Genomic DNA, 142,703 nt, shown 5'->3' on the forward strand with positions numbered 1-142,703 from the left:
CCTGGCTGACTACTCCATTGTGTTGTTCCACTGTAAAGGTTGATACCAAGTGGGACCTATACAGGAAAAAATCAATTTTACAATTTATTTCAATGTGTCTGACAAATGTATTCTAAATAACATATATATTCACATTTTAACTTTCATATTGTGTATCATCAATTTAGAAAGTCAAAGGCAGTTGTGTGTTAATTCTGATTTATATTTTACCTGATAAGCCAGGTTGTAGTTCAAGATTTTGTCCTGATATTGACAGTTCCACTAGTAATCAGGATTTTTTCTTAATGTATCAAAAGCTTTTATGGAAAATCTCACAGAGCTATCGCCTCATGGTTTCTAATAAACAAGAAGATCAGGCAAGTGTTGTAGAGAAATTATTTTACTGAAAGTTATGAATAACATTATTTAGACAATGTTGTATTACTTATAGTAATCCTTAGAGGACATTCTAATTTCTCTACCTCCTGATTTTCCAGTTAGTTTCTCTTCAATTACTACCCCTAACAATTTTATGAAGACTTTTACTTTTATGTTTTTTTCCTTTTTTATGACTATAACCTTTTATTTAATTTCTATTTGTATTTTCTGTTTTGTTCTCTTTTGAGTTTCTGCTTTATTTTGTCAATTGAATATTTTTTTTCTTTTGACAGATCAAAAGTTTAGAAATTTCAGAATTTTAAGGAATTTTAGAAACCTTCTAGTCTTTCAGCATGTGTTCTACATGCCAGCCAAATGATAGTTTTGAGGATGTACCTGGAACTTAAATATATTAAAGGGAGTTTTCTGGGTACAAACAATGACAACAATGAGATTTAAACTCCAGTTTCTTAATTCTGAGCTCAGTACATTTTCTGGTTATCATTTTTAAGGTGATTTTTTTAAAATAATAGATTGAAGATTGACTATAGGAACCCAACTAAAGAGGACAAGACTAGAATTTTTAAGTGAACACAGTGGTAGAGGATCAAAATTTAACTAGTGAAGGAAAGGGCTATAAAAGTATTCACCCAGAGTAACAACACTGTGTTGGGTAGGAATAAGCATTTTAAAAAAGAGACCAAAATCTTAGGGTTTATGATTAGTTTGATGAGCACAAAACAGGAATGAAGGACACAGAATATTAAAAGCTCTCTATAAAGGCATATTAATACAAAATTTAGAGGAAGTCTTAATAGCTTGTATTTTGCCTGTTTTCATCTCTGCGATGCAAGAATGGATTAGAGACTAGTGAAACAGACTGTGGAAATTGTTAGAATACATGAATCTGTGGCACAAAACAGGTTTTCATTCACCTTCACTTTCTTTCCAAATTGCTGATGTCCTTAAAATGTACATGTAGTGCTGGGCAAAGGAGTGATTGGCAGGGAAAGTTATTATAAAGCTTCAGTTGAGTAGTTGGAAAGGTATTCAGACAGGCCAATGATTGAGACTCCATTTAGTTTAACCTTGTGTCAGAAATCTGAATATTCAAGGGATGTAGATTTCAAGTTTAGAGACTGCCACTGAGTTTTGCAGATGAGTGACTGGGAAATGGATTCCCAGAGGAAGGAGGGTATTTACATAATTGCTAGGGAAACAGAGGTACAAATACCAAGACTCTGCTTTTCTGGCAGTCTTTTCCCCTGGGTGTCTGAGTGCTTGTAAAGGTTTTAAAGGGCTTGCTAGTTTATGAGGACCTGAATAAAGTGAGACCTGTACAGGAAAAATCAATTTTATAATTTATTTCAATGTTTCTGACAAAGGTATTCTAAATAACATATATTCACTTTTTAACTTTCAATAATTTTTAAAGTTCCAGAGAACTCTGTGCATTATTTATGGGTAGAGGGAATAAATAGTGTATTATTATTGGTGATTTCCATGCTGAAGAACAATATTGCTTAGTATTTGACTCCCGGATATTCACGAGAGAGAACTGTGCCTCTTGTTATCTTGTCTTGTGTTTCCAGAGGTTTGTTTCAGTTCAAGTGAAAAAAAAAAAAAGTCAGCCATTAATTGGGTTTTTAAATTCAGCCTTCAAGTCAGGCAATTTGCAAGAAAAAATTATTATCTGTTTCTGCTCATGTACTGGATATTGCTCTGAATTGGAACTAAGAGTGCCTTAATATCTATATTGAATATTTTATAGATTCACAGCAGTAGAGTCAGAAAGAGGTGAACACAAGCTATTTTTTTGATTGGAGGTCATATTTTAAGTAATCAATCAAGAAACACCATTTAATAAGTTATACCTTAAATTAAACAGAGTTTATTTTAAAAATAAAACTATTCATCATTTTTGTTATACATTTTTGCTTTAAAGATCTATCAAAAAATCACACTCAGATGATTCCTTGTTTGCAATGGTTCAGGACAGCTATGAAGCTCCTATTAAGGTAAAGTGATTTTTTTGTAAAAAACCTCATGTTCTTGCTCTGAATTTTGTGTTTTAAGATGTTAATGCTGAAAATTTAGCTATATTTTTTCTTATATTTTATATGAATATTTGCTAAGAATCCATTTTAAAGAATTATTTAATTTTTTAATTTAATTATTTGATTAAATTATTTAATTATTTGATTTTTTTAAAAAAAATGGTTTTTGTATCACTGTTCTCTCAAGTACTTGGGGATCATGGGGGCTGGAAGTAACAATGGGCTGTGAAATGCATAGTGAAAGAAAAGTTGCATTAGAAACAGCTTTCTAACTGTAGAGGAAACATAATATTTATTCAAGGATTTTTTGTATCAGTTTTCATTACTGTGGTTTTTAAATCATTCTTACATGACTTACAATACTCATGCCTAAATTAATTTTTACAAAATTGTGGAATTTCCCTGGTGCCTTTAGTTTGGAATATATAATATACATTGCACATAACTTTTCTTTTTTTACTTGGACCCTTGATATTTTGGTATCATAGCATTTGAGGAGACCTATATTCTCTATTTCTTTCCGTGGCTCCATGTTTATACTAAAGTAATATTGGGAATTATGGCAACCCAGAAATCTAGAATCTGTATCTTAATACTTGTATTAAAATGGCTTGCATATCCATACTTTGAGTCTTTCCAATAAAAGTGACAGTAATTAAAAAAAAAAACTCTAAGTAAATAGCAGAAAGATTAGAAGAACAGAAGGAAGTACTAGGTCCTGAATTAGAACAAATTATATTCTTTGCTTTTATAATTATATTCTAGTATATAACTTCTATTTTGACGTATAACTGAAAAGAACCAATAAAAATTCTAAAGAAATTTGAGGTAATGAAATTTTCTAAAAATTTACTCTTCATCTAATCAAAGAATAAATGGTGTGTGCAAAGTAATAACCAGTTCTAGAAGCAGAAACACTCAATAATTGTATGGTAATACTTTAGTTTCAGAATTGTTGTTTTTCCATTATAGTTTCTTAAAATATATAGATTCTATGTCAAATTTTGAAATTTCAAATTTTAGATGTTTCTGTATTTACTTACTTTAATGTTTATTGTAAAACACTACTATTTTTATGATCTATTCCAGGTTAGGAAATATATTTGCAAATATCCTGAAGAAGCTAAAATAAGGTTAAATGTAAACGATATCTTTTGGTTTTGAAATTACTTTAATTTTATTTCAGTTATGAAGAGCTAATGGATAAAATTTATTATTCATCTATTTTTATGTTGAACATTTCCACCTCTAGTTTTCCATGTGAGAGAAATATATGATATTTGTTTCCTGAGTCTGGCTTATATTATTTAACATTATGCTTCCCTGTTTTATTCATTTTCCTAAAATTAACTTAGTTTTGTTGTTCTCTATGCATAGAAATCTTCCTTGTTTATATATACCACATTTTCTTTATCCATTCTTTTATTAACTAGCATCTAGCTTGATTCTATAACTTGCCTATTATTAATAGTGTCATGGCAAGATGGGCATATGTATATTTCTAAAATAAGCTGACTTTAATATATTCTGGTAAGTACTGAGTAGTATATTTGAATAATAAAGTAGTTCTATGTTCAGTTTTTGAGTAGCCTTCATATGAATTTCCATAGTGATATAGTAATTTATGTTCCTGCCATTCACATGTAAGAGATTTTTCTCCTCATCTTCCCAGTATTATTTGCCTTCTTGATGATTGCTTTTTTGAATGGTGGAAAATGGGAGCTTGATGTTGTTCTGATTTGCATATTCCCAATTGATAAAGATGTTATGGTTTTTATTTTTTCCCCTGAAGTGTTGGCCATTGTATCTCTTATTTTGAGAACTAGCTGTGCATTTGCTCATTTATTGAAAAGGTTTTTGTTTTTCTGGTAGGAAGATATTTGCATTAATATTTTTAGGATATTAATCCTCTGTCAGAAGAATAGCTGGCAAAGCTTTTCTCCATTTCTGGAGGCTCCCATTTCTTACTGTTTTGTGTTTCACTTACTATGCAGGAATTTTTCAGTTTGATGCACCCTCTCTTTTTTTTATTGGTTGTTCACAACATTACAAAGCTCTTGACATATCATATTTCATACATTAGAATCAAGTGGGTTATGAACTCCCATTTTTACCCCAAATACAGATTGCAGAATCACATCAGTTACACATTCACACTGTTACATACTGCCATATTAGTGACTGTTGTATTCTGCTACCTTTCCTATCCTCTACTATCCCCCCTCCCCTCCCCTCCCATCTTCTCTCTCTACCCCATCCACTGTAATTCATTTCCCTCCTTGTTTATTATCCCATTCCCCTCACAACCTCTTGTATGTAATTTTGTATAACAATGAGGATCTCTGATGCACCCTCTCTTATCCATTGTTGCTCTTATTTTCTGAGCTGTAGGGGGCTCTATTCAGGAAGTTATTGCCTACATACTGAAGTGTTTTCCATATATTTTCTTTTAGTATTTGTAAACCTTCTAGTCTGGTACATATGTCTTTAGTCCTTTCTGAATAAACTCTTGTACAGTGTTAGAAAATAGGCATCTAGGTTTCTTCTTTTACATATAGATATCTAATTTTTCCAACACTATTTCTAAAATGTTGTTTGTCTTTTCTCCAAAATATGTTTTTGGTGTCTTTGCCTAGTATCACATGACTGTACCCCTGGGTTTGCTCTCTGACTTCTTTTCTATCCATTGGTCTATGGGTCTTTCTTTACACCAGGACCATGTTTTTTATTACTATGGCTCTGTTTTATTTTGAAATTGGGCATTGTGGTTTATCCATTGTTTCTCTTATGATCAGTATCACTTTGTCCTAGTATTTTTTTGTTTGTTTTTCTTCCATACAAATTTAGAAGTAGTTATTTTCCCCCCATTTCTGCAAACAGTATCATTTGAATTTGAATGGGAATACATGGAATTTATAATTCATTTATGGTACTATGCCCATTTTCACAATATTAATTCTGCTTCTCTATGAACATAGCAGATCTTTTTACTTCCTATTGTTTTCTTATTTTTTTCTTCAATGTGTAATTTTTCTTGAAGAGGTCATTCACTTTCTTGTTTAGGGTTATTCCTAGCTATTTTTAAAGTTATTTGAATGAGCTATTACTCTTGCTTTATTCTCTCTAGGTTTGCTATGGTATATAGACAAACAGTTTATTTTTATATGTTTATTTTGTATCCTGTTACTCTGATGAATTCATTCATCAAAGTAGAATTTTCATAATATATTATTTATGTTCTTCTAAGAATAGGACTAAATCATCTGCATATAGAAATAATTTAACATTTTAACTTTCCTATTTGAATCCCTTTTATTTCTTTCTCTTTTTCTAAATTTTTTTTTAAAGAGAGAGTGATAGAGGGAGAGAGAGAGAGAATTTTTTAATATTTATTTTTTAGTTATTGGCGGACACAACATCGTTGTTGGTATGTGGTGCTGAGGATCGAACCCGGGCCGCACGCACGCCCGACGAGCGCGCTACCGCTTGAGCCACATCCCCAGCCCCACTTTTTCTAAAATTTTAAGTACTGTGATTAGTGAGATTGGCAGCAATGAACATCCTTGTGTATTTCCTGATTTTAGAGAAAATATTCTTCTTCATTTTACTATTGGCTTTGGATTTGGTATACTTGGTCTTTATTTTAATAAAATTCTCCTATTTCTAATCTCTCAGGGCTTTGTCATGAGGGCCATTGAATTTGTCAAAGGCTTTTCCTGCTGCTTCTTAAAAGATCATGTAATTTTGTCTTGATTCTATATGTGATGTATTAGTTTTATTGATTTGCATGTATTGAATCATCCTGGATCAAAATCAGCTTTTATGGATTTTTTTTTTTGTATGTGACTAGAGTCTCATACCAGGAGCATGGTACGAAGGAACCACATCCCCAGCACCTTTTATTGTTCACTTTGATAACAGGTCTCACTAAATTTCCCAGGCTGGCTTTGAAATTACCGTGTTCCTCAAACAACCTGATGCTTTTCTGAGAGTATAGACCTACAGCACTATGCCTGATATGTATGTTATTTTGTAATGTGTTGTTGAATGTGGTTTGCAAAGATTTTTATGAGAATTTTTATACTATGTTCCTCAAGGATATTGATATCTAGTTTTTTCTTGTTCTGTCCAATCTTCACTTTTCCACTCAGGAAATTGCTTTGGAAGCATCTTTCCTTTGCTCTTAAATGTAATGGGGGATTAATATCAGTTCTTCTTTAAATATCTGATAAAATTTAGCCATGTATTCACCTCTGAACCTCTGATCCATAAGGCTTTTTATTATTGCTTCAACCTAATTGCTTGTTATTGAGCTACGGTTTTCTCTATCTATTTGATTCAACATTTTATGACATATTTCATTAATATCACTTAGATTTATTTATCTTTCGATTTTATTCTTTAAAATAGTCTAAATTTTTTCCCATTCATTGAATAAGTTCTCTAGTAGTCTCTAGAGATCTTCTGGATTTCAGTGGTATCTGTTTTAATATTTCACTTTTTGTTTCTAGCTTTATTCATCTGTATCTCCTTTTTTCTTTTAGTTCCCTTGGCCAAGGGTTTATCAAGTTTATTTACCATTTTAAAAACAAACTATTTGTTCCATTATTACTATGTTTTTTTTAAAAAAATTATCTTTTATAATTTTGGCTCTGACTTTAATGAATTCTTTTCTTGTATTGGTTTTAGAATTCATTTACTGAGGTTTTTCTTAGACCTTGGGATGCATTATGAGGTTTTTAAATTGAAATATCTTAGATTTTCAAATGGAGGTAGCCCTTAGTATAAACTGTCCTCGTACAACTGCTTTTGGTGGATTAGTGGAGAGATATCTGAAGGGTTAGAAAATGTACTGGGCAGTAAGATTTGTCTAAATATGTTATATGCATTTCTGTATAAGTTATAATGAACCCATTATTATATATATATATATATATATATATATATATATATATATATATATATATATTCCACAACCCTAGCCCTCGTGTTGATAGTTCTCTATTGTCCTTCTATCCTGGTTTTATAGAGTTAGTAGACAAATGAATATAATATTTGGCTGATTTGCAGAGTATATATAACACTGTGATATAAAATATTTCAATTTTTAATGTGTACTTCTCTAGTTTTTCATCTAATTTATTTCAAATCTGGAAAATTAGGTGTCTCCTTAGAATACTGATTAGGCAATCTTCATATAATTCATTAGTTGTTTAATTTTACCAGACGACTCTCTCTCAGATTCTTCCTCAGAATAGTGTTGGCCATTCATTTGGTGATGCACATCAAAGAGAAAAAGATGGTATAAATGGACATACAGAAGGTAAGAACCACTCATTATAAAATCATTGGATATAATGCATGTTTAAAACATGAGCACTAGTATGATTTAATAGTGGAAGAAATGAAAATAATAAATAGTATGGGAGTTGAAATAGTGTATCTTATCAAGTTGCAACCACAGGGTAAGTTGGAGTGGTCCTAGAGGAGCTGAGTTATTAAGTCCAGACCTGCTGAAATTAGAGAAAAGTTGGGACATAAGAAAGGGGAGAGAAGAATTCGGAAATGAAGAATGAGAAAAGACTATAGACAACAACAACCAAAAGAAAAAAGAAAGAAAGAAAAAGAAAAAATAAGCAGATGCACATTGATGATGGCCTGATGAAACATTCCTTGGAAAGATTATGACTTCTAATACATCTATAAATTAGAGTACAAAATAGGGAGAATTTTAAATAGGTGAAATAAATGGCCAGGCACATGGTGCATGCCTATATTCCCAGTGGCTCTGGAGGCTGAAGACGGAGAAATAATTTTTATTTTAAAGCCAGCTCAGTAACTGAATGAGGCCCTCAGATATTCAGCAAAACCTTTTCTCTAAATAAAATATAAAAAGGGATGTGGATGTTGCTCAGTAGTTAGACACCCATGGGTTCAATCCCCAGTACCAATAACAAAATAACAAAGCAAAAAGAAACATCAAATAGGCATGTTAATTTAGAGGAATTGGTAGAAGATTAAGCATGCCTAAGAACTCTCAAATTTTATTGAATCATATGTTGGGGACCTTGTACAAAATGTATGTTCTGACTCAGCAGGTCTTTGGTTCTACCTCCTGAATACATTCAAAGATGCTTCCAATGCTCCTTGATTCTCAGACTACATTCTGATTTGCAAGAGCAGTTGAATGAATTGCCCTTTAGAAAATCTAAATTAAGAGCCATTGTGTCTTAGTTCATGGCATAACTATATTAAATTAGAGAATAAATCTTGCTTTGTTTTTGATTATATCTGTTGGCAAAGGGGAAGAACAAATGGATGAAACATAGAAATTGTATTTTTTAAAATATTTTTTGTAGTTGTACACAATAACTCTATTTATTTATTTATTTTTATGTGGTGCTGAGGATCGAACCCAGAGCCTTGCACATGCAAGGCAAACACTCTACCGCTGAGCCATAACCCAAGCCCCCAAATTGTATTTTTTTAAAGATTTTTTGAGTTGTAAATTGACACAATACCTTTATATTATTTATTTTATATAGTGCTGAGGATTCAACCCAGTACTTCACATGTGTTAGACAAGCGCCCTAAGACTGAGCCAAAACCCAGCTCCTAGAAATTGTATTTTTAAGATACAGTTACTGCATTGGGAAGAAAAAGTAGTGGGAATAATCTAAACAACAACAACCAAAAAAGAATCAAGACTAGAGGTCTAGAGATAGCTTTTGAAAATCAAAGGGAGGGGGTAGTGAGGAGGGAATCAAATTAGGTAGGTAATTTTGAAGGTAATAATAAAGAGACTGAGGTAATGCATTTCAGCTGGTTTCACTATATTTGCCTTCAAACAAAAGTGAGAATTACTAGTCCAGAGATGGTTTTAAGCAGGGGAAACTGTTAGAATTGGGGCAACCAGACACTTTAATTCCTTTGCTGCATAACCACCAAGTATAGGGATGTATTGATATCAGTATTTGAGATCAGAAACATAGCATTTAAGAAATATGGGGCATTTAAAAAGACAGTTTTTTTCTTTAATGAAACCATGGCTTTAGGCATGCTAGGAATGCACTCAATTACTCTGCCAAGTCCTTTTCTCTAAATAGCTAGTATTCTGATATGACAGATATTTTATGAAAATCTTTGAAAGTCTAAGAAGTTATATCAAACAAGGCTCATTTTGTAAACAGCAGACTCTTTAGGTTAATTTGTTGAATACCAAAGCTGTTATTTTTTGTATATATGCTAATGAATTTGAAATATAAAAGGTTTTTCATGTCTGATAATTCTTCTGCATTTCAGTTCACTTTTCCCCTTTGGATTACCATATATTAATATTTTATGATTATTAAAATTATTTATTAGATACAGTTCCTATGTCTTCTCAAATGAATGAATCAAGAAACTTTCAGTGGGTCAGACCAGAGGATATATTAAAAGAAGATACACCACTGTCCTCCATGGGTATGGAAAAATGATTATTTTAATAAGTGTATACCAAAGCTGATCATTTCTCAGAACTTTCCTCAATGCAAATGAATTATACTTTCCACTTGATGGTTATCACAACTTTGGACTTACTATATTGTAGGACAAATGGAGGAACAGGATACATACCTGTAATAAAGTTAATGAAATGATTGTGATAGGCTACATTAAACATACCTGCTGTTAAATTATTTTCTTTATTTTATATATTTATGCCCCAAAGTTTCTCCTTTGCTCCTCTGATTAGATATCCCCATTCCCTCAATCAATCCGCACCTTTACTTGGCATGTGTGCATTCCCTATTATATTTGTGGTAATCGGAAATGTAATCTCACTTTTGAAAACTTAACTCTATGCTTAATTAAACTAATATTGGATGTTTTTCTTCAATATATTTGAATCATGCTGCTGTACTCAACAAAAACCAGCAAACACAGAAGTCCAAATGTTAAAATATTATTTATCAAAGCTAACCCTTGGAACTTGACTCCATGTCAATTCAGCAGGAAGGTGTGGGTGATTTTGTCATATTCATGTTTTGTGAATTGTGTATCCCCTTTGCTTTTCAGTATTCCAGAATTTCACACATCCTGTTGTGCAGGTAATTATAAACTTCTATGTTTGTCTTGAATTATTAACCGTGTATAGTATAAAATGTACAACACATATTTAATATCTACTTTCCAAACCCATACAGCCTATCTTAGACAGGAGGTATTTTCTTCAAAAGAATACAGTGGGGACAACAGAAGAAAGGATATGCAAATCAGGTAAAAAATATATATACATATACATACATACACACATACATACACATTCCAGTGTCTATATTGGCATACAAGTTTAAAATTGTATCTTTAAAGTCACAACAAAATGATTTCTAAAAAAATCTTTATCTCAGACATTTTTAAAATTAAATTTCCCGGAATTCTTATACCTGTTAGGTGAATTATGAGGCTCTATTTTCCTCCAAAATTTTATAAAAACTTATTGCATAGCTGCCAATAATTTCCAAATCTTGGGAGATGAACATAAAAATATGTGTCTGAACCCAGAGATTAAGTATAGTGTGTGAAACAAGACCCAATCAAAATTTAATTTCAATTCTAATATAATACCCACTTTATTGAACAATTACAGTGTACTTTATGCAGCTGTGGATTCTATGTCCTTCATCAGTTGTGATTATCTCTGTATTAAACCATACGTATTATTGTGTATTCTTTATATTATTCATTTTCTGTAAAACTAATAGAGTATTTTTAGGAAATTACTCTTTTATGATTTTTATTGACCCAGAGTTGTAAATTCAAAACTACTTACACAAACCACTTTATATATTCCCTCTTCATGCTTTTCTTTCTTTTTTAGTTTGCTTTTGTTTTAGTTTACTTTTCAATGGTGGGGACTGAACACAGATACTTTGGCATGCTAAGCAGTGGCTCTGCCACAAAGCTTTTTCTCTTATTCATTGGAAGGCTGGGTAAATCCAAGATTCAGGAAACTGACCCCCAAGCACTAAAATGAGTCCCTTAACATACAAAAATGAGAAATTCAAATATTACATGCTAAACCCGAAGAACTTAAACAGTTGGTGTGTTTTATTCTACATGCCATTTGAAACCTTGTGTAACAGTACAGAGCCTCTTATTCCAGAGACCCAGCTTTGTCCTTTATTACTTAATGGAACTTCATTCTACACTGGTCCCAGAAAATGATATATCCTCTATTTTTCATGGAACATTTTTTCCATTCTGGCCTACTTCCCTCTATTTGGCATTCCTGCCACCTTCTTATTCATTTCTGCTCATGCATATGCTCTCCACACTCATCCTATTGTCAGCATTTGGAGCCATCTAGCTACAACGCAAATGTGACTATGAACCTCTCTAGAAGATAAAAGGCCAGCTTTTAAAATTACCCAGAAATCTTTCATGCGTTCAGCCTAACACTTTATCCTTTCCCTTAATTTTACAGTCATCTTGATGGCTCCTCACCAATCCCTATATTTTCAGACAAATACTGACCCATTTAATGCTTCACTCTGTATCTAGCTGCAGCCTTTTAAGCTTTCCCCATTTTCTGCCTCTTACTGGTAACCTCATTCCTTTAGTCTCTGCTGAATCCTAGCTCTAGGAAAGCCATTATTCCTGGCACCTTTTTACTCTATTCTCATAGGGAACATAATAATTCTCGGTTCAAATAAACTGTTGATGCTAAGGTGATATAAAAGAGGTCTTCTCAAGTTCAGGAGCCAAAGGGCTAGACAGGGGAAGGAGTAATTTACAAGTCAACTGGTAGCTATCCAGTTGAACAGTGGCTGAAATGCTGAGACACCTCAAGGGGGTAAAAAGCAGTTTATGACAAGGAGATTGATAATCATGCAGGACTGAACAGACTAAGTCTTACAGAAGAACACATTTGTTTAGAGTAATGTAGAAAAATATTGCATATGCAAGATGTTCATTGATAACAGTAGAGTCTAAGTCACTGTGGAAATGACTATTGATGAATAGTTGTTTTTAAAAGTTACTGTTATGGGGAAGAGAATACCAAATTGTGTGTATCCCCACATTTCTTTAGTGTTCTTAAAATTTAATTCTGGCAAATTTTCATTCATCTTGAGTGGATATACCTTTGAGATATTCTGGTTTCTTAAACCTGGTGATACATAGTGTCTCCTCAGGTAGACTATTGAAGTTTTATACCACTAAAAACATTCCCTGAAAAAAAATTCTCTGCTGGGTACAGTGGATCACCTCTAAACACAGCTCTTGGGAGACTGAGACAAGAGAATGGCAGTCTCAGGCCAAAACAAACACTTTAGAGAGACCCAGTTTCCAAAAATAAACAAATATACAACTCTGGCAGAGCTCTTGCCAATGTTGCAATGTTTTAGGTTTAAATCACTGAGTACACACAAGTATACCCCACCAATAAACAGTTAAAGAGGTAATAGCACCTAAAATTCAAGCTTATTATTACTTTTTATTTTTGGCAGACTATCATTCTCTCTAAATGTTCTAAGTTGTTTACGTAAATCTACATACATTTTTCAGCTGAACCACTTTGGTTCTCATCATCTGAAGAAGAGGAGGAAGGTCTTGATGACACCAAAAATAAGCAGCCACAGGTGTGTTCACTCAGATATATTTTTTAAAACTTCTGATTTCTTACTGTATTCCTTGTTTTAAGAAAGTCAATATGGACAAATTTGATTATCTTTCATAACAGTGGTTTGAAATCTAAAGATGATAATTTAATATTGAAACCTAATAGAATTTAACTGGTTATGAATCTGAAAATAGCATTAAAATTCAGGATAACATATAGATAAATATTATCCTTGTGATTCAGGCAGATTTTTTTTCTGAATATTATTTGGGTTTCTGTTTTTTTAACCCCTGAAAATGATGAAGAAGTTAAAATTAGTGGTTTTGGTAATAACCATTTTAATTGATGAACATATATAGTGGTGATGGTCATTGAGTACATTTATGGTAAAAGATGGTCCTTCCCAGTGGCTCAGTTTGTTACATTATAAACATGGAAAATCACACCCATCTCAGGTGCTCTGTGGGTATCACAGGCAGAGTGAGTGAAAAGACACACATACATGCAGATCCTAATCAAACAGTAATTTCAGACCAGTTTTTCTCATACACTCAAATGTGCATAGCTCACACACCCAGCCCATGGATGCCTGGTGAAATCCTTGAATTCATTTACTATTCTAAAAGCCAAAATTCTGGGTTTCATTTGGTCTGAGGCTCTCTACGGTGCCTCTCCAGGTTTTCTTTTTTCCATAGCTGCTCTTTTTTTATCCAGAATGCATACAGGAGCCAATATGACTCAAGCTCTGAAAAATAGTCAGGAAGTGCTGTACAATTTTGTGCTGCCATTTTTCTTCATTGGTGTACTTTTTAGTTCTCTCTCAGAGGAACATGTTGTTTACTCTACCCAGATCCTGTGTGTTGCTTTCTAACAGTACCATAGAAACATTTCTTCACCCTACTTTGTCATTTTATTAAACTGAATTTTCTCTCTGTGAAACACTTACTATAAGCTCTTTAGATCCTGTGAGACTCTGATGACCAAAATGAGGCAAGTCCAATAAAGTCTTATTCCTGCTCAACATCACATAATTCCAAATCTCTTTATCACACTGAGTCTCATAAGTCTGTTATTTAAAACATGTAATGCAACATAATATTAATTATATTTCTCAATAATGTTTAATTAAGTATTTAATGCATTCTCATCTTGTGGGGTTGTGATATATGGTTGTTTAAACTCTTAGAATACATGCATTTATGTTATTAAATTTTCAGGGAATACCTTTTCTATGATATCCATCCTGCTTTACCAAATCAGGAGCCATTGGAAGACAAGAGTTCAGCTTCATCTTAAGTACAAATTCTAGGTTTCCCTGTGGAAAATATGACTGTACTTATCGACATTTTAGTTAGCTGCTTTCAAGACCAAAATTTGGGTGATGTCTAAAAGAGTGATAGTGAAGTTTTCATGTAGCTCATTGGGGTCCTTTATTTTGCAGGTATTTTCTGAGGGTGGTCCACACATGTGCATTTCTCACTCATCTGGAGAGAAACATTATATACCAAAAGAGAAAGCAGATGGACATGTCCATGGTAAGAACTACATACTCTACACAGTTCTTTGGACAGAATATTGATTTCTAACATGAGTGCTAATTTATTCTAATACTTGAAAAAATGAACCTAGTAAACAGGTAATAATGAAAAAGTAAGAAAGATAATGAGTTGTCTCTCTTAAGACCAAAGTCCAGCAGCAGGTTATAGTGGGAGTGTCCCTCTTAGTTTCTATACAAGACAGGCATAGATCATAGGGGAGTTGGAAATTGTGAAGTAGAGAGGATAAGGGTGAATACACATTGAGAAAGGCAGAGAGAGTGAGTGCAGCGAGTAAATGAAGGAAAAAGAAGCCATGAAGGCTGATAAATTTCAGTCATGTATCAGAATAAAAAGACCACCTGTTCAAAATGTGGAAGGAAAGTGAGAGTTTCCAGTTGTGCAAATGACTCAAGGTGAGAATATTTTTTCTCACCACTCATTTCTGAGTTGTCATTAGAAAGCAATTGACATGTGAAGAACTGATCATGAAGAAAGGAAGGTTTTTTTCTGTTTAAGTGAAATGTTCATAAATCCATGTGTCTGGTCATAAATTTATGTAAAACAATATTGTAATTAAAACAAATAAAAAATAAAAATACCTATATCATAGACATTCTTGCCACTACCTGGGATGAAGCACAGATGGCAGACACAGAAGTATGGGAAGTGGAAAAATGTGCAAATTGTTATGGATTGACACCTAAATTCATAGGTTTTTAAAATATTCTTTGGACAATTTGGAAAGGAGAAGGGAGAATAGACACTGAGAAAAGCAGAGAGAATACAGTGAGTAAATGAAGGAGAAAGGACTTCTTCTCATCGTTCAGGTTTGGGAACATCATTGGGTGGAAAACTGGCTCTATTATTGTAAGGCATTTGAAGGCAGGGAAATGAGAAGCAGACTAAGTGCAGACCCAGACTCTCAGACTCTAATAGATCATCTGTGGCGATCCCTATTCAAAATGTATACTCTGACTTAACCTGGCCTGCACATCTATGTTTTCTTTCATGTAAGGTGATTCCAATAATAACTATCTGCCGGCCACCATGTAAAGAGGCCAGGAGAGGATTTCCTTTTAGCAAAACTAAATGCAGAGCCACTGGAACATCAAATATAATAAAGTTATTGCATACATCTAGTTTTTATTCTGATCTTGTCTCTTGGCAAGTGATAAGAACTCAAAGTATAGAATTTATATTTCTTAGGTCTAATCCTTAAGTTGGGAATTAAGAAAGAGTGGTGGACTTGGGTTGTAGCTCAGTGGTAGAGTGCTTGCCTTGCATGCCTGAGGCACTGGGTTTATCCTCAGCAACACATATAAATAAATAGATAGATAGATAGATAGATAGATAGATAGATAGATAGATAGATAGATAGATAGATAAATAAATAAAATGAAGACATTGTGTCCATCCTCAACTAAAAAAAAAAAGTAAAGAAAAAGAAAGAGTGGGGATAATTCATTGACAAAATGGAAAATATAAAGAATCAAGACCAGAGATCAAGATGTTGCATTTGAAAAGTGCCTGGGAAGGAGAAATGTGGAAGAAACAAAATAAGTTAGCTGGGTAATCTTGGAGGGAATGAAGGGGAAACTGAGAGCTTGCAATTCAGGGGCTATCAGTATATCTATCTTTCACAATATGTGAGAGACTGTAACTTGTCCATCATTTGAATCATGAGGGGCTTTTAAGTTGGGGAAAAATTCCAGCCATGACCATCTTTTCTCCATACCTCTCAGACATACTGCTTGCTGTGGTTTAAATTGAGTCATTCTGAGGAGCAAAATTACATTTCAGAATCATTAGTGATTTTTAATGTCAGCTCTACTCTTTCTCTTCTTTTTTCTCTTCCTTCCTTCCTTCCTTCCTTCCTTCCTTCCCTCCCTCCCTCTCTCCTTCCTTCCTTCCTTCCTTCCTTCCTTCCTTCCTTCCTTCCTTCCTTCTCCCTTACCTCCCTCTCTTTTTTCCTTACATAATTACTTTCTGTATTTCTTTCCTATTTGCCTGAAAATAAAATTTTGATCATGGGCATTCTAGAAATTCACTTCATTACTGAGCTACATCCTCATCCTTCAAAAGCTAATTATAATTATATATATAATTATATATTATATAGGCCTGGCCTTTTTCGAATACACTTAAAACACTGGAAAGTCACACCAAACCAAATTCATTTGCAAACAGAACTCTTTATACAGTTTACTCTTTGAATACCCAAAATCTTTGTCATATATGAGTGTGTTTGTGTGTGTAATAATATATTATTGTTATCAGATAAAGCTGTGCTCTTCCATTTCAACTTTCCCTTTAAATTTTTATGTCTCAAAAGTTTAAACCAATTAACCCTTATTTCTTAGATGTAGAAACTATCTGTTCTCACACAAGGGGATCATGAAAATCTAATCTGTTTAAACCAGAGAATACAGGAATAGAGGATGCACAAGAGGAACCAGCATCCCACCTGAATATAAGAAACAAATAATAGATGTCATAGCTTTCAGTGTCAAAATATGTATATCAACTGACTCCTTCAGATATCTTTGTTGAGAAATGAACCTAACATTTCCCTGGGATCTGAACACAGCTTTGGCCTTACTAAGCAAAAATGAAAGGACAAAGGCAGTAAAAATATACATACTTAAAATTATAAAGATTAAATCTTTTCAATAGTATTTCAGTAAGATAGGTTCTATGGCTTGTTTTTGTTTTGACTTCACCTTTGCCATTGATGCTCTTAGGGACCTTCTTTGCTTCTCCACTAGAGGATTGTTGGATTCTCCATCAATCTGTATCTCTGCATTGGTATATGTTTCCTTGTCTGTTTTATTTATGGTCCTTGGACAAATAATCTCAGGTTTGTGAAATGAACAGCATGTTTCACAAAACCTATTCACAAAATTCCTTTAGTCACATGATTGTTGTCAGCCAAACCAGCCAGCACAGAAACCCAGGAGATAGCATAATTTTTAGCACAGCTGAACCATGGACCTCAGATGTATGTGGAGGCATCTGTAATGTATGAGTTGTTTTGTCCTCTTCAACTTTGCTTGATTATATACCCCTTTTGTTTTTCAGCCTCTAGGGATTCATCTGATTTCAGAAAGGTAATGAAATTTCTATATTTATTCTAAATTATTAACTTTGTAGTCAATGAAAAATACACTCTTTATGTACTATCTTCTTTCTAAGCGCACCGATCCCATCACAATAAAAAAGGCGCTTCCACGGAAAGGATTAGGCAAGGTGAAAGAAAAGACAGTCGAATTGGGTAAGTTTTACATTACAACACTCCAGGGAACACAATGTTAAAACACTTGAAATGCTACCAGTGTTCTCACATGTAAGGTGGTTTTCCCAAAGAGGTGGGAGGATTTTCCTCACAATGTCATCAGTAGTCATAGAAAATGATCTCTCCTCTGTTTCTGGGAATATCCCCTCAATTCTGAGTTGTTTCCCCTACATATCATACTATTACATTCTCCCTATTTCCAGCCTTTGGAGTGAACTAGCTACCATGCAAATGTCACCATAAGCATCTCTTTAGAATGTGAAAGGTCAACCTTCTGAAATTTCTTAGAAATATTTCCTGACATAAGCCAAGCCTCATTCTGTATCTTTATACCTTTCTTCTGCCTCAACTGTCCTCTGGCATTAGGCCTCACCTATCCCTTTATTCTGAGACAAATCCTGACCTATTTCATACTTTTCTCTGTGTGGGCCTACAGAATTTCATGCTCTCGCCATCTCCTGCTCTCTGGCTACTCACCTCTCACCTGTCTTTTTGAGGGGTGAGTAGCCAGAAAAAACACCATCCCTGGGGGCACATTTTCTCTTCCTTCTTAGGTCATTTTCTCTGACACTTCAGCTGGTCACATTAGCTTCCAGACACATAGGTTCCCCTTTGCCCTTCTCACTGGAGTCACATGGATATAGTCTAGCCTGCACCAGTTTTTTCTACCTTCCATGAGGCACAACCTAGGTCCCTTGATAGGCACTTCCAGGATCCTCATGTGCGCATGCGTGTGTGTGTGTGTGTGTGTGTGTGTGTGTGTGTGTGTGTGTGTTGTTTAGAGGAACTGAATCAAAGAAATTACTGTTGCACTCTTTCCGAGGATGGCTATGGCTTCAGCACTCCCATCACTCATTGAGAGAAGAGCATGCTTTTTAAGCACCAGTGCATAGTGCACCTTTTGGTCAGATCAGTTAAGGCAATATTTTTGATCTCAGGTTTCTCCTTAGCAGGGCACATCATGGTACAACTTAGAATGCAACTTCCTCTTCTCTCTCCCCCTTTGTCTGAGGCAGATCTGCATGCAGGTTGTAGGCTTTTTTTTGTTTATGGTACACATTTTACTGAATCTCAGGACTTTTTCAGTGTTCAGAAATTTTAGGGATTTGAATAAAATCCCTCTTTCACTCACTTTGCTGAGAAGCTCTTCACCAACTCTTTGGTCTCCATGCAATAGTGCAGCTTAGAATGCAGCTTACTCTATACTAACATTTTCCCAGAATCAGCCCTTCTTTCCATGTGTATTTTCAAGCTTGTTTCTGAGCAAATTTCATTGATCTTGAGTAGACAAATCTTGGCAATATGGTTTGCACTGAACCTTGTATCCTGTATGTCTCTATAAGATGTGTGTTGAGGATTTGGATCAAGAAAAAATACTCCCTGAGAACTCAATGTTTGTTGGGTGCAAATGGGTACATCTTTATTCACAACTACTTGGAAGTCGAAGCCTTGAAGGATGGCTGTATTCAGTCCACTCAGAGGACTCCAGTTGCCAATTAAAGTGTCCATGGGATAGAACTAAATGTTAGAGTATTTGACAAGAATGCATAAGTTTGTGGGTCCACTCCCAAGGTGTATACACAAAGAAAGAAAAAGAAAAAAGAAAAACTGTGGAAAGTTGAAACCAGTAATTATTTACCAAACATTAAACTTAATTGGAAATCACATTTGGGAATATTAAGTTGTTTTGGTGTTACAATCATCCTTTTCTATTTGGATTGATGTTCACGCTTTCTAATGCAGTTCTAAGGAATGTGAGTAAATGTATTCATTTATCAGCAGAGACCCATTTTGACATGACTTCAGAAGAAGAGCACAAAAGTTCTGATGACACTCAATGCACCCAGTCTCAGGTTTGTCAACATATAAAGCATTTCTTCCTGTTCCTTCTTGTTTTTCTTTCTTGAGGAAAGTAAAGGAGGCCAAATGAAAATACCTTTTAAATAGTCTTTTGGAATCCAGGCATTATATATTACTAATTACATCTAAAACCACTCTGAACTGGTTAGAATCTGAAAATAGCATTAGTAGTCCTGTCAACTTATAGCTAAATTTACTATGTAATGGAGGCAAAAAAATTCTAAATGTTGCTTGTGCTTCCACTTGCATAAACATTTTGAAAAATAAAAAGTTGAGATTAAATTTGAGACTGACGAATAACCACCTGGGTTATGAATGGTAATAATGGTCACTGACTGCATTCATGTGAAAGGGTGATGTTGTCAAAGGCTCAAAATTCTAGTGAAAATCAGTAGTTATTTGCTACAAGTTGAAATATATATATACTTATAAACTTTAAATCCTGGTTAATGTTTATTTGTTATTTTTTGTTTATTTTTTATTGATTTTTTAAAAAATAAATGGCAGCAGAATGCATTATAATTCTTTTAAAAAAAAAGAGAGTGAGAGAGAGAGAGAGAGAGAGAGAGAGAGAGAGAGAGAGAGAGAGAGAGAGAGAGAGAATTTTTAATATTTATGTTTTAGTTCTCAGCGGACACAACATCTTTGTTGGTATGTGGTGCTGAGGATCGAACCCGGGCCGCACGCATGCCAGGCGAGCACGCTACCGCTTGAGCCACATCCCCAGCCCTGCATTATAATTCTTATTACACATATATAGCACATTTTTTATATCTCTGTTTGTGTATAAAGTATGTTGACGCAATTTCTGTCTTCTTACATGTATTAAACAATTTTTCTGTGGTGACCTTTTCATTTTGTTTCTCATCCTTGCAGAAAATTCAGTCAATATGTTGAATAATTTTATCAAAATGTCTTAGTATATTAAAGAAATGTATTTGTGTGCATTAATGGGGGGATGATGGAATTTAGAGATGCTATCTCATCTTTTTTCTCACATTGCCAACATTCCTGGTGTGAGATTTAGCACACATCTAGATTTATTTTATTTGGCTGGCATATGTAGGTCCTTGGGTTTACAGCTTTCCCTTTGGGGTGTACCCTGGGCAGGAGCCATATCTCAGTGTCAAATCCCCAACTGAACACCTAAGTCTCATATTTTCAAACAAAAACTTTGTTAGTTCATTGTTTAAAAAGTGTAATCCTATTTAATATGAAACATACTCCTCAAAATTCTTTAAAATAAGACTTGAAAGCCTTCTCACATTTGATGGTGAATGCAAAGTCGGATGAGTTACAATGAATATCATTCCTCCCGTCCTTTGGGGTGTATACACCTTTGTTAGCATGTTGTCAAGGAATGCCTTTTCTATGACATCCTCCCTGCTTTTACCAAATCAGGAGCCATTGGAAGATAAGTGTTCAGCTTCATCTGGAGCACAATGCTAAGACACGCTATGGAAAGTATGACTGCTCAGTCTGCAGTTATCTACATGTTAGTTAGCTGCTTTCAAGACCAAAATTTGGGTGATGTCTAAAAGAGTGATGGTGAAGTCGTCATGCAGCTCATTGGGGTCCTTTATTTTGCAGGTATTTTCTGAGGATTCTCCACAGATGTGTGTTTCTCACTCATCTGGAGAGGAACATCATAAAGCAAAAGAGAAAGACGATGGACATGTCCATGGTAAGAACAACATATTCTACACAGTTCTTTTGGATAGAATATTTATTTATAACATGAGTGCTGATATATTCTAATACTTGGAGAAATGAACCTAGTAAACAGGGAATAAAGAAAAAGCAAGAAAGATAAAGAGTTGTCTCTCTCAAGACCAAAGTCCAGCAGCAGGTTACAGTGGGAGTGTCCCTCTTAGTTTCTGTACAAGACAAGTATAGACCACAGGGGAGTTGGAAAACTTGAATTTTTATGTTTGAAAGAATAATGTTCTTCACATTCTACCTGATTTCTGTTCATTTCTCAGTGTATTTTTATTTTCTTCGGGGAATCTTTTCTAAAGATCAGATTTATGTATTAGATCACAAACCTTCTTTCTAATATCTGTCTAAAATTATAATGATCTTTTTTGTGTCTGTCTTCTCCATTAGATTTTAAGCTAAAGAACTATAGGGGTCTAATCTCATCTGCTATAATCTTCAGAGTTCAGCATATTGTGTCACGTGTTTTATGCACTCATTGTTTTAGTATATAAATAATGCATGTGAAATATACAGCATTCATATATTTAAATTAGTCACATATTTTATTTCTATCTTCTTTTTTCTAACAGATTCTGTTAGCCTTTCGAAAATCCAGAAAGCAGTTTTATTACTTCAAAGAATAATAAAAAGCAAAAAAAGTCACTGCACACAGTGTTCACTACATTTTGAAAAAAATGCACAACTGGAAAATGAGATTCATGAGCTAAAAAAGAGTGTATCAGAGTTTAAGCAAGAAAATATAGAATTGAAACAACAACTCCACAATTTGAGGTATTATTTCCTAGGTTGAAAGAAGGAGTGGAATCTTTTCCTTTAATTCAGTAAAATAAGAAAGGACAAAATTTTTTTTTAACTACTGCCTCATCTGTTAGCACTTTGCAAAGGAGAAAATGTGAATAAATTATAAAATTCTTACAAATATGATAGCATATTATTAAATATGATTACTTCTAAAAACTAAGTTCATATTTTTCCCCATCACAATTTTAATGTCTCTATGGAACCCCATCTGCTAGTAATCTATTTATTTAACAAGCATAATTTGGGATTGTTATTTGTTTATATTTTTAACTTTTTATTACAGTTAATATTTCAAAAAATATCATTTATAAAAAAATCATTTCCTACTCAGATACCATAGCATGTGCCTATAATTCCAGCAGCTTGGGAGACAAAGATAGGAGGATCAAAAGTTCGAAATATTTCTCATTAACATGGGCAGCAATGTCCTAAGCAAATTAATGAGACCCTGTCTCCAACAACAACAACAACAAAAAAAAAAAAGTAATGAAAAAGACCTTGGGATGTATCTAAGGGATTTAGCTTCTGGGGGTTCAATCTCTGGTACCAAATTTGGGGATGAGAAGAAAAGAAAAAAAAATAACTTTCTATATTTCTGTTTACTTTTGAAAAAAATTTCAATATAGAGTTATTTGGTTAAAGTTGTGAAACTTTAAAAAGATGACAGGATTTTTAAATTTCTCTCAAGAAAGTTTGTATTCCACCAGCGAGGCATTTTTCACTGCCCTGAAACATGTTATACATTTATAGTTTTTAGGTTGATTTTGGGGATCAAACTCAGGGTTTTGTGTTACTAGTGTGATGTGCTAGTGCTGAGCTAGATACTAGGCTACACTTCTAACATTAACATTCATTAATAAATGAAATGAAAACAGATTATTTTTTTATTCAAATTCATTCTCATTCATAAATTTGTTCATATTTCTGTATTGAAAGGACATATACTTTTTATGTTTTTTAGGTATACATGACAGTAGACTATACGTTGACATAAATTTATTTTTGTTATGTCTTATATTCCATTGTGTGTGTGCACACACACATATTTTTTTTATCCCTTCATCTGTTGAAGAACATTACTCTTCATTATTGTCTTAAATATTAGGTCCCATCTTGTTCAAAAATGGATTTTGAGTTTTTTGTAAAATACATAATGATCAAAAAGGTAAGTTGAGAGTGTTACCATAAAAGAAACATAAAAAGCATAATAACAGGTATTAGATTATTTATTCCAGTTCGGAGTTATAGTAATACAAATGATACATATTTTTTATATCTTTATTTTATTTATATATGGTGCTAAGGATCAAACCCAGCACCTTACTCATGCTAGGCAAACACTCTACCACTGTGCTACAGCCCCAGCCCCAAAAGACACATATTGAAAAAAGAATGTCTGAATATGCTGTTACATTGTAAGCCAATTATAGGTATGTCTGACATATTTTATGAAGATAAATGATATTACTACTGAATTCATAAGTTTGTATATAAACAATGACTTTAAAACTTATTTGACATGAAATTATCTTTTTAACTGGGGAGGACCTATGATTGTGCAAAAAAAAATTACCTTAAACTTGTCAATTTACCAAATCATTTCTAATTTACTTTTCCGTGGTATCTAAAAGATTTGCTAGTAACAGAAACTTATCAAATAACAAAACAATCTTGTATTATTGACTTTCAATTATGTATGTTTTACACAATATTAAAGGAGAAATTTAAAATGTTAAACTAGAAAAGCTTCAGAGAACATAAAATTTTTATTAAGATACTAAATCAGCATACAAAGAGCCAGAACATAAAAAGACATTTTTGGTTTTTGGCAAAAATCAATTAAAAGGCATCCATATTACCTTCAGATATACCTTAAAAGAAGATGAGGTGAAGAGAAAAAATGATGATATGTTACATGAAAAAAATAAGAACCCACTAAAAGAAAAAGAAACAGAATTTAACAAAGAGGATCAAGTGAGAAAGCAAGCTGAAATCTCTGTTTGTACAATAGATACAGAATTGGAGACTGCAAGAAATCATTTTAATCAGGTAAATGAACGTTCAGTAAAGTTTCAAATTTTTACTGTATTTCATTTGAATTATTTATAAAATCCCTTTAACTTATTTATGTGGCCATGTTTCACTTAATGATGGCAATGTGGTCTGAGGAATGTGCTGTTTGGCAATTTCACCAACATGCAGTCATCATGTGTGTGTACTTCTACACACTTCAGACATCTCCCACAATGTCAGGAAACACAGACTTATAGGACCTCCATTTATATGCAGTCTGCTGTTTCCCAAAGCATGGGTATGTGGGGTGTGAACTACTATTTTGATTTAAAACACAATGTTCATTATTTGGCAATAAAAAAAATTAAAAAAAGATCTAACAAACCAGAAAAAAATACCACAATGTTATCTGACTCTTAAATTAAATGATGATATTTATGACAAAACTAGTTACAGCAAAACTTTGCATCTGGTAGTTGTTCAGCATTTGTTTTCTGAATGAAGAAGTTTAGTTTAATCACTGACATAAATATAAATTTAGGTGTTTTATGTTAAAATACAAACTAAATATCTATGCACCTATTTAAATCATTTTAAAAAAAAATGTTTGACAATTACATTTCTGTCTGCATTTAAGAAATGGTTTTTTTTAATTTTTAAATTTTTTTAAAGATAGATAGAGAGAATTTTAATATTTATTTTTTAGTTTTCGGCGGACGCAACATCTTTGTTTGTATGTGGTGCTGAGGATTGAACCTGGGCTGCACGCATGCCAGGCGAGCGCGCTACCACTTGAGCCACATCCCCACCCCAAGAAATGTTTTCACTCACCCAAATTTATCTGTCATTTGTGCAAGTGAAATGTAAGACATTTACTCATAAAGAATAAATCTATCTTTTGGAATTATTTTTTAATCTTGAAGGTCCCACTCTTAAATTAATCTTTTAGACTTCTGTCACCTGCTGATATACAGCCAAAACCTTGCTGAAATAAATTTGTAGATTTTAGCAGAACAAAATGAAACCTACAATTTCCATGAGACCATAATGCCAGAATTTACAATATGAAATTTCAGTAACACATTTTTTTGCAAACAAAAAGGAAATGTTTCCTGAATTATTTTCTTCTGTTTTCAAATGATTGAGAGAGAGAGAGAGAGTGTGTGTGTGTAATATAGTTAAACAGTAAATCTATTAATTATGGGAAAGTATAGAGGGTTTTAAATCCATATATTTATAACCATAATGTACATATTTTGGAGGTGAGGGATGCAATTTTTGTCCCATTGAATTAAGTAATGTTCTTAATTCAACTGTATTTCTCCGCAGCAGTTCCATGATGACTTTCAGAGTAGCCTTATAAAGAGAAAAGACTTTTAATATTTTCCAGAGGAATAGTTGATTTTTCTATGATCTCAAAACCCTTGCTTCTAATAGTAGATCTTCTAGTTTGGGGAAGTGACTTTGCTCTCTTGTTGTATTAATGTGCATTACTACTTCCACTGTTAAGTAAGGAGGAAAAGTGGGGCCAGCAAATACTCTGGTTTTGTAAATCATTTTCTCACTTTTAAGAAGAGAAACAAACACTTTGCTTCAAGTAATCTCCTACTTCAGTACAAAACACCTTTGGAAAAAATGGCATACCATAATATGTTCTTAGAAATAAATTACTGGTAAGTATTTGTTCCTAATACATAAGATCTGTTTATTTCCTTTATTTTATATTGACTCATGTTTCAATGTTCACTGAGATGAAACAAATGCTACTGAGTATAAATCTCAGGATTTTCTGAGTAGAGCCTTACACATTTTGCCTTATTTGTCATTTGTATTTTGAAACACAGGCCTTCTTTGGTGTTTATCCATTCATAGGACAGAAGTAACTGGCTTTGTGGATGAGCACTAGAAGCAGAGACAAAAGACTTGGAGAAAAATCATGCAATTTGCCTATGTTTTTAGCCTTGTGCTCCTTTTCAGAATTGTGATACATTGTTCATTGATATAGATCATGTGTTTAATGCTGTTCCGACATTTATAATTTATCAATAGATGCAATTCTCATTCACAGCTACAAAATGTTAGAAAACAGAATATGCTAGGAATATTTTTAGGAAAAGACCTTGGAGAACTTTTGTTATGTCTCAGTAGATGTAGAGCTAAGGCTCTTACTATGGACTGGTTGAATACATGAGGTGTCAGATTGCAAACTTATTCTTCTTAAAGTTAAGTGTCCTTTTATTTGCCACTGAAGCCATCCCAACAGATAGGTACATAATAAAATATTTGGAATTTTTAACTGTTTAAAGGATAGATCATACGATCCTAAAAGTGGATCAACAAAGAAGTAGTGAATTCTAATTTTTATTTATTGTTTTTAGGTATACATTACAATAGAGTTCTTTTGGTGTGTTACACATACATAGCATATAACTTCTACTATGTAGAGTTTTTCTGGTCATGTATTCATATGTGAACATAGGAATGTAATGTCAGATTCATTCTACTATATCCCCTCCCCTCTCAGCCCTTTATTCACTTTTGTCTAACCAACAAACTTCTGTTCTTTTATCCTCCACCCTTATGTGTGTTACCAACTACATGTTAAGGAGAATATTCAGACTTTGGATTTGGAGGACTGGATTATTTCACTTGGCATGACAGTGTCCAGTTCCATTCATTTGCCAGCAAATGCCATAATTTCATTCTTCATGGCTGAATCCATTGTGTATATATAACACATTGTCTTTATCCTTCCATGTGTTGAAAGGCACCTAGGTTGGTTCCACAGCTTAACTTTTGTGAAGAGCTGCTATAAATATTTATGTGGCTGTGTCACTATAGTATCATTGGAGTATACACTGAGGAGCAGAATAACTGGGTCAAATGGTCGTTCCATTCCAGGTTTTGTGAGAAATCTATATACTGCTTTCCTGAAAAATTGCTTGGTGCAATGTATGAGTCAATCTTTTCCCCACATTCTCACCAACATTTATTGTTACTTGCATTCTTTATATCTCAGTGTAGTTTTAATTTTCATTTTTCTAATCGCTAAAGATGTTGAACATTTTTTTCATATACTTGTTAACTGTTTGTACATATTTTTCTTTGAAGTGCTTGCTCAGTTTTTTGTTCATTTATTGATTGGGTTATTTTTTGTTTGTGAGTTATTTTTCGAGTTGTTTATATATTCTGGAGATTAATGCTCTATCTGACATGTCAGTGACAAAGATTTTCTCCCATTCTATATGCTGTCTACTCACATTCTTGATGGTTTCCTTTGCTGTAAAGATACCACCCCATTTATTGATTCTTTATTTTACTTCTTGTGCTTTAAGTGACTTTTTGAGGAATTCAGTTCCTACACTGACAAGATGGAGTGCTGGGCCTGTATAATCTTGTAATAGGTCTAGGGTCTTTTATCTATTATGTAGGTTCTTGATCCACTTTGTTTTTGAGAAATAGGGGTTAAATTTCTCCTACGACATATGGGTTTTCAGTTTTCCCAGCACAATTGGTTGAGGAACCTATCCTTTCCCCAATGCATGTTTTATAGTGTGTTTGTCTAGTATTAGATAACTACATGTGTGAGGTTTTCTCTGTTGCTTCTCTTCTGCAAAGTTTTTTTTTTTCTTTTTACATTGGCAAACTAACTAATCACTTAATCTGTTCTTTCATTCTGGTATAATGCAGATTTTTTCAATCTTTATTTTTTTTCTTTTTTATATAACCAGGAATTGAACCAGGGTGCTCAACCACTGAGATGCATCCCAGCCATTTATTTATTTATTTATTTATGAATGAGTCAGGGTCTCACTGAATTGCTGAAGACTGGCTTTGAACCTGTGATCCTCCTGCCTCAGTATCCTGAGACACTGGTATTACAAGCATGAGCCCCTGAACCTGGCAGTTCTTACATTCTTTAAGTTATAATTTTCTTTTACTCTCATAGATCCATCTTCTTGAATTAACTTTTGAACTCTTGGGAATTCATATTTTTATAATCTCAGAAGTTTGCATCTAATTTTTCTTCTGTGGTTATCTATTTATTGAAACCCTTTCACCATATAAATAAACAGGTTTTTCTTTAATTTCAGTGAAAATTATGAAACATCATTTTATTGAGTGCTAGCTAAATGTATCCTTGGTTTTATTTAGGTTTCTCCTAGTGATGGGACAGAGAAAAAGCTATTGCATAAATATCACAAGAAGAAGGATGAGGTCTCTATAAAGAGATTGGGAATGGACACAGTAAAATATCAGAACCAGGAAAAGAAGTGCTTTGAGAATACTGAAATTTTAAGAGAAAAGAATACCAGCCTTCCATGGACACAAAAATTGAATGAGGAAACACTTATGGAAATATTTCAGGACAATGAACAGTTGGATATTTGTAAAGTTGAGAATACATTGGAAAATTTCACACCTGAGAGTGAAAAACAAAGCACAGAAAGACCAGAAACAGATAGTTTACAGGAAAAAAAGAATATTGATGTATCTAACCTAAACGGTAGTAGTGAGATTCCTTCCCAACAGATTGCAAAGTCTGAAGTAAAAACTAGTGACCTAGAAAACGAGCTGCATCAGACAAGAGTAATGACTTTGGCTACAGATCAAGTAAACAGACACCTAACGCAAAGACAGTGCCAACTGAAGGAGATGGAACACAGGTATCAAAATGAAGAAAGAATAAGGAATGAACGTCTCAGAAAGCAGGAAGCTTCTAAAGAGAAGGTATCTAAACTACAAAGAGAAAGTACATTGCATGAAGACCAGTTGCATGAGTATCAGAACAAAGGTGAAAATAAAATAGATGGAATTATTAATGTCCAAACCCAATTTTATGATGTTATAAAAAATCTTCAAGCTCGGAATGACAGATATCGTCTCGTGCTGGAAAACAAATATTTGGAATTAATCAATGAAACTAATCATTTAAAAGAACAACTGGATCAATATGGAAAGGAGAAAGCAGAAGAAGTAAGTATCAAGCAAGATATCTTTATAAAGAGTCTTCAAAGGAATACTCAAATTGATATCTGCTTATGGCTAAATGTTGAATCTTGATGAATATAAAAATGTAGATATTATGAATGTGTTTCTGTATCAACACAGAACTACAACCTGTTGTCCAGCCAAAATAACTTAGACCTCATTTGCAGCACAACCAATCTGTGTTTGAAGTGCTGAGTATTCCAATTTCCCTGCTCTGATTCTTACACACTGTGTACATATTTTAAAATAACTATAGATACTCATGTGTCAACTAAACACAAAAGACTTAGTTAAAATGTATTTTAATATTTAAAAAGGAGGAAATTTTTAAAACTTGGGCCTGACCCTTCAATTTAAGAAATTGTTTCTTATAAAGATTTAAGAGGTTGAGTTAAGATTTTTTTGTAGGTTTATATGCTGACATTAGTAATATGGTCTCAATAATGCTGAAACAATATCTAATTTTGGTGCTATTAATTCAACCCAAAGTTTGCACATGCTAAACACATGTTCTACCAATGAGCTACATCCCATTACTGAATAACAATTTTAATGTCTTCTTGTTGCTATACTTGAAGATCACAATGAAACACATAATGGAAATGCTCATACCTAGTTTCAAATAAATTAGTTACTTTTACAGTTTATTCCAGATTTTACAGTTGAACTGAAATGTAGATGGTGTATTTTGTAATAGACTTTCTTCAGTATATTTTTGTATATTTCTAGTTGGTAAATTTATTTTTAGTCATTTAAGTTTATCATAAATCTGAAAATAACTGTCCTGATATATTTTTTTTGTTTTCATTCATGTCTTGTCCACCTCTTTAAAAGCATCTATTTGTCATTATCATAAATTGGGACTAATGTGATGAATTGCAGCAAAACCACAGTTGATTTCATCTGTAATTTGATGCATATATTCATGATAACTTGCTAATAGTTTTCTTCATTTCATGGCCTAATTCCTATTATATAGTGACAAAGATAATTGTAGCCATCTAAAATTCATTAATTTGGCACTGAACCCCCATGTCCAGACTAATGAGGGTGGCAGGGTTTATGTAAAGCAGGAGTGGTGTGAAGACCAGTGAGAAATCTAAGAGATGTGGACAGGCAGTGAGGTGGAGACCAGGTTACCTAGCATCTCCTTTATTCTTTGTGAAAGTATATTGGAATTATTTTAGCAAAGCTTTAAAGATGTGAGGATGTGGAGTATTAACTTGAGTCTCTAATAAGAGAAGGATAATAACCTCTATAGAATTCACCACTACCAATGAGACCTGTGTAACCATTTTTGATTGAGATTTCAGTAGTTTGTTAAACATTGCAACTTTATCAAGGGCAGTATGTAGAGATACAGGGCTCACCCTTTTGTGTAAGGAATGTGATAGTGACTAAGCAGGAGTACACAATCTTCTATTTTCTTAAGGGAATTCAGAAATAAACAGCAGCTTACTGTTGTATGTAGTGATATTTTTTCAGAGTAAACATCATTATATAATAATAATAGTAATAACAATAGTAATAATAATAATAATAACAATAATAATAATAAAATTTTAAAGTGAGCTGAGTAACAAAATCATTAACAGAAATATCAGGTAGTTGCAAGATGTCTTGAAAAACAGCCAGCTGGTACCCTGAAACTACAATGTGTATCAGAGGCTTCTCTAGAAGATTTAGCACATTTTCACATAAATTTAAAATATAAAGACAGGATTTAATGAAGAAACTAAGACAAATGACAAGTCAAGTATGTAGAAAATTGAACATGTCGTCTGTAAATCAACACCTGCTTAAGTAATAAAAGTTATTCTGGGATACTAATTTCAATGAACAGCTTTCTTTATATTTTCATTATAATTGATTTTATTATATTTGGGCATCTTTATACTGCACTTATTTCTTACACTTAAAATTTTCTTTTAGAATTTTTCTCTTACAAAATCAGCATCTTTCATTAAAATATCTAGTCTGAGAAAAGCTGAGACTTTTTTCTATAACCCAGCAGCTTTTCATGCTGTCTCTACAACAAGGAAAACTAAATAGAGGTACTATTTAATAGAATGTTTCAGGAAAATTTTTTTATTTTTACTTCATTTTTGTGCATCGATTCAAAATCTGAAAGTAATTACTAAATTGACTTTAAAAATGTGTACAAATTTTTTTATGCTTTTCTCAAAATACAGATATGTTTAGGTTTTAGTTTAATTATTGAAAAACATAGGCTATTTCTTTATTTTTTCATTTATTTAGATATATTATGAAGCATATAAATATTTGTATTATGTCTGGACTGTTATCCAAACTAGACAATGAAAAATGTTAGCTAAGTTTTTTTTTCAGTACCTCTCTTAAAAGGCATTTTTATGATATATGTAATGCACCTGACATCGAATTCACCCATATAACATGTAAAATACAGTGTCTCTTAGTACATTAACAGAGTTATGTAACCATTTACATAGTCAATTTTAGAACATTTTCATGTTCTTGAAAAGAAACCTGGAACCTCTTAGCTGTCAGTTTTCTAATCCCTACACGTCCAAAGTCCTAGAAAACTACCAATATATTATTTTAGTAATTTACAAATGTAAACCATAGTACTTTTTATTTATTTATTTATTTATTTTTTAACTTTAGGCAAGACTCTATTTTATTTTTATGTGATTTTTAAATTTGTTTTAATTAGTTACCCATGACAATACAATGACCTTGATATATCATACATTTGAATCACATGGGATAAAATATCTCATTTTTCTGAGTATACAGGTTGCAGAATCACATTGGTCATGCATTCACATATATACACATGGTAATAATAATGTCCGTTTTATTCTACTATCCTTCCTATCTCCCCAGCCTCCCCCTCCCTTCCCATCACTTCTCTCTACCTAATCTAAGGTAACACTATTATTTTTTTTCTCACATCTTCATACATGTATTTTGTATGACAATGAAGGTCTCCTTCCACCATCCTTGCAATTCCCTTTCTCCCTCCTTTTTCCTCTCACCCCTCTTCCCTGTGTAGAGATAATCTTCTTCCCATGCTCTTCCTCTCTTCCCCATTTTGAGTCACCCCCCTTATATCAGAGAAGACACTCGGCATTTGTTTTTCTTGGGACTGGTTAACTTCACTTAGCATAATCTGCTCTAATGCCATTCATTTCCCTGCAAATGCCATGGTCTCATTATTTTTAGTGCTGAGTAATATTCCATTGAGTATATATGCCACATGTTTTTATTCATTCATCCATTGAAGGGCATCTAGGTTGGCTCCACAGTCTAGCTATTGTGAATTGTGCTGCGATAAACATTAATGTGGCTATGTCCCTGTAGTACACTGTTTCTTTATTGTTCTTTTTAGATATATATGATAGTAGACTGTATTTGAATATTTACATCATAGATTATAACTTCACATTTTTATATTTGTACATAATGTGGAGTTACACTGGTCATGTATTCACATGTGAATATAGGAAAGTTGTTTCAGATTTATTCTACTGTCTTTTCTGTTTCCATTGTCATTCCCATTCCTTTTGTCTTAATTCAGTGAACTTCTATTCTTTTTTCCCACATTCCTTACTCTGTGTTAGCATTCACTTATGAAAGAGAACTTCCAGCCTTTGGATTTGGAGAATTGGCTTATTTCACTTAGGATGATAATCTCCAGTTCCATCCATTTACTGGCAAATGCCATAATTTCATTCTTTCTCACAGCTTATTAATATTCCATCCTGTGTACATGACATTTTTAAAATCTGTTCATCTATTGAAGGTTTCATAGCTTGAATATTGTGATTTGAGCCACTTTAGACATTGTTGTGGCTGTGTCACTGTAGTATGATGATTTTAAGGATTTTGTGTGTAAATCAAGGAGTGGGATAAGTGGGTCAAATGGCAGTTACATTCCAAGATTTCTGAGGACTCTCCATACTGCTTTCCAGAATGATTGCACCAATTTGCAGTCCCATCAGCAATGTGTAAGTGAACATTTTCCCCACACTGCCACCAACATCTATCATTATTTTATTCTTTTCAGTTGCCATTCTGACCCGAGTGAGATGGAATCTCAGTGTGGCATTTGCATTTCTCTAATTGAATTTTTTTCATATATTTTCTGACCATTTGCATATGTTCTTCTGGGAAGTGCCTTTTCAGTTCCTTTGCCCATTTATTGATTGGATTATTGGTTGGTGTTCTTTTGGTGTTAAAAAATTTGAATTATTTGTACATCCTGGTGATTTATGTTCTATTGGAGGTGCACATGGCAAAGATTTTTTCACGTTTTGAAGATTCTCTGTTCATAATTCTTGATGGTTTCCTTTGCTGTGAAAGTTTTTTAGTTTGATACCAACCCATTTATTGATTTTTTTAAAAACAGTTGTACATAGACCACAATATCTTTATTTTTATGTGGTGGTGAGGATCAAACACAATGCCTCACACATGGAAGGCAAGCACTCTACCACTGAGCTACAGCCCCAGCCCCAGCCCCATATTGATGCTTTTAAAAAACATTTTTATTTGTAGATGGACACATTATCTTTATTTATTCATGTGTGGTGCTGAGGATCAAACCAAGAGCTGCACACATGCTAAGCAAGCACTCTACCACTGAACTACCAGCCACCATTTTCTGATTCTTGATATTAACTTTTGGTTTTTGGAAATCTTGTTTGGAAGTTGGCTTATAGTTCTAACTCTAAAATTACTCTGTAATGGATATTTCATACAAGTGAATTTATACAACAGTAGGTCTTTTGTTTTTTACCAGTTTCATTGACTTAGAATACTTTTTTCAGGGATCCTCTGTGTTGTAGCAAGCATCACTATTTTATTTCTTTCTGTTGTCTGTAGAATTTTGTTTTATGACCATATCACTTAGCCAGTTATCAGTTGCTAAACCATAAAATGCTTCCACCTCTTGACAACTCCAGTACTACATGACTAGGGGCATCTATTTACAAGTTAATATTTGGACATGCTTTTATTACCCTGCCTCTTTGTGGTCTTCATGAATTGTGCCGATTGTACCATATCTCTGTCTTATTCATGCTGTACTTTCTGACTTGTCTGTTTTTATTCACTTGATCATGTTTATTCAGAGATCACATAAAATGAATTTTTATTTTTCATGCACTTTCTCTGACTTTTCTGTCACCAACAGTGTTTGCATGGTGATTATCTTGTTGAGATATAAATTCTCCCAAGGTGAGAGTAATATCTGATATCCACACCTATTCTAGAATGAATGGAAAATATTAATGCCTAATAGTTGTTTTAACAAAATTACTATTTGATATCAATCAATATTTTTTGTTAGTAGATTGGCCTGTTAAGACTTTTATTCTAACTATATTTCAGTGACAAAATATAAAATTAAATTCACTTAACCCAATAGTAAATTCAGTATGGGAAAAATCATCTTCTATATAGATTTCCTCAACATTTATTATGTAGCCAGAATTGGGATTTATAGATGTGAAATCCTTACCAACTGAAAAGCTAATATACCTTGTTATAGAAACTCAATCTACTCTTCATAATGCTGGTATAGATTATGTTTTGTTGCAGTTGAATTTATGTAAAATTTGTTGAGTTTGTGTCGAGTATTTTCAGTATCTTATTTTCATATTGTGTTTTTTCATACTTCTTTTATTCATGCAGATGGATGATCTCACTGCAAAGATGAAAAATGCATCTTCAAAGCACTTACATTTGAGAACAAACTATGAATGTTTTATGCAGAACTTGTTTTTTATAAAAAGTATACAAGATACATTTGAAAAAATAGAAAGGAATCAAAAAAAGTTGGAAGAAAATGTAGTAAACTTTCCAAGGCACACACGGAGCACTCGAGTAGAACGAGGCCAAGGAGTACGATGGGAATGTGACATTGAACATCGAGCAAGATGGGATTTAGAGGAGAAGCAAAAACAAGTATTTCTGATTTTACAGGCTATCTTACTTATCTGCAGTTTGCTTTAATTCATTTCATCGTAAACTATTTTGGATATACGTATCATAGGTGTATTCTATATCTCTTGAGGGAAGACATTTGATGCCCCTTCAAATACCACAATTTACATCATCCTTTCAGCTAATTTGATCTGAGTAATAATTTTCATCAGATAACTGTTGGATATTTGATAATAGTGGGCATAAGTAAGACAATGAGGAGAAAAAAATATGATGTAGAAATATACTTTTGAATTGTTAAGTTAAAATTTTCAACTTTCATATTTTGAATTGATTCTATTATTCTTTAAATTATCGGATGATCTGAGTGCTAATGTGAGAATGATTCATTACTTTGAGCACAGATCAATGGTAGATAGCCTAGCCTGTGCAACGCCCTGGGTTCCATTTGCAGTAGAAAAGAGGAGGAGGAGGGCAGGGAATGAGGGAGGAAAGGGGGAGAGGAAGAACTCAATTATTATTGGTTCAGATTTAATGTAATTGATACTGATGACAGAAGTTTACAGTCTAATATTTTTTTCTTCACTTTTAAAATTGCTGTCTGAATTTTTGACTCAGAAGTAAATAAAATAACTACATAATAATTATTTGGGTTCTAATTATTTTTAAAATATATTCTTTTTATGTTCTTTAGACACAAGAAGCAGCTCCGGAAATTACAGAGCAGTTCAGAAAGACTAATTTTACTTCAATAAGAAGTCAGATGGAACTCAGAATTAGCCATCTGGAATCTGAACTGAAAATTCTAAGAAATGCAACTGAGAGAATATAGGCACTTCCATATAGAACAATCCAGATTCCACAAGTATGTCAAAACCTAGATTGAAAGAGAGCAACTTAGTCTCCTTAATTTGTGTCTACTGCATAACTTTGAGACAGGTTGATGAGATCGGTAGCATGCAAAAGCAAACTAGACCCTATAATTTGTGGAAGTAATGTTAGGAAATGAATGTACTCTTGAAATATTAGTCTAGGAAGTTTATCTTTCACTCACCTTTGCATTTTACATCTGAAGGTAAACTATTAAGCTTTCTTCCCTTAGTGTTCTCCTATATGTAATCTGGTCTATTAGACTTTTAGTTAAGTATTTTTGAAGTTTTGTGATTCACATAGTTATATTGTGACAAAACTGCTTCTACATGGAAACATGAACCAAGTTTCACAATTTTTGAAAGATTATAACTGAAACCTTAAGTGTCCAGTGTTGCTGTAACTACACTCTGAGCACATTCTGACACCTGACAGATTAACTGATTTTTATTTTAATTTTTAAATATTATCCTTACATGGTATCTAGAGACAAAATGTTCTATATAGTTTTTCCCCTCTACATTGTCATACTTGTGATGATGGGAAGTATAACCTGCAAAGTGGTTAAAATATTCTGATGATAAGTGTTGGGGCCTGTGAATGACAGAATGAATGGGCAGTCTCCTGAAGCCCTGGTAACAAATTCATGGGCCAACTTTCTAGGCAGCAGCTTTAATCTATCTAGATCACCCACTCACCTGTCTTGTTCTGAACCAGTGGCTGTTGCTCTGAATTGTCTCATTGTCAAATGCTTAATTTATCTAGGTAATAGGTAGAATATACATATGATGGTAATAAATGCTTGACAATATCTTCAAGGAACATTCTTTAAGTCCTTGAACTGGTTCACTAAATATGAATCTTTCTAGCTTTACTAAAATTTTCTAGTTGCATGTGTTTAAGGAAACCATGATGATTTAATATACTTCAACATAGTAAAATGGCTTTGGTAGTCAAATAACTAAGATATACATCATCTGCTATATTTATCTTTAAAATATCCATATTGCTAATGGCATCCTCAAGAATCTTCCAAGGAGAGTCTTTCAAGAAGGCAACATTGTTACCTGCAAAGTTATACATCGCTGATTTCTGTCTCTCTTCCACCAACATTGCTTTAATTGGAAGTTTGAAGCCCCCTAGAAATATGTACACTTCTTTAGAGAAATTACAAACCCATAATTGCATACACTGTCTCTGTTCTGATTCTTTTAGTGTTGTGCCCACATATGGAGAATTTCTACCTACTCTCTTTTTAAAATATTTTTTTAGTTATATATTTTCTTTATTTTATGTGGTGCTGAGGATTGAACCCAGTGCCTCACATGTGTAGGCAATTACTCTACCACTGAGCAAGGATCCCTCCACTTACTGTTATGGAAAATTTAAATTATTCTTTTATTTGATGAAAATTTTGAAAGTGCATTTAGACATAAATAATATTGAGGTTAATTTTGAAATAATTAAACAAGCATGAAATATAATGTGCTCTAATTCAGTGACCAGTACTTCCACTTTATCTCCCCTTCTTCCTCCCTGTGTTCTCTTTCTTCTGCTCTACTGATCTTATACTTATTTGCAGTTTTTAAGTTTCTTTTTGAATTATGCATTATGAATATACATGAAGGTGTAATCCACTGTGATATCTTCATATGGATTCACAAAAAAATTTGATCAGATTCATTTCACTTTTCCACACTGAGTGCTGTCCCCAACTCCCTGGCGTGGGTTGGGTGAGGGTTAGGGTTAGGTTAGGGTTAGAGTTGCATTGTAGAACAGGAGCCCTTCAGTATAACCCAGTGATTTCCTTCATACTAAGACTTCATTTGAGCGAGTCAAATATTAGTCCAAAAATGATGAGCTATATTTTTAAGAGCTAATAAGCAAAACAATGTCGAGCTATTTTGAACCCATTTGAAGATATTTCTATAATATTTGACAATTTTTTTTATCAGGGGTATTATTACAATAATGAAATATCTGCTTGAAAATGAACAAATAAAAGATACCATCTTGCTTTCATTGCACCTTGGTTTAGAGCTTCCATGGTTTTATTTATTTATTTATTTTTGGTTGTTTGTTTCTTTGCACCAGGGATTGTACTCAGGGACACTTGACCACTGAGCCACATCCCCAAACCTATTCATGTTTTATTTAGAGACAGGGTCTCAGTGAGTTGCTTAGGCCTCACGGTTGCTGAAACTAGCTTTGAATTCAAGACTGTCCTGTCTCATCCTCTTAAGCCACTGTGATTACAGGCATGTGCCATCACACCCTGCTTCAATGGTGTTTTGATGAACTTCTTAACACATAGTAAAGCCATGCATATCTATATTAAATGTGGCCTCAACCTTATTCTTTTATTTGGCATTTTGACCTAAAAAATCACAGGAGAACAAATCTAAGCTTTATAAAACAATGCTGAAGTTAAATAGTTATGACAGAAAGAAATAATTTTAACATATAAATTACAATTTAATTTAATAGCTGATATATTTTTTTCAGTTTCTTAGCTTACATGAATATCTTTCTGAAAAAAAATGAGAGAATGGGGTTTGAAGTGCTTCAGAGTCATGAAATTGGATGACTGTTTACAAAAAGAGAATGAAAGTTAGTTGTTATGCAGGATGCAAGTATAAGTTGTTCTTATTAGTTCTTACCAGAAAAAAAATGAGATAATTTACCATTTACAAAACAATGATAAATTGTGTATGAATGTAGACACAATGCAAAGGGGATTTGGGAGGCAACTCTTTTTCCAATGTATTTCTGGGAGAAAGTGGTGTTTCTTTTTTACTTATGCCTAAGCTAGTTTATTTAAAACTTAATGTAATAGTTCTACATTTCCTTGTGGAACATTAGTTTGCCATATCATGCTAGCCTGAATAGAAGAGTGTTTTTTAAACTCTTTCATCACGTTTCAAAGATATGTCTCCGTAATCACTACACAATGCCTTCAAAGGTGAAGGGAGAAGGAGAGGAAAAAAACTACTAGAGAGGAAGAGTGATCAAATTATTTTATGTGCATCTGTGAATATGTCATAATCAATTCCTCTATTATATATAGTCAAATCCACCAGTAAAAATTTTTGTTTAAAATAATTTTCTTTAAAAATAGAACATGAAGACAGGAATGGGAATTCTGTCAGTCAAAATCATTTGTTTTCACATCAAATGTGTAAAGGCATTAGACACCACCTTATTTTTATCACTACAACATACTTACTATGTTCAATAATATATTTTAGACCCTATTTGGGGAATTAGTAAGAGAAGAGTTTTATACAAAGAACACTCTACATGGTGATATTTATATAAGAGTTGGAAGTATTTACCACATAACTCATCAAGTGCACATCTATAATGAACCAAATGTTTAAAAACTGCTGGTCATAACTTCTGAAATCAATTACAATTAAAGAGCTATGTATTTTTTCCAATTCTGAATATCAACAAATTAAAGACCTTAAGTGTGAAACTGCTTTTTTCCCACTTCTGCCCCACTATGAAACTGTCAGCCTATACACTGACATTCTTTTGTGGGAAAAAATGGCATCACCCATTTTCTGTGGTTTATGGCCAAAATCCCAGACTGACTAAGTAACAGTCACACATTTAAAATACCCTTTCATGACTCTGTCATTAGTTTACATTTGCCTCAATAAAAGTATGAAATTTCTTAGCCAAAAATTAAAATATCCAAACAACTGGATTTTTGTCAGGTTACTCAGGCTATCTCATCTCACTTGCTTTATGGCACTTTGCTCTAGATTCTAGTGACACTGGACCACTGTGATTCCACAAGTGTTCTTTCTCATCTCGGTGTCTGCAGTGTCTGCATGCACCTCTTCCCTTTCTCTCACAATTTCTCCTTTTACTTCAGGTGTTAACTCATGTATCACTTCCATTGAAGGACCTCAAACACTGACACAAATTTGGGACAGAAGTCCCTTCTAAGTGTTCCAGTGGTAACCTGTTTTATCCTTGTCCTAATGCCAATGACTCTGTATGGAAATTGCCCGATTGTCTGCTTTTGAAGCTATTGTATATGACTGTTGAGAGGTGTCCATTATCATCTCCATGTTGTCATCCCAGTTCTTGCCAGAATACCCTAGCATATGGTTGTCAAATTTATGCATAAGGGATGGAAAACCCAAAGCTCTGATACTCAGTCATAATGACAATTGTGTATGAAAATATGGGCGTACTGCATTCCATAGTGATTTTGTATTGTGGACATATCTTTTTTTCTTCTTATAAACAATGAAAAGTTCTAAACTTCTTCACTGACTTATACTTATAAAATGTTTGAGAAAAAATATAATTCTTTTTCTCTTGCTGCAGGATTTGAATCCTGACCATGGGAGCTTCTGCCTTAAGAATTACTAATAAGACAAGACAAGATTTACTTTTGGAAACATCATAAAGATATACAGAGATTTTAAGAAAAAAAATATGAAAGCTAATATTGTGTTTTTCAGACTGTTAATATAATATTTACATATTTATGAAATGTATGATGTAAATACTTTATTGAAATGGATGTGTGTAACATATAATGAAATTATCAAAATATGAAAATTGTTTATATCTGTAAGAAAATGTGAAGTGCAAGTGCAAACCAGTTTTTATTAGATGTGTTTTCAGACTATCTAAATGTTAACATTTAAGCTCAATTCAGCAACCAAGTCAACACTAATTTGGAAGATCTAAATATCACATTAATGATGGATTATTTATATTATATCAGTGAATATGGGTCCAGAGAATTAGGCAACATTATTTTTACATGCTGGTTACTATATTCATAATGGATTAATGTATTGCAATTATTATACTGCCATCTTTAAATTTATATTTCAGGCACTGACTTATTAATTTTTCTAATAAGAATATTTGCTTAGTGTTTTATCTTCTTTTTTTTCCTTTTCTCTTTGTTTATACAATCTTGGGAAATAATAGTAAATTTACAGGTTCTAATATAAAGTACTTTTGTCTGCTGAAGCATTTTAAATTGAATTGCTTACATAATGCTATCATTTATGATATTTTTAGTATTTTGTACAAGTCAGAACATGCTAGATAACTACAATTCAACATTCATTTATTATGAGTATATTTTTCAAATATTAACAGGTAACAGCATAGTTGTTAATTGTATCAGTTTCATTATAAAGGTTATATTGTTATCTAGCATGTTCTGACTTGTAGGAAATACTAAACCTATCATGAAAGATGGCATAGTTAACAATTCATTTTAAAATGCTTCAGTGGGAAAAAGTACTTTGCATTAGAACCTGCAACTTCACTAATATTTTCCAAGATTGTATAAAGAAAAAAAGCAAAAAAAAAAAAAAAAAAAAACACCACACATTAAACAAATGCTGTTTCTCAAATCAACACTTATACATTCTATCATAATGCCTTGGACCACTTAATCCTCAAATTATTTTCATGTTTTTCTAGTAGCCTAATATTGTTCTTTATAAAAAAATATTTCCTTCAGAGACATGAAATGAACTTAATTGTTTTATTTTATAGATGCCTTCTGAATTAAATATTCCTTAGTCTTTTCTTAACCTTCATGACCTTAAATTTTTCAGAGGGAAAGCTTGTAGAATGTGCTTAAAATCGATTGGAGCTAGATTACATATTTTTGGCAAGAGTACCACAGAAATCAATTCTATGATTTTCACTTTGAATCACATCTTGTGACCTATAATATCCTCATTACTGCTGATGTTAATATTGGTCATTAATGTGGTATTTGCAGGATTTTACTTTGTAATTATTATTTGTGTGAAGATAGTTTGAGACTATACATATTAATATAAATATAAATGTGTATCATTCACCACTAAATTTGTTCATTTATTATATCTATACAGATTCATGGTTTATTTTATTGTGTTTGCTGTTACTTGTTAATATTTTAAGAATTTATTTTTCTTTCAGAAATGTTCTATTTTGATAATCTCAGATTTATAGAAGATTTAAGACAGCAGTGAAAGGAATTCATAAGAAACATTCCCTAAATGTTATTCTTTATTTCTAGATAAGTCTACGTACATAACAGTTTTTATCTCTGAAACATTTGCAAGATGCACACAATGTCTTTTTATTTGTAAATAAAAAAACTCACATTATCTAAAAATGAGAAATTATCTCTGTAACTATGGTGCAATGATCAAAATAAGTAAACTATATTGTGAATATCTACTCTACAAATCTTATTCAAAATTTGACAATTATTTTAACAATTGTCTTTGAACCAAAATAAATCCAATTTGGGGAAATTTTAATATCAATTATTCACTGTGTCCAGTGGTCTTGTTTCTTCTGTTTTTTTTTTTTTTTTTTTTTAATCTGGGATGGTTCCTTTAGCATTTCTGGGCTATTCATGATATCTTTGATTTTGATTTTTGAATGATGTATTTCAGTAGTAGTTCTATAGATTTTTCTTCAGTTTATAATTAGATTTTAATTTTCATAACCAGTGGATAAATGCTCAAATATTTGACTCTCAAGTTAACCTGAATGCTGCTGGTAGATTGCACATAGGGATCCCTGTTCTATCAATATGTCAATATATTTGGTGATATTAAAATTAATACCAATGGAATTTGCAAATATTTCTTTAGAGGAGCACATCATGAAGACTTTAGGCTTTGTGGACCAGAAGTTCTCTGTGGTCACAGCCTAAAATCTGCAAATATAATAATCATTCTTCTACAGATTTCCTGTACAATTCAGTTTATGAAATAAGAATATTTTCTGAATTTGCCCTCAGGTTTTGTTATTGATTTCACCATTTCAATATTAATAAGCACTTTGCATATCTGCCCTTGAAACTTATCTTTTAAAAATAAATACCTTTATTTATTTATTTATATGTAGTGCTGAGTATCAAAAACAATGCCTCATCCATGCTAGAAAAATTCTCTTACACTGAAAAACAACCCCAGCCCTGTGTTATCATTAAGAATGAGAAAATTAATACTCAGTTTATTTAATAAATCAGGAAGAAATTTTCATGGTTACTGTAGATTAAATTTTTATCAATTTATTTTTTAGCATTTTTGGTGTTACATATGTAATTTTTAAAATGTTCAAAGTTTTACATATGATCATTATGTAAAGATTGAAAAATACAGTTAAAGAAGAACAAAGATTATTCTCCATTATTCCACTTAGATACAATGTCTTTCAAAAGGAGGGTCTGCAAACACTAAATTAAAATCCGTTTTTTTTATTTTATTGATTGATTGATTGATTGATGATATTCCAATCTAATCCAGAATATGCTCTACCCTAAGCCATATCCCAAGTCTTCCATTCATTTGTGAATCTCGCTCTTGTGTTTTTCTCTTCCTGCATAACTCCAAGAATTACTTTTTCCAAAGTTACCATTGAATTTAACTTTTAACACATCTACACTTAATTTCATGCACTTAATTTTACAATTACTCATTCATCAATGGAACATTTCCACTTCTAATAACAAGAACTCCCAAGTGGATGAAGGGAGTTTAGACTCCACCAAAACAGCTATACAAATGATTTCTCTTTCCCACAACCACACATAAATGTATATAAACAGCCTCAATACCCAGCCAAATAGTTGTAGTAAAACTAATAAGAACTGGAGATAGAGGGCAAAACCAAGAATAGCCTCACTAAATGGTAAAGGAAAACTTTTGCCTTTCTCACAGATCAGCTTTTCCCCCAAGTTGACACACCAGTATGATCAGGAGAAACTGCCCAATTCTCAGTTTTCCCCTTTTGGTGTCAGAGAAAGGAGAACATAGCTCCAATATTCTGGATTTTTAGGGAACTGTTTTCTGTCTACTGTGACACAGATCTGGTGGCATATTTTGATAATTAGTCACATTGAGAAAGGAAACACCGTTGAACATCAAAGAACCTACAGTGCAGAAACCAGGTGGAAAAAAAGTTTATGTACTTTTGATAGAATTCCACAGCTTTCTTCCTAGAAAGCTAAGTGTTTGGAGAGAGTGTATCCACAGCAAGGGTGACAAAGCCCTGAAATACTTAACTGGGCTTGCTGGTGAAGCTCTTCCCCTGTGTGCAGCCACCAGGAGAGAGAAGTTTGAAACTAAAATTCTCAACCAAAGGCAAACTAGTTCAAGGAGCACATCAATAAAAGCCATAACACAGAGCCATGCTATCCTGTAAAATCTATGGGGCCTAGAAAATTAAGTTTCTTAGTGTTTCTGTTAAGAAACAAGAATGTCAAAAACTACAGTTTTAAAAGTATTAAGAAATACTAAACAATAAAAAATAAATGACAATAAATTAAATATTAGGAAAAAATCTATCAAATATATAATTGAAAATACAAATGATCATTAAATTTGTGGTTCTCAATCTCCCTGACCCCCAGTACTGGGGATGGAACCCAGGGGTACTCCACCACTGAGCTGTACACACCATCCTTTTTAAATGACCACTTTTAATTTTGAGACACTAAGTGCCCAGGCTGGCTTCCAATTTAGGATGCTCTGCTTCCTTCCACCTCTACCATGCTGGGATTAAGGGCATGAGGCACTGTACCAAGCTTCTCAACCTTAAATAAAGGGAAAAAATAAGGCAAGCGAAACTTTAATACTAGTATTGAAAAAGAATAATAACCACAGTCCAGTAAAGAGAATTTAACAAACAAAAAGTTCAGGAGATTGAAGTGTACATTTTTCCAAATGATTTTACTTGGGAGGCTAAATCAGAGCACAAATTCAGGGCCAGTTGCAACAATTTAGCAAGGCCCTAAGCAACAATGAGACTCTGTCAGATTAGTATATGAAAAAGTTTGGAATGGAGCTTGGTGAAAGACTACCACTGAGTTCAATCTCCTATACCAATGAATAAATTAATCAAAATCACAAAAGAATATGTCAGGTAATTAATAGCAATTCACTTGAGAATCAAGAAGGAGGATTATTTTTAAAATAAATTTCAAACAAATAAAAATAACTCAGTAAGTAACAAATATGAATGGATAAATTATATCAGAAAGCGGACTATAAGCTACCATTAAGTGGGCATGCAGACAGTATAGGTTAATAACTGAGTTCTAGGTAAATTTAAGGATCAGATCATTAGATTCTAAGGTGCTTCAATATGTTCTGGACTGCAGAATTTTATCATGGAAATCTTGGTGTTTTATTAATATCAAAAAACATGAATATAAACTCAATGGCATAAAAGTTCTACAAATGAATGGAAGTGGAAAAATCTAATTAGAACATCTGTAAAGAGAATCTATAAAACAAGAAAAATACATTCTAGATATAGTAATCCATAAGTTAAAGAGATTATTCTCATGTCTGATCAACACTTTGAGGAGTACAGATAAAGATGCATCTTGGTGAGTACTTCTAATTAAAACAGCACTGAAAGTGATTTTGCAAATCAGGAGATAGTGCCATTTTTAGATGGCAAAACACTTAATTTTTTCAATTAAAATCTTGAACCTGAGGCATGCCAGCTAATGCTGTTTATATACTTAAATAGAAAATAGAAACATTTAAGCAAAGAAAGGAGATAAATGACATATACACAAGAAAGATTAAAAGTTCTTTATTATTAATCTTATAATTTTTCACTTAGAAAACCTGATATATTGTAAAAAAAATCCTCAATATCTTAAAATCACAATGAGATATGAATAAGAGATAAATTTGGAAAATAATAATTTTATTTATGTTAGGAATTGGGACGCAATAAATTTCTGTTGCTATTGTCTGAAATCTGTAATAGACAATAAATGAATTGGAGTGGACTCAGTCCAAATCTGTTTATTACTAGAATAGTGGCAGGGTGATTGCCTACTATGAGTGTGCATGAAAGTTCCTGAGGTTGATGCCTAGCAGCTATAAAATAAAAGAGTCAAAAAGGTGCCTTTATTTACACATATGAACATGCTGTGGATTGGTCTACAGGCATTAATTTGATGGTCTTCATGCAATATCCAATTTTCTGCTAATGTAGCAAATCACTTTAAAGGTACTTTATGTACCTCTCTTGCTCCTTTGTAAGCATATCTCAATATGCTTACACAATATTTTTCAAGTGACTATGTAAAATTTTCAAAAATTCAGATTTCTAAATGACATTACTTAAAAATTTTCTCCACTTTTATTTCTGTTTTTGAATTCAATTAATCCATATGACCAATTTGTATATTTGAATATTCTGGAATAAGCTAATTTGTGTTTACAAAGAAATATTGTCTTTGAAATATTTATTCTTCATGGAGCTTTTATGTGCACATATGAACAAAATTTTAAAATTAGCTTTTATAATATATTACTAAGAAATATTCAAGGGCTGGGGATGTGGCTCAAGCAGTAGCCTGCGGCCCGGGTTCGATCCTCAGCACCACATACAAATAAAGATGTTGTGTCCGCCGAAAATTAAAAAATAAATATTAAAATTCTCTCTCTCTCTCTCCATCTCTCTCTCTCTCACTCTCTCTTTAAAAAATAAATATTCAAGGGGTCTTTTAGTTAATTTATATCTTTTTGAATTTATTACTAACTATCTTGGTCTAATGTGGTTTCTGGGCCACATGCATATAATGTTTAAAAAAAATAGTGACTGGCTATAATGGTGCAGGCCTGAACTCCTAGTAATGGGAAAATAAATCAGGAGGATTACAAAATCAAAGCCAGCCTCAGCAACTCATTAAGAACATCAGAAACTTAGACCCTGTTTCAAAATAAGAATAAATAAATAGGCTGCAGGGTACAGCTCAGAAGTAATGCAATCTTGGGTTCAGTCCCTAGTAGCACCCAGAAAAAAAATGCTATATATACACTACACTATCATCCTATTATAAACAAATATAATATGACTCATCAGTATTTTATATATATATATATAATTTATATATAAAGTATTTTAAATATTTCATATATAAATTATATATATATATAAAATATTGATGAGCCATAGTGTATATATATATATATGTTTTTAATGCTAAATATATATATATATATATATATATATATATATATATATTATTCATTGCAAATAATGTAGAGGTCAGTATGGCCAAAACAATGCTGAAGAGACTATAAAAATGGGTACATTATCTTTAATGGATTCTAAAATAATGTATATTTTATGAGCTAGTTAATATAGGGGTGTCTTAAGCAAGCAGGAAATCACTCAATAAAAGAAAAGAAACACAAATGAATATTTCTGAGTATTTCCTGAGTATTAAAACATAAAAGAATGAATGTGACATGGTATTATTTTATTTATATATTTATCTACTTATTTATTTCTTACATACATGACAATAGTGGAATTCATTACATTCATATTTATCCATTCACAGAACAATTTTTCATAATTCTGTATATAAATCATGTTCATGCCAAATTATGCCATTATACATGAGCTCTCTTTTTTTGCATTACAATTTTTAATACATCTTTATAACACAAATTGTCATATCTCTGTTTATATATAAGATATGTTGACACCAAATTCACATCTTCATACATGTATTTTGTATAATGATGTCTGTCTCCTTCCACCATCCATGTTATTACCCTTCTTGGCAGCTGGAATAAGAACCTTCATACTAATATTTGACAATACAGAGGTTTCTTAGACCTGGAAAGGAAAAGAAGGCAAGGTGAGGCTTTCTTCTGACAGCCCAGTGAAGTGAAAGCAAAGCAGCATGGGGCAAGGGGAGCTCAGCTTCCCCTCTACAGTCAAGTCTTTAAAAGACAAAACAGCAAGGAAAGTAAAGGCTTGGCTTCCTCTTCATAGCAAAGCTAAGGGCAAGGACAGGAACAATGAGACAAATTTAGCTTCCCAATGACAGCCATCTCAAGACAATGCATGGAAAAATGCAGAAAGGCCAGGCTTGTTTTCCCCTCAGTAGCCAAGCCATAGCAATACAAGAGAAGAAAGGTAAGGTGAGGAAGAAAAGCAAACAAGGGTTGGCTTTCCTGATACAGAAGGCAAGGTCAGGCCAGGCAAAGCCTGGCTTCCCTCATGACCAAGCCATGAAAGTTTGGACCAGACCAGGGAAGATTTGGCTTTTCTTAGATAGCTCAATCACAGCAAGGTATATCAAAGAAAAAAGAAATAATAATGCAAGGCAAGACTGGTTTTCCCCTTCATAGCTAAACTATGGTCGGCCAATGAAGAGAGCCACCAATTCAAATTCAAGTTAGGGCAAGCTTTGGCTTCTCCTGATGCACAAGCCATGACAAAGCTGGAAGGACAAGTCAAGGTCATGCTAGGCAAGGCCAAGTAAGTCTTAACTTCTCAGCAGCCATGCCACGAAGAGGCAAGGCAAGGCCAGATAAGGCAAGACCAGGCAAGAGTTAGTTTTTCTCCAATAATCAAATCTTGGCAAGAAAGTCAAGGGAAGACCAGACAATAGAAGTATCAATTAAAAAAAAAAATCAGACTGTGTCTCACAACTGATTCCTCAGCTGGGTCTGTCAGTGAGATCACCTAATATGGCTCATCAATATGGTCTCAGCTACCTTCAGCATGTGGTATTTGGGTAGCCAGACTTTTTTATGATGGCTTGGGGTATCTCAGGATATAAGGCAGAGGCTTGTCTATTGTGTCATTTGATTTATTCTTGGAAGTCACAAAGCTTCTTTAACACTGATGCAATTGGTCATGGTCCTGCCCATATTCAATACAGAAAACACACTACCTAATTCTTAGTGGGCAGGTAAGAAGTGGTCAAACAGACTGATCACTCTGCCTAAAGTTGTTAAATCATCAAAAAGCCCTGTGACTCCACTCTTCATTACATTTTGATGTCTTAAACTATCACTATAATGTGTAAGTCCCTGTGTATTGTAAAAGAACCAAGTTATGCATGATCCACTAATGGTCTTAAAATATCTTGGAATAAGATGCCAATTTTGAACTTTATGTATCTGCCAGAAATACTTAGTTGCAGGACTTAAACATTTATTAAAGGGCATTAGGTAGCTTACAGATTTTCTAAAGGGGTCTGAGAATCTGGGTTGGAAACTATACGATTGGGAGAAACTATGAAGTTATACTGCATATTGCTTAGGGAAGTTCCTGATGCCACTGATACTGAGCAGACATTTCCTCTCACTCAGCACAATGTTCCAGAACCTCTGGCTATTGCCATCTCTGAGATCTCATATTCCATGCCTTTATTCTGGCCAAGGTGGATCTGTGCAGAACCTACTTCTGAATGTTATTTGCGTCCCAAGAGGTGTCTTATGCATATGTACTCAAATGGCTGATGTTAGCCCTTTTTCTTTGTGTGAGATGCAGCCATGGGAAGAGAAATTGTGTCCCATCGTCCCAGATGTGGAACACGTATGAAAACCTAAATACAGTATATGACATATAATTATGTGATATGTAATGGTTATAAGACTATAAGTACATTAAAATAAATATAATGTTGATTAGCAGCAACATGATAATATATAAGCTCTCAATGATAAGTTCAAACCTATTTTAATGCACCTGTATCAATTTCATTGAAATAGTCATAGAATTGAGTTTCTGGAAATTTAATGGGTTAAGTCTGAAAATCTACTCCAGGTCTGGAAGGGATGCATAAGGTTTTACTAGACAGAACAGAGTGGTAGGGCACTCATTTAAAAGTCATTACAGAGAGGTAGAAGGCCAAGAGAGGTCAAGAACAAGTATTCCAGCATATAGTAAAGGACTTTGCACTGAAATTATGCAAATATGTGTATAGTGATGTTCAAGATAGGAGGTTAGTATAGTTTTTCTCATTCACTAGTGTACTTTTCACCCTTTACAAATCATATTTTCTTTTTAACTATTTGAAGGTAGTGTGTGCCATGACCAATATACATGAATTACTGATTTTGTTACAAGAAACGATTCCAGGTACTCAAGAGACACTAGCATAAAGGTTTAGATAAACAGGCCTTAATTCTAAGTAAGACTTTATAGATTTTTAGTTTCAGTTTTTGTTGCAGGACCTGACCTTGGAACTACACGGAGGAATGCTTATCTTGCTCATTGTTCAGCAAGGAAATTCTAACATAGAATATTATGTTTGGGGACAAATTTCTGTCAGAACACTGTCAAGTGCAACTTCCTTGTTCCTTTGACAAGGAGTTATTGCCCTGTTGGTGAAAGGTCAGCCTACATGTCAGTTTCTAGACTCTTGATGTCTAGACATCCATAAGATGGTCTGTTGTGAATCACCTCTGGCATATCATGACTATTATATGTAAATTGGCAAATACTCACTCTTAAAGCTATTTTTGCTGTGAAATAAAGCATATGTTGTTCTATGAAACAATCTCTGGAGGGGTTTCTCCATGCCCTCAAGCTCCCACAGTAGATGTTGGAAGGGTAGGCCCTTCAGCATTCTGATGCTCAAACATTGTATAATCAGGTGATTTTGCGTGAGGGATCCCTGGCCATAAGGAAACGCAAAGCTCAAAACATAAGCAGTCAGGGCATTGGGTAATTTACCTGGTTAACATAAACATGCTCATCTGCTAATTACACAACAGCTTTTAAATGCCCAGGGTATAAAAGTAAACTATGAGGAATTAAAAACTTTTTGGCAAAAATTTTTAGCTACAAATCCATGGTTTCCTTTGGAAGGAATATTCAATACCGACGTCTGGCGACCAACTGGCTCTGAAAAATGCTCCTCAGCAGGAGTAGCAAACACATAAACAAGCCTCAAACTTCTTTTATGTTATCTTGCTAGCTGTTAGTGGCTCACTCTGGGTGGAGAAGACATTGCAGCAGTGGCCCACTGTTGTTTGGGAGAGACAGCTATCGCAAGAGAAGATTAGAAGGAAAATGGGGAAAGCTAACAAGAACAAAAGATAGTAAGCAAGAGGAGGGTAACACAGATGTAGAAGAAAAGGGGTATCTGATATGAGATGTTGAGATTTAAGCAGAAATGGAGAAAGAACAAGAGAAAGAATGTAGAAAGAGCAAGGAGTCTCCTCTTTGGCTATAAGCTCTTATGTTTTTTTTTTTCCACAGATGTTGCAACAGTGCCATATAGAGGAGTTGACTCTTTCTGCATATATTAAATCAAGCTGTACCATGTCAGAGATGGCGATGTTAGGCTTAACATAAGGCATGAAAAGCAGTTCTATTATTTGTCAATATTATATATTCCAGGCCTTGGTGCCTTTCTTTAAGGTACCAGACCTCATGATTATACATTATATGGATGACATTATTTTAGCCCACCCGTCTGCACAAGACCTAGACTCCATCTTCCAACAAGTCCAATTAACACTTAAAGAAATTGAATTAAATAGAGCTCCAGGAAATGTTCAAAAATTAGCCCATTTTCACTTTTTGTGAATCATTTATTAACTCTTGCAGAGATCTTAGTACAGGCTCTCAACATTTACATAAAATCTCTCATTACATTAAATGATTTACAAAAGATTTTAGGAAACAGAAATTGGCTTACATTTCAACAGGTTCTTTGAAGGGCTCTACCTCCTCTGTTCCAATGTTTGGAGAATGACCTATCTTCTTTGTCTTTAAGAAGATTAACTCCTGAAGCTTACAAAGCCTTATAAGAGGTTAATAATCAGCTTGCTGATTTGCATCTTAGCCAATGGGATCCTGATAAGGACACTATTACTATAGTTTATACACCTCACCTATTCCCACTGGTCTTCTTTTCCAGGAATAAAGTAGCCATTTAGAATCAGTGCATCTTTCTGCTGCTTTTTCTTTCAAAATTACCCCCAAATTAGTATGTTTTGTCTAATGGTATTACAACTACACACTAGGATTCTTCAATTATTTGGTCTAAAACCTGATAAATTTGTCTTGCCATTAATTAAACAGGAAGTAAACCTCCATTTGAAAAATAATATCCTGTTTCAACATTCAATTATGACTTTTTCATTGGTTAATCATTTACTTGTTGCAAACCTATCCAAGATTTATTTGATAAAACAGTTTATGTTTTAAAGATAATTTGTGATAAACAAATTCCTGGAGCTGACCTTATCAGTACTGATGCCAGTTATTCTGGTGGCCTATTAATTCTTATTTATAATCTTACCAGGGATGAATACAAAACCTGAACTTACAAGGAGCTACCTGCCTCACCCCAATTATTAGAGTTACAGGCAACCACTTGGGTGATTGAAGCTAAGTCACTGATAGTGTTTGTTGTGCCTAACTTATAGCCAGGTTTCCCTGTTTCTTTATTAAAGGGAAAGCAAAATCAGCTTTGGATATACTCCTTCTTTCTTCTCAAAGAGTGCTCCAAAAATATACTAACTCACTGTTCATCACTCATATCAGAGCTCTTATGTTGAACCCATAACGCAAAGCAAAGCCCACTGATGCTAATTCTAAACCAAATTAAAACAAGCTTATATTGAGTTCACAAGAGAGCTGATCAGTGAATTGCCTCACCCAAGAGTAGGGCCAGAGGACAATGCCTGGTCTAAGAGCGGGGAAGTTTTTTATAACATAAAAAGTTACAAAGATAGATATCTAGGCAGCTTACAGCTGACAGGATCCTGGGAAGCATATTGCAAAGGCAGATAGCAGGTTAATAATCCACATATCTTAACATCTCAAGGTAGGGAGTAAACTCAGATTCCACCATCAGAATTAATGAGGAGCAGCTGAGATTTTTAGGAAGCATTGTTATCTGGTGAGGGAGAGCCAGGTATAAGTAAGTTCAAAGCTTGGGCAGGAGTTCCAAGCAAGTTTAAAACACCAAAGTGTGATCAGGCCAAATAGAAATATTAGTATTTTACATTAAAACAGAAATGAACTTTTCATGACCTTGTGACAGATGGCTCCCAGTCTTAAGATGGAATTAGGCTGGATTCATCACATACTGTTTTACCTGGATTTATCTCAAAGTTTAATAATTTAACAGATCAAGCCATGTGAAGTGAATATGGCACTGATTGGGAATCTGCAAAAGTTACAAGCTTAATTCCATCATTCATTCCACTTCCTTAAACAGTTTTTTTCTACACTCAGTATCCTACAAACTAAACAGATAGTGAAAACTTGTAAAAGTTATGCTTCTTTTTTTGGGGGGTAGGGTGTCTTACAACCTCAAGGAGTCATTTCATGGGGTTTAAAGGCATTGTCTTTATGGAAGATTGTTGTCATACACATACCCTTGCTTGGTAAATTAAACTATTTATATGTCACAATTGACACATCTTCTGGACTACTTACAGCTACTCCTATGGTTGGGGAAAAAACGAATCATCTCATTCAACATATGCTCAAATGCATTGTGACAAAATGTTTTCCACATAATGTAACAGCACACAATGGTTCAGATTATACTTTCAAAATGTTTGCTGTATTCTGTACAAAATAGAACATTAAATATTTTCCAAGAATTCCTTTTAACCCCCCAATCACAAGCCATTTTTGAGACAGCCCATCAAAATTTTATGGCTCAAAACACAAAAATTAGAGCTAGAATCCCTTGCTAACTGATGCAATTCCTCATATGTTAACCAATATGGCTTTATTTACCTTATGTTTTTTGAAATTTGATGATGTTAACCATAACCCAATACAGAAATACTAGGAGCCATTAACAAGTCCCTCAAGTTACCATAAGTGGTCTGGAAATATCCTCAAAAACAACAATGGCAACCATGAGCTTCTTCATTAACCCTAGTGAAAGCTTTTGCTTTTTTTTTTCCAGAATATGTAGACCAATATGGATCCCAGCAAGACTTGTGCAACACTTGATGTCTGATTCCCCAGATGCAGAAACTGACTCTCAAGATGAGAAAGCATCATCAATGACAATAAACCACAATATCCAAAAACCTGTGGTGATGTCAAAGTGTTGGTCAAACAATCTGAACAGATGAGATAAATTCACATCAAAATGTCTCCCAGCCTTCTATATTCTTAATTTATTCTTTAACTACTTTAATCATCAATAGTACACAGACTTGTTTTGTTTGTTTGTTTAAATTGATTTAAAATAAAAGATGACAGCAGAATGCATAAAAAATTTTATTACACATATATACCACAATTTTTCATATCTCTGTTCTTATATAAAGTATGATGAAAACCAATTTGTGTCTCCATACATGTATTTTGGATAATGATGTCTATCACATTCCATCATCCTTGCTAATTCCCTGTCTCCTCCCCTTCCCTCCCACCCCTCTGTCATATTTAGAATTCATTTGTTCCTTCCATGCACCCCCTCCCTATCCCATTATGAGTCGGTCTCCTTATATCAGAGAAAACATTAACCATTTGGTTTTATGGGGGATTGGCTAACTTCACTTAGCATTATCTTCTCCAATGCCATCCATATACCTGCCAATGCCATGATTTTATTGACTTTTATTGCTAAGTAAAATTCCATTGTGTATATATGCCATTTTTTTTATCCATTCATCCACTGAAGGGCATCTTGGCTCCACACTTTAGCTATTGTGAATTGTGCTGCTATAAACATCGATGTAGCTGTGTCCCTGAAGTATGCTCTTTTTGAGTCCTTTGGGTATAGACCAAGGATAGGGAGAGGTGGATTACATGGTGGTTTCATTCCCAACTTCTCAAGAAATCTCCATACTATTTGCCATATGGGCTGCAACAATTTGTAGTCCTACCAGGAAAGGATGAGTACCTTCCCCTCCCACATCCTCTTCAACACTTATTGTTGTTTGTCTTCATAATACTTGCCATCTGACTAACGTGAGATAATATCTTAGAGTAGATTTGATTTGCATTGCTCAAATTGCTAGAGATGATGAGCATTTTTTTTTATATATTTGTTGATTGATTGTGTATCCTCTTCTTATATGTACCTGTTCCAGTTTTTAGTCCATGTGTTGATTGGGTTATTATTATTTTTTTTTGGTGCTTAGCATTTTGATTTCTTTATATGCCCAAGAGATTAGTGCTCTATCTGATGTGTGAGGAGTAAAAAGGTGTAGGCTTTCTGTTCACTTCACAGATTATTTCTTTTGCTGAGAAGAAAGTTTTTAGTTTGATTCCATCTCATTTATTGATTCTTGGTTTAACTTCTTGAGCTATAAGAAAGTTGTGTCCTAATCCCACATGAAGAAGATCAGAACCTACTTTTTCTCTTATTAGACACAGAGTCTCTGGTTTAATTCCTGGGTCCTTGTTCAATTTTGAGTTAAGTTTGGCGCATGATTGTTTTTATTTACTTTTTGCTCAAAACAACATAATAAAACAAATAAGCACTGTTTTTGAGATTAAAAAAAATCAATGAAAAATTACATGCTGCCATCTTGGTTCTCCTGAAACAAAATAAACTTGAAGAAGAACAAATCAACACTGGCCTGGTGGTCCCAGGCTCACAGCAATCCCATTCCACCCTACCCTGGTGGGGCAGACACCCACCAGAGCCTAGCCTCAGGTGCAGGACAACCCCTTCTGACCAGCAGAGTACTGTGGGAGCCAAATTTCAGCCCAGACTACCACCGTCACCTGACTGCCAAGAGAGGTCAAGCTCAGTGGCCCAGATTCACCTGTCATGTTTCTCATGATAAAAACACCAAGGGTAACTCCAGGTCAACTGGGCTGCATGAAATAACCACAAAGAGACAGAAACACCTTTTTTTGGGGGGGGGTCCTGTGATCCCTCCTCTGACCTTAAGTGTCTTCAGAGAGAAAGAGTACGTGCATACTGAACCTTTTTGTTGAGGAGAAGCCATTCAAATGAGGCAAGGGATCTGGTTTCAGGGATTGAGTTTATTTTTCTGAAGCCTGCTGTCAGTAGGTTGGCTAACATATAAGAAGGCCACACCCAAAACCAGAGCAAGAGAAATGGACACACAAAGGCATTTCCATGGAACATTCTATCCCAAACTGAGCTAAGGGGTAATATCACAAAAGAACAAGTGAGCATAGCTCAATCTATGGGGTGACATGCCTACTTCTGAAGATGCATCCTTAACCTCCAGGACTGGGGCAATGTCCAGGTCACTTCATAATGTAGTGATGGTGAGAGCCTCTCTGCTCCAGGGAGGAGAATGTGAACCATTCAGACTGGCTGCCCACATTTACCCATGCCAACTTATGCAGGACCCAGATTCAGTATGCAGAAGCATTCATTGAGGGATACCAGTAGAGTCTGAAAGCCCAACATCGAGTCAAGGTACAGATAATCTGCACAGGTACAACAAGAATATAGGTAAAAATGTAATATCTCATATCCACACTGCAATAAAGGAAGACACAAACACAACTTGAAAAACTAATGGAGGAAAGTGCCCCAAACAAACAAGGACACTATAATAACAGAACCCATGGAAAGTGAAGTTGATGAAATGTCAGAGAAGGAGTTCAAAATGTTATAATTAAAATGATCTGTGAATTTGTAAATTACCTAAAGGAGCAAATACAGGCAGAAATTGATCACTTCAACAATAAGAGAAAAAAATATAGGTAGCACAAAATTACTTTAAGAGAGAGATACTCTAGAAAAAAAAAACAGAAATCCTTGAAATGAAGGATACAATAAATCAAATAAAAATTTCAACAGAGAGCATAACGAATAGACTATATCACTTAGAAGAAAGAATGTCAGATAATGAAGACAAAGTATACAATCTAGAGAATAAATTTGATCATACAGTGAAGATAGTTAGACATCATGAACAGAACATCCAAGAATAATGGGACAGCATCAAAAGACCAAATTTAAGAGTTATTGGTATACAGGAAGGCACAGAGTTTCAAATCAAAGAAATGCACAATCTTTTCAATGAGATAATATCAGATAATTTTTCAAACATGAAGAATGAATTGGAAAACCAAATATGAGAGGATTCAGGACACCAAATATACAAAATTACAACCGATCTACACCAAGGCACATTATAATAAAAATGCCCAGCATACCAAATAAAAATATAATTTTTAAAGTCACAAAAGAGAGAAATCAGATCACATATAGAGAGAAACCAATTCAAATCTCATCAGATTTTTCAACCCAAGACCTCAAAACCAGGAGACTGTGAATCAATATATACCAAGCTCTGAAAGAAAATGAATGCCAATGAAGAATCTTACATCCAGCAAAACTAAGCTTTAGATTTGATGATGAGATAAAAACCTTCCATGATAAACAAAAGTTAAAAGAATTTACAGTTAGAAAGCCTGAACTACGGAACATCCTCAGCAAAATATTCCAAGATAAGAAAATAAAAACAATGATGAAAATCAGAGGATAAAACAAGCCACATTAAATATCATAAATTTAAAAAAATGGCTGGAAACACAAATCATGTCTCAATAATAATCCTGAATGTTAATGGCCTAAACTCACCAATCAAAAGACATAGACTGGCAGATTGGATTAAAAGAAGACTAACAATCTGCTGCCTCCAAGAGACTCATCTCAGAGAAAAAGATATCCACAGACTGAAGGTGAAGAGTGGGGGGAAATTGTACCACTCACATGGACTGTGGAAGCAAGCAGAAGTTTCCATCTTTATATCAAATAAAGTAGACTTCAAACTAAAGTCAATCAAAAAGGATAAAGAAGGGCACTACCTTCTACTCAAGGGAACCATACACCAACAAGACTTAACAATTTTAAATATATATATATATATATATATATATATATATATATATATATATATATATATATATATATATACCTAAAACAATGAAGCCTCTACATTCATCAAACAAACTCTTCTCAAGTTCAAGAATCAAGTAGATCACAACACAATAATTTTGGGTGACTTTGACACACCTCTTTCTTCACTAGACAGACCTTCCAAACAGAAGCTGAGCAAAGAAATGATAGAATTTAATAATATAATAAATAATTTGACTTAATTGACACATAAAGAATAATTTGTCTTTCAATGAAAGAATATACTTTCTTCTAAGCAGCACATAAATCCTTCTCTAAAATAGACCATATACTATGCCACAAAAAACCTTTAGCAAATATAAAAAGTAGAAATACTACCCTGCATTTTATCAAATCATAATGGAATGGAATTAGAAATCAATGATAAAATAAAAAATCCATTCCAACACCTGGAGACAAAATAATATTCTATTGAATAGACAATGGGTTGCCAAAGACATCAAAGAGAAAATTAAAAAAAAATTAGAGGTAACTGAGAACACAGACAAAATATATCTAAATTTCTGTGACACTATGAAAGCAATTCTATGAGGAAAGCTCATTGCATGGAGTTTATTCCTTAAAAGAAAAAAAGTCAACAATTAAATGAGTTAACATTATATTTCAAAGCCCTAGGAAAACAAGATCAAATCAACACCAGAAGCAGCAGAAGGCAGAAAATAATTAAAATCAAAGCAGAAATCAATAAAATTGAAAAAAAGAAATAATTGAAAAAATTGACAAAACAAAAAGTTGGTTCTTTGAAAAAACTAAATAAAATTGGCAGACCCTTAGTCATGCTAATGAAGAGAAGAAGAGAGAATACCCAAATCACTAACATATGTGATGAAAATAGAAATATCACAACAGACACTACAGAAATACAGAAGATAATTAGAAAATATTTTAAAAACTTGTACTCCAATAAAATAGAAAATATTGAAGGCATCAAAAAATTTCTAGAGTCATATAGTTTTCCCAAACTGAATCAGGATGATATAAACAATTTAAACATATCAGTTTTGAGTGAAAAAATAGCAGATGTCATCAAAAGTCTACCAACAAGAAAAGCCCAGGACTGAATGGATACACAGCCAAGTTCTAAAAGACCTTTAAAGAAGAACTAGTACCAATACTCTTCAATTTATTTCGGGAAATAGAAAAAAAGGCAGAACTTTCAAACTCAATTTATGAGGCCAATATCATCCTTATTTCAAAACTAGGCCAAGATACATTAAAAAAAGAAAAAAAAACTTCAGACCATTATCTCTAATGAACATAGATGCAAAAATTCTCAATAAAATTCTGGCAAATGAAATAAAAAACATATCAAAAAGATTGTGCACCATGATCAAGTGGGATTTATCCCAGATATGCAATGTTGGTTCAACATATACAATCAATAAATGTAATTCATTATATCAATAGACTTAAAGATAAAAATCATATGAACATCTCAATAGATGCAGAAAGAGCATTTGACAAAATACAGTACCCCTTTACATTTAAAACACTAGAGCAACTTGGGGTAACAGAAATATATCTCAAAATCATAAAGACTATCTATGCTAAGCCTCAGGCCAATGTCATTCTAAATGGAAAAATATTGAAGGCATTCCCTCTAAAAACCGGAACAAGACAGAGGTGCCCTTTTTCAGCACTTCTATTTAACACAGTTCTTAAAACACTGGTCAGAGCAATCAGACAAATGAAAGAAATGAAGTAATACAAATAGGAAAAAAAGAAATTCAATTGACACTATTTGCTGATGATATGATTATATACTTAGAAGACCCTAAATGTTGCACCAGAAAATTTCTAGAACTAGCAAATAAATTCAGCAAAGTAGTATGTGTATGTATGTATGTATATATATATATATATATATCAACACCCCTATATCAAAAGCATTTCTCTATGCCAGTGATAAATCCTCAGAAATCTGAAATAAGAAAAACTACCCCATTTACAATAGGCTCATAAAACATAAAATACTTGAGAATAAACTTAAAAGAATGTGAGAGATCTATGTAATGAAAATTACAGAACCCTACAGAAGGAAGTCAAAGAAGACCTTAGAAAATTGAAAGTTCTATCTTTCTCTTGGATGGGCAGAATTAATATTATCAAAATGACCATACTTCCAAAAGCAATATACATATTTAAATGCAATTCCAGTCAAAATTCCAATGGTATTCCTCATAGAAATATAAAAAGCAATCATTAAATACATCTGGAAAAATAAGAGACCTAAAATAACTAAATCAATCCTTAGCAGAAAAAGTGAAGCAGGTGGCATCACTATACCAGACCTTCAACTACACTACAGAGCAATAGTAACAAAAACAACATGGTATTGGCACCAAAACAGACTGGTAGACCAATGGTACAGAATAGAGGACACAGAGTCTAACCCACAAAATTACAACTATCTTATATTAGACAAAGGTGCCAAAAATATGCATTAGGTTAAAGATAGCCTTTTTAACAAATGATGCTGGGAAAACTGGAAATCTATATGCAATAAAATAAAATTAAACCCCTATCTCTCTCCACTCACAAAACTCAACTCAAAATTGATCAAGAACTTAGGAATAAAACCAGTGATCCTGCAACTAATAGAAGAAAAAGTAGGCCCTAATCTTCATATGTGGAATCAGGTCTCAACTTCCTTAATAAGACTCCTGTGGCACAAGAATTAAAATCAAGAATCAATAGATGGAATGATCTTAAATTAAAAAATTTCTTCTCAACAAAAGAAACAGTCTGTGAGGTGAATAGAGAGTCCACATCTTGGGAGCAAGTCTTTACCCTTCTCATATCAGATAGAGCACTCACCTCTAGGGTAAATAAAGAACTCAAAAAGCTAAACACCAAAAACTCAAATAACACAATCAATAAATGGGTGAAGGACCAGGAAAGACACTTCTCAGAAGATTATGTACAATCAATCAATCAATCAATACATAAAAAAATCTTCATCATCACTAGCAATTAGAGAAATGCAAATCAAAACCACTCTAATATTTCATCTCACCCCAGTAAGAATGGAAGCTATTATAAAGACAAACAACACTAAGTGTTGGCATGAATGTGGGGGAAAAGGTACACTTATTTACTGCTAATGAGACTTAAAATTGGTGTAGCCAATCTGGAAGTTAGTATGGAAAGCAGTATGGAGATTTCTTGAAAAATTAGGAAGGGATCTACCATTTGACCCAGCTATATTCTCCTGGATATATACCCAAAGGACTTAAACACAGCATACTACAGGGACACAGCCACATCAATGTTTATAGCAGCACAATTCACAATAGCTAAATTGTGGAACCAACCTAGATGCCCTTCAATAGATGAATGGATTAAAAATGGCATATATTCACAATGAAATTTTACTCAGCAACAAAAGAGAATAAAATCAGCATTTGCAGGTAAATGGATGGAGTGAAAGAAGATAATGCTAAGTGAAGTTAGTCAATCCAAAATAACCAAATGCCAAAGGTTTTCTTTGATATAAGAAGGCTGATTCATAGTGGTGTAGGGAGAGGGAGCATGAGAGGAATAGTTGGACTCTAGATAAGGTAGAGGTTTTGAAGGATAATGGAGGGGGCATGGGACTATAAATGATGGTGGAATGTGATGATCATTAATATCCAAAGCACATGTGTGAAGACAAAAATTGGTGTGAATATACTTTGTATACAACCAGAGATATGGAAAATTGTGCTATATATGTGTAGTAAGAATTATAATGCTTTCTGCTGTCATATATAAATAAAAAAAATTAAAGCTCTACATCAAACTTAAAGACTTAAAGACTGCTTTGTGATGTGTGTTTTATGCACATTTATTGGACTCAATTTTCCTGAAATGATTCTCTCTAAAATTATACTATTGTGTCAAATTATATTCATGGAACTTGAGATAATCAATTCCATCAAAATCTCTTCAATCTGACAGCTCAAATTGTAAAAACTAATTCTATTCAAATTAAGATGACTATGGTTTCCACTTTCTTTTAAGGGTAGGATACACACTTGCTTGACCAATGACAAAAGTTAGTTTCATGGTTTAATCCCTACAGTCTGTTAACATATGACATATTAGGTATACTTCTCTTGTTAACCTTGTTTGCTATCAAAAGTCTTATTAACTGTATGCCTGAAGCTGAACAAAAAATTGTCTTAACAACTCAGATTGTTCAAGATTTAGAGTTGGGAACTGTTTCAGGCCCTGATCTTGGACCTACCTGGGGGTCTTGCTCATTGATCAGCAGGGAAATGCTAACATAGAATGCCATGTTTGGGGACACAATGCTGTCACAATATTGGCAAGTCCAATTTTGTTGCCTCTTTGACAAGGAGTATTTCCTCTGTAGGTGGAAGTTCAGCCTACATGTCAATTTCTAGACTCTTGGTCTGGATTCCCATAAGATGATATGTTATGTATCATCTCTGGTCTATCATGACTGTTATATGTAAATTGGCACATATCCACTATAAAAGCTATTTTTTTGCTGTACAATAAAGCAGATGTTGTTCTCTGAAACCATCTTTGAAATGGTTTCTTCATGCCCTTAAGCTTCCAGTCAATGCTGGACAATGGCAGGTCCCTCAGCAACTTTTTTTTTTGAATTTTTTGTAATTTTTTATTTTTGTTTTTACTATGTCAGACTCTCTGTATAGGTCTATTTTCAAAGACTGCCTAATCTTTAGGGAGACTACCAAGAGTTTAGCAAGATAGCTTCAAGTAGAAGTAGCTCTTTCTATTTTGATGACAGATCAAGAAACAAGTTTTATCCTAGCCATTTACTAGTATGTGATTTTGAAAATAATGTTTAACTCTCTTTGTTATGTGTGGCCTCATCCAACAAGGAGGTCCACAGAACAGGGTCGAGGAGAGTGTGGCTTCAGAGTCAATAATCAAGATCTCCAGAGACCAAACAGAAAACAGGTCTCATTGTATTGCACAGTTACCATGTATTTATACTCAGGCAGTAGCTAAGCAGATTACAGGCAGCCACCAATGCAATGTCTGCTAACTTTCCTTGCAGCAACCAATCAATAAGTGGGCCATGGAGCAAGCACAGGAACTGCAACGTATGGCCCGGGGCTGTGCCTCTCACAAGCCAAGCCTAGCATGAGGGGAGTGGCCTGTAACTCACATGCCTAGCACAAGGGGTGTGGCTTGCCACTCAGACTCTGTTAACACATGCCATGTATGTAGTAATCCATGCACTTTTCCCCACATCTTCCCACTCTTCCTCTGCTGCAAAGATTTCAGTTAGCATTGCTGTTTTTCGTTGTGTTGTCTTCACATGGTTACATAACAATCTCACAACAAGAGAAAATATCATCACTATTGTGAACAGTAGGGCCAGGGTAATAGCTTTATAAAAATTAGTTAATTTGGCTATCAGGTTTTTCCAATGTTCAGTCAATTCATGGAAGCAAAAAAAGGTTTTCAAGATAGACACCTTTGTCCATTGATTTTGACAATTGTCTTGGTAAGGTTATGCATAGTCATAAAATAGCATCCCAAACATCATTAATATACTAAAAAAAATTGGAGAAGTGTAAGGTTACATTTTCAGATACAGCATATAGGGTGACACAAATACTCTAAAATTTAGAGTCACAAGTGAGCCTTTGCAACATAAACAGAATATCTAGTTTTTCCTGGTAGAGGTCTAGTTCTTGCTGAATGACGAAGATATCGGCTTGAGACAATATATTTAGTCATTTTGAATGGCATAGGCTTCTGCCATGGTAGTAGACAAATTGTTTATAGTCTGAGCAGTCTAGATGTTCTGAGTTTGTGAAGCGGCGGCAGTGGTTGTGGCGGCAGTGGTGGCAATCAGGGCAATAATCCCAGTGATGATAAGTCTAATTGCCTACCTTGTCCAGTGTAGTATCTCATTTAGAAGATTCTTCATCTCCATGTCCCATGGACTCCTCCACTCTCCAGACAGGTTCACTGGAAGCCAGACTGCTGGGGACACTCTGAGAATAAATAGACATTTAGCTTTCATAGCATGGGTTAGACAATTTGTTAGCCAGCAGGATATATTTACTGCATAAGGGATGTATGTCTTAGTGATATTTATGCCATAAGTATCATTGATTATTAGCCTGGCAAAGAGTGGTATAACACAAGCTAGTGCATAGTGGGTACAAGCATAGTTTGGCACAAAGACAAATCCATGTATATATAATATATATTATATTAAGGGTGCTTGGGATGCTAATTATTTTATGACTATGCATAACCTTACCAAGGCAATTGTCAAAATCCATGGTCAGGGTATGGACTCAATATAGACCCATTTATCCAGCCAGCTGCTGTCCATTTGATGGGTTTAGCAGCTAGCAATATTGGTGTGATATTCATCGTGCCATACTGATTTTCTGCATACCCATTGGTAATGGCTTGTTCTGCATAGCAGTTATTGAAGTAGCCCATATGGTTTTTGGGCACGTTAGTTACATTCCAGGGGACTGCACTTGCCCAGGCACATAGATGTTGTTCTTCCCCAGAGAAGGTACGGCAGTAACACATTAATTCTATGGGGTGTTATCATTATCAGAGGGGAACGTTCCAAAAAGCATTGTTGGGTATGTTGGTAGCAAGGATTTTTTGCAGTCTCTGGTTATAGGTAGAATTAACTATAACTCTAAGGTCAGTGAGAGATAATCCAGCATATGACTTATTATAGTTATCTACAAGAGTTTCATTTCCAAGAGCAAAACAGAGAGGACTGCCTGGATTGTTGTAGGAATAGATGAAGCGAGGCCCTGAAGATATCAGGAAGCAGTTTTATTTGGCTGCAGCCAGGTTCAGAGGGCAGAGCTTTTCTGTAATCAATCAATTCCCTAAACCCTGAGTTCAGGTAGTTTCAAAGTTTTATACCCAGCATGTAAAGGGAGAGGCTTAGAAGTTCGCAGTCTACAGAACTTCAGATCAAAGCAGCTTTTTCTCTCAGTGTTTTGGGCAAGTTAACCCTTCAAGAACAACACCTTAAAAGTGGAGAGATTCTTCTTCTCCCCTTTCTTTCCTCCCCCTGCCAGCTGTTACTATAGAGCTCAATTAGTAATTTCTCTTATCTTAAAAATGTAGACATCTCTGTGAAGCCCAGCTCAAGGCCAGAGGCTTTGTTTGAACATTTCTACAAACTACTATATTGGATATGTTTGTAAAAAACTTGTAAATGGGTGTCCAGAACTTGAAGTGCTGTTATCTTCTTGGCCAGTGGCCAAGTAAACAGGTGACACAAAAATAGTTTATCTACATTGAACTCTTTTGCTGGAGATCCTAAAATCAGCCATGGTAAAGATTCTGGAGAAGACCAGTTAAGGCTTTTCTGTGGAGAAAGGGGGTGCAACTTCATAATCAAGGTCATACACTTTTGCTTGTGGGGATGCACCAACTTGTTGGCAATGTGCCTTCTTTGTTTGGCCTTTATATTGAAAAGATATATGAAAATGCCCTGGGGGTTTGTTAGAGGCTATTGCCACCTCTGAATAATGGATGACCAATATTACCAGTGACTTGCATCTTCTTTCAATTGATGGATTCCTAAATTTTGCTTTTTGGGCCTGACCTCTGCCCTCAGTCTGACACTGCAGAAAGGCCCAGTGCTGACTACACATGAGGCACCTTGGAACATGCAAAGATTAGACTTAATCTTGTACTCAGGGAACTTCTAAGTCCTTAAAAGGAAAGTCTGTAAAATGGTATCCTTCTGTTAAATGGAGCAGGTAACAGTGATCTTGGAATTGAAGTGCTCAAACCTAGTAGACACTAAGCCATATTCTTACCAACTGATCAACAAAGGATGGCAAGTGCAACCTGTGATGTTGGGAAGAAAGATGTACCTGAGCTTTGCTCATCCTTCACTCACATTCATTTCTTTTTAGTGTTCTTTGTGTGGCACAACTTCATCTTTCCTTAGGTGTAGGCCCTCTTGTCAAGTCTGTCTTTGAGTTTCATAATTTCCTCTTTCTTTAGAGTCAAGAGGTTGTTCTGGCATTACCTGTAGCATCTGTGCTAATTGCAGGTTCCCTCACCTGGATCAGCTCATGTCTCCTCTTGCCTACAGATTACATCAAGGTGGAATTAATGGACTCATGAGATCCCAACCACAGCTCATTTCCTGTAGATTCCCCACCTCCTCTACTGCTCAAGCTTCCAGAAATGCCAAGTAGGAGTTCCCCAAAACTGAAGAGTGGAAGCAATGTAAGCATCCATTGATGGAGGAATGGATAAACATGTTGTCCATCCACACAATGGAATATAATTCATCCCACATTATGTTAAGTGTAGTCACACAATCACAAAAGGACACTTACTATGTAATACTGCTTAGAAGATGTATATAGAGACATCAAACCCACAGAAACAGAAAGCAGGGGACTGGATGATGGGCAATGGGGTGGCAATATTTCATGGGTACAGAGTTCCTGTTATGAAGATGAAGTCTAGCAATAGATGGTGGTGATAGTGAATGTACTGAACACTTCTGAATTCTATTTGCACTTAAAAATTATTAATGTGAGCTGGGATTATGGCTTAGTAATGCTGCCAATGTTTATAGCAGCTCAATTTACAATGACTAAGCTGTGGAAGCATCATAGATGCCCTTCAATAGATGAAATGATAATGAAACTGTGGTATGTATACACAATGGAATATTACTCATCTTTAAAAGAGAATAAAATTATGGCATTTGTAGGTAAATGGATGGAGCTGGAGAATATTATGCTAAGTGAAGTAAGCCAATTCCAAACAACAACAAAAATCAAAGGCTAAGTGTTCTCTCTGATAACTGAATGCTGATCCATAATGGGGGGGGGATAATGGAGGAACTATGATGAGGAAAAGGAGAGGGAGGGATGAAAGGGAGCATGTGGAGAGTAAAGATGGTGGAATAAGATGCAAATCATTAACCTAGGTACATATATTAATGCACATATAGTGCATTGTTACATCGGGTACAACCAGAGAAAGAAAAACTTGTGCTGAAATTGTATAGAAGGAACCAATATGCTTTCTTCTCTCTAGCCCAAGACTACAGGCACCTGGGTCTATCCCTAGCCATAATTGACAGCTGATTTAAAGGAATTCCTGACTGCATCCCTTACAACCCCACTGTCAAGATGGTCTAGAAGAAAACATGCAGGTGATTCCTATCACTACAGCCTCTAAGAACAGAGGTGTCTCTTTGCAGAATGCAGAATGGCTTCACCCCTCCTACAGAACTAGCCTCTAAAGCCTCCTGGGTCATCGGGGCCTTGGGCAATGGGCTGTGTGAGAGAAAGCTGATTCTGATACCAGTTGGCAAAGGAGGTGAGAAAAGTGAGTTGTGGGCACCTAGATAGCCTTCATCCTCCATCAAATAGTAAGTACTACCTCAGTGAGGGAGATCCTGGGAACAAGGGAGATATGCCTTTCTGGCAACAATTGCTAACACTCAACCCCAAAAGTAATAGCCCAAATGTGATCTACTGGGTAGCCCTAAAGGGACTGCCTTATGTAGGTCCAAGGTCAAGAGAGCCTGCTAGAAAGGCTGAATCTCCTGCCTGGAGAAACTCCTTCCCAATTTCAGGTATACAATTGTATAGAATTTCAGTGAACGGGAGGCCATAGAGGTGGAAGGAAGTGAAATCCTCCAAAACCCGGGTATTGAGGTGCTTCAGAAAACAACCAAGGAATGTGGAGTGAGGTGAGGGCCAGGATCAATTCTCAAAGATCCAGATTTGGAGGCTATTCAACCTCTCTGCATGTTAGATACTGGAGGTACTGACATAAAGTTGATTAGAATAGCCAAATAAGAAGGGAATCACCCAAGAATTCAAGTTTTCTCCCCTTCAGACTTTTCTCCCCACTAGGAAATGGCCTACAAAGTGTTCAGCTGACATGCAGGAACTTAGGAACACTTGTGATTGCAGGCAAAGAGTTGCTCATGGCTAACTTCACTTGAAGTTGTTTCTTTGTTTCAGAATCTGCTCTTTAGAAAAGGCCTTAAACCAGTCAAAGATACACAGCTGCTCTTGTAAGTGACCTAGAGTAAACTTTGCTCATATAACTCATTATATTGCTAAACTCTCTGCCCTAAATTAAGTGCATATGCATTTATTTGGTTTGCTTTGGTTTGGTACTGGGAATAGACACTAGGAATGCTTTACCACTGATCTACATTTTATAGTAAAGATATCTCAGAAGAAAAGAAAAATAACATGATGCCATGTGTATCATTGTGAGCCCTCCGGAAATCAATCTTGAACATTCTTGCTACTTTGTAGTATTGAAATAGAATGTCCAATCAGGAATGTCTATTACCTCATATGAAGACAAAGACTAGTATGTAAAAGGAAACTAACTAGAATATATAAGAGATCACTTTCTACACTAAATGTTCAGCCTTCAGATAAGAATCTACTGAGGCTAGATGCACACAAATAAACACTGCTTCCTGTTGAATACGCTGGTGTCTCCTGTCTGTGTGAGAATCCCACACAACATTTTATTTTGTTTTGTTTGAGTCAGGGTCTCACTTATCTTATCCTTCTCTTTGATATATATTTATAATAAACAGCTTTCTTAGAAGTGTTTATATCCTGTGAGAAGTGAAAAGAACATCTGAAAAAAGATTTCAAAGACTCTTAAATAAATAGTTGTCTACAAAAAATGAAATGAAAACCAACTCAATTTATTTTTAGAAACATTTCATATCATATATTATTTTAAAACAACTTATCAAAAACTGATTTATTCCCATGTTTGCAACTCTTCTCAAGTTATTTTTCAAATGTCTAACACAAGAGTTTTTCTATGGAATAATTCAGATGACTTCTGTAGAAATTGTCAACAAGGCTAAACATGTAGCTCAGTTGTAGAGAGCTTGTCCAGCATGTACATGGCCCTGAAGTTTAACCCCCAACAGTGAAAGGAAAGGAAAGGGAAAAAGAAGAAAGGAAGGAAGGATAAAGAGAGGGGACAGGAGGGGAGGGAAACGAATGAGTAATTAAAACAAAAGGGCAAGTGGTATAAATATAAATATATGGTGTACTAACTCTTTAAAAAATTTACAGAGCTGTAGAATTTTAGTTACATCAAACTGGGTGATATTATGACTATATAGAATGACACATAATAAGTTCTGCCTTAGCCTGGCCTAAACCAAATAAATGGGTGGGTGTCCTGGAGAGGACTTCTCTCTGGCTTGATTTGGACACTCTTGAACCTTCACTGGTTCAGAATTTATAGCATAGTGGAGGGACCAAGACTTCCCTGACAGGCAGTGTAAGTGTGCTAGGCCCCTGAGATCCCATGACCAGGGATGCCCATGCCCATGCCCACAGTCCCTCCCCACCACTCACTGGTACAAAATGGTCTGCTCCATTGCCTGGTGCAGGTTTTCTCCTGACCAAAGGCCTGAGTGTTCGCAGCCTATTTTGGCGTGGCTGGGGATTGTATGGTTGTGGAGGGAATAGCCAAATTAGCCTTAGCACGATGGAGAGGCAACAGCTATCTCTCAGCCATAATTGGGGGTGGTCCTGGAAGAAGTAAGTAGGGTTGTGGTCTACCTTGACTGAAGACATGGAAACACACTCTAGTCCTTATGGCTGTCCATGGGAGTTGGTGATATGTACAGCTATTGGATTTTTTGTTGTTCTCTTGTTTTTTGTGGAGAAGTTATCAGTCTATGAGAAACAGGCATTACATGAGAAGATAAAAAAAAACTTGCTCTAAAACTTTTTGGACTAATTCAAGAAAAATGTCAATTACTTGAAAATGTTAGCCTTGTTTAAAAAGCATAGGAAGGCTTAGAGTCACCTTTAAAGGATATCATTTTGGTGAAGGAGTCAGTAAAAACAAAAATCTTGGAGGCAATATATAAAATCCTGGAGAGGTCCATATCTAAACTTGAGGATGAAATACTCTTTCTGGAAAATGAGCTAAAAGAAGAGAAAACTAAATATTCTCAACAGGGTAAATTGATGATGGATATATCAAAAAGGATTAAGTTCCTAGAAGATGAATCAAAATCCCTTAAATCACAAATACCTGAAGCTAAAACAAACTTGAGAATATTTCAAATGAATAAAGAAAGAATTACAGTAGCAATAAAAGAGGCTTTGAATGACTTCAGGAAAGTCATAAAGAGCTTTTACAAGAAGTTGAAGTATGGAAAGGAAAAGTGAATGGCCTTACTAAACAGAAAATTATATTTGAACACTCTAAAGTACATGCAGAACAAATTCTAGGAGACAAATAAAATCACATTAATTCTCTGACTGAACACTTACTGCAGATAAAAGATTTGGCTCCCATGCTTGAAAAAGTCCTAACAGATGATGGTTACTTGGAATTGGATTTGAAGAGTTAATCAGAAATTAGTGCTCACTTAGAAGATCAGCCAAAAAAGTGTTGGAAGACACTGGTTTATGATGCGAAGTTAAAGGCCTCTTTTAAAATCTTAGAAAGAGAAAGAAATCAAATTTTTACTTTATTATCTGAAGTAATTGAAACAAAGGAAGACCAAATAGAACATATTAGAAATAATAAGACAGAACAAGCATATTTGCAAACAGAAAATACACAGTTTGAAAGTGAGAATCAGAATCTCCAGCAGAAACTTAAAGTCGTGATGGAATTATATCAAGAAAATGTAATGAAACTCCAAAGAAAATAGGAGAGAAAAATTACCAGGTAGAGCAATAAGAGAAACTTTTCAAAGAGGAAGAAAAGATCAGCCATACAACTAAACTGCTGGAGACCAATAGAAAGCGATCAAAAGATCTTGAAGAAGAATTGGAAAGAACCATTTGTTTTTATCAGGGGCACATTATTTACTATGAGATAAAAGCTCATGGTAATGGGTTGGCAGCTAGGAGTGCTGAAAGATACCTCAATAATTTAAGAAAAAAATGCTCACAATATACAAAAATTAACTGAAATAGAGTTATAATTTAAGCTTGTAGAAAAAGATCCTTCTGTGCTTGATGCTTCAAATACAGCCTTTGGCAAAAAGAATTCTCCAAATGGTCCCTCACCATTGGGTCAACCTTCATGTGAAATAAGACCTTCTCATTTGGAAAAGAAGGCTACACTTATACCCTCAACTTTGGTGCCAGTAGGAGGAGAAAAAGGCTCAAGGGGCCCAGAGAATCCTCTGGACCATCCAACTAACAGTGAAAGAAGAGAATCAAACTGTGATAAGTCAACTTATCCTCAGAGAGCACCTTCTGACATACAGCCCCTGGAACATCCATGGGAACAGGCCCACAGGATAATGATCCCTTCACAAGGCCAACAATATTCTGATCCACATCTTCCTCTACAAAGGCAAGATGGATGTTATTCTAAATATGGTAGACCATCTGGATCAGCAGAACTCAGAAGTTCCACTATGCTACCTTTGGATAAAATGGATGGGCCTACATATTCAGAAATGGAATCTAGTAGAAATGATACTAAAGTTGATCTAGGTGATTCCAATGTACCTGATTCATCTCCCCCTGCTGAAAACCAAGCAACTGGCTCTGGCTTTTCTTTCTCATCTTACCCTCCAATCAGAGGTCCATTGTTTTCTGTGGATCCAAGGAGTCCGTTCATGAGAAGAGGACCTTTTCTTCCTCCACCTCCTCCAGGAAACACTCATGGAGCATCACGAAAATATATACAGTACATACTTATATGTACTTTACCTAAATAATTGGGCTGTTATTATAAAAATCAAAATTTCCATGACTAAGAAGAATCCTCTTTTGATATTTGAACTGTCATAATTAAAGAAATAGTCTTTTTGATATGACTGATGTGGAGAAATATAGTACAAGGGAATGAAACTTATAGGTATATGATTAAGTGTTTTATTTATAATTTTTTTAGTTGTTGATAGACCTTTACTTTATTCACTTATTTATATGTAGTACAGAGAATCAAACCCAGTGCTTCACACATGCTAGGCAGGAGTTCTGCCACTGAGCCACAATCCCAGCTCATGATTATATTTTAATAACCACTAACAATGATCTAAAAGAAAAGGAGAATATCTCCATTATTAAACAAATACAAGCCAAAAATATATAACCAATAACAATTAGACCTTAATTATTTTCTAATGTTGTATTCATTACAGGGATTCTTTGATTCTCTAGAGGTTTTACCAAAGGCCTGAAATATTTCCTTGCACTTGGTGAGCATCTACTCTTCTACAATAGAGGAAATGGGCATGGTAGAATTTTGTTGAAATGAATTAAATTTATACACTCAGGGATATCAATATTCCTCAAATATGCTATGGATTAGAAAGTATTCATATTGAGTAAAAGGAATGTATGTTAAAAAAAATGAGGGCTGGGTTTGTAACTCAGTTATAGAGCACTCACTAGAACATGTGAGGTCTTCGGTTCAAGCCTCAGCACCACATATTAAAAAATAAAGGTATTATGTCTATCTACAACTAAAAAATATTTTTAAAAATAGTTAACATAGCAAATTTCATGTCATGTATATTTTAAACAGAATCAAACATGTAAAATGGAAAATAAACAACTCAGGGGTACCAGTGAGGGAGCTGTGGGTCTAAAAGAAAACAGACAGGTGGGTTTTCAGTAAGGATGGCAGGTGGCCTAATTTCAATAGGTGTTTTAGATGGTTCCACATCCCGGGATATTTAGCCTGGTGAGATGTCCATTTGAGGATTCATTTGGGAGGGCTTGGTTGGTGATGGCATGCTGTTCATAAATCCTTGCCTGAAATTTTTGGTTGAATGAGTCATTATGGCATTAGCTATATTAATATTGAATTAGAGGACAACATGCAGCTTTTTTTTTCAACATAAAACTTTATGAAGGTCAAAAATATGACAAATGTGGCCTCCTATTGTTAGAGTTTTAAAGTGATAGATTCCTGGAAATAAGAAATGACAATTCCTTTTGAACATGTAAACCTCTATTCAAAATATAAATATATTTTATGTATCCATAGAAAAATTCTCTGATATAAATTACATGATGCACTTTTTCCTGAGTCCCCTTTCTTCCATTATCCCATGCCTCTAAGGAGAGCATCTTCTGAGGCTGCAGGGCATGCTCCCTGAGAGTAGTGTGCTTTGCCCTGAGAAACCTTGAAAGTGGCTCTCTGGTGAGGTCCGGAGGAAGGCAGGAATGGAAAACTCTGGGCAGGGTAATGGCATAGCATGACAAGGAATATTCCAGAAGATACTGCCTTCTGTCTGGAGGACCTAGTAGAGAAACAGGTGTTGAAAGGAATTGTGGCATCAAGGAACTTGGGAGAGGACCATGCAAAGCATGCTGTGAAACCTGGCTTCTCCCAGGAACTTTTCAGTAAGCATGTTTCTAACTGTTCCTGGATAGGTGTGTGGCTGTCTGCATGGGGGACAAAGTGCCAAGTGACCCTTCCTTCATCAAGGATAAAATCAGTGCCTTAAGCAACTTAGTGAGACCCTGTCTTTTTGTGACTGGCTTCTTTGAGTTGGCATAATATTTTCAAGGTTCATTCATGTCATAGCATGTCATCAGTATTCCATTCCTTTCTATTGCAGAACAACATTCCATTAGATGGATATGCCTTATTTATTAAACTATTTTGTTTGTTGACTTAGTCACTTATACTTTTTGGCTATTTGAATAATGCTGCTGTGAACACTCATATAACTTTATTTCTCTTGGATGTACACATAGGAGTGGTATTGCTGGGTCATTTAGTAAGTCTGTGTTTAATATGGAGGGAGTTTCCAGACTGTGCTAGAAAGCAGGCACATCTTTTACATTTCTTCACCAGGTCACAGTGTATCTTTGTCCCTGAGAACATATGCTATTGTCCATGTCATTGATTGTAGCCATCCTTCTACTCATAAAGTGTTCTCTTGTTATGACTTTGATTTGCAATTCCTTAATGATAAATGATAAATGATGACTACTTATCAAACATAATGATCTTTAGAGAAGTGTATATTCAAGTCTTTGGATACTTTTTTATTGGATTTTCTTTGTTGTTTAGTTGTAACAGTTCTTTCTCTATTTGGGGTAACAATCAGTTCTGAGTTATAATCTATGATTTGCAAATATTTTCTTCCATTCTGTGAGTTGTCAATTCATTTTTAGTGCATTCTTTGATGCTCAAAAACTATAATTTTCAATAAAGTTTAATTTATTTATTACTTTTTTCGTTGCATAGCTAGTGCCTTAAATTAGTAACCACTTCTAAATGTAAGGCCAAAATAACAGATTCCTATTTTTGAGTTCTATGATATATTTTGAGGGTGTGTGTGTGTGTGTGTGTGTGTGTGTGTGTATGTATATGAAGTGATGTAGGGAGTCTGACTCCATTCTTTTCTGTTCTCACATGCCCATTCATTCTTGGTGATGCCTCAGTGTCGGGAACTACAAGGAAATTCTCCTTCAAAGATTAGCCTGACAGCCCCCTGGGAGACATCCTGCCTGGGAGGCATCCTGCAGCTACCTATCTCCCTGGAACATCCTGCAGTTATCAGGATCATCAGACATCTTGCATCTGGCAGTTTTATCACCCACATCCAGCAATTGCTGATTAGAGAGCTTCCCCATCCCCAGCATATAAATACACCTGTGTGAACAATAAAAGTTTGCAGCTTGATCAGAACTTTTGTCTTGCTGTCACCTTTCCTGTCTCTTGTTCCTTCATTCCTCCCCATCCAGGTTCGCTGCCCATGGTTGATGTGTCCTGCTGGACGGGACACCTCCGCACATAATAATATTGACCATACACATAAGGGTTTTCTGCAAAAATTCATACATGATTTGCTCTTCAGGATAAGGAGCTACGAAAGCCCCTCAGTGACAGGTTTGCTCTCTCTATCCTTCCTGGCTCACTCTACAGTGCCCACCTGAAGCTATAGTTACAGCCTGTGCTTCCAGAGGCTGGGCTGTCTCTGGACCTCATGTTCTGAGGACTCCACTTTCAGTGAGCCCTCATACCCATTCCTCTGTGTCCACATGAATAAATGGTGCTGGGAAAACTGGATGTGCATATGTAGAAGAATGAAACTAGACCCCTGTCTATAACCCTGCACAAAAGTCAAATCTAAATGAACCCAAAACTTGGGAATTAGAATAGAAACCTTGCAACTTCTAGAAGAAAACAGAGGGTTAAAACTCCATCATGAAGATGCAGGCACCAACTTCCTCTATTTTCATTGGTTGAATTGGTACCACTCCTTTGGGAGGTGAGAGGCACATTCCATTTTCACCCAATGGAGGAGGAAGTCCAGCTTTCTCAATGCAAGCTCATCACTGATAGATTTGGGTGGAGTTCAAACTGTCCACTGCACTTCCACTAGAAACACCCTCAACTGAGGGGCAGAGGTGCCTCATTATAGCTTCACAAGTCCCCAGTGGTGCTGTGCTCTGGGATGGTGTTGTCATTTCTGAGCAGGGATATATTGCTCCTGCCCCACTAGCTGTGTCTAGCAGCAACTCACTGGGAAGGAAAAAGAGCCTTGTTACCCCCAGACAGGGGGAAAGTCCAGACATCCAGATGGTCTCCATTGACACTGGGATTTCAGTTTTTGGCTGGCTGAATCCCAGTTCATTTGCTTTATCACTTATATTAAATTTGTTTTTTTTTTCCTCCCTTTCAATTCTTATCAGCTACCACCAGATTTCTCAGTGACATCATTTGCCCTGGGGTCAGAAACATCGGCCTTTCCCTCTTATCAGGTGAGGACAGCCTGCCAGAGGCTTCACTCTTTTTATCAGGGTAAGGGAAAGAAATTGTTTGAGGCCATACTGGAGAGATCTGTGGGTGTGCCTGGTGAAACTGCAGGTTTTTGAAAATGGAGTTGCTTAGGCTCAGGCCTAAGGCCATCCTATCATACACACACACACACACACACACACACACACACACACACACACCAACCCAAAAATCAGGGGATTTGTTACTAATCTACTTATGATAAAAACAAGTAAAACAGAGCAGAAAAGCAGAGAAGAAGAGGAGGCAGCAGCCAGTCCTGGGACCCTCCTTCAAATTCCATTGTGGACTGAAGAGCAGGGCAGGGCTACATTCCCAGTCCTTGCCCCTTGGCCAAAGATCTATGTGCACATGCAGCACATCTCCCACAGATGCAGGCAGTGAGGAGGGTTCGGGCAGGTGGAAAGGGTTCAGCCTTAGCAGCTGAGTCCACTTAGGAGCTCAGGTGGAAGAGATGCCTCCTGGCCCCTGGAGAAGCCACCTTCACTGCCACTTCATGAGCCCTTCCTTAGTAGGAGGCACAAGAAAAACAAATAATTCCTTCTATCTAATGGCACCTCAGTGGGCTGGCCACTACACACACCTGGAACACCCTGGGGCCACAAGTCCTCCTGTCATGTCCTCATGCTCCCTTGTGAGCTTTGTTTTGTAATGCAAAAATACTTAATCAGAGAGCTGTCCTCTGAACAGGTTTTAAAGGGCAAAAGACCACATTCTTAACTACATGAACTTAGGGTGCAGATCTTTAGGTCTCACTCACCTGGCATACATGTGCCCATGTAGCTTTGACCAACACCTATTTTTCACCCTCACCCCTGTTGACCACCCTTTATTCTCAGCCTCTGTAAGTTTACATTTTTAGATTGTCCATGTAAGAGAGGTTGTGCCAGATTTCTCTGTGCCTGGCTTATGTAATTCAGCACAGTGTTCTCTAGGATCACTCAAGTTACTGAAAGTACTGGCATCTCTTTCCTTTTTGGGTTGAATAATATTCCACAGGCCACCCGCCAATTTGCTTATCCATCCATCCATTCACCCACAGAAAATTAAGATGGATTGTATCCCTTCCTATTGTGAAGGGTGTTGCAGCAAACCCATGAGTACAGACATCTCTTCCACATGCTGATTTCATTTCCTTTAAATGTACACAAGAGAGGTCTTTCTGGGCCATATGGTTGTTCTATTTTTATTCTTCCAAAGAACCTTCACACTGCTCTCCATGGAGTCTGCACATATTTTCACATTTGCAAATCCTCTGTACATAATGCATCATGGGTATGGAGGAGGAGAAAGGTAGTGAGTCAGCCACACAATTCCAACCAAAGGAGTTTTTAGGGGAATGGCCATGTGACCTCAGAGCCCACAGAAAATAAGCTCAGTGGCCTTGAAGAGTGGCACTGTCATGCACAAATCTAATGGAAGGTGAAGTTCATAGCAGGAATAGGTTTTGTGCTGGGTCTGCTCCTCCACCTGAAGGTCTGTAAGAGGCTTCACCAAGTTTCTGTTCTCCCCAGTGCTATCAGTCTAAATCCCTGAAATGGTTTCCTGGAGACATATAGAAAACCTGCCATCAGTTGAACACAGCACCTCCTCCTCTCACCTGCTGCTTCCCAGGCTGGCAGTGACAGCCTCCCCCATGTCCATGAGTACTGCAGTGGACGTGCTGGTCACCTTGCCACTATGTGCACTGCCATTTCTGCAGATAAGTGCCTAAGAAGGACTGAGTCCAGAAGACCCAGGCCCCCTCCACTTCCACTCAGGATAAGATTAGAACACATCTAGGCCTGGATAACTCCCTGAGGAAAGTTCTGTTCTTCTGGCTCTAAACTCAGAGGGACGTGAGGCTGGATCTGCTTCCATGATGGAAGAGCCTCTCTGACCATGAGACACATGGCAGAAGGCAAAAATGAAAGTGAAGGGAAATTGTACCCTGATGAGTCCCTAGATGTTACTGGATCTGCAGTCCACTCTTCCCCTGAATACTTCAGCTATACAAAATATTATTCCTTCTTGTTTGTCCAAACCTGTTTTAATTGCATTTTCTGTGATTTGCAAATGGAAGATAACAAAATGACACATTTCATAAACTCAGAACAATCTTTACTGTAATTTTTTTGTTTTGTTTTTCTACTATGTAGACTAGCATCTCTCTCCCACAAGAAGAAAGGGAGGAAGAAGAAGGGAGAGTGAGTATTTGATGGAAGGTTCTAGCTGAGCAGTCAGCCTGAGAAGTGAAGAGCAGAATGATCTTACCATCACCACAAACAATGACCGCCTGCACTCTAGTAGGCTTATCTGTCCCTCACATGGCACTCTAATTAAATAACCACCTTTAAAAAACCCAGAACATCTGGTGATCCTCAGATAAAATCAAATGTGTCATGCCTCTTCTTAGTATTTAGTTATATATCAACACAAAGAAAGTAAATTTCTGTGACTTTTGACATGCAGAAATAAATTTGTCTATTTAAAGAAAGTTTAGATACTAGCCCCAGAAAGTCAAGCTCCATTGTGATGGTCCATTCTAAAATGAAGAAAAGGAGACACACCCTGGATGACAAAAATCCTGTTAAGAGAAACCTTCCCTCTCAGTACCTCACAGTCCCATCTTTCTGTCCTTATAAAAACCCATTGTGTCCCTGAGATCCCCAAGAGGGCACAGTAAACCTGATTTCTTTCCCACTAATTCACATCTTTTGACTACTGGTTTTCCAGTGATGAGGTGCCTCGACTTGGGTCTGGTAACACCTGGAGCCTGCAAGTCTTCTCTATCACTGATGATGTCTCCAAATTTTTTTTAAACTGCCTGTTACATCATGTCTAAAGGCTCCTGTTTCAACAAATTATTATATTTTCAGAGTAACCCATTTTATACAGATAGTGGTTTGTGAAGAAACACTGATAATGGAGGGCTTACACCTGTAGCAACTCTGCAGGGTGCTAGTAATCAAAAGGTACAGTAGGGCATGGTATTTACTTCCATAAGTTTTCAACAAGCTTACAAATTACTCACACGTTTTGTAAAGAGTGTAAAGAATCATGAGCCCACATAACTCTTGATGCACCACCTCCAGGGTGCAGAAGCAGACCATCTTTATCTTCTTGAAACAACAGATCATTATACCAACTAATCTGGAACCTCACACTTCAAAATGAACTCCCAACATTCTTTCAACTCTTAGGAGGAAACTATTTGCCAGCTGTTGTACAAAGGTCAGGTGCCTCCAGGACACAAGCTTTGTTTTCACCATGTGATCTAAATTAATGATCTTGGCCAATTCACATAGTGGTGCTTTAACTATCTCCTAAGCTCTTATGTTTTTTATCTAGAAGGCACTGCATGTGCCTAAACTATTATTGAAGTACTCCCTGATTGAGCTCTATTAAATTTAGTGATCATTTAGAAAGTTAATCAGTGGAGAAATTTACAGAAGAGCCCTGTCTAGTTATAAATCTGTTTCTCTGAAGCACAATAAAATTATTCCTAGGCATAAGGTACAGGAAAGAAGACCCTTTTTGCTTACTTTTCCATATGCTCATTGTCTAAGGATTTTGCTTCTCTTATCTGTTCTTGTGTACATTTATGCATTTTCTCCTTTAATCTTTTCTTCTGAAGTAAAGAAATACAAAGGGAAATAAAGCAGGCAAAACAAATGGCAGTTTGTATTAATACATTTATATATATGTATCAATTGAAATGAGAATACAGGCTTACTTCTCACTGAGTTTTTTGAGCTTCTTTCACTGATTGTTCTAACACCCTTCAGCAACATCTGTCAACTTTTGAATGAAACAATTTGTTGTTTTATATAATTATTAGCAGAGCTTCTCCCCCTACTTTATCCACCCACATTTCTGTGTTTAGAAAATCTGTGATGAATGCTCAACAACATTTTAAATCATCAACATCTAACACTGGCAAAGAGGACATAATGTTAAACCATCATATTGTCTTGACTGATGGGTTTTAATAAGAATGTCTTATTATGTCTATTCAAACAAACTGAATTTATTAGATTGTTGGGCCTGGTACTGCAGATTGCCTCAGGGAAAACACAAATAACAGAGGAAAACTAGCTTTCTATCTGTACTCTATGACTTACTGACACTGGGATTTGGTTAAAGGGCCTACATTTTGTGAACCTACATTCATGATTTTAAATAGAATTATCACTGCCTTTATCTCTTGAATGTATTATGGCTCTTTAAATGAGCATGACACACATGTAATTTATATTTTGGTTTCCATATTTCACTTATCATTGAATTGCTTCAAGAGTTAAATGAGTTTCCCATCTAGAAATATTCTTTACAGAAAAGAAAACAATCAAGCATGTGAAGAGAACTTACAATGGGAGAAAAATTGTTGCACCTGCACGTCAGGTTTAGCGTTCATCTCCAGGATATATAAATAAATCATAGAGATCGGCTGAATTCAAGCTCCCGTTCGCCTGCTTCCCACAGACAAACAGCTGTGACTCAGCACTAATCCATCCGGCTGAAACAACCGGTCAGCCCTTCTGATCCTACGGAGGTAAATGCCAACCGAGCCTTCATAGGTAGTGGCCACAGGTTTGAAACGGGGCTTGGGAGAGACAGTAAGGACCCACCCGTTGCATTGGTCACCCGGCAAAGGGAAACAAACTGTCGCCATTTGCAAGAGATACCACCATGGCAGACAACTGACGTCATCAGACTGTGGCGGAGGAGATAACTTCATTGAAACCTGCGGCTACAGGTGTGTAATTCGCTAGCCTTCCCTCTCCACACATCGGGGAAACCTTAAGGGCCAATCTCAGCTCTCCTGTAAGGGCCTCTCCCAGCTCTCCCGTGAGCACGGTAGCCAGACTGAGGGAATTAGAGGTGGCGCGGGACCCGCCGGCGCGGGACTACCGCTCCCACCAGTGCAGACAGCTGAGGTCTCTTGCACCAGCTACCGGGGGTGTGGCTACCGGAGGGGCAGTTAAATTCGCTGAGGATTCTCAGCCCCAAGCTCTACAAACTTAGGGTCTGAGGGAATGGCAAACTGGAAGAGTGTGCCCAGTCATTCATGACAACAGGGCTCCCGGGAGCAGCAGACCTGGTGTGTACCCAGTATTGTGGTGAGCAGCACCCGTGAGAGGGGCCTGGCTAGAGGAAAAGTGGGGAAGTGACTAGACACAAGAGGACGCCCTAGGCACCCAGGATTGGAGACTCTCCCAGTCTGGGAGGAGGAGCTGCTGCACAGTGATTGGTTTCCGAGTATTGATAGGAGAAACTTGGCCTGGTGGTCACAGCGCCACCTACTGGAAGAGAAGTTAATCAAACTCTAAGACTGCATTTATTAGTTTTTTTTTTGTTGTTGTTCTTGTTTTTTGTTGTCGTTATTGTTGTTGTTGATGTTGTTTTTTTAATTTTGATTTGGGGTTTTCTTTCAGTTTCATTTTTCTTGTTTTTTTAATTTTTTTTTACAATTTTTTTTAAATTTTTTTTCTTCCAATTTTAATTTTTTTTATTATTTAAAAAAATTTTTTTTTCTTTTTTTATTTCCTATTTTTTTCTTCTTTTGTCTTTTCATTTCTTTTCAATTATCTTATCCCCCCTTCCTTGAATTCTACCTGCTTACTCTCATTCTCTTTAGTGACTTTTTCCATTCCCTTCTAATACCTTTCCTCCCAAGCATCAAATAAATTTATAGGAGTAAACAGTAACTCAGCAGTCAAACAGAACAAGAAGTAACATGAGCAGCTTCAAAAAGCAAGGAAGAAAAGGAGTACAAACAATGCAGGACAGCCTAAATATTCAGGAGGACCTAGAGTCATCAGAAAAATGGTCATATAAAGAACTCAAGGAACACCTTAGACAGATGGAATGGAACCTTAAAGAGGATACGAGACAGCAAATTCAAGCAGCAAAAGAACAGATTGAGAATGTATTACACAAACAGATAAAAGAAGAAGTTAAGCACCTTTATCAGGAGATAGAGATTATAAAAAAGAATCAAACCATAATCTTGGAAATGAAGGAAACTATAAACCAAATTAAAAACTCAATTGAGAGTATCACTAACAGAGTGGAGCAAGTAGAAACCAGAACGTCAGATAATGAAGACAAATTATTTCATCTTGAAAAGAGTCTAGCCAACTCAGAAAGGCTGGTAAAAAATCACGAGAAAAACATCCAAGAGTTATGGGATAACATAAAAAAGCCAAACTTACGAGTCATCGGGATAGAAGAAGGTACAGAGATTCAAACCAAGGGAATGAGTAACCTGCTGAATGAAATAATTAAAGAAAACTTTCCAGAAATAAAAAAGGAAACAGATATACAAATTGAAGATGCATACAGGACACCGAGCACACAAAATCACAGTAGACCAACGCCAAGACACATTGTTATGAAGATATCCAATATACAGAACAAAGAGAAAATATTAAAAGCTACAAGAGAAAGGAGACAGATTACATTCAGGGGTAAACCAATAAGGTTAACAACGGATTTTTCATCACAGACACTGAAAGCAAGAAGGTCATGGAACAATGTATTTCAAACACTGAAAGACAATGGATGCCAACAAAGAATTCTGTATCCAGCAAAATTAAGCTTCAGGTATGACAACGAAATAAAAATCTTTCATGATAAACAAAAGTTAAAAGAATTTGCAGCCAGAAAACCAGCATTGCAAAGCATTTTGAGCAAAACACTACACGAGGAAGAAATGAAAAACAATAACCAAAACCATCAGAGGGAAGTGCCTCGGTAAAGACAGAGGGCGAGGGGGAAAAATAATCATGGAAAAACAAACTAATTTTTTTAAAAAAAAAAAACGATAAATAATCAAACATGGATGGAAGTACAAACCATATATCAATAGTAACTCTGAATGTTAATGGCTTAAACTCTCCAATAAAGCGACATAGGCTGATATCATGGATTAAAAAAACAAATCCAACAATATGCTGCCTCCAGGAGACACATCTGATTGGAAAAGACATACACAGGCTGAAGGTGAAAGGATGGGAAATAATATACCACGCACACGGTCCTCGTAAGCAAGCAGGGGTGGCCATCCTCATATCGAATAAAATCGACTTCAAGACTAAGTTAATCAAAAGGGATAAAGAAGGACATTATATACTGTTAAAAGGAACCATTCACCAACAAGACATAACAATTATCAATATTTATGCACCAAATAATGGCGCTGCGACATTCATAAAACAAATTCTCCTCAAGTTCAAGAATCAAATAGACCACAACACAATAATTATGGGTGACTTCAACACACCTCTCTCACCATTGGACAGATCCTCCAAACAAAAGTTGAACAAGGAAACTATAGAACTCAATACCACAATCAATAACCTAGACTTAACTGACATATATAGAATATATCAACCATCATCAAATGGATATACATTTTTCTCAGCAGCACATGGATCCTTCTCAAAAATAGACCATATATTATGCCACAGGGCAACCCTCAGTAAATATAAAGCGGTGGAGATAATACCATGCATTTTATCTGATCATAATGGAATGAAACTGGAAATCAATGATAAAAGAAGGAAGGAAAAATCCTACATCACATGGAAAATGAACAATATGTTACTGAATGATCAATGGGTTACAGAAGACATAAAGGAGGAAATCAAAAAATTCTTAGAGATAAATGAAAATACAGACACAACATATCGGAATCTATGGGACACAATGAAAGCAGTTTTAAGAGGAAAATTCATCGCCTGGTGGTCATTCCTCAAAAAAAGAAAAAACCAACAAATAAATGAGCTCACACTTCATCTCAAAGCCCTAGAAAAGGAAGAGCAAAACAACAGCAAATGTAGCAGAAGGCAAGAAATAATTAAAATCAGAGCGGAAATTAATGAAATTGAAACAAAAGAAACTATTGAAAAAATTAACAAAACTAAAGTTGGTTCTTTGAAAAAATAAATAAGATCGACAGACCTTTAGCCATGCTAACAAAGAGAAGAAGAGAGAGAACTCAAATTACTAACATACGGGATGAAAAAGGCAATATCACAACAGATGCTACAGAAATACAGAAGACAATTAGAAATTATTTTGAAAACCTATACTCCAATAAAATAGAAGATAGTGAAGACATCGATAAATTTCTTAAGTCATATGATTTGCCCAGACTGAGTCAGGAGGATACACACAATTTGAACAGACCAATATCAATGGATGAAATTGAAGAAGCCATCAAAAGACTACCTACCAAGAAAAGCCCAGGACCGGATGGGTATACAGCAGAGTTTTACAAAACCTTTAAAGAAGAATTAATACCAATACTTTTCAAGTTATTTCAGGTAATAGAAAAAGAGGGAGCTCTTCCAAATTCATTCTATGAGGCCAACATCACCCTGATTCCGAAACCAGACAAAGACTCCTCAAAGAAAGAAAACTACAGACCAATATCTCTGATGAACCTAGATGCAAAAATCCTCAATAAAATTCTGGCGAATCGAATACAAAAACACATCAAAAAAATTGTGCACCATGATCAAGTAGGATTCATCCCTGGTATGCAAGGCTGGTTCAATATACGGAAATCAATAAATGTTATTCACCACATCAATAGACTTAAAGATAAGAATCATATGATCATCTCAATAGACGCAGAGAAAGCATTCGACAAAGTACAGCATCCCTTTATGTTCAAAACACTTGAAAAACTAGGGATAACAGGAACGTACCTTGACATTGTAAAAGCTATCTATGCTAAGCCTCAGGCTAGCATCATTCTGAATGGACAAAAGTTGAAGGCATTCCCTCTAAAATCTGGAACAAGACAGGGATGCCCTCTATCACCACTTCTATTCAATATAGTTCTCGAAACACTGGCCAGAGCAATTAGACAGACGAAAGAAATTAAAGGCATAAAAATAGGAAAAGAAGAACTTAAATTATCACTATTTGCAGATGACATGATACTATACTTAGAAGACCCAAAAGGGTCTACAAAGAAACTACTAGAACTAATAAATGAATTCAGCAAAGTGGCAGGATATAAAATCAACACCCATAAATCAAAGGCATTTCTGTATATCAGCGACAAAACCTCTGAAACGGAAATGAGGAAAACTACCCCATTCACAATATCCTCCAAAAAAATAAAATACTTGGGAATCAACCTAACAAAAGAGGTGAAAGATTTATACAATGAAAACTACAGAACCCTAAAAAGAGAAGTAGAAGAAGATCTTAGAAGATGGAAAAATATACCCTGTTCATGGATAGGCAGAACTAACATTATCAAAATGGCGATATTACCAAAAGTTCTCTATAGGTTTAATGCAATGCCAATCAAAATCCCAATGGCATTTCTTGTAGAAATAGATAAAGCAATCATGAAATTCATATGGAAAAATAAAAGACCCAGAATAGCAAAAGCAATTTTAAACAGGAAGTGTGAATCAGGCGGTATAGCGATACCAGATTTCAAACTATATTACAGAGCAATAGTGACAAAAACAGCATGGTACTGGTACCAAAACAGGCGAGTGGACCAATGGTATAGAATAGAGGACACAGAGACTAATCCACAAAGTTACAACTATCTTATATTTGATAAAGGGGCTAAAAGCATGCAATGGAGGAAGGATAGCATCTTCAACAAATGGTGTTGGGAAAACTGGAAATCCATATGCAACAAAATGAAACTGAATCCCTTCCTCTCGCCATGCACTAAAGTTAACTCTAAATGGATCAAGGAGCTTGATATCAAATCAGAGACTCTGCGTCTGATAGAAGAAAAAGTTGGCTCCGATCTACATATTGTGGGGTCGGGCTCCAAATTTCTTAATAGAACACCCATAGCACAAGAGTTAATAACAAGAATCAACAAATGGGACTTACTTAAACTAAAAAGTTTTTTCTCAGCAAGAGAAACAATAAGAGAGGTAAATAGGGAGCCTACATCCTGGGAACAAATTTTTACTCCTCACACTTCAGATAGAGCCCTAATATCCAGAGTATACAAAGAACTCAAAAAATTAGACAATAAGATAACAAATAACCCAATCAACAAATGGGCCAAGGATCTGAACAGACACTTCTCAGAGGAGGACATACAATCAATCAACAAGTACATGAAAAAATGCTCACCATCTCTAGCAGTCAGAGAAATGCAAATCAAAACCACCCTAAGATACCATCTCACTCCAGTAAGATTGGCAGCCACTATGAAGTCAAACAACAACAAATGCTGGCGAGGATGTGGAGAAAAGGGTACTCTTGTACATTGCTGGTGGGACTGCAAATTGGTGCGGCCAATTTGGAAAGCAGTTTGGAGATTCCTGGGAAAGCTGGGAATGGAACCACCATTTGACCCTGCTATTGCCCTTCTCAGACTATTCCCTGAAGACCTTAAAAGAGCATACTACAGGGATACTGCCACATCGATGTTCATAGCAGCACAATTCACAATAGCTAGACTGTGGAACCAACCCAGATGCCCTTCAATAGATGAATGGATAAAAAAAATGTGGCATCTTTACACAATGGAGTACTATGCAGCAATAAAAAATGACAAAATCATAGAATTTGCAGGGAAATGGATGGCACTAGAGCAGATTATGCTTAGTGAAGCTAGTCTATCCCTAAAAAACAAATACCAAATGTCTTCTTTGATATAATGAGAGCAACTATGAACAGAGCAAGGAGGAAGAGCAGTAAGAAAAGACTAACATTTAACAGAGTCATGAGATGGGAGGGAAAGGGAGAGAAAAGGGAAATTGCATGGAAATGAAGGGAGACCCTCATTGCTATACAAAATTACATATAAGAGGTTGTGAGGGGAATGGGAAAATAAACAAGGAGAGTAATGAATTACAGTAGATGGGGTAGAGAGAGAAGAAGGGAGGGGAGGGGAGGGGGGATAGTATGGGATAGGAAAGGTAGCAAAATACAACAATTACTAATTGGGCATTATGTAAAACTGTGGATGTATAACCGATGTGATTCTGCAATCTGCATTTGGGGTAAAATTGGGAGTTCATAACCCACTTCAATCTAATGTATGAAATATGATGTGTCAAGAGCTTTGTAATGTTGTGAACAACCAATAAAAAAAAATTTAAAAAAAAAAAAAAAAAAGAATTTGCACTCAATGGACTCCTAGTATCACCAAGGAGTTCCAATGATTAGGCACCAGAAGAGCCCCTATAGACAGTCAGTAAGCATTGTACCTTAACAAAAATTTACAGGCAGACAAAATCTGGATGCTGCTTTGGACTATGGAAATAATATATTCCTATGAGAATAAAAACTCAGTAATGACATAAAATGAGTCTATTTATAGTGGATAAGTGCTTTCATATGGATTAGTACTTTTATAAAAGGCTAGAAGAAACTATCAGGTCCACTTTTGCCCTCCACCTTTTACCTTGTAAAGATGAAGCAACAAGGTCCCATATTGGAAGCAGTGAGATCAGGTCCTTGACAGATATGAACCTGTTGGCAACTTTATCTTGGACATCCAGTCCTCAGAACTGCAAGAGAATAAATCTCTATTCTTTATAGATTACCCAATTGCAGGTATTTTGTTATGGCTGCACAAATAGACTAAGATCAGGATAGATAGATACTAAACACAAAATCATTATGCAAATGATTTCTCTGAATAGGATTATGATCAAATTTACTTTTTAAATGTATTTTCTTTATCTTTGAAATTTTCAACAATAAATATGCATCACTGTTTATAATCAAGCGCAAACAATAAATATAGCCCTTCACTTTCTCATGTTCTCCCCTTCCAGTTGTCAAGAAACAATTGGTTGCCAAATACCAGGAAAAAAAAAATAAATAAATCATAAAACTTAACACAGTACAAACAAGTATTTCAATCACCAAATGGGCAAAGGAAATGAACAGGCACATCATAAAAGAAATGAAAATGGCCAACAAATATATGAAATAAATGTTCAACATCACTACAAATTAGAGAAATGCAACTTAAAACTACACTGTCATTCCAACTCACTCCAGTTGGAATGGCAATTATCAAGAGTACAAGTAATAGAACATGTTGAAAAGGATGTGAGAAAAGTTGATTCAATTAGACAAAGGGGAATAATAGGAAGGTGGAGAAATGGAAATAGAAAAGACAGAATGAATCAAACATAACTTTCCTGTGTTCATCTATGAATATACACACAGTGAAACTGCATATCATATACAACCATAAGAATAGAATCCTTATTAGAATAAGTTATATGCTATATTCTATGTATATATAGTATTTCAGAATTCACTCTTCTGTCATTTACATATCTAAAAATAGTGAAGAAAATTAATTTAAAAATTCTATACTATGAACCTGTATAGGATGTTCAATGAAATTCTAGTAATCTAAATTTAGAAGAGTAATATTGTAACTTTGGCGATATATGATGAGTAAATTTGAGCAATTTGATTTTATGCATCAATTCCTGCTCTAAGATTCTCAAAGAGGCAGCTACTAAGAAGATTTGGAGTCTTTTGTAGTACTTTAGGACCATTTCTGGGAAGCAGTATCATGTTTACAGAGATGCAGGGGGTACAGAATTATTCTTTCAAGGGACAGGTGGACCCATGCTACAGCTACACTGTGACTACAATCTTGTGGGTTCCATGTGTTTCTAGCTGGACCACAACTTTACTGAGTTTCATATCCTAGTTTATTCAGAGTGAGTGATGCCCCTGTGTACCTCACAGTGCTGCCATGAGAAATACAGGGAATAGCGCACATTAAGTGCTCAGTACATGCTCTGGGTTGAATTGCCATGTCCTTCCCAGCATATCAGCTTATTACATCATCTGAAAATGAGATTTTTGTTCATTAAAATTTATATAAGGCCATAGTCAATTAGAATGGGCTATAATCTGATGACTCATCACCTTAGAAGAGGAAAATTTGGACAAGTATACTTGTACAGAGAGAACACCATGTGATAATGGTGACCGAAAAAGGAGGAATGAGTGCACATGTGAAGGTATGACAAGTATTCCCCACAACCACTGAAAGCTAGAGGAATCAAGAAAAAATTTCCCCTAGACCTTTCAGAGCATATACCTCATAATAATTCAGTTTGGACTCCTAGACTCCACAACTGTTTTACAGTAACTTGATTTTTTTTCCAGTGGATTACTTTTGAATTTTATTTTTTTAAATTACATTAGTTTTTTAATCTTTTTTTACTTTTATTTATTTTTTTATTATTAGTTGTTCAAAACCTTACAAAGTTCTTGACATATCATATTTCATACATTTGATTCAAGCAGATTATGAACTCCCATTTTTACCCCCTATACATATTGCAGATTCTTTAAGACACCCAGTAAGTATTATTTTTCAGAGTAGGGCCCATATGTTTGGCTCCCCCTTAACACTCAGTAGAGGGGTTAGTCCCAGACTGATAGCTTCCTGCCATCAAAGGGAAAAAGAGGAGTTCCACGTGGTTATCAACATCCTGTGTCCACAAAGATCTGGATAAAATATCATGAAAACTCAGTATGGAATTCAAAGAGTTAATGATATTCTGAAATTCACATGGAAATCAACAATCCAAAAGATGAGATTCTAAAAACTAATATGTAGACTATTGTTGAAGTACAGAGGAAAGTACAGTCTTCAAGACTGTACAGAAGTACAGTCTTCAGGGAAAAGGTCTGCAAATGAGAAATGCCCATGAGAATGGAGGATCCTAAGTGCCCCATTTTATCATGAACATATGCAGGTGTAATCTAAGTAGACGCTACAGGTAGGGCACTGGGAAAAGAGGCAGGTAAAGAAGGTGAAGACTGCACCCAAAGAGGACCTTATGTCACCTTCATTGCCCCTGAAATTTCTAGACAAGGACCATCAGTTCAAAGTGTTTAGACCAGGAACATTAGCGAACCCTGGGGGCTTATAAAAATACAGAAGCTCAGGCCCACCCCTGGCGCCTGAGTCAGACACTCTGAGTTGAGGCCCAGAAGTCTGAGTTTGAGTGAGCTCTCCAATTGACTGTCATACACCCTATTTGAGATACACTGTTCTAGTCTTGAACAGATGGCCTGGGATAGAAGCATCAATTTTATTCTCCATGAAGACACCTGGGAATTGCAGAACCATACCAATAACTTTTCTCTTCCAAGCTCCTGACCCTTCACCCTAGTCTCTCTTAAAATCAAATATCCAAAATAATATGTGGATACACACACACACACACACACACACACACACACACACACACACAAAATGGAAAATTACTCAGCCTTAAAGAAAAGTCAAATTAAGGAATTTGCCAGTAAATTGATGGAACTAGGGAATGTCAAGGTAAGAAAAATTTGTCAGTCCCAAGAAACAAAGGCCAAATATTTTCTTTTATATGTGGAATGGGGAGGGAATGGGGAGGAAAAAAAAGGAATGGGGAGAGAAAAACAGAAGTTTATTGGAGTGTATAAAGGGGAATGAAGATAAGGGAACAGCATGAGAATAGGAAAGATATTAGAATGAATTGGACGTAACTTTCTTCTGTTTATATATGAATACATGACTTGTGAAATTCCATACCATGTACAACCACATAAATGAGACCTAATTAGAATAAGGTATATTTCATGTATGTATAATATCTCCAAATGTACTCTGCTGTCACATATATCTAAGAAGAAGAAATAAAAAGGAGTAAAAGGACCTGGAGGAGGGAAAGAAAGAGGAAAGGGAAACACTGTGGAATGATATTGCTTATTTTTATAATAAATTTATATGTGAATGTATAACAATAAATCTCATTGCTCTGTAAAACTATAATGCATTAACAAAAATTTGGAAAAGATTAAAAAGTGGATAGTGGCATATGAACCTGATTGGCAAATCATAACTTTGAATTCCCAATACCAAAAAAATTTTAAATACATATATATGTATGTATACATATGCACACACAGACACATATACAAAAGTTACTGTAAAAAATATTTAATTACAAAAATCCCATGAGGTAATCAATAGATTCAGAAAAGCCTGTCCACAACACTCAGCACTCATTCATATTTAAAACACCAGAGGAACTAGTGACAGAAGGACATTTCTTCAAAATTGTAAAAGCTGTACGTGAGAAACCAAATGCCAACATCAAACTGAATTTAAAAAGTTGAATTTTTTTCTAAAAATAAAAACAAAACAAGTAAGTAAACTTTCACCACTCCTTGAATCCCTGGCCAGAGCAAACAGGCAAGAGAAGAAATCTAATGGCATACACATAGGAAAGAAGTCCTATTGCCTCTGTGTACTGATGACATGAACATTTTACTTAGATGATTTAAAATGCTCCATCAGAAAATTTTTAATGTTGATAACAAATCTACCAAAGGAGATGATACAAGAACATAATACATAAATCAATTGCATTCCTACATTGCAAAAACAAACCTGCTTCAAAACAATTGGGGAGAATATTTTATTCACAAACCCTAAAAAATAAATACTTGGTAAAATATCTAACCTAGGAGATAAAAATCTTCAACAATGAAAATTATAAAATGGTAAATAGAAACATGTTGAAGACAACCTTTAGAAGTGGAAATACTTCTAATGTTCTTGAATAAACAAAATTAATATTATCTAAATGATCATACTACTTTAACCAGTGAACAGACTCAGTACAATCCCAATCAAAATATTAATGAGATCCTTCACAACACACAGACAAAGCACATTTCTCAAATTCTTTTTGACCCAGAAGTGAAGTAGAATAGTCAAATGTATTCTGAACCAGAAGAGTGATGCTGAGAGCTTCACAGTATGAGATATCCAATTATGTCACAGAGCTTTATAAAAAAAAAAAACAAAAAAACAGATTTATGCTGGCACCAAAACACACCTGAAGACCAATGGAATAGAAAATACAGACAGATCCACAAAGATACAATGCCTGATTTGCAACAAAGGGGCCAAAATATATGTTGGAAAAAAACAGAAACTTTTTTTTACAAGTGCTGCTATAAAAACTGGATATTCATATGTAGAAAAACATAAAACTTAATCTGTCTCACCCTGCAAAAAAGCCAAATCCAAGGGGATCAAAGACCTAGGAATTAAACCAGAAACTCTACAGTTGCTGAAAGAAAATGTAGGCCCAACACTCCAAATTATTGACAAAATTATCAACTTCCTTAGCAAGACTTCTAAAGCACAAGAAATAAAACTAAGAGTAAATAAGTGAAATAAAATCAAATTTCAAAATTTCTGTGCAACAAAGGAAACAAGAATGTAAATAGAGAGCCTACCAATATGAGAAAATACTTTTCATCTGGATCTCAGAAAATTAATGTACAGAATTTAAAAAAAGATTTAAAAAATGAAACCCCTATTTACTAATTGGGCACAAAATCTAAACAAGACATTACTTAAAAGAAAAAATACAAGTGGCATATATATATTCAATATCTCTAGGAATCAGGGAAATGCAAATCAAAACTATAAGGAAGACAAAGTCTGTTAATAATGTGCCTTCACTCTTTCCCTATACTTCAATAAAACTATTAGATTCTAAAAGAACTACATGGAGATTTCATCTCACTGCACTCAAAATATCAATTATCAAGAGTAATGTGGGGAATCCACATATCAGAGAGAACATTTAGGTGGAAAGGAATAATAAAGCTTATTGGATTAGACATAGTAGGATAAAGGGAATGGAGGAAATTGGAATAGGAAAAACAGTAGAATGAAATAAACATAACTTCCCTATGTTCTTATATGAATACACAACCTGTGTAACTCTATGGTATATATAGCACAAGAATGGAAAGTTATAGTCTTTGTATGTATAATATGTCAAAATACACTTTGCTGAAAAGATTTTTTTAAAAAGAATAATATGTGGTGAAATTTACACTATTGCAGTGTTGATAGGACTGCAAATTAGTACAGCCATCCTGTAAAACTGTATGAATATCCCTTTCAAAATTTGGAATACAACCACCATCTGACCTGGTTGTCCCATTCCTTTGTAAATATCCAAATGTCTGAAATCAGTATACTATAGAAACACAGGTACATCAGTGCTTATAGCAACACAGTTCGTAATAACCTAACTACAGCACCAGCTAACATACTCATCAACAGATTAATGAATAAAGAATACCTGGTGTATATACACAATAAAGTTTTACTTAGTCATTAAGAATTAAATGGTGGCACTAGGTGAAAAATTGATGAAATGAGAACACAATTCTAAGTGAAATAAGCCACATTCAGAAAGCCAAGGGTCGAATGTTTCTTCTCATATGTGAATACTTGACCACATAATGAAAATGGGGAGAATCCAACACAAATAGCAGAGATATCTGTGGAAGTGGTTATAGGGAAGGCAGGGAGGACAGAGAGATGAAAAGTAGAATGAAACAAACCAAACTCTCTCTGTAAATCTAGGAATAAAGCAGGGTGAATTTAAATGTTGTGTATGTCTATAATGCACTAATTTAAAAATTTATAAATGAATAGAAGATACACCAAGAAGCCAGACTCATTGTTTTCCCTTTCACTCTTCCTCTATTTTTTCTTTTACTTATATTTCTTTTCTTCCTCCTCATAAACAATGCACCCTATGTTGTCTATAGATCAGCCCTATTTTGAAATTGCAAATCTTTGTCTTCCTGATATCTTCTTCTTCTTTCCTCTTATTTACCACTATTTTTAACTTCTCTTACTACTGGTTAGTTTGTAAAATGTCAGACCCCACCACTAATTCTCTAGAAGCAACTCATAGGTAATACCAATTGTTTGAGTTTACAATGGACAAAATTCATGATTAACTACTATCTTTACTGATAGAAATTGTTTAGCCTACAATTTCTGTTTATGGTGTCAATCAACATTGTAGATGTCATAATAGGAACTAAGTACTTAATTTAATCCTATGTGTTATATGCATAGGTTTTTGCAATTATTTGACTCCCCCTAATCTCCGAGGCACTGGAAACCTACAGGATAAAAGCTGGTAGAGTAAAAACCCCACTGCTTCAGGTCCATTTGTAGATATGGGTAGACACTTAAACAATAAAAAAAAAACAGAGAGATAAAAACATCCAAAACAGAATAATTTAGCAATAGACTCCACTGATACTACAGTACAGGAAATATCAAGGAATGAATTTAGAAAATTCACAGACAAGATGATCTAAGAGGTAAAAAAATTATATATATATATATATATATATATATATATATATATATATGCCAAATGCCTAATCTACAAAAAACAAAACAAAATGGAATTTTAAAAGAATGGTCATATTTAGAAGTAAACAAAAATGATTTCAGCTGATTTTTCAAGCCAGACCCTTAAAAACTAGGAGAACTTGAAATAATATATACAAAACTCTGAAAGATAATGGATGCTATCAAAATTAATTTTTAAAAATAATTAAGAATATATTTTAGAAATGTTATCTCAGTATTCAACCAAGTGAATCAATTTTCTTAAACAAATCTGTTGATTACTTTGTATTTGCCTCACAACTAAAGAAGTTTTAGAAATACAAGGTAAACTAAGACAATGTCCAAACTTTCAGGAATATGCAGATGTGGGAACAGGTACTTTTTGCCAAATCTGTAAATAATGTGTGACTAAATGGTGTAGTTAGTTTTAACCCAAATTTTCCAAGAGCTGCACAAGGCCAGTTGCCAGTTGGGAACTGGTAATTGCTGCTAGTATAGGTTCACATATTCAAAAGAAAGTACTTAGCACTTACCCTGATCCTGACTTCTGTAGTGTTACCATTGAATCCTACTCTAAAACCTTTTGCTGAGCAATAATATGTCTCCTAGAGAAATTTTGTAGTAAGTTTGTATAGAACATATTTTTAACATGTTAAGATATATGTATAAACACATTTAAACTTTATAAATATAGTGTTCTGAATTAATCAATTTTTATTTAGCTGAGTAATCTTTTTTATACTTGAAAAAATATTTAACACTAGCATCAGTATATGAGAACATCCCCTAGCTAATTGTTAGTAATAGCTTCAATCATATAACAAAATCATATCTCTCCAGAATAGACTTGAGGGTGGGGTATGTGACTTAGGTTGTAGAGCATTTACTAAGCATGAAAAGCATGTTCAATTCCCACCACCACGTGTATCAAAGAATAATAAAATCTAAAACTAAATGTTTTATATAGATATTGTAAATACCAGATAAATTTAAAAATAAGACATATAAACATACATTATAGCAGGAATGCATCTATTAAACAAAATATGAAGAAGACAACACTAAAAGTAATAGAGGCAAGTTACTATATTTAAATAAAAATAAAAAATGTTAACCTGCCTTTGAAATTTGTAATTGCAAAAATGTTTATATTCCTAAATTTTAAAATATATTTCTGATTTTACTGTACTTTTTTAGACAACTTTAAACAGGTTTTTTTCCTATGTGAGAAATATGTATTTTTACACTTAAAAATCACATATCATCTAGAGATTTAAAGGAACACAATTTGCTTATCAACATAGTCCTAAACATAGTCCTATAGATTATGAATTAATTAATGAAAAAACAGACATTATGGTTCATGTTATCAATATTTATTTTGCAATTTTACTCCCTGCATCATTCTAATTTTTTTAAGAAATTAGAAAAACAACTCCTAACTTCATGGGATTTAATAAATTAAAATTACATGTTAGCATCAAATGAATCTTCAAATAAAATTCTTGTTAACATTAAAAGTTATTATATTATTCCCTTGTTAGAAATTTTTAGATAAAATTAGTATTTTTTCTCTCTGCTTAATGTAAAATATTTTGCAACTTTCTTGTTCCACGTTTTCAACAATATTGTTTGTGTACCTTCTATCTTTGCATACTATTAATATAATCTTTATGCAAATTCATTTCTTTTTACATCTAAAATAAATAAATAATGAGACTTGAATAAAATTTTAAAATTTCTTAACTAATAAACAAAATGTCTTCTAATTATTTTTTAAATTTTTCATTTTTTTAAATTTGTGCTTTCAATGTAAGATTATTGCATAAAGAAAATAAAGTTAACTCAAAACCCACTGAAAAAAGGGATATTATTATTATCATCATGATTATAATCATCATTATTATTCTTACCAGAGAGAAGAGCTCACTGGCCAAAAAATGTTAATACTTCAGAAGAGTCATAGAATGAGGAAGAGTAAGGGTATATATCTGCAAAAGAACATTTTAAAAAATCTCAAATATTTGTGATATAAAATAACAGTACACAGTTATTTTTTCTCACAAATATGCTTATTTTTTAATCGATTCAGAGATATGAATCCCCATACCTCTTCCCTGTAATTCTTTATTGCCAGTTTTCAAATTGTGCTCTTTCTGAGTTTGTAAACATGTAGTAAAACTACTGGTCACAGCTCACAAGTCAGAATGTCATCAACCTCTGCCAAACTGGAAATTCATGCAGTATTTCTGTGTTCCAGCATTGGGATAGAATTCTTTTCCCAGGAAAAGTAGTTATCATTGTTGAGGCTTCTAACTGATTTGATGTGACCATATACATTAATGGGGCTTATATCCTTCATTAAAATAATCTGATTGTTGATATTAAGCATAACTTAAAAATGTCTTCACTTCAACATTTAAAACACTAAGTACCACACTTATGCAAGTTGACTCAAATAATTTATTTCTCACAATTTGTAGCATATTAACCATAGTTATCTCAATTCATGAGTAGAGAAAAATCATGAAATAAACTTATAAATCCAAGTTCAGTGGGCACTTGTCAGTGGTTTGAACTCTTCTCAAGTTTCTCAACTCCCTCCCACCCCCACACCTGCCTGTTGATGTGAGAAAAGATAGAAGGGGCTGGAGTTATTTCCCTACCACTACATTGTCACAAACTCTAACAAAATTGTTTTCTCTGTGGGCAGGCAGAGAAAAACAAATGCCCTGAAAATCTCTCACAATGGTTTCTTTATCGTGAACATATTCCACACAAGTGAATTTCTCTGCCTCTTTTGGAAACATGAATTTTTTTCAGAGTTTTACCATTAATTTTGGAAGAGCTCCTGGAGCTACAACTCTGGATGAACAGTGAGACTGAATTCTCAGGAGTCTGTTGCTCTCAAGCTATCTCACACAAACCAATGATGAGTCTCAACCATTCCTCCATTTCTGCTCCAGCATCTTCTGTTCCTTGCAAGCTATATTTCTTTGTATTTGTCAACCTTTTCAGTTTTAAGAGCATCTCTTGGTCATAGAATCTCATTTCTGTGATGTATTTAAAAAGGCTTTTTTGATTTTCAGTTTTTAACTCTTATCTCTTAGTTGAAGCATGGGAATGATGACTTATAAGTTCTTCACACACACTGGAAGAAAAATAAGTTCCAAATAAGTATGTAAATTAGAACTTCAGAAACTACAAATTGTTCAGAGACTTTAATATATTTTCAAAAATCATCTAATCAAAATCCACAACTGGAATTAATTTCTATCCTTCATTGTTATGTTAGGAAAGTATTTTAGAGTATGACTCTGACACTTATGAGCAGATTATAAGATAAAAGTTAATGTTTAAAGCTCCGAAACAATACCTCTGTTTTCCATAGCCTAAAATCTATTATCACCACAGCATGTGATATATAGTATATTTTTTTATGATGCTGATTTGTATATGATAAATTATCAATTCAGTTAATATTAACCTACTTATTATTAGGAAAACTAGATTCAGTGTCTTACATCTTGAATTCAGTCAAGATATTTTGCAAATGTGTAACCATGAAATGTATGTATTATGTATTAATGGAAAAACATTCAATGTAAAAGAAAGTAATTTTTCCCATTAATTCATAAAAAGATCACTTCATGATATGACAGTATGCTAGAAAAATAAAGATCAATATATAAATTATATAATATCTTTTAGCTAGGAAGACAAAATTAAGTTAGGTGTTATAAATCATGAAGTTTCTATTAAATGGGAAGCGTAGGTATGAAACAGCAAAGCTGGCAAAGGGAGTATCAGAAAAATAAAAAGAATTGGAAGTTAATAGGAGGATTGAAGAAAAACTTCACTTGTGATCTGATTTTCTGAAATGAACCAGAAAGTTCTTCTTGTTCTGCCAAGATTCTCAGCCTTTATCTTCCCCAAATTTCCGGATTTATATGGATTTCAGATTTGGTTTATAATCTAACATCGTAGAATATAAAAACCTTCAATGTGCTCATCAGATTCCCTTATTTCAGGGCTCAGAAAAAATATTATTTGACTAATCTTTTTGAGAAGATTGGATTATAAATTTGGAGATTGCCTGACTTTAATTGGATATATTCAGCTATTCAGCATTGAAAAATAATTTTAATGTTACATATTTTATAAAATATTTCAACTTGAAAAACCCAACAGGTTTAGGATATTTAAACAATACCACAAATATCACGATGTTATTATTTATAGTTACTCAATGGGTTACAAGATAAAAGCAGCTGAAGTGTATTGAAGCTTTCCCATAAAATGAATTTTATGCTCACATTTAAGAAATTATACTTCAATGAGAGACACATTATAATATGAATAACAGTATTAATTTTTCTATTAAAATAAAAAGTTTTTTTCATGAGTGGTGTCTGCAACTTTTCAGAGTAGAAAGCCCCAGAACTCACTTTCTTACAAACACTGACATAGCAAGATTATGGTCTAAATGATCCTGTAGGAACATACCAGAAGCCAGTTATGAAATTGGGTTATTCCATAGAATATACAGTTTTATTTAAAGAAGGGAAAAAAGCCATTTTCTTTAACCTGTTGTCAACCCCATGCCCAACCTAGCAGGATAAACATAATTCATGACTACTTTCTTAGGAAGAAGAGTGGATATGCTTCCAATATTCAAGGTGTTGTTTAGGGAGAGAAAGTGCCTGAGGAAATGATTTGTCTTACATATCTCAATGCTCATATGAGGAAATCTCTTACTTTCAATACCTGAGTTGGGCTCAGAACCAGAGAGAGCTCAAAAGGACTGTCTAAGACTCTATAATATTGCAATAAGACACCAGGGTGAAGAATAGAGTACAAGACCTTCCTAAAAAAAACCAGCAAACCTGTCTAATTCAGAAACCATAATTCAAGTCCACAAAGAAGCACTCTCTTAAAAGATTTGTGGGGCTTCCAACATTTCTAACTAATTTGGAAAACTTGTCCCCCATACAAAACTGATTCACAAAGTCTGGAAGAGGTAGCTGTTTTTTCAAATGCAAAAACAAACAAACAAAAAAATTGTAACAGAACTAACAAGACACATGAAGAAACACAGAAACACAAATAAATCAATAAAAAAGACCAATCCTAAGACTTTGAAGGTAATATGAATAATTTCATGAAATGAAAATAGGCCTCTTAAAAGTACATACATGTGTTATGAGAGAATACAGGCATAAAACTACACAAAAGAGTTGAGATTGTGGCTCAGTGGTAGAGCAGTTGCCTAGCATTCACAAAGACCTGGGTTTAATCCTCAGCACCACAAAAAAATGAAAAAATAAAATAAAGTTACTGTGTCCAACTACACTAAAAAATAAATATTAAAAATAAAAAGAAAACTAGGGCTGGGGATGTTGCTCAAGCAGTAGCGCACTCGCCTGGAGTGTGTGCAGCCCAGGTAAGATCCTCAGCACCACATACAAACAAAGATGTTGTGTCCGCCAAAAACTAAAAATAAATATTAAAAAATTCTCTCTCTCTCTCTCTCTCTCTCTCTCTCTCTCTCTCTCTCTCTCAAAAGAAAAAGAAAAAGAAAAAAAAACTACAAAAAATCAGGAAAATACATGTAAAATATAAAAATGCCAACACAACAGTATAAAAACTAAATAAAGCAATATATGAAAAAAATTCACTATATGTGTTCAGTAACAGATTTGATCAAGCACAAGAGTGAGTCACTGAACTAAAATACAGGCTTTTTGAAATTACTGATAGAAATAAAAAGAAAAGCAAAAAAAATAAAATTTTATAAGTGAAAAAACTTTACATATGAGATAATTTCAGAAAAATTAATATGTGTTTTGCATGTATCTCTAAAGAAAAGAAAGAAAAAGGGGAGGAGAACTCATTTGAAAAAATAATAGAATTTTTTTTTCAATTCTGAGAAAGAAAATGGATACTCAAATTCAAGAAGCTCAAAGAACAATAATTAAGATAAATCTAGAAAGGACCCACAGTGAGGGAAGCATACCCACTTTTCCTCCTAATTGTAACTACCAAATTGTAACTACCAAAATTTAAAAATCAAGATTTTTGATGGGCTGTGGCTGTGGCTCAGCAGTAGCACACTTGGCTGGCATGTCTGAGGAACTGGGTTCAATTCTCAGCACCTCCTATAAATAAATAAATAAAAGTCTGTTCAATTCTCAGCACGACATATAAATAAATAAGTAAAGTCTATTCACAAACAAAAATGACTAACTAAATAAACAAATTAAATGAAAATAAAGAATTCTGAACACAAGAACTGAAGAGTGATTTATCTTTTATAATGGAGCTTCCAGAAAATCATCAGAAGATTTTTTGGAAGAAAAATTTAGGTAAGAGTTTATGTATTAATTTTTCAAATAAAAAAGATGCACATACAAATTAAAAACAATTTGACAACAAAGAAAAAGAGCACCAGCAATAATGTCCTTTATAAACTTAAGAAAAAATAACATCTTTCTTGAAAAAAAAATTCTGAGTGAGTAAATCACCACTAGACATACTTTATGGAAATTGTTACAGGGAGTCTTTCAAGTAGAAACTCAAGAATACTAGGCAATAACAAAAATAAGCAAATGACCATAAAAACATTCTGAGAAAGGAATATATACAAATACAGACTTTTTTTAATCAGAAAACTTTGTTTTATTTCTCATCACTGACAGTATAAAATATTCTAATTTGAATGAAATTATAAAACTATTTCTCCTTTTTTAAATTTGTTTTTTTTTTTACCTACACATGACTCTAGGATGTATTTTAACATATTATAAATATATGGAGTGCAAATCATTCCAATTTTTATTCTATTCTTGTGTGGGTACACTGGTCTTGTGTTCATATGAGCATAGGAGAATCATGTACAATTCATCCCACTTCATTTTCTATACCCTCCCTTCATTCCCTTTTGTCCAAGTAAGTGAAATCTTATACTTACCCTCCCCTTTTATGGATTAGAATCCACATCTCAGAACATTTGGCCTTTGATTTTTTTGAGACTAATTTATATTACTTAGGATGATAGTTTCAGTCCCATCAATTAACAAAAAAAAAAATGCCATATGTTCATTCTCCTTAAGGCTGAGTAATATTCCATTGTGTTTATATACACCATACTTTCTTCATCAATTCATCTCTTGGAGGGAACCCCAGGTTGTTCCAACAATATGAATTGTTAATATTATTCTATTTCACACTTAAAATGGCTAATATGTTATTTTAAAGAAATTACTATTTGATTTTTCTTAAGTATCACTTAAATTAATTCAATCTGAACTGAAAATTAGAGATTTAAAATGCCAGCATATTTTAATGCAAAACAACTATGTACATAGCTAACTTAAGAATGTTCAAATGGCATTACAAAATGGGGTACTTAATAGTGCGTGGGACTGTAAAATAAAAAATGAAATAAACCTGTCACTCTTGTAAATTGTTTATTTTAAATTATAATTTGAAGAATATAATCTGTGAGTTTAAAAAAATGGCTAAGATGGTAAAATCCATTATGTTTTTATCACACACAGTAAAGATGTAGAAATTAATGTTACCCTTAACCAATATGCTTGAAGAACTTTTATGTAACAGGATAATGGGAAAAGAGAGACCTGTGAGAACAGAAGCAGATTGGAGTGATATAGCTGCAAGCTGACAAAAATTGAGGAGGATTAAGTGTTATCACAAAAGCTAGGAAGATGAATGGATGGATTTTATTCAGAGTCACAGAAGGAGCACAGCATTTTTAGGTTTCAGGGAATAGGTTAGCTGTGACAGTGATGATAGGATCAGCAGTAGGAGGTAAATGACATATTTTTTTGTTAGTATAATTGGGAATGGCAAAACCCTTTCAAAATGCTTAAGCATTCAAGTGGTATGTGCAGAAAGTTTCATTCAATAAAACATTTTAAGAACTACCATGTTTATCAGTCTTTGATGAAACAATGTCAAATTTCTGAAAGTAAATTTAGTAACAAAAGAATAAATTTATTTGCCCCTTTTCCTTTATATGTGAAATATACAAGCAAATTGTCAAATCACATTAGATTCTTTAATGCAAATTATCTCTAATTCTTTTTTGTGTAGTTTGAGAATTGAAAGGGAAAGGATTGTGCCTGGCCCATAGTTTTAGCTAATTGAAGAAAATAAGTCAATTTTACAAGAAAGACATTATCAATAAACAATTCACAATGCAAAATTCTTCATTTCAGACAAAAACTATTTCAATTGTATCTTCTGAGGACTTGCCAAGTTTATCTATGCCTATATTTAAATTCATTTGATAGCTTTGTTCTTTGGTTGGAAAAAAAAGTGTCTTTTTTTTTTTTTATTCTGACATCCCATGTCAATGATCTACTTGGAAGGTTTTTATGACCTCAAAAGGTGTAGGGATATTTCCTCACCATCAATCAAGCAATTATGCAGGAAAAACAGAACAAAAACCCACCAGCTACGTAGCTAGGTGTTCTCTAATCCAATTCAGTTCTGACACTCAATCTACCTGAAGATAGAGTTAGAATCTACCAGTTGAGTGCAAAGTCTCCAAGACTTCCTGCACTATCTAATGCTAGTCACAAATCCCAGGTTGTTTCACATGTGCTCCTCACAGGTAAAGTATAAATCAAAATTTCTATAGTCATTTACTTGGATTCAGTTGATATGACAGAGCAGCTCAAAGAACTCAAAGAAACAATAATGTGTACTGGTTTATTATAAAAGATATTATAAGTATAGATGAAGAGACACATGGGGCAAGGCACCTAGGAGGTAACAGAGAGCTTCTGTATCCTCTACAAGTGCAAAACCCCCCAAAAACATCCATGCACTGGGCTTTCCAAAAGCTCTCTGAACTCTGTCCTTTTGAGTTTTTATTGGAACTTCACTGTATATACACAAATGAAGTGTAAACAATTGTGCAGAAAGGTGAGCCACAAGAATAAGAATTATTGCTAATAAAAGGGTTAGGGAGGGCAGAAGAATACAACTGACACTAGGATTGCTGTATGTATACACATGGGTGTATAACCAATGTGATCCTGCAATCTGTACATGTGGTAAAATGAGAATTCATACCCTATTTGAATCAAATGTATGATATTTCAAGATCATTGTATTGTCTTGAGCAACTAATACAAAAAATAAAGAACTAATATAAGAAAAAAAAGAGGAAACCCAGAAAGTCCAGTACACATTCTTCTTATCCTTCCTATGTAACATTCTGTAAGTAACAACCCTGTAAGTTATGAGACTGAATGACTTCTAGAATGAGGAGGGTCTTATGACATTCTACCAAGCAAATGTAAGCCAGAGAATTTGTTTATGACCAGCTCTAAGATAAAAAGGTTAAAAATCTAGAGTTTTTATGACCCACATTTGGGAAGAGAAATTCTAGTTCTGTTGCCTGCCTTGAATAGGGTATGAGCCATTTATCATGGATGACTCACCCCTGGTTAAAAAAATGAAATCATATTATAGCTCTTTAAATATGTAGATTATAACCAAACTTATATATGTGTCATATGAATATAATGATTAATGTAGGATATTAAGTTGATGAATTTAAATTTATTCACATTATTAATGTTGCTAAATAATCACCTATGTATTTTATATTATAACAGAATTACTATTCTGTAGAAAAAGTTGTTACCTTGCTTGTACACATAAAGTGTAAGACTTTTTAAATAGGTGATTATAATTAAAAACACTCAGTTCTTTTTTCTTCCTATACTTGTATATTAAACTAAATTTTATTCAGTAATTTATAATGACTCAAAATGACAGTGGGTATGAAATTTGTGGGGCATATGTTATTACTTATTCCATATGTCACTTTCTTAATTCTATGTGATAATACATCACTTTGGACATTAAACTCCTTCTTTTTGTCATGATTTTTTTCTTTTGAAAATCCAACCCAAGTGGTGAGTCATCCAACACCATGGAAAGTGTCACACACAGGCAATACAAAAAATCCATAAATTGAGAAGTTAAGAAAATCAATGTAAATATATTGGTTTTGACTTTTACTTGATTATGAAAATCTTTGCTTTCTCTGAGACACATATCAGTTTGTTATTTATTTAGAACATATTGTCAAAATAAAAATAGTATGGTATCAGAGAGAGGAGAGGGCTGTACTATGGAATGGTGCAATCCTGCGTTTCAATCTTGCTTTTCTAGTTTCATGTTGATAGATTTGGGCCTGACTAGTAGTCAATACTTGACTTTCTTATATTGAAATACTATAAAATATATTGATTTAGAAAATATTTCATAGTAATGAAAAAATTATAAGTAGTCTAGAATGGCACCTGCTCCGTAAATATTAGATTAAATATTATGAATTTTTAATTTAAAAAAAATAATGTTATCATTGACTTTCCTCTCCATAAAACAAAAATAAAGAGAAAGAAAAGGGACCTAATATATTTTGGCACTATTTTCTTCAACTATTGCATTGAAATTACCATTTTGCTCCATAGTTCAAATCTCTCAGGGTAACTTAGATATTTGTATAAAACACAACAGTGTCCCAATTACATCCCCTCCCCAACAAGTACAACATAATTTAATGAGTTCATGGCACCAACACACAGGCAAGAAATTCCATGTCTTTCTCACACCAAGATTTCATAGTACTTTAGTTTCTGCCACCACAAAACCAAATACACTAGTGTTTTCCTAGGGAATGTCACTCCTCTTCCCTGTTACTAGCCTAAGTCTTTTTCCAATGGCTATTGGTGGGTTGGGGAAAGCAGAGGGTTGCACTTCTCTTTTGCTCTACCTCAACCACCATTCTTTCTCTATAATTTTATTTTATATTAAAAGATTTTCTTTTCACTAATCCGTATCTCCAATTCTAGGCATCTGATATTTGGAATTTCAATTCATAATTTTTTGCCTGCCTCAGTTCGACTCCTAAATTGCTCTTTTAATGACTAAATGAAAAGTGTAGCCTTACTTGGCAGTGCAAGTTCTACATAATTTGTCTACTTGACATAATAATGCTGAAAGGACTAGAGTACTGGATTTGAGAAAATCTTATAAAATGTGGAAATAGGATGTAATTGCTTCTGGAGCCATTATATGTGATCAAATTTTGTTTTTCCCACACTAATAAATAGGAAGTAATGACAATGGAATAAATGAACTCCGACAATAATCTGCTGAAAAGCAGAGAAACATGCTATCATTCTTAGGGTTTGAAAAACATAGTTTTTAAGAATGTGGTTGGTATAGCTGACATTCTTCTAATAGTCTTTACTAATCTGTCTGATGTTAAACTGTGCTCTCCTCCTCCTCTTCCTCCCCTTCCTCCCCTTCCTCTTCCTCCTCCTCCTCCTCTACCTCCTTGTCCTCCTCTTCCTCCTACTTCTCCTTTCTAGTTTCATACAGATTAAAGCAAAAGAAAAGATACTGGATATATATAATGTTGACCTATATTTTTATCTAAGTCCAAGCTAATAAAGGAGGTAATACTAGCACGGCTTATTGAAGTAATGAATCTAGATTATAATATTTTCCTGATAGTAGCATATAGATAACTAGAAAAATAATGATAACATTAATTTAACCCATCATTGCTATAATTTTTCTTGAAAACAATTTTTTTACTAGTTCTCATTAGTTATACATGACAGTAGAAAAATCTTTGATCCAATTTACACAAATTGAGCAGAATTTTTTGCATCTCTGATCGTACATGAAGTAGTCACACCATTCATGCAATTATACATGTACCTAGGGTAATGATGTCCACCTCATTCCACCATCTTTTCTACCCTCTTTTTCCCTTGCCTTTGCCCCATCCAAAGTTCCTCCACTCATCCCATGCAACCCCCACACTTATCAGAGAAAACATTAAGCTTTTTTTTTTTTTAAGTTTGGCTTATTTTACTTAGCAAGATGATGTTCTCCAACTCTATCCATTTACCTGACAATACTATAATTTTATTCTCTTTTAATGCTGAGTAATATTCCACTGTATATATGTACCACAGTTTCTTTATCTATTCATCTATTCATCTATTGAAGGACATATAGATTGGTTCTATAGTTTAGCAATTGTGAATTGTACTGCTATAAACATTTATATGGCTGTGTCACTGTAGAATGCTATTTTTTAGTCCTTTAGGTACAGAATGAGGAGTAGGATTGGGTTAAATGGTTGTTCCATTCCAAGTGTCCTAAGGAATCTCCACACTACTTTCCATATTGGCTGCACCAATTTGCAGTCCCAACAGCAATTTTGAGTGTGCCTTTTCCCCCACATCCTCACCAACACTTAATGTTGCTTGTATTCTTGATAACTGCCATTCTGACTAGAGTCAAATGAAATCTTAGAGTGGCTTTAATTTTCATTTCTCTAATTACTAGAGATGTTGAACATTTTTTTCATATATTTGTTGATTGATTATACATTTTCTTCTGAGAAGTGTCTGTTAAGCTCATTAGCCCATTTATTGATTGGGTTGTTTTTTGTTTTTGTTTTTTTTGTTTTGTTTTGTTTTGTTTTTGTCTCAAGTTTCATGAGTTTTTTATATATCCTGGAAATTAGTGTTCTACCTGATGTGCATGAGACAAAACTTTGCTCCCAAAATATACATCTCTCTTCACCTCATTGATTATTCATTTTGCTGAGAAGAAAGCTTTTTAGTTTGAATCTGTCTCATTTATTGGTTCTTGATTGTATTTCTTGTGCTTTACGAATCTTATTAAGGAAGTCAGGGCCTAATCAAACACAATGAAGATTTGGGCCTACTTTTATTTGATTAGGTGCAGAGCCTTTGTTCTAATTCTGAGGTTTTTGATCTACTTTGAGTTGAGTTTTGTACATGGTGAGAGATAGGTATTTAGTTTCATTTTGGTGCATATGGATTTCTAGTTTTTCCAGAATAATTTGTTGAAGAGGACATATTTTCTCCAATGTATGTTTTTGGCATCTTTGTCTAGGATGAGATACTTGTATTTATGTGGGTTTGTTTTTGCATCTTCTATTCTGCACCACTAGTCTACATGCCTATTTTAGTGCCAGTACCATGCCATTTTTGTAGTATGGTTTAAGGTCTGGTATTGTGATGCATTCTGCCTCACTCTTATTTGATTAAAAGATTGTTTGGTTACTTTGAGTCTCTAATCTTACCAGATAAATGTCATGATTTTTTTTTGTTTTATTTCTATAAGGAATGATGTTGAGATTTCAGTTGGAATTGCATTGAATCTTTATAGTGCTTTGGAAAGTATGGCCATTTTGACAATATTAATTCAGTCTATATAACAGTATGGGATATTTTTCCATTTAAAAATTCTTTTTCAATTTCTTTCTTTCGTGTCCTGTAGTTTACATTATAGAAGTCTTTCACCTCATTTGTTTATTCCCAGGTATTTAATTTTTTTTATTGTTTGAGGCTATTATGAATGGGGTAGGTTTCCTAATTTCTCTTTTGGAGGATCAATCACTGTTATATAGAAATGCATTTGATTATAGGCATTGATTTTGTATTCTGATACTTTGTTGAATTTATTAATTAATTCTAGACGTTTTCTGATTAAATTTTTTTGGAATCTCTGAGTATAGAATCATGTCATCAACAAATAACTATAGTTTGAGTTCTTCTTTTCCTATTCATATCTCTTGAATTTGCTTCCTCTAATTGCTCTGGATATAGTTTTGAGGACTACATTGAATAGAAGTGGTGAAAGAGGGCATCCCTGTCTTTTTCCAGTTTTAGAGAAAATGCTTGTAATTTTTCTCCATTTAGAATGATGTTGGTCTTGGGTTTAGCATAGATAGCTTTTACAATGTTGAGTGATGTTCTTACTATCACTAGTTTTTCTAGTGTTTTGAACATGAAAGGGTCTATTTTGTCAAATACTTTCTCTGCATCAATTCATATAATCATTTGATTCTTAAATTTAAGTCTATTAATATGATAAATTATATTCATTGATTTCCAAGTTGAACCAACCTTACATCCCTGGAATGAACCACACTTGATCACGGTGCACTACTTTTTGAAATACGTTTTACTATGTGATTTTCCAAAATTTTGTTGAGAATTTTTACATCAATGTTTATCAGGGATATTGTTCTGAAACTTTCTCTTTGATGTGTCTCTGTCTAGTTTTGGTATCAGGATAATACTAGCCTCATAGAATGTGCTTTGGAAGGATTCCTTCCTTTTCTATTTCATGGACTATTTTGAGAAGTATTAGTATTAATTTCTCTTTGTTTATCTTCTAGAACTTGGATGAAAATCTGTCTGGTCCCATGCTTTTCTTGGTTAGGCTTTTAATGGTGTCTTATTTCCTTTGCTTGAAATTTATCTGTTTAAATTGTGTATGTCCTCCTGGTTCAGTTTGGGTAGATCATATGCCTCTAGACATTTATTGGTGTCTTCAAGGTTTTCTACTGTACTGTAGTATGTTTCAAAATAGTTTTTAATTGTCTTTATATTTCACTAGTCTATTTCATGATATTTTCTTTTTCATCACAAATTTAAGTGTTTTGAGTTTTTTCTTATTTTCATTAGGGTAGCTAAGAGTTTGTCAATTTTATTTATATTTTCAATGAACCAGCTTTTTATCAATTTTTTGAATTGTTTCTTTTGTTTCAGTTTCATTGATTTCAGCCCAGATTTTAATTATTTCCTGCCTCCTACTACTTTTGGTGTTGGTTTGTTCTTCTTTTTCTAGAGCATTGAGATGTAATGTCAGGTGGTTTATTTGTTGACTTTTTCTTCTTTTAAAGAATGTGCTTAATTACTCATTACCATATTGATATAATTTTATGGTTGTATTCATATGTAGAAGAATGAAACTAGATTCCCATATCTTAACCTGTATAAGAGTCAACCCACAATACATCAAAAACTAAGCAATTGTTTGAAGAAGAAATAGGGGAAAACTTCAACACATGGGCACAGACAATAAATTCCTGAACAAAATATCTGTAGTAATTATAAGAATCAATAAATGGGATGGTATAAAATTAAACAGCATCTACATAGCACAGGGAAGAATTAACTCAATGAAGAGAAAGCCTAAAGAATAGGAGAAAATCTTTGCTAGCAACTACTCTAAGGGAGAATAATTATCAAGGATACATGAAGAATTCCAATAACTCAATATTCTCCCACACCAAAATAAAATAATTCAATCAATGAATTGGAATATCAACTAAACAGACACTTCTCAAAAGAAAAATTTCAAATGCCCAACACTTATATGAAATAATAAATTACCATCTTTATCAGGTAAATTCAAATCAAACTATAATGAGATTCTATTTCATACCAGTCCTAATTCTTTTTTTTTATTGTTGGTCGTTCAAAACATTACACAGTTCTTAATACATCATCTTTCACAGTTTGATTCAAGCGGGTTATGAACTCCCAAATTTACCCCGTATACAGATTGCTGTATCACATCAGTTACCCTTCCATTGATTGACATTTGCTTTTCTAGTGTCTGATGTATTCTGCTGTCAGTCCTATTCTCTACTATCCCCACTCCCCTCCCCTCCCCTCCCCTTTTCTCTCTCTACCCCTTCTACTGTAAATCATTTCTTCCATTTGTATTATCTTGTCTTACCCCTCCTTTCCTCTTATATATCATTCTCACTCCCTTTCCCTCCCACCTCTCATCCCTGTTTAATGTAAATCTTCTTCTCAAGCTCTTCGTCCCTACCCTGTCCTTGTTTACTCCCCTTATATCAAAGGGGTCATTTGGTATTTGTTTTTTAACGATTGACTAGCTTCACTCAGCATAATCTGCTCTAATGCCATCCATTTCCCTCCAAATTCTATGATTTTGTCGTTTCTTAATGCAGAGTAATACTCCATTGTGTATAAATGCCACATTTTTTTTTATCCATTCATCTATTGAAGGGCATCTAGGTTGGTTCCACAATCTTGCTATCGTGAATTGTGCTGCTATGAACATCGATGCAGCAGTGTCCCTGTAGCATGCTCTTTTTAAGTCTTTAGGGAATAGACCGAGAAGGGGAACAGCTGGGTCAAATGGTGGTTCCATTCCCAGCTTTCCAAGAAATCTCCATACTGCTTTCCAAATTGGCTGCACCAATTTGCAGTCCCACCAGCAATAAACAAGAGTGCCCTTTTCCCCGCATCGTCTCCAGCACTTATTGTTCTTTGACTTCCTAATGGCTGCCAATCTTACTGGAGTGAGATGGTATCTTAGGGTAGTTTTGATTTGCATTTCTCTGACTGCTAGCGATGGTGAGCATTTCTTCATGTACTTATTGATTGATTGTATGTCCTCCTCTGAGAAGTGTCTATTCAGGTCCTTGGCCCATTTATTGATTGGGTTATTTGTTATCTTATTGTCTAATTTTTTGAGTTCTTTGTATATTCTGGTTATTAGGGCTCTATCTGAAGTGTGTGGATTAAAGATTTGTTCCCAGGATGTAGGCTCCCTATTTATCTCTCTTATTGTTTCTTTTGCTGAGAAAAAACTTTTTAGTTTGAGTAAGTCCCATTTGTTGATTCTAGTTGTTAACTCTTGCGCTATGGGTGTCCTATTGAGGAATTTGGGGCCCGATCCCACAGTATGTAGATCGTAGCCAACTTTTTCTTCTATCAGATGCCGTGTCTCTGATTTAATATCAAGCTCCTTGATCCATTTTGAGTTAATTTTGTGCATGGCGAGAGATAGGGATTCAGATTCATTTTGATGCAAATGGATTTCCAGTTTTCCCAGCACCATTTGTTGAAGATGCTATCCTTCCTCCATTGCATGCTTTTAGCCCCTTTATCAAATATAAGGTAGTTGTAGTTTTGTGGATTGGTTACTGTGTCCTCTATTCTGTACCATTGGTTCACCCGCCTGTTTTGGTACCAGTACCATGCTGTTTTTGTTACTATTGCTCTGTAGTATAGTTTGAAGTCTGGTATCGCTATACCACCTGATTCACACTTCCTGCTTAGCATTGTTTTTGCTATTCTGGGTCTTTTATTATTCCATATGAATTTCATGATTCTTTTATCTATTTCTACAAGAAATGCTGTTGGGATTTTTTTTTTTGAATTTTTTTGATATTTATTTTTTAGTTTTCGGCAGACACAACATCTTTGTTTGTATGTGGTGCTGAGGATCAAACCTGGGACACACGCATGCCAGGCAAGTGCGCTACTGCTTGAACCACATCCCCAGCCCCCCTATAGAATCTTTTTTTTTTTTTATTGCTTGTTCAAATCATTACAAGGCTCTTGACATATCATATTTCAAACATTAATTTCAAGTGAGTTATGAACTCCCATTTTTACCCCAAATACAGATTGCAGAATCACATCGGTTACACATACACATTTTTACATAATGCCATACTAGTAACTGTTGTATTCTGCTATCTTTCCTATCCTCTACTATCCCCCCTCCCCCCCATTTCTCTTTTTATCCTGTCTACTGTAATTCGTTTCTCTCCTTGTTTTTTTCCCCCTTTCCCCCTCACAACCTCTTATATGTAGTTTTTTATAACAATGAGAGTCTCTTTCCATTTCCATGCAATTCCCCTTTTCTCTCCCTTTCCCTCCCACCTCATGTCTCTGTTTAATGTTAATATTTTCTTCCTGCTCTTCCTCCCTACTCTATTCTTAGTTGCTCTCATTATATCAAAGAAGACATCTGGTATTTGTTTTTTAGGGATTGGCTAGCTTCACTAAGCATAATCTGTTCTAGTGCCATCCATTTCCCTGCGAATTCCATGATTTTGTCATTTTTTAAAGCAGAATAATACTCCATGGTATATAAATGCCACATTTTTTTAATCCATTCATCCATTGAAGGGCATCTGGGTTGGTTCCACAGTCTAGCTATTGTGAATTGTGCTGCTGTGAACATCGATGTGGCAGTATCCCTGTAGTACGCTCTTTTAAGGTCTTCAGGGAATAGTCCGAGAAGGGCAATAGCTGGATCAAATGTTGGTTCCATTCCCAGCTTTCCCAGGAATCTCCATACTGCTTTCCAAGTTGGTCGAACCAATTTGCAGTCCCACCAGCAATGTATAAGAGTACCCTTTTCCCCACATCCTCACCAGCACTTGTTGTTGTTTGACTTCCTAATGGCTGCCAATCTTACTGGAGTGAGATGGTATCTTAGGGTGGTTTTGATTTGCATTTCTCTGACTGCTAGAGAAGGTGAGCATTTTTTCATGTACTTGTTGATTGATTGTATGTCCTCCTCTGAGAAGTGTCTGTTCAGGTCATTGGCCCATTTGTTGATTGGGTTATTTGTTGTCTTATTGTCTAATTTTTTGAGTTCTTTGTATACTCTGGATATTAGGGCTCTATCTGAAGTGTGAGGGGTAAATATTTGTTCCCATGATGTAGGCTCCCTATTTACTTCTCTTATTGTTTCTCTTGCTGTGAAAAAACTTTTTAGTTTAAGTAAGTCCAATTTGTTGATTCTTGCCATTAACTCTTGTGCTATGGGTGTCCTGTTAAGGAATTTGGAGCCCGACCCCACAATATGTAGATCAGAACCAACTTTTTCTTCTATCATATGCAGAGTCTCTGATTTGATATCCAGGTCCTTGATCCATTTTGAGTTAACTTTTGTGCATGGTGAGAGGAGGGGATTCAGTTTTATTTTGTTGCATATGGATTTCCAGTTTTCCCAACACCATTTGTTGAAGATGCTATCCTTCCTCCATTGCATGCTTTTAGCCCCTTTATCAAATATAAGATAGTTGTAACTTTGTGGATTAGTCTCTGTGTCCTCTATTCTATACCATTGGTCCACCCGCCTATTCTGGTACCAGTACCATGCTGTTTTTGTTACTATTGCTCTGTAATATAGTTTGAAGTCTGGTATTGCTATACCACCTGATTCACACTTCCTGCTTAGAATTGCTTTTGCTATTCTGGGTCTTTTATTTTTCCATATGAATTTCATGATTGCTTTGTCTATTTCTACAAGCAATACCATTGGGATTTTGATTGGCATTGCATTAAACCTATAGAGAACTTTTGGTAATATTGCCATTTTGATATTGTTAGTTCTGCCTATCCATGAACAGGGTATATTTTTCCATCTCCTAAGATCTTCTTCTACTTCTCTTTTTAGAGTTCTGTAGTTTTCATTGTATAAATCTTTCACCTCTTTTGTTAGGTTGATTCCCAAGTATTTTATTTTTTTTGAGGATATTGTGAATGGAGTGTTTTCCCTTATTTTCATTTCAGAAGTTTTGTCGCTGATATACAGAAATGCCTTTGATTTGTGTGTGTTGATTTTATATCCTGCCACTTTGCTGAATTCATTTATTAGTTCTAGTAGTTTTTTTGTAGACCCTTTTGGGTCTTCTAGATATATAATCATGTCATCCGCAAATAGTGATAAGTTAAGCTCTTCTTTTCCAATTTTTATGCCTTTAATTTCTTTCGTTTGTCTAATTGCTCTGGCCAGTGTTTCGAGAACTATATTGAATAGAAGTGGTGATAGAGGACATCCCTGCCTTGTTCCAGATTTTAGAGGGAATGCCTTCAATTTTTCTCCATTCAGAATGATGCTAGCCTGGAGCTTAGCATAGATAGCTTTTACAATGTCAAGGTAAATTCCTGTTATCCCTAGTTTTTCTAATGTTTTGAACATAAATGGATGCTGTATTTTGTCGAATGCTTTTTCTGCGTCTATCGAGATGATCATATGGTTCTTATTTTTAAGTCTATTGATATGGTGAATAATATTTATTGATTTCCGTATATTGAACCATCCTTGCATCCCAGGGATGAATCCTACTTGATCATGGTGCACAATTTTTTTGATGTGCCTTTGTATCCGATTCGCCAGAATTTTATTGAGGATTTTTGCATCTAGGTTCATCAGAGATATTGGTCTGTAGTTTTCTTTCTTTGAAGTGTCTTTGTCTGGCTTCGGAATCAATGTGATGTTGGCCTCATAGAATGAATTTGGAAGAGCTCCCTCTTTTTCTATTTCCTGGAATAACTTGAAAAGTATTGGTATTAATTCTTCTTTAAAGGTTTTGTAAAACTCCGCTGTATACCCATCCGGTCCTGGGCTTTTCTTGGTTGGTAATCTTTTGATTGCTTCTTCAATTTCATCCATTGATATTGGTCTGTTCAAATTGTGTGTGTCCTCCTGACTCAGTCTGGGCAAATCATATGTCTTAAGGAATTTATCGATGTCTTCACTATCCTCTATTTTATTGGAATATAGGTTTTCAAAATAATTTCTAATTGTCTTCTGTATTTCTGTAGCATCTGTTGTGATATTGCCTTTTTCATCCCTTATGTTAGTAATTTGATTTCTCTCTCTTCTTCTCTTCGTTAGCATGGCTAAGGGTCTGTCAATCTTGTTTATTTTTTCAAAGAACCAACTTTTAGTTTTGTTAATTTTTTCAATAGTTTCTTTTGTTTCAATTTCGTTGATTTCCGCTCTGATTTTAATTATTTCTTGCTTTCTGCTACATTTGCTGTTGTTTTGCTCTTCCTTTTCTAGGGCTTTGAGATGAAGTGTGAGCTCATTTATTTGTTGGTTTTTCCTTTTTTTGAGGAATGACCTCCAGGCGATGAATTTCCCTCTTAAAACTGCTTTCATTGTGTCCCATAGATTCCGATAGGTTGTGTCTGTATTTTCATTTATCTCTAAGAATTTTTTGATTTCCTCCTTTATGTCTTCTGTAACCCTTTGATCGTTCAGTAACATATCGTTCATTTTCCATGTGATATTGAATTTTCCCTTCCTTCTTTTATCATTGATTTCCAGTTTCATTCCATTATGATCAGATAAAATGCATGGTATTATCTCCACTCCTTTATATTTACTGAGGGTTGCCCTATGGCATAATATATGGTCTATTTTTGAGAAGGATCCATGTGCTGCTGAGAAAAAAGTATATCCTCTTGATGATGGTTGATATATTCTATATATGTCAGTTAAGTCTAGGTTATTGATTGTGGTATTGAGTTCTATAGTTTCTTTATTCAACTTTTGTTTGGAGGATCTGTCCAATGGTGAGAGAGGTGTGTTGAAGTCGCCCATAATTATTGTATTGTGGTCTATTTGATTCTTGAACTTGAGGAGAATTTGTTTTATGAACTTCACAGCACCATTATTAGGTGCATAAATATTGATAATTGTTATATCTTGTTGTTTAATGGTTCCTTTTAACAGAATATAATGTCCTTCCTTATCCCTTTGGATTAATTTAGTCTTGAAGTCGATTTTATTCGATATGAGGATGGCCACCCCTGCTTGCTTGCGAGGACCGTGTGCGTGATATATTTTTTCCCAACCTTTCACCTTCAGCCTGTGTATGTCTTTTCCAGTCAGGTGAGTCTCCTGGAGGCAGCATATTGTTGGATTTGTTTTTTTTTTTTTTTTTTTTTTTTATTTATTTTTTTTTATTGGTTGTTCACAACATTACAAAGCTCTTGACATATCATACTTCGAACAATAGTTTCAAGTGAGTTATGAACTCCCATTTTTACCCCAAATACAGATTGCAGAATCACATAGGTTACACATTCACATTTTTACATAATGCCATACTCGTGACTGATGTATTCTGCTACCTCTCCTATCCTCTACTATCCCCCTCCCCCCCATCTTCTCTTTCTATCCCATCTACTGTAATTCATTTCTCTCCTTATTTTTCTTCCAATTCCCCTCACAACCTCTTTTATGTAGTTTTTTATAACAATGAGAGTCTCTTTCCATTTCCATGCAATTCCACTTTTCTCTCTCTTTCCCTTCCATCTCGTGCCTCTGTTTAATGTCAATCTTTTCTTCCTGCTCTTCCTCCCTACTCTATTCTTAGTTGCTCTCATTATATCAAAGAAGACATTTGGTATTTGTTTTTTAGGGATTGGCTAGCTTCACTGAGCATAATCTGCTCTAATGCCATCCATTTCCCTGCAAATTCCATGATTTTGTCATTTTTTAGTGCCGCGTAATACTCCATAGTGTATAAATGCCACATTTTTTTAATCCATTCATCCATTGAAGGGCATCTGGGTTGGTTCCACAGTCTAGCTATTGTGAATTGTGCTGCTATGAACATCGATGTGGCAGTATCCCTGTAGTACGCTCTTTTAAGGTCTTCAGGGAATAGACCAAGAAGGGCAATAACTGGGTCAAATGGTGGTTCCATTCCTAGCTTTCCCAGGAATCTCCATACTGCTTTCCAAATTGGTCGAACCAATTTGCAGTCCCACCAGCAATGTATAAGAGTACCCTTTTCCCCACATCCTCGCCAGCACTTGTTATTATTTGACTTCATAATGGCTGCCAATCTTACTGGAGTGAGATGGTATCTTAGGGTAGTTTTGATTTGCATTTCTCTGACTGCTAGAGATGGTGAGCATTTTTTCATGTATCTGTTGATTGATTGTATGTCCTCTTCTGAGAAGTGTCTGTTCAGGTCCTTGGCCCATTTGTTGATTGGGTTATTTGTTTTCTTATTGTCTAATTTTTTGAGTTCTTTGTAAACTCTGGATATTAAGGCTCTATCTGAAGTGTGGGGGGTAAAAATTTGTTCCCATGATGTAGGCTCCCGATTTACTTCTCTTATTGTTTCTCTTGCTGTGAAAAAAACTTTTTAGTTTAAGTAAGTCCCATTTGTTGATTCTTGCTATTAACTCTTGTGCTATGGGTGTCCTGTTAAGGAATTTGGAGCCTGATCCCACAATATGTAGATCGTAGCCAACTTTTTCTTCTATCATACGCAGAGTCTCTGTTTTGATATCAAGGTCCTTGATCCATTTTGAGCTAATTTTTGTGCATGGTGAGAGGAGGGGATTCAGTTTCATTTTGTTGCATATGGATTTCCAGTTTTCCCAACACCATTTGTTGAAAATGCTATCCTTCCTCCATTGCATGCTTTTAGCCCCTTTATCGAATATAAGATAGTTGTAACTTTGTGGATTAGTCTCTGTATCCTCTATTCTGTACCATTGGTCTACCCGCCTGTTTTGGTACCAGTACCATGCTGTTTTTGTTACTATTGCTCTGTAGTATAGTTTGAAATCTGGTATTGCTATACCACCTGATTCACACTTCCTGCTTAGAACTGCTTTTGCTATTCTGGGTCTTTTATTTTTCCATATGAATTTCATGATTGCTTTATCTATTTCTACAAGCAATGCCATTGGAATTTTGATTGGCATTGCATTAAACTTATAGAGGACTTTTGGTAATAACGCCATTTTGATGATGTTAGTTCTGCCTATCCATGAACAGGGTATATCTTTCCATCTTCTAAGATCTTCTTCTACTTCTCTTTTTAGGGATCTGTAGTTTTCATTGTATAAATCTTTCACCTCTTTTGTTAGGTTGATTCCCAAGTATTTTATTTTTTTTGAGGATATTGTGAATGGAGTGGTTTTCCTTATTTCCATTTCAGAGGTTTTGTTGCTGATATACAGAAATGCCTTTGATTTGTGCGTGTTGATTTTATATCCTGCCACTTTGCTGAATTCATTTATTAGTTCTAGTAGTTTTTTTGTAGACCCTTTTGGGTCTTCTAGATATATAATCATGTCATCCGCAAATAGTGATAAGTTAAGCTCTTCTTTTCCAATTTTTATGCCTTTAATTTCTTTCGTTTGTCTAATTGCTCTGGCCAGTGTTTCGAGAACTATATTGAATAGAAGTGGTGATAGAGGACATCCCTGCCTTGTTCCAGATTTTAGAGGGAATGCCTTCAATTTTTCTCCATTCAGAATGATGCTAGCCTGGAGCTTAGCATAGATAGCTTTTACAATGTCAAGGTAAATTCCTGTTATCCCTAGTTTTTCTAATGTTTTGAACATAAATGGATGCTGTATTTTGTCGAATGCTTTTTCTGCGTCTATCGAGATGATCATATGGTTCTTATTTTTAAGTCTATTGATATGGTGAATAATATTTATTGATTTCCGTATATTGAACCATCCTTGCATCCCAGGGATGAATCCTACTTGATCATGGTGCACAATTTTTTTGATGTGCCTTTGTATCCGATTCGCCAGAATTTTATTGAGGATTTTTGCATCTAGGTTCATCAGAGATATTGGTCTGTAGTTTTCTTTCTTTGAAGTGTCTTTGTCTGGCTTCGGAATCAATGTGATGTTGGCCTCATAGAATGAATTTGGAAGAGCTCCCTCTTTTTCTATTTCCTGGAATAACTTGAAAAGTATTGGTATTAATTCTTCTTTAAAGGTTTTGTAAAACTCCGCTGTATACCCATCCGGTCCTGGGCTTTTCTTGGTTGGTAATCTTTTGATTGCTTCTTCAATTTCATCCATTGATATTGGTCTGTTCAAATTGTGTGTGTCCTCCTGACTCAGTCTGGGCAAATCATATGTCTTAAGGAATTTATCGATGTCTTCACTATCCTCTATTTTATTGGAATATAGGTTTTCAAAATAATTTCTAATTGTCTTCTGTATTTCTGTAGCATCTGTTGTGATATTGCCTTTTTCATCCCTTATGTTAGTAATTTGATTTCTCTCTCTTCTTCTCTTCGTTAGCATGGCTAAGGGTCTGTCAATCTTGTTTATTTTTTCAAAGAACCAACTTTTAGTTTTGTTAATTTTTTCAATAGTTTCTTTTGTTTCAATTTCGTTGATTTCCGCTCTGATTTTAATTATTTCTTGCTTTCTGCTACATTTGCTGTTGTTTTGCTCTTCCTTTTCTAGGGCTTTGAGATGAAGTGTGAGCTCATTTATTTGTTGGTTTTTCCTTTTTTTGAGGAATGACCTCCAGGCGATGAATTTCCCTCTTAAAACTGCTTTCATTGTGTCCCATAGATTCCGATAGGTTGTGTCTGTATTTTCATTTATCTCTAAGAATTTTTTGATTTCCTCCTTTATGTCTTCTGTAACCCTTTGATCGTTCAGTAACATATCGTTCATTTTCCATGTGATATTGAATTTTCCCTTCCTTCTTTTATCATTGATTTCCAGTTTCATTCCATTATGATCAGATAAAATGCATGGTATTATCTCCACTCCTTTATATTTACTGAGGGTTGCCCTATGGCATAATATATGGTCTATTTTTGAGAAGGATCCATGTGCTGCTGAGAAAAAAGTATATCCTCTTGATGATGGTTGATATATTCTATATATGTCAGTTAAGTCTAGGTTATTGATTGTGGTATTGAGTTCTATAGTTTCTTTATTCAACTTTTGTTTGGAGGATCTGTCCAATGGTGAGAGAGGTGTGTTGAAGTCGCCCATAATTATTGTATTGTGGTCTATTTGATTCTTGAACTTGAGGAGAATTTGTTTTATGAACTTCACAGCACCATTATTAGGTGCATAAATATTGATAATTGTTATATCTTGTTGTTTAATGGTTCCTTTTAACAGAATATAATGTCCTTCCTTATCCCTTTGGATTAATTTAGTCTTGAAGTCGATTTTATTCGATATGAGGATGGCCACCCCTGCTTGCTTGCGAGGACCGTGTGCGTGATATATTTTTTCCCAACCTTTCACCTTCAGCCTGTGTATGTCTTTTCCAGTCAGGTGAGTCTCCTGGAGGCAGCATATTGTTGGATTTGTTTTTTTTTTTTTTTATTTTATTTATTTATTTTTTTTTATTGGTTGTTCACAACATTACAAAGCTCTTGACATATCATACTTCGAACAATAGTTTCAAGTGAGTTATGAACTCCCATTTTTACCCCAAATACAGATTGCAGAATCACATAGGTTACACATTCACATTTTTACATAATGCCATACTCGTGACTGATGTATTCTGCTACCTCTCCTATCCTCTACTATCCCCCTCCCCCCCATCTTCTCTTTCTATCCCATCTACTGTAATTCATTTCTCTCCTTATTTTTCTTCCAATTCCCCTCACAACCTCTTTTATGTAGTTTTTTATAACAATGAGAGTCTCTTTCCATTTCCATGCAATTCCACTTTTCTCTCTCTTTCCCTTCCATCTCGTGCCTCTGTTTAATGTCAATCTTTTCTTCCTGCTCTTCCTCCCTACTCTATTCTTAGTTGCTCTCATTATATCAAAGAAGACATTTGGTATTTGTTTTTTAGGGATTGGCTAGCTTCACTGAGCATAATCTGCTCTAATGCCATCCATTTCCCTGCAAATTCCATGATTTTGTCATTTTTTAGTGCCGCGTAATACTCCATAGTGTATAAATGCCACATTTTTTTAATCCATTCATCCATTGAAGGGCATCTGGGTTGGTTCCACAGTCTAGCTATTGTGAATTGTGCTGCTATGAACATCGATGTGGCAGTATCCCTGTAGTACGCTCTTTTAAGGTCTTCAGGGAATAGACCAAGAAGGGCAATAACTGGGTCAAATGGTGGTTCCATTCCTAGCTTTCCCAGGAATCTCCATACTGCTTTCCAAATTGGTCGAACCAATTTGCAGTCCCACCAGCAATGTATAAGAGTACCCTTTTCCCCACATCCTCGCCAGCACTTGTTATTATTTGACTTCATAATGGCTGCCAATCTTACTGGAGTGAGATGGTATCTTAGGGTAGTTTTGATTTGCATTTCTCTGACTGCTAGAGATGGTGAGCATTTTTTCATGTATCTGTTGATTGATTGTATGTCCTCTTCTGAGAAGTGTCTGTTCAGGTCCTTGGCCCATTTGTTGATTGGGTTATTTGTTTTCTTATTGTCTAATTTTTTGAGTTCTTTGTAAACTCTGGATATTAAGGCTCTATCTGAAGTGTGGGGGGTAAAAATTTGTTCCCATGATGTAGGCTCCCGATTTACTTCTCTTATTGTTTCTCTTGCTGTGAAAAAAACTTTTTAGTTTAAGTAAGTCCCATTTGTTGATTCTTGCTATTAACTCTTGTGCTATGGGTGTCCTGTTAAGGAATTTGGAGCCTGATCCCACAATATGTAGATCGTAGCCAACTTTTTCTTCTATCATACGCAGAGTCTCTGTTTTGATATCAAGGTCCTTGATCCATTTTGAGCTAATTTTTGTGCATGGTGAGAGGAGGGGATTCAGTTTCATTTTGTTGCATATGGATTTCCAGTTTTCCCAACACCATTTGTTGAAAATGCTATCCTTCCTCCATTGCATGCTTTTAGCCCCTTTATCGAATATAAGATAGTTGTAACTTTGTGGATTAGTCTCTGTATCCTCTATTCTGTACCATTGGTCTACCCGCCTGTTTTGGTACCAGTACCATGCTGTTTTTGTTACTATTGCTCTGTAGTATAGTTTGAAATCTGGTATTGCTATACCACCTGATTCACACTTCCTGCTTAGAACTGCTTTTGCTATTCTGGGTCTTTTATTTTTCCATATGAATTTCATGATTGCTTTATCTATTTCTACAAGCAATGCCATTGGAATTTTGATTGGCATTGCATTAAACTTATAGAGGACTTTTGGTAATAACGCCATTTTGATGATGTTAGTTCTGCCTATCCATGAACAGGGTATATCTTTCCATCTTCTAAGATCTTCTTCTACTTCTCTTTTTAGGGATCTGTAGTTTTCATTGTATAAATCTTTCACCTCTTTTGTTAGGTTGATTCCCAAGTATTTTATTTTTTTTGAGGATATTGTGAATGGAGTGGTTTTCCTTATTTCCATTTCAGAGGTTTTGTTGCTGATATACAGAAATGCCTTTGATTTGTGCGTGTTGATTTTATATCCTGCCACTTTGCTGAATTCATTTATTAGTTCTAGTAGTTTTTTTGTAGACCATTTTGGGTCTTCTAGGTATAGAATCATGTCATCTGCAAATAGTGATAATTTAAGTTCTTCCTTTCCAATTTTTATGCCTTTAATTTCTTTCGTTTGTCTAATTGCTCTGACCAGTGTTTCGAGAACTATATTGAATAAAAGTGGTGATAGAGGGCATCCCTGTCTTGTTCCTGATTTTAAGGGGAATGCCTTCAATTTTTCTCCATTCAGAATGATGCTAGCCTGGGGCTTAGCGTAAATAGCTTTTACAATATCAAGGTAAGTTCCTGTTATCCCTAGTTTTTCTAATGTTTTGAACATAAAGGGATGCTGTACTTTGTCGAATGCTTTTTCTGCGTCTATCGAGATGATCATATGGTTCTTATCTTTAAGTCTATTGATATGGTGAATTACATTTATTGATTTCCGTATATTGAACCATCCCTGCATCCCAGGGATGAATCCTACTTGATCATGGTGCACAATTTTTTTGATGTGTCTTTGTATCCGATTCGCCAGAATTTTATTGAGGATTTTTGCATCTAGGTTCATCAGAGATGTTGGTCTGTAGTTTTCTTTCTTTGATGTGTCTTTGTCTGGTTTCGGAATCAATGTGATGTTGGCCTCATAGAATGAATTTGGAAGGACTCCCTCTTTTTCTATTTCCTGGAATAACTTGAAAAGTATTGGTATTAATTCTTCTTTAAAGGTTTTGTAAAACTCTGCTGTATACCCATCCGGTCCTGGGCTTTTCTTGGTTGGTAGTCTTTTGATTACTTCTTCAATTTCATCCATTGATATTGGTCTGTTCAAATCGTGTGTGTCCTCCTGACTCAGTCTGGGCAAATCATATGTCTTAAGAAATTTATTGATGTCTTCACTATCTTCTATTTTATTGGAATATAGGTTTTCAAAATAGTTTCTAATTGTCTTCTGTATTTCTGTGGCGTCTGTTGTGATATTGCCTTTTTCATCCCTTATGTTAGTAATTTGAGTTCTCTCTCTTCTTCTCTTCGTTAGCATGGCTAAAGGTTTGTCAATCTTGTTTATTTTTTCAAAGAACCAACTTTTAGTTTTGTTAATTTTTTCGATAGTTTCTTTTGTTTCAATTTCATTGATTTCCGCTCTGATTTTAATTATTTCTTGCTTTCTGCTGCATTTGCTATTGTTTTGCTCTTCCTTTTCTAGGGCTTTGAGATGAAGTGTGAGCTCATTTATTTGTTGGTTTTTCCTTTTTTTGAGGTATGACCTCCAGGCGATGAATTTCCCTCTTAAAACTGCTTTCATTGTGTCCCATAGATTCCGATAGGTTGTGTCTGCATTTTCATTTATCTCTAAGAATTTTTTGATTTCCTCCTTTATGTCTTCTGTAACCCTTTGATCATTCAGTAACATATTGTTCATTTTCCATGTGATATTGGATTTTCCCTTCCTTCTTTTATCATTAATTTCCAGTTTCAATCCATTATGATCGGATAAAATGCATGGTATAATCTCTACCCCTTTATATTTATTGAGGGTTGCCCTATGGCATAATATATGGTCTATTTTTGAGAAGGATCCATGTGCTGCTGAGAAAAAAGTATATCCATTCGATGATGGTTGGTATATTCTATATATGTCAGTTAAGTCTAGGTTATTGATTGTGTTATTGAGGTCTATAGTTTCTTTATTCAACTTTTGCTTGGAGGATCTGTCCAATGGTGAGAGAGGTGTGTTGAAGTCACCCATAATTATTGTGTTGTGGTCTATTTTATTCTTGAACTTGAGGAGAATTTGTTTTATAAACTTTGAAGCGCCATTATTTGGTGCATAAATATTGATAATTGTTATGTCTTGTTGTTTAATGGTTCCTTTTAACAGTATATAATGTCCTTCCTTATCCCTTTGGATTAACTTAGTCCTGAAGTCGATTTTATTCGATATGAGGATGGCCACCCCTGCTTGCTTGCGATGAGCGTGTGCGTGGTATATTTTTTCCCAACCTTTCACCTTCAGCCTGTGTATGTCTTTTCCAGTCAGGTGAGTCTCCTGGAGACAGCATATTGTTGGATTTGTTTTTTTGATCCATGTTACCAGCCTATGTCGCTTTATTGGAGTGTTTAAACCATTAATGTTTAGAGTTACTATTGATATATGGTTTGTACTTACAGCCATATTTGATTATTTATCTCATTTTTTTATTTTTATTTTTTTAATTGCGTTTGTTTCACCATGATTAGTTTTCCCCCCTCCGTCTGTCTTTACTGAGGTACTTCCCACTGTTGCCTTTGGTTATTGTTTTCCGTTTCTTCCTCGTGAAGTGTTTTGCTCAAGATGCTTTGCAACGCTGGTTTTCTGGCTGCAAATTCTTTTAGTTTTTGTTTATCGTGAAAGATTTTTATTTCATTGTCGTATCTGAAGCTTAATTTTGCTGGGTACAGAATTCTTGGTTGGCATCCATTGTCTTTCAGTGTTTGAAATACGTTATTCCAGGATCTTCTCGCTTTCAGCGTCTGAGTTGAGAAGTCCGTTGTTAACCTTATTGTTTTACCCCTGAATGTAATCTTTCTCTTTTCTCTTGTAGCTTTTAATATTTTCTCTTTGTTCTGTATATTGGATATCTTCATAACAATGTGTCTTGGCGTTGGTCTACTGTGATTTTGTATGTTCGGTGTCCTGTATGCATCTACAATTTGAATATCTGTTTCCTTTTTTAATTCTGGAAAGTTTTCTGTGATTATTTCATCTAGTAGATTACTCATTCCCCTTGTTTGAATCTCTATCCCTTCCTCTATCCCAATGACTCTTAAATTTGGTTTTTTTATATTATCACATATCTCTTGTATGCTTCTCTCATGATTTTTAACCAGCCTATCTGAGATGGCTAGCCTCTTTTCCAGATGATATATTTTGTCTTCATTATCTGATGTTCTAGCTTCTACTTGCTCCACTCTATTAATGATACTCTCATTTGAGTTTTTAATTTGGTTTATAGTTTCCTTCATTTCTAAGATTATGGTTTGATTCTTTTTTATAGTCTCTATCTCCTGATAAAGATGCTTAACTTCTTCCTTTATCTGTTTGTGTAATACATTCTCAATGTGTTCTTTCGCTGCTTGAATTTGCTGTCTTGTATCCTCTTTAAGGTTCCGTTCCATCTGTCTCAGGTGTTCCATGAGTTCTTTATATGACCATTTTTCTGGTGGTTCTATATCCTCCTGAATATTTAGGCTGCCCTGCATTGTTTGCACTCCTTTTCTTCCTTGCTTTTTCATGCTGTTCATATTGTTTCTTGTTCTGTTTGACTGCTGAGTTACTGTTTACTCCTATAAATATATTTGAAGCTTGGGAGGAAAGGTATTAGAAGGGATGGGTAGAAGTCACTAAAGAGAATAAGAGTAAGCAGGTAGAATTCAAGGAAGGGGGAATAAGAAAATTAAAAAGAGATGTAAAGACAGGAGAAAAGAAGGATAGAAAAAAATAGAAGATTAAAAGGGATTTAAAGAAAAATAATAATAGTAGAAATGGAAAATGAGATTTAAAAAATAGAATAAAATAAAATAAGATGGATTAAAAAACATTTAAAAAGACAGCAAAAAAAAAAAAAATTTATAAATGCAGTCCTAGAGTTCAATTAACTGCTCTTCCAGTGGGTGGAGCTATGCCCACCGGGCCAAGTTTCTCCTCTCAGTAGGCGGGAGTCAATCACTGTGCAGCGGTACTTCCTCCCGGATTGGGCGGGTCTCCATTCCTGCTGTTCGCTGTGTGGGCGGGGCCTTTTGCAGAGCTGGTCAGGGGTCGTTTGCAGCACTGGGTTGGCAGGTGGAGGGTGGTCGTCTGCAGCTCCAAACCGCCAGAGGAGGTTCACAGAGTCGAGCCCTCGGGGCCGGGCAGGCAGCGCCTGCTCCCCCACTCACTGCAAGGGTGTAGGCAGCGGTTGCTTGGCGGTAGCCAGCAGCGGTTCACAGAGCTGGTCTGCGGGGGCCCAAGCAGCCAAGCAGGCAGCGCCGGCTCCCAAGTTCACTGCGCTGTGTGAGCAGCGGCTGGTTGAGGTTCACCAAGCCAGCCCGGGGGGGGGGGGGACAGGCAGACAGCCAGCAACTGCTTCCAAGTTTGATGTTACGTGTGGGCGGTTCACAAAGCCAGGCTGCGGGGACCCAGACAGGCTGCTCCTACTCCTAAACTCGCTGCAGCGTGTGGGCGGCGGTCGACTTGGGTTCACAGGGCCCGCCCGCGGGGATCCAGGCGGGCAGCAATGGTTCCCAAGAACAATGCAGCGTGTGCCTTGCGCCGGCTGGGATTCGCAGAGCCAGCTCGCCGGGACCCGGGGCAGGTCGCTCCTGCTCCTAAACTCGCTGACGCTTGTGGGCGGCAGTCGGCTTGGGTTCACAGGGCCCGCCCGCGGGGGTCCAGGCGGGCAGCAATGGTTCTCAAGAACAATGCAGCGTGTGCCCAGCGCCGGATGGGATTCACAGAGCCAGCTCTCGGGGACCCGGGGCAGGTCGCTCCTGCTCCTAAACTCGCTGCCGCTTGTGGGCGGCGGTCGGCTTGGGTTCACAAGGCCCGCCCGCGGGGATCCAGGCGGGCAGCAATGGTTCCCAAGAACAATGCAGCGTGTGCCCTGCACCGGCTGGGATTCACAGAGCCAGCTCGCGGGGACCCGGGGCAGGTCGCTCCTGCTCCTAAACTCGCAGCCGCTTGTGGGCGGCGGTCGGCTTGGGTTCACAGGGCCCACCCGCGGGGATCCAGGCGGGCAGCAATGGTTCCCAAGAACAATGCAGCGTGTGGCCTGCGCCGGCTGGGATTCACAGAGCCAGCCTGCGGGGACCCAGGGGAGGTCGCTCCTGCTCCTAAACTCGCAGCCGCTTGTGGGCGGCGGTCGGCTTGGGTTCACAGGGCCCACCCGCGGGGATCCAGGCGGGCAGCAATGGTTCCCAAGAACAATGCAGCGTGTGCCCTGCGCCGGCTGGGATTCACAGAGCCAGCTCGAGGGGACCCAGGGGAGGTCGCTCCTGCTCCTAAACTCGCAGCCGCTTGTGGGCGGCGGTCGGCTTGGGATCACAGGGCCCGCCCGCGGGGATCCAGGCAGGCAGCAATGGTTCCCAAGTACAATGCAGCGTGTGGCCTGCGCCGGCTGGGATTCACAGAGCCAGCTCGCGGGGACCCGGGGCAGGTCGCTCCTGCTCCTAAACTCGCAGCCGCTTGTGGGCGGCGGTCGGCTTGTGTTCACAGGGCCGGCCCGCGGGGATCCAGGCGGGCAGCAATGGTTCCCGAGAACAATGCAGCGTGTGCCCTGCGCCGGCTGGGATTCACAGAGCCAGCTCTCGGGGACCCAGGCAGGCAACGACCGTTCCCACGAATGCTGCAGCGTGTGGGCAGCGGTCGGCTTGGGTTCACAGAGCCCGCCCGCGGGGGTCCAGGCGGTTAGTGTCCGCTCCTATGCTCACTGCAATGTGTAGGCAGCGGCCATTCGGCGGCCCCTGGCGGGACTGTGCCCCTGCTCTGGGTTGCCGAGATTCAGTATTTTGTGACAATCTGACACCTCCTATTAAACTTACTAGTTCCAGGAAGGTCTCCTTTCAGAGGAAATTTGCTTGAAGTTTCCCAGCGGGACGCATGTGGGTGTATTAATGAGTCTCTCTGATCCCCTTACCACGGAGGCATTGTATGTGCTGCCTCTTCGCTGGCAGCCATGTTCATCCACCTGGATTTGTTTTTTTAATCCATGTTACCAGCCTATGTCGCTTTATTGGAGTGTTTAAACCATTAATGTTTAGAGTTACTATTGATAGATGGTTTGTTCTTCCAGCCATGTTTGATTATTTATCTCTTTTTTTTTTCAATTTAGTTTGTTTCTCCATGATTTGCTTTCCCCCCTCTGTCTGTCTTTACTGAGGTACTTCCCACTGTTGGCTTTGGTTATTGTTTTTCATTTCTTCCTCGTGGAGTGTTTTGCTCAAGATGCTTTGCAATGCTGGTTTTCTGGCTGCAAATTCTTTTAGTTTTTGTTTATCGTGAAAGATTTTTATTTTGTTGTCGTACCTGAAGCTTTATTTTGCTGGATACAGGATTCTTGGTTGGCATCCATTGTCTTTCAGTGTTTGGAATACGTTGTTCCAGGATCTTCTTGCTTTCAGCGTCTGTGTTGAAAAATCCGTTGTTAACCTTATTGGTTTACCCCTGAATGTAATCTGTCTCCTTTCTCTTGTAGCTTTTAATATTCTCTCTTTGTTCTGTATATTGGATATCTTCATAACAATGTGTCTTGGCGTTGGTCTACTGTGATTTTGTATGCTTGGTGTCCTGTATGCATCTACAATTTGTATATCTGTTTCCTTTTTTATTTCTGGAAAGTTTTCTGTAATTATTTCATTTAGCAAATTACTCATTCCCCTGGTTTCAATTTCTATCCCTTCCTCTATCCCAATGACTCTTAAATTTGGTTTTTTTATATTATCGCATATCTCTTGTATGTTTCTCTCATGATTTTTAACCATCCTATCTGAGTTGGCTAGACTCTTTTCAAGTTGATATATTTTGTCTTCATTATCAGACGTTCTGGCTTCTAGTTGCTCCACTCTATTAGTGATACTCTCATATGAGATTTTAATTTGGTTTATAATTTCCTTCATTTCTAAGATTACTGTTTGATTCTTTTTTATAGTCTCTATCTCCTGATATAGATGCTTAACTTCTTCTTTTATCATTTTATGTAATTCCTTCTCAATGTGTTCTTTCACTGCTTGAATTTGCTGTCTTGTGTCCTCTTTAAGGTTCCATTCCATCTGTCTAAGGTGTTCCCTGAGTTCTTTATATGACCACTTTTCTGATGACTCTATGTCGTTCTGAATATTTGGGCTGTCCTGTGTTGTTTGTACTCCTTTTCTTCCTTGCTTTTTCATACTGCTCATTTTGCTTTTTGTTCTGTTTGACTGTTGAGTTACTGTCTACTCCTATAAATTTATTTGATGCTTGGGAGGAAAGGTATTAGCAGGGAAGGGAAGAAATCACCAAAGAGAATGAGAGTAACCAGGTAGAATTCAAGGAAGGGGGAATAAGAGAATTGAAAAGAAATGGAAAGACAGAGGAAGAGAAGAAAGAGAAAGAAAAAATTGAAGATTTAAAAGAATTAAAAGAAATAACAATAGTAATAATAGAGATGAGGATTAAAATTTAAAAATAAAATAAAATAAAATGAAATGAATTTTAAAAACACTTTTTTTTAAAAAAAAACAGCAGCAACAACAACAACAACAAATACCCAACCACAACATCCACAAAAAAAAAAAATAAAAAAAAAAATAAATGCAGTCTTAGAGTCCGATTCACTATTCTTCCATTAGGTGAAGCTGTGCCCACCAGGCTAAGCTTCTCTTCTTAGTAGGCGGGAGCCTGTCACTGTGCAGCAGCTTTTCCTCCCGGACTGGGCGGGTCTGCTCACCGGTAATGCTCACCACAATACTGGCTACACGCCAGGTCTGCTGCTCCTGTGTGCCCTGTTTTCATGGCCACCTGGGCACGCTCTCCCTGTTTGCCATTCCCTGGAATCCTAAGTTTGTAGGGCTTGGGGTTGAGGACCCGCGGTAATTTGCTTGCCCTCTGGTAGTCACGCCCCCAGAAACTGGTGCAAGAGACCTCAGATGTTACCTCTGGTGGGAGCCGTAGCTGGGAGTTCCGTGCGGTGGGTCCCGCGCCACTCCTGATTCCTCCGTGCGGGCAGGGCTGTTCGAAGTGCCCAGTGGTCAGGACTATTTGTCCATTTGCCGTGTGGTCGGGGCCCTTTGCAGATCCCAGTGGGCAGGAGTTGTTCACAGGAGCGGGGTGGGGGTGGGGGTGGGGGGTCGTGTGGTTTGCAGCTCCGAACCAGCTGGGGGTGGGATGGGGGGTTGGGGGTGTTGTTTGTAGCGCCAAACCGCCAGAGGCAGTTCACAGACTCAGGCCTGCGGGCCCAGTCTGGCCACGGCCATTTGTATGTTCGCTGCAGTTCGCTGCAGTTCGGCAGCGGCCGGCTGGAATGTGTCCCTGATCCGCGTTGTTCCCGGCTGGGAGTGGGGTGGGGGTGTTGTTTGCAGCGCCAAACCGCCAGAGGCAGTTCAGACTCAGGCCTGCGGGGGGCCAAGTCCGCCGCGGCCGTTCGTACGTTTGCTGCAGTTCGCTGCAGTTCGGCCGTGGCCGGCTGGATTGTGTCCTGCTGTTGGGATTTTGATTGGTATTGCATTGAACTTATAGAGAACTTTTGGTAATATCGCCATTTTGATGATGTTAGTTCTGCCTATCCATGAGCAGGGTATATTTCTCCATCTTCTAAGGTCTTCTTCTATTTCTTTCTTTAGGGTTCTGTAATTTTCATTATATAAATCTTTCACCTCTCTTGTTAGGTTGATTCCCAAGTATTTTATTTTTTGGGGGGATATTGTGAATGGAGTAGTTGTCCTCATTTCCGTTTCAGAGGATTTGTCGCTGATATACAGGAACGCCTTTGATTTATGCGTGTTGATCTTATATCCTGCCACTTTGCTGAATTCATTTATTAGCTCTAGTAGCTTCTTTGTAGACCCTTTTGGGTCTGCTAGGTATAGGATCATATCATCTGCAAATAGTGATAATTTAAGTTCTTCTTTTCCTATTTTTATGCCTTTAATTTCTTTCGTCTGTCTAATTGCTCTGGCCAGTGTTTCAAGGACTATGTTGAACAGAAGTGGTGAGAGAGGGCATCCCTGTCTTGTACCAGATATTAGAGGGAATTCCTTCAATTTTTCTCCATTCAGAATGATGCTGGCCTGTGGCTTATCATAGATTGCTTTTACAATGTTGAGGTATGTTCTGGTTATCCCTAATTTTTCTAGAGTTTTGAACATAAAGGGATGCTGAACTTTGTCGAATGCTTTTTCTGCATCTATCAAGATGATCATATGGTTCTTATTTTTAAGTCTATTGATGTGGTGAATAACATTTATTGATTTCCGTATATTGAACCAGCCTTGCTTCCCAGGGATGAATCCTACTTGATCATGGTGTATAATTTTTTTGATATGTATTTGAATCCGATTCGCCAGAATTTTATTGAGGATTTTTGCGTCAAGGTTCATTAGAGACATTGGTCTGTAGTTTTCTTTCTTTGAAGTATATTTGTCTGGTTTCGGAATCAGGGTGATGTTGGCCTCGTAGAATGAATTTGGAAGTTCTCCCTCTTTTTCTATTTCCTGAAATAGCTTGAAAAGTATTGGTGTTAGTTCCTCTTTAAAGGTTTTGTAAAACTCTGCTGTATACCCATCCGGTCCTAGGCTTTTCTTAGTTGGTAATCTTTTGATGGTTTCTTCTATTTCCTCTATTGTTATTGGTCTGTTTAGGTTGTCTATATCCTCCTGACTCAATCTGGGCAGATCATAAGACTTAAGGAATTTATCTATGCCTTCACTATCTTCTATTTTATTGGAGTATAAGGATTCAAAATAATTTCTGATTATCTTCTGTATTTCTGAAGTGTCTGTTGTGATATTGCCTTTTTCATCCCGTATGGTAGTAATTTGAGTTCTCTCTCTTCTTCTCTTTGTTAGCATGGCTAAGGGCCTGTCGATTTTATTTATTTTTTCAAAGAACCAACTTTTGGTTTTGTCAATTTTTTCAATTGTTTCTTTTGTTTCAATTTCATTAATTTCAGCTCTGATTTTAATTATTTCTTGCCTTCTACTTCTTTTGCTGTTGTTTTGCTCTTCTTTTTCTAGGATTTTGAGATGAAGTAAGAGATCATTTATTTGTTGGTTTTTTCTTTTTTTGAGGAATGAACTCCAAGCGATGAATTTTCCTCTTAGAACTGCTTTCAATGTGTCCCATAGATTCTGATATGTTGTGTCTGTGTTTTCATTTAACTCTAGGAAGTTTTTAATTTCCTCCTTGATGTCTTCTAAAACCCATTGATCATTCAGCATCCTATTGTTCATTCTCCAAGTGATGCTTGATGTTTCCTTCCTTCTTTTATCATTGATTTTCAGTTTTATTCCATTATGATCAGATAAGATGCATGGTATTATCTCTACCCCTTTATATTGTCTAAGAGTTGCCCTGTGACATAATATGTGGTCTATTTTTGAGAAGGTTCCATGTGCTGGTGAGAAAAAGGTGTAACTACTTGATGTTGGGTGGTATAGTCTATATATGTCAATTAAGTCTAGGTTGTTAATTGTGTTATTGAGTTCTATAGTTTCCTTATTTAACTTTTGTTTGGAAGATCTGTCCAGTGGGGAGAGAGGTGTGTTGAAGTCTCCCATGATTATTGTATGGTGATCTATTAGACTCTTGAACTTGAGAAGAGTTTGCTTGATGAACACAGCTGTACCATTATTTGGGGCATATATATATTTATGATTGTTATGTCTTGTTGGTGTATGGTTCCCTTGAGCAGTATGAAGTTTCCTTCTTTATCCCTTTTAGTTAACTTTGGCTTGAAATCTATTTTATTAGATATGAGTATGGACACTCCTGCTTGTTTCCGCAGTCCATATGAGTGGTATGATTTTTCCCAACCTTTCACCTTCAGTCTATGAATATCTTTTCCTATCAGATGCGTCTCCTGTAGGCAGCATATTGTTGGGTCTTGTTTTGTGATCCATTCTACTAGCCTGTGTCTCTTAATTGGCGAGTTTAAGCCATTAACATTTAGGGTTATTATTGAGATCTGGTTTGTTCTTCTAGCCATATTTGTTTATTGATGTTACTAAACCTGATTTGTTATTCTCTTTGACTACTTTCCCCCCTTTACTGTCCTACCTCCCATTGTTGGTTTTCAATGTTATTGTCCATTTCCTATTCCTGTAATGTTTTGCAAAGGATTTTTTGAAGAGATGGTTTTCTAGCTGCGAATTCTTTTAACTTTTGTTTATCGTGGAAGGTTTTAATTTCATCTTCTATCCTGAAGCTTAATTTAGCCGGATACACGATTCTTGGTTGGAACCCATTTTCTTTCAGTGTTTGAAATATGTTATTCCAGGATCTTCTAGCTTTCAGAGTCTGTGTTGAGAGATCAGCTGTTATCCTGATTGGTTTGCCCCTAAATGTAATCTGCTTTCTTTCTCTTGCAGCTTTTAAAATTCTCTCCTTATTCTGTATGTTGGACATCTTCATTATAATGTGTCTAGGTGTAGATCTCTTATGATTTTGCACATTCAGCGTCCTGTAGGCTTCTAGGATTTGGGATTCTGTCTCATTCTTCAAGTCTGGGAAGTTTTCTCGTATTATTTCACTGAATAGACTGTTTATTCCTTTGGTATGGAGCTCTGTGCCTTCTTGTATCCCAATGACTCTTAAATTTGGTCTTTTGATATTGTCCCATAATTCTTGGATGTTCTGCTCATGGTTTCTTAGCAGAATTTTTGAGCTGTCTATGTTCTTTTCCAGTTGAAATACTTTGTCTTTATTGTCTGATGTTCTCTCTTCTAAGTGATCTACTCTGCTGGTAGTATTCTCAATTGAGTTTTTAAGTTGGTTTATTGTTTCCTGCATTTCTAGGATTTCCATTTGTTTGTTTTTTATTACCTCTATCTCCCTGTGAAATTGATCTTTTACTTCCTGGATTTGTTTGTCAATGTGATCTTTCATTGTCTGATTTTGCTGTCTCATGTCTTCCTTGAGACTCCAGATCATCTGAAGCATATATATCCTGAACTCTTTATCTGACATTCCATCTGTTGCAGCTATTACCTCTTCTAAAGTTGAGTTGACCTGCATTGCTTGTGGTCCTTTCTTTCCTTGTCTTTTCATGCTGCTCACGTTTCTTTCTGCTTGGTGAAACTGTTGTGTTTATGAGTTTTTCCCCCTAATTATTTATATTGCTCTTGTATAGTTGAAAAATCTCCCTTGCAGGGCGGATAGTGGCTGTGCTCCTTCTCTAGTTGGGGTGATCTGAATACCGCGCTGGCAGGCTGCTAGGCCTGCTCTGCCGGTTGTTCGCAGGTCTGCCCACCCTTCGGGAGCAGGTGGCAGCTCTGCTCTGCCCCCCCTCCAATTGTGGCTATATGACTATCACCCCCTCAGGTCGTTGGGCCTGATCCGGATGCGGGCGGCTGCTCTGCTCTGCCCCCCTACTCCAAATGGAGTGGCGTATCTACCATGCTGGCAGGCCTCTAGGCCTGTTCCGTTGGTGGGTCTCAGGTCTGCCTGACTCTGGCAGTAAGGGGAGCTGGGTGTCGAGAGTCCTTTGGTCCTTGCGGTCACGCCCACAGAGAGATTTTGAAGTTTCCCGGTTGTTCGCCAGGTGGACGGGGCTATTAGCAGAGCCCGGAGGGCATGGCCATGTATGGGGCCATGCGGGGACCCTTCTAGCTGAGTCGGGCCACCGGGAGCCACGTGAAGAGCGGGGTAGCTGTGTCTGTGTGGTTAAGATCCGGGCGGGTGGTTTGGCTGTTAGCCGAGCGAGAGCAGGGCCTCCCGGGAGAGCCGATATGGCGGAGGCGTCTGCCAGTTTGGGCTGCCACTCCGCTCCGGGCCGCCGCCGCTTTCAGAAGCTGCTGGTGGTTGCGGGATTGGACCTCTGCGCCCGCTGGGGGGGCCACCTGTAGAGCCGGGTAGCTGCGACCACGTGGTTAGGAACCGGGCAGGTGAGGCGGCTGTTCCCAGAGCGAGCACTAGGCCTCCCAGGGGAGCCCGGATGGCGGAGGCCGAATTCCGGTTCGGGTGGGGTGGGCCAAGTCGCTCCGGGTGTCCGCCGCTTGCAAAAACGGCTGCTGTTTGCAGAAGTTGATTTTTGCACCCGCTGCGGGGCCACATGTCTAGCCGGGTAGCTGTGGCCGCGTGGTTAGGAACCGGGTGGGTGATGAGGCTGCTCCCAGAGTGAGAGCTAAGCCTCCCGGGGGAGCCACTTGCGGGAGCGGCTGATGGCTGTGGGACTAGATTTCTGTGCCCGCGTGGCCGTCCAAGATCCACTTCTCTGGGACAAACTGTCACTTCCAATAAACCTACCAGTTCACGGCAGCTCTCTTCTTAAGGGAATTATGCTAGAAGTTCCTCCGTAGGTAGGCTGCCGCTGTTCCGATGAGTCTTTCTTATCTGGTTAAAGTGGAGACGTTAGAATCGCTGCTTCCTCGCCAGCCGCCATGTTGGATTCACCTCTCCCAGTCCTAATTCTTGATGAAGAATTCAAATAATAATAATATTGGTGAGCATGTTAGGAGAAGAATCTTACATATTGTTAGTGAAAATGTAAATCAATACAGCCATCATGAAATAAGTATGAAGGCTCTTCAGAAAGGTAATAATTAAACTATCACATTCTCTATATCTACTACTAATTGGCATTAATTCCAATGAATTAATCACATTATATTTGGTTATATGCATATCCATTTTTATCATAGCACAATTCATAATAATCAAGTTATGGAAACAGCCTAGGTGTCCATCAACAGAAGAATGGATAAAAAAAATATGGTATAGATACAGTAATAAAGTTTTATTCAGTTATAATGAAGAACAAAATGATGTCATTTGCAGGAAAATGGATAAAACTGGAGAGCATCATGTTAAGTAAATTATATGGAAGATACTGGGAAAATAAATTTTTAAAAAGTGCCATCACAACAGTAGAAGGGAGACTTTCTGGATAGAGAAATGAGGGCCAGGTGAGGAAGGAAAAGAGGATAAGAGGAGTTTCTGAGTAGTAAAATTGATGTTATAAGCATGTATCATTATATCACCATGAAACCCACTGTTATGTGTATTTAATAATCTCTAATAAAGAAGAAACAAAACAAAATTACCAAAACTCGAATCATTTTATTGTTGTGCTTCCTGGTGCATGCTCCTAACCATTTTACTAGTTGCTACCTCAGTGTCTACCCAGAGGAATTGAAATTCTGCTTGACATGATTGCCATGCTCCTTGTCAACTATAACCATTCATGACTTAATCCTACTTTTCAAAATAAAAAAGGTTTACCCTTTACAAATTTATTATACCTCATTTCTTGTTTAGTCAGCATCATTAAAACAGTACAATATAAATAACTTCCACATTTTTCTTGAGAAACTTTGCAGTGATCAGTGTCCCATAACCAGCCAATCACTTACTATATCAGAAAAATAGAGCTTTATAATGTATCCAATGTTCCTTGCAGCATCCCTCCAGAGATCTCCTGTTAATCATTAGCTATTTACTTGTAAAATTTCTAATCAAATACACATGGATTAAAAAACAAATGAAAATATCTCTTCAAGTACAATCCTGGCCCATTCTTTCTCTATAGAATGGATGCAGGCCAGGACAGGCAAGTAGTTTAGTTTTGTTTATGCTATGGAATGTAATTCTCAGAGGTAAAGTAATAATAATAATAATAATAACTCTCAGTGGAATAAAATTTTGTTTTACTGTAGTACAATGCTGTAAGGGGTATTCCAACTTGTCTGTGCTCAGTAAAAGATTTTAAATTTATTTTGTCTAGCCTCACCTTAGACAGATCCAACTGACTGTTGTCACACCATGAGTTCATTGATATGAGTCCAAGATCTCATTCTTATACTTACTAGAGACAGGGAAGAAGGTGGTGCAGAGTTTTCACCTACCGCTGCCAGTATGGGTAACTGAGCAATGTCTCAGGTCCAGAATGGTTGTTTACAGACAGTAAAGAGGATTGTCTTATTCGAAGAGCACAAGATAAAAACGTGGTAACTATTGTGGACACAGACAATGTAAAATGGTCAAGAGAAAAACACAAATAGAAACTGGGCAGTCTGTGGGCTTGTGCAACTGCCAAGTGTTTCTGTGACAGTGGTGTCAAATGGTACTTGCTATTTCAGTTTCCAGAGCCAAGGATTGATAACTTTGTTTTATGCTCCATAAAATTCACCACTCTTTCTTCCTTGAGTGGAGATAAAGATCTCAGAATTAGGGTACAAACTTGAAGACAAGAAATCATATTAGTTAATGAAAATCAGTGTTTCACTCTGATATACTATTTCATACCTTCACTATTCTATTGGAGTAGCTACTATATTTTTCTCCTTCCTATGTTACCATTTTAATCATGCACATGAGACACATTGTCTAAGATCCCTTATAATAAATGTTCATTTGATAAAATACACTACTAGTTCTACACAAGAAGGCATACCTGAGTCCCTGAGTGAGAAAGGCTTTAAGAATCTGTTTATGGTCTTATTCTTTTGAAAAGAAAGCATTTGCTGATTGTGGGCATAAAAACATTGCAATGTGATGACACAATCCTTGTAATGCCCAGAAGGCTAGCCCCAACAGGTAAGAGATGGTCAAATGATTAAAATATTTTTCTGCTCAAAAATCATTCTAATCCTTCTAATTTAACATTCTATTGTCATACTTCATTAGACACACAGTGCCTCTTATAAGATGGTCACAACCTATGTTCATAGTCTTTTTCCCACTCTCTCCTGTGTTTCTCCAGCCCTAAGAATAAACAGCTACTTGCTATGACTACAATGTATCATATAATTTAATTTCTAGAATCTTTGCTTATGTTTCCCTATTAGATTGGATCACCCTTTACCCATATTCTATGCCTAGTAATCTTTCAAATTTTAAGTTGAATACTACTTTTTCCAAAATAGCTATATGCACAGAAAGGTTAAATACTTTTTTCCTTTCTAAGTACTCATGTAGCAATTTTTTAATTAGATCTCCTAGAACATTATCTGTTTTAGTAAACTTTTTCACTCCTGTGACTTAAAGATCTGACCACAATTTTAGAGGAGGAACACTTTATTTAGTTGCTCACAGTTTCAGAGGTCTTAGTGCATAGAAGACTGGCTCCATTCCTCTGGGCTGGAGGTGAGGCAGAACATCATTGTGGAAGAGTGGGGTTGAGAGAAGCGGTTCAAATAACAATCAGGAAGTGGAGAGAGACTCCACTCTCCAGATACAAAATATATATCCATAGCCACGCCCCCAATAAACCACTTGCTCCAGCCACAACACACCTGCCTCTAGTTACCACCCAATTAGTCCCATCAGGGATTAATTAGCGGATTAGTTTAGGCCTATGAACCAATCATTTATCATCTACACCTTCTTGCATTGCCTCATATGTGAGTTATTGGGGGACACCTCACATCCAAACCATAGCCGTATCATTATTTTTTAATAAATCTATTCTTGATATTACATAATTAAATGCTTTGGGATGCAAGTAAAAATACTTCCCATTACACTTTTTTTTTAAAGAGAGAGTGAGAGAGAGAGAGAGAGAGAGAGAGAGAGAGAGAGAGAGAGAGAGAGAATTTTTAATATTTATTTTTTAGTTCTCGGCGGACACAACATCTTTGTTGGTATGTGGTGCTGAGGATCGAACCTGGGCCGCACGCATGCAAAGCGAGTGCGCTACCACTTGAGCCACATCCCCAGCCCCTTCCCATTACACTTTGAACATGATGTCTGTGATTTAGAAATAGTTTAATGACTATTCATTAAATGAGTAACTAAACTGCAAACAATTCTGTACTAACCTCATACTATAACTAATACACACCACTTTTATACTGGGAAATTCCATAAGCATTTGCTGATTATATCATTAATAGAAGCAGAAAATAATTTTGAGGACTAAAAAATTAATGATATTATTTGGGGTCAAATATGAAAAAAAAAGCATGGTTGAATAGAAATGAATGGTCTTAAGCTAGACACATCTAGATCTACACCTAAATTTTATACTTCTAGTTGTGAAGTCAATAATTACTTAACCTGTCTGAAATTCATTGCTATTTTTTAAATATGAATAATAATAAGGAGAATAAAAATAAGAAAGAGATAAGTGCAGGTACATAGTAGGTTATCATTTAACATGAATGTTTCCCTTTTCCCAAGATCATAAGAACCTAACACTTTAACTCAGTGGGCTGTGGAGATGGAACAGAGCAGCTTAAAACTGTCCAGAGATAGAGAAAAAAAAACACAAGAGTATGTAGTTATGGGGTTATATAATTATAAAGAGAATAGAATGGCATTTGCCACAATATAATTAAATCATTTTACAAGGCATGTGTTTTACTCCTTTTTAATATTGTTTCCTAAATTCATTTTATAATTTTCTGGTTTCTAGTGCAAAAAACTAGTGCTAAATTTTTCTTGAGGTATTTAGAATTTTATTTTTTAAACATACCTCTTATCTATTTTATTTCTGTAGCTATGCATGGAAGCTACCCTCTTTATAGTTTCTTCTTTTGGAAAATATCTCAGCTTCTACTGTATCACTCTATCACATTTATCTTAAACTTTCTAGTATTTTATGTAAAACTATACTAGTACCTTCTGCTTGATGCAGATAAAAATGACAGAATGAAAAGCTGACTCTGAGAAACACCCCTAGCTCATCTGCAAAAGATTGAAACATTTTCAACTGCTTCAAAGATTAAAAAAAATTGAAACAAAGCATAGCTTTTCTTCATTTTTATGCTGGATAAATTTCTTTGAGTATGTAAATCATAATGAACAGGGCTTACAATAAAATTAATACTTTTTGCAGCTAATTGAATGACTACTTCATTGACTATTCTACTTGATTGAAAAACATATCTAGATATGAAAACTATCTTTCTCTTAAGGGATTAGGAACTTGGGTTAAATATGAAATGATTCTGAAGGATTAAAAGATAAAAGTTAAAAGATCATCTAAGTATCCTTAGCAATTTAAATAGGCTGTCCCTATCTTGACTATAATGATGCAAATATTGAAGCAAATACCATTCTCAGGAAATTGTCTCAGGTTAAGGTTAAATAGATATATCTAAAGTTATGGTAGTACAGAAATCCAATAGCTATTCCATTGAGGGGGATCAGAGAGACTGTTGCACACTTACCCCTATGCAATTTATGAAGCTAAAAAGTCTTTACTTTTTCAGACTTTACCAGAATATGGTCTTCTACAGACAAATGATATCAATAATAATGCAATATCTAATATTGCTGGAGGCTTATATTTAGCAGTCCATACAATTACACTCCAGGAAAGGAAATGCAGGAGCATCTACTAAAGGAAATCATAAAACTTACCGTGTGGTTAAACATTTATTGAGACATCAGTTATAGGACAAGATGGTTAAGCATTATTTTTCCCTGATTCTTACTGTTAAGGTCAACTAAAAACCATGGAAATTACAGAAGAGACAATACAAGATTTCTGAACATTGGCAAGAAAAAAGACAACTGGGATTTTAGGATTAGAGAAAAGGGGGACATGGATCTGGCATTTTTTGATACCTAAACTGGAAACAAAAGACATTTCAGAGAAACCCACTACTCTGAGACAGATTACCAGTCACATCTAAAACCCCAGGTCAGCCCTGGCAGAGCCAGCAAAGGAAATGGATTCGAGCTTCACTAAGAGTAAAGCTACTTTTCCTTGAGATTGCCGACTACAACCTATTTGACTCACCCCACTGATCCTATATACAGTGTGGACTACACAGGAAGACAGTGTGACCACCTCTCAAATACAGTGGAACTCCGAAGAACTCTGTTTGCTTTAACAAGAACTTCCCAAGAACAACATTCCTGGATAGTGTCCTAGACCCCAAAGTCTTCTGCTCATAGGCCTGACTCTCTCACATATTCTCCACCAGCTAGTGGAGTGTGTGTGTCCCAGAAAGCAACTGCCTTCCTGTGGGACCAGTGAGCCATGATGCCCTCTCTCCTCTGAGATCTGTAAGCAATGAAAGAGCTTCTGTCATGTTATACATTTTTATGTGTACCCTCTCAATGTCTCATCTGACCACACTTGTCCTAAATATTTTCCTAGGCCAGGGTTCTCCTAGAGAGCGACCATCTTGGTATAAGTAAATTGAACACAAGTCAGACAAAAGACACAAGGGTATTGTGCAGTGCTAACAAGTCTTTTGTGAGAGGGAAACCTAGTTAAGTGTTGGAGGTATTAGACCCTTTTCCAGGATGAAGAAGTATTCTGTGAAAACTATACTATAAACACCCAAGATAGTTTCCACAGGAGCCTCATTAGGGCAGGTCTAAAGTTTTTAGAAACTCAGGAGAGAAAACTCAAAGCCAAATTAGGGAAAGAAAATCACATCACAAGAAGCAGTCATAGAATTAGAAAAACTTCTAATCCATGTATATATAATATGTCAAAATACTCTCTACTGTCATGTGTAGCTAAAAAGAGCCAAAAATAAATAAAATAACCAAAAAACAATAGCAATAAAAAATTTCCCAAAAACCAGCAGCCAGGGAACCACTCTCACCCAGACCAACAGATGATCCTGGCACAGCAAGCTTCCAGCAAGGAAGCATCTTCAGCCCACAGACCAGAGACTGCCCTACTCCATCAAAAGACACCAAGGGTCCGTAAGTGGAGAGGCAATTTCTACTCCATAGGTAGCACCAGCAAGAAATGGTGGGAGAAACTGTGGATCCACATAAACCAAAGAGACCAAAATGATACAATGAGATTGATGAAAATTTAACAGCTCACAAAAGTCAGCCAAGGCTTGTATGTGGAAACCTAAGTATCTCATCATTAGTTCTGGTGATAACTCAGTCCATCTAATTCAGCATACATTAGTTAGCCATTTCCTCAGTTAGAAAAGCCTGTAGATATAGAGATCAAAGAACTGAGCTGAAGACCAGCACAGTACAAGTCAACAAAAAACAAAAAAAAACAAACCTCATTTTCTATCTATAGAAGACATTAAAGAATGCTTATGAGTTAGATGCTGGGTATTCTGTCTACCTGGAAATCAAAGGAAATAACACTTCAAAGTTTGAAGCACTCATATAATCAGTTTTGTGTAAAATAAAGGAAAAGGCTTTTGAAAGAAGAGTTTTCCAATATTCAATAACACCAAAGAAACAGTCGTGGTTTCCCTGGAAAATTCAATAAATTAGGGTAACTCTATCACTGTAAGTCTGGTATTTATTTACATCAGTTCTAATAAATTAATTTTCTGTGTATATTATTTTAGGTTCCTAGATGAGGGGATAAAATATATATAGTCAGAGAACATCAACCTTAAAAGTCTCATTGAACCCTCATGATGGGTCCAATATCTGAACCAACAGTGAAAAAAAAAAAAAAGCTTTTCTCTGTTCACCTTCTGTCAGTGTATAGGCACTACACTAGACACCAAAGTGTTTTCTGTCAAATTGAGATGATCACCCAGTAAGATTGCAGTGAACATAAAGAACACTGTTGGAGAAAAACTGTGTTTTGACAACTTTTCTTTTCTTTCTTAATAAGAAATGTAGTTGAAAAGACTTAAACTTCAAGATATTTCCAATCCTGTTAAAAAACAGAAGAAAATCAGATTAAATGTACGTTTATTTAAGACTGTTCTTAAAAAAGCACTAGATGCCTGACTAAAGACTCACTTCTCCAGGTGCGTAGCCAGAAGACTGGCATATCAGTTCCCACAAGTTCATAGAGCTTGATATGCAGAAAACCCCCACCTCAAGGATGTGTTCCATTTATTTGTCTTCACTCTTAATTCTCCTACTCTTCCTAGTATCCCAGTTTCTGAGTTTCTGTGACTGAAGGTATTACTCATTCTTGGGCATTCCGTGAAGAGTTAGATTATACTATGCTACCATATAAGAATATATTTGTATTTATTGTAAATTGTTGTTTTCATACAGATGTTTTTATATTAAATAGTGATCTCCTTATTTCCATTTAAGAAACTATCTTGTTTTCTACAATATCAGTTCATGGCGAGACTTCCCTTTTTTTCACTGGTGGGCATATGGTATTTTTCTCTTTCGTGGTGTACCAGGATGTATTCAATTTGCATTCAACTAAATAGCATTTGTGGTTTTCAAATCTCTTTTATAAAAACTCTGTAATTAATGTTTTTAAGCTTATTTATTCATGAATATGTATAGATGCAATATATATATATATATATATATATATATATATATATTCTAAGATATGCATTTTTGGAGTCAAGAAGTATGTTCATTAAAATAGGGACAGTTAATATGAGAATGCTTTCTAATAAGAACCTGTAAGCACTCAAAAGAGCTTTGCTTACTTCACTATTTTTTATTAAAATATTTATTTATTCTAATTTGTTATATATGGTGGCAGAATGCAATTCATTTCATATTACACATATAGAGCACAAATTTTCTAGTCTCTGGTTGTATTTTCACACCATTCGTGTCTACTTAGAGTAATGTTGACTAACTCATTCCACCCTCATTCTGACTCCCTTGCCCACTCCCTCCCCTTTGCTCTATCTAAAGTTACTGCATTCCTACCATGCTCCCCCACCTCAATTGCCTTTGAGTCAGTATCCTCATATCAAAGAAAACATTCAGCTTTTGGATTTTTGAGATTGGCTTACTTCACTTAGCATTATATTCTCCATCCATTTACCTGAAAATACCATAATTTTATTCTCTTTTAATGATGAGTAATATTCCAGTGT

At 35.5% G+C, this 142,703-nt stretch overlaps 2 protein-coding genes, 1 long non-coding RNA gene and 1 pseudogene across 3 annotated transcripts; 3 read left to right on the top strand and 1 right to left on the bottom strand.

The window, feature by feature from the left end:
• The first annotated feature begins 2,305 nt into the window (after positions 1 to 2,305).
• Positions 2,306 to 19,931, top strand: LOC144364895 (uncharacterized). The gene is made up of 10 exons (XM_078015030.1): positions 2,306 to 2,375; positions 7,656 to 7,737; positions 9,780 to 9,878; positions 10,473 to 10,504; positions 10,601 to 10,673; positions 12,963 to 13,036; positions 14,459 to 14,552; positions 17,634 to 17,662; positions 17,748 to 17,826; positions 19,627 to 19,931. Exons 1-10 carry the CDS (start codon positions 2,343 to 2,345, stop codon positions 19,752 to 19,754), a joined length of 723 nt encoding a protein of 240 aa, XP_077871156.1. The 5' UTR covers positions 2,306 to 2,342; the 3' UTR covers positions 19,755 to 19,931.
• Positions 19,932 to 21,300: 1,369 nt separating this feature from the next.
• LOC144364896 (ankyrin repeat domain-containing protein 26-like) lies at positions 21,301 to 42,329 on the top strand. Its single transcript, XM_078015041.1, has 7 exons — positions 21,301 to 21,391; positions 21,996 to 22,197; positions 24,093 to 24,276; positions 28,396 to 29,217; positions 34,912 to 35,184; positions 35,858 to 36,028; positions 40,378 to 42,329. The coding sequence occupies exons 1-6, from the start codon at positions 21,322 to 21,324 to the stop codon at positions 35,993 to 35,995; spliced, it is 1,689 nt and encodes a 562-aa protein (XP_077871167.1). The 5' UTR covers positions 21,301 to 21,321; the 3' UTR covers positions 35,996 to 36,028; positions 40,378 to 42,329.
• Positions 42,330 to 47,299: 4,970 nt separating this feature from the next.
• Positions 47,300 to 51,572, bottom strand: LOC144366738 (uncharacterized). Its single transcript, XR_013425846.1, has 2 exons — positions 51,506 to 51,572; positions 47,300 to 47,679 (listed from the first exon to the last, which is right to left on the bottom strand). It is a non-coding gene; the product is annotated as an uncharacterized LOC144366738 (long non-coding RNA).
• A 15,334-nt stretch (positions 51,573 to 66,906) lies between these two features.
• LOC144367367 (melanoma inhibitory activity protein 2-like) lies at positions 66,907 to 71,396 on the top strand (annotated as a pseudogene).
• Positions 71,397 to 142,703: the final 71,307 nt, after the last annotated feature.

The sequence above is a fragment of the Ictidomys tridecemlineatus genome, chromosome 1 (genome assembly GCF_052094955.1).
Source record: "Ictidomys tridecemlineatus isolate mIctTri1 chromosome 1, mIctTri1.hap1, whole genome shotgun sequence".
Classification (NCBI taxonomy): domain Eukaryota; kingdom Metazoa; phylum Chordata; class Mammalia; order Rodentia; family Sciuridae; genus Ictidomys; species Ictidomys tridecemlineatus.

Bases quoted from the DNA above. Each gene is read 5' to 3' on its own strand.
- LOC144364895 (XM_078015030.1), top strand. From the start codon at position 2,343: ATGGTTCAGGACAGCTATGAAGCTCCTATTAAG. The intron at 7,738-9,779 runs GTAAGAACCACT...ATTATTTATTAG, and splicing joins TATAAATGGACATACAGAAG to ATACAGTTCCTATGTCTTCT. The intron at 14,553-17,633 runs GTAAGAACTACA...TTTGTTTTTCAG, and splicing joins AGCAGATGGACATGTCCATG to CCTCTAGGGATTCATCTGAT.
- LOC144364896 (XM_078015041.1), top strand. From the start codon at position 21,322: ATGTGTGTTTCTCACTCATCTGGAGAGGAACATCATAAAGCAAAAGAG. The intron at 21,392-21,995 runs GTAAGAACAACA...TTTTTCTAACAG, and splicing joins AGACGATGGACATGTCCATG to ATTCTGTTAGCCTTTCGAAA. The intron at 29,218-34,911 runs GTAAGTATCAAG...TTATTCATGCAG, and splicing joins GAAAGGAGAAAGCAGAAGAA to ATGGATGATCTCACTGCAAA.